Source organism: Xiphophorus maculatus, chromosome 13 (genome assembly GCF_002775205.1).
Source record: "Xiphophorus maculatus strain JP 163 A chromosome 13, X_maculatus-5.0-male, whole genome shotgun sequence".
Taxonomy (NCBI): domain Eukaryota; kingdom Metazoa; phylum Chordata; class Actinopteri; order Cyprinodontiformes; family Poeciliidae; genus Xiphophorus; species Xiphophorus maculatus.
Window position 1 is genome coordinate 7,559,795 of NC_036455.1, and position 115,766 is coordinate 7,675,560.

Sequence of the window (115,766 nt, forward strand, 5' to 3'; positions counted from 1 at the left end):
TTTTAGCTGCTTCTGAAGACAAAGACAACAAGTCTGAGGAAAAACCTGAAGGTGAGATTTTTTTAAATTTAGATTAGTTTGTTTAGATTTATCAAGATGGGGATTTTCAACAGGAAGCTTTTTATATTTTTTAACTTCACCCATCCTGTACGTAGTGACAAGATAAATAGTGTTCCTCGTCCAACTTTGTCTATCGAAGACTGTTTGCTTGTTTATTTTATTCTTTTCATTTTGAAGAGAAGATATATTTATTTCTGTTTATAAATATAAATACTTTCCACTCATAAGCAGAAAATCATGGATTAGTCATTTTAATTTCATAGAAACTGGTCAACTTTAGAATTATTGGTGGTTAATTCATTGGGAAACTGATGCTTTTGTAATAAAATATGTTGAAATTAGAAACTTTTGGGGATAAAACTACTGTAATAAGAGATTTATTTTAAGTTTACAGGGTTTTTTTTTTGGTTTTTTTTACCAGAGAGGGGCAATAAATCAGAGCTCTGAATAAATGTGTCCAAACCACTTAAACTGATTATATGTGGCTCAGCTTTAAGATGTTAGAAACATAGAACTCAAAACTAATGCAAGTTTTGCAAATTCAATTAATTAAAAAAATATTTATTGCAAAGGGAAATTAAATGTTGCTGTTCGAATATTAATTCACAATTTTTCAATGAGTTTTTGTAAAAAGTGATAGCTTCAGAAAGATTTCCTGTAGCAGTCCCTATTGCAGCACATTTGAAGAAGCCTCTGACGGAAGACACTTTTTCTAAGACAGTCAGAGTTGGCCTCACGTTTCTTGATTTTATGTAAGGTGTTTTATTTTCTGTAAAAATTGTCAACTAAACAACCAAGTAGTCAGAAATTAGGGTAAAAAACATAATTATTAACATATTTATATTTAATTCCACAGAAACTGGCAGCTTTGAAGAATTTGAAGGTAACAAAATTTTAGTCAATTAATAATTAAAAGTAAAATTATTTTATTTTCTTAATAATTTCCAACAAACTGACATACACAGCAGGAATGTTGCTGTGAAAACTTTTAAATCGAATCCATTTCTTTTATTTTTGGTCCACGATTTTTAGCTCCTCATGGTTAGAAAATGCAAACAGCTGCATTAAATTAATGTTTTTGTTCCTGCAGACGTAACCAATGATTCAGCCCCTGAAACTGATCCCACCTCTGGTAAATATTCATTATTCTGTTTAATAAAAAGCAGCCATAACTCCCATGTTTTCTTTAAATATTCTGCTCTATGTGCATATTTCTAGACTTTCTAAGTATATTGTGAATATAAAAGAAATGATAGTTTTTACTTCTACTATTGTGATCTAACATAAACGTAAGATAAATAATCTGTGGTCTCATCCTTGTTCAACTCGTTTGTCTTCATAAATAGCCGGTTTGACGGTAAATCTTTTGTTTTCTCATTAAGTTGAGCTTTTCTTCCTCCTTTCTCCTTCTCTTGCATTCTAATCTGAAAGGATTAGAAGGAATCCTTCCAGATTAGAAGAGAGATGAGAGGCAGACAAAAGTTTAACAGGTTTTCCTGCAAAATCAAGGATTTAATAACAAATAAATATGTATTTTTTTCCAGATGAAACGACTGATTCTAAAGGTAAGAGTCTGTGCTAATGTCAAATAAATTCCTCCACAGAGATGTTAAAACACCAGACAAGCTGGACGGTTTTCAACGTAATCTTAGTCGTTTCTCATTTGATGCCAATAATTTGACCATTTCTAAACAAACTGACACGTTCCACAATAACAGGATGTAATCAGAAGATACTCAATAAATCAAATTATTTGCTACAAGCCAGGATTTAATCGCCAATGCAGTGATTAACCAATCAGATTCTTGTATCTATTTGCTTAGTTTAATTCCAGGTGGCGACTAATTAATATTATCATATTCCACAACTTTACCGTAGTAATTTCATAAAGCTGAAGAGAATAATCTTTCATCATTATTCACATTAACAGGATTAGATCTATTGGGAAAAAATTAAAAATCTGACTTTAACTCAAGTCTGAATTCTGAGATTAAAGTCAGAATTATTTTTATTATTTTATTTTTATTCATTTATTTACTTCAGTGATTCTTTTCCTCGGGTTTCGGACTGATCCACTCAAAAGTCATCAACTGGATAGAAATGTGTTTATTTTTCAATTATTATCTAAAAACTTCTCTATTTCTAAAATTACTTCTACATTATATAATTTTCCTTTCTAATCAAAATTAAAAACCTATCATTTATTATTATTAGACATGACATAAGTCATAATTTTAATTGGTTTTTAAAGTTCTTAATGCAAATTACAAATGTAAGCTGGAACATTTGAATCTTTTCCTACTTTTAAACGTTTAAACTGTAAGTGTTGCGTTAAATTTAATCCACCTGTTTTTTCTCTCCAGATGAGGAGGAACTGAGTGACGACGCTGAAATGACTGACGGTGGTAAATATCCCATTTTATGAATTAACTGGATATTAATTAACTTAGTTTTGTCTTAATTCAAGTGCACTAACTCAATAGTAACTTATCAGAGAGATATAGAAACTTGTTTTAAGAAACTTGTTTGATATTGATAAAAAAACTTTAAAAAATACAGTAGTTCCACAGGCAGATTATTTCACTAAAACATGGAGAAATTGTCTTGTTATAAATACATTCATCTGCCAGTGGAACTAGTACTTTTTAAAATCGATATTAAGGGATTATTGACTTAAAACAAATTTCTATTAACTTTCTGATAAGTTAAGTTAATGTCTTATTTCAAGTGGAATAATATATTTGCGCTAAAAATAGTTGGTGAGTTTTGGTGTTTTTTGCAGTGTAAATAGGTGATTTAATATTTTCTAGGTACATAGTACCATTTTATAGAACAATTGAGCAACTACATTAACTTCAGTTATGATAAAAATACTGTAAATATTAAACATAACTTAAAATACATTTTGACACCTTAAAATTGGGCCTCTGTCTCTTTAAGAAGCACCTAATCTTTCTGACTTTGTGCCTTCAGGATGTCATCACAGCAAGGCCTCACTTTTATCCAGTTTCCAGCCGCTCTTAGGAGTGTTGGACTGAGAAGTAGTTAGTATGATGAGCTCAGTATTTCCACCAGCTGTTTGCTAATTGCTGCTGCCGCTAGTTTGAAGGAGCTGAGGCAGAAACTCAACTGAAATAACATTATAACATGATATAAAGCTCAAAATGTCTATTTAAATCCACTGATTTGGATAATTACCATGATTTTGTGTTTTATTCTATAAAGATATTTTAACATCTAAAGAAGCCAGATTGTTGAAAGCCTTAAATAACTACCGTTCGTTTATGCTAAATCCACAGACACTCCAGTTGACGACGACAAGAAGGAATCAGATGAAGTCACTGACAAAGATCTGGGCACTGACAGCTTAACTCATGAAGATGAGGAGGAGGCTACAGATGTCGCATCAAATGAGGAAGATCCACTGAATGACGACGGCGACGAGAAAGAGGCGACAGAGGAGGAGACGGATGGAGACGAGGGTGCGACCTCAGAAAGCGACGGCAAGGATGAAGATCAAACCGACAGCGAAGTTCCGAGCGATGAAGAAACTGATACGAACCAAACCGACAGCAAGGCGGAGAAAGACGAAGACGAGCCAGACAAGCTGGGCGAAGAAGAGACGCTTGCAGACGACTCACAGACTAAGGAGCCGGACGACCTGGCTCCAAACACGCCCGACTCCACTGAAGGTAAACGGCGATGGCTGACAGGTCAAAGTTCAGATTTCAGGACAGAGAACCTTCTCACGTCTTACAATCCTAAATTTTATCATAATTTTGAATAATTTTAGACGACAGAGCAACTCAAAGCTGCAGTAACTCTCAAAGAATTCTGTGATTTTTATTTTTTCTTAATATTTTTGGTAAAGCATCCATCTGTAATAATCATATTTTAATGTTTATTTTTTAAAATATTCTGTGTAACTTCTAAAAGCAGTTTTCTTAAGTTTAATTAATAAATAGTGCCCACTTGTGTGCGATTAAATTTCGAGTTTTAAGGCAGCTTAGAGAACTTTAGTGAACAAATAAAACCATGAAGCAACTTTCTAAACTTTAAGCATCTTTGATCAATCGATCATCTAAAACCTGAAAGAGAATAAAAAGATTTGAAGATGAACCTTCATCATTCCTCAAAATATTTTATTTAATCTTATTCTTGTGACGCATTAAAAATAACTGACAATAGATATTAACACGACTCATTTCCAGAATTCATCTTTTTATCATTTTAAATGAGTGAAAAAGTGTTATTGTTTTTATTATTGACTGTGACAGCTTAACAATAATATTAAATATATTTGCAAAACGTAAAACAAGGCAACGTTAAGGTGAACAGAACAGTAATATTCATATTCACATAAACGCAGTTATATAAAAATATATACAAGATTAATCTGCTGGAGGAAATACACTGACTTCCAGATTTTCTTTAACAAACTTTACCGTGATTTTAAAGTTAAATTTCAATGCAGCAGTTTGTAATAATTGTGTTATTTTTACTGGAAGAGAATGAATTAAATAAATATATATATGTATTATAGACAAGCTTTCAAAATAAACCATTTAAAGGCAGAATTAATTAAAAGCTAAACAGTCCAAATGTGACATCTCAAGTTCTATCCCGTTGCAGCACAAACTTCTGACATGGACCTACTTGATGACTCCACTCCCGCAGGTAGATTTATTTGTTTTAGACTCAATATCTGACTTGGTACAGAAAATTTAATTCCTAGTTTGTTCTGAAATGCTGTAATATTATAAAGATAAACATTTTTATTTATATTTTTCATGCTAACTAAAGTAAACTTCTGCTTTTCTCTAATAGCTGGGAACCAGACGCCCAGTCTCTGAACCATGGAAGCTCTCTGATGCCAGGTATTACTGAGAATATAAAAATAACAACATTTTTCATTTGTTTATGAAACGAGTTTGAATTTAAGAGGAAATAAAATATCAGAAACGTACAAAAAAAAATTCTTACATTATTTTTCAGTTGCAAAAGGAAACTTCAATGGATTTTAATCAATCGATCAAATTTTATTTGTATAGCACATTTCAGCAGCAAGGCATTTCAAAGTGCTTTACATCATTACAAACACAGAATCACAAAGCAACATAGAATCAATAATCAAAACACGACATTAAATAAAGTTCCATCAATAAATTTGTAATTGATTACATTTCAAATACAATTCTAAACAGGTGGGTTTTTAGTCGAGATTTAAAAGAAGTCAGTGTTTCAGCTCCTTTACAGTTTTCTGGAAGTTTGTTCCAAATTTGTGGTGCATAGATGCTGAAAGCTGCTTCTCCTCGTTTGGTTCTGGTTCTGGGGATGCACAGCAGACCAGAACAAGAAGACCTGAGAGGTCTGGAAGGTTGATACAATAAAAGCAGATCTTTAATGTATTGTGGTGCTAAGCCGTTCAGTGATTTATAAACTAACAACAGTATTTTAAAGTCTATTCTTTGAGCTACAGGGAGCCAGTGGAGGGACTTTAAAACTGGTGTTATGTGCTCTATCTTCCTGGTTTTAGTGAGAACGTGAGCAGCAGCATTCTGGATCAGCTGCAGCTGTTTAACGCTGTTGTAATAATCAATACGACTGAAGATGAACGCATGGATGAGTTTCTCTAGATCTGGCTGAGACATTAGTCCTTTAATCCTGGAAATGTTCTTCAGGTGATAGAAGGCCGACTTTGTAACTGTCTTTATGTGGCTCTGGAGGTTCAGGTCAGAGTCCATCACTACTCCCAGGTTTCGGGCCTGATCGCTGGTTTTCAGTTGTAATAACTGAAGCTGTGCATTGACTCTAAATCTATAGCTCTAGATCTATAACTCTAGATCGTTCCTCTTTAGGTCCAAAAATAATAACTTCAGTTTTGTTTCTGTTCAGCTGGAGAAAGTTTTGGCACATCCACACATTTATCTGTTCTAAGCATCTGTTCAGTGATTGGATGGGGTCAAAGGTCACCTGGTGACATCGTAATGTAGAGCTGTGTGTCATCTGCATAGTTATGGTAGCTAATATTATTTCCTGTTATAACCTTATTACCTAATCCTTAATGGATTTTTTAGGCGAGGTATAAAGGAGTTTATTATCTGAACTTCAAGATTTATGAACAGGTTTGCAATATTTTATGTTGCTAAAATATGCTACAACATAACTTCTGCTTTACCACAGTTTGCTGCACAATCATTTAAAAACCGGCTTTTATTATTTTCAAAAAGAATTAAAAAGTTTCTAAAAAGTCGAAGCTTTTTTCCGTCCTGCTAACATATTTGGGTAAATGAACGTTCTGGTGTTGTTTCCTGACAGAACGGCGCTCCGGTGTCTCCATGGTGATTTACTGCTGCCATGACAACAACAAACTAACCTGCAACTAAACTCAACTGTCTCTTTGTTTTGTGTCTTTTTGATTTGAGGCTGCTTTTGTTTTTCATAAAGAGATATTAGAAAATATCTTCTTTCCACTCTTTCTCCTCCTTGTTCTTCTCTGGGGTCTCTTTTAATTTTAGCTCATTTTCTCGCCTGTCTGCAGAAAATATTATCCCAGCTGCTGATCTTAGATCTGCTCTGTGGGTCTGATTTCACACATTAATGTGTACATACAGTCCACTTTACCGTTTACTTTACAAACATTAATGATTATTTTTACAAGAAATTGATGAATGTCAAGTTCTTCACTGTACACAGAAATTGGCTAATAAAGTGTGAACTGTCAGAAACTGCCTGAATTTTTTTCCGAGAATAAAAAGTCTGTTTTTCTTAATCATTTTGTGAACATAACTTAATTTCAAGTAATTTGTCTTTGTTCACTTACTTATTTTATGTATCGACGATATATAACGATATCAATTTTCAGAATAGAAATACCAAGACAGAGGAGAAGATCATTTCTGTTTTGGGTTTATTTTCACTTGTTACTTTTGCATTGGATAACATGCAAAATGTGATTTTAAAGAGCGTAGATTCTTCTGAGAGATGCAACACAGCATCACTTTCTGCATCCAAGTCGCCATTTTGATAGGCGGAAGCAGCTTTCATTGGATATTATTGGATTCCAAAAGGTGATAAAACAGTGAAAAGAAGCTTTTCAGGACATCCAGAGAAGGTGAGTAAACTTTACTGAGCATCGAGGGTCGGCTAATATCCGGAGAAAACCCAAATCATCTAATACGGCACTTTATTCATTCAAATGTCTAAAAATAACCAAAACTGTGACGCGTTCAGCCAGTCAGTAGTGTTTTGGACTGATTGCTGTAAAAATAAAAGAGGTACTTTGTTTTGATTTATGACAGATCCATTCTCACAAAGTACAAAATGTAACTACAATGTAGATTTTTAATTGCATATCAAGTCACTGCTGTACTTCTGTACATAAAATCACTGCTCATGTGGTTGTATTTATAATCTCATAATGTTAATTAACATTTGGTCATATTTTCTCAAATTTGAGCATTTATATATACAGTGGATGTAAAAAGTCTGCACACCCGTGTTCAAAATGTCAGGGTTTTGATATGTAAAAAAACAATGACAGCAAGACAAACATTTTCCCAACTTTTTCCACCTCTAATGTGACCTATAACCTGTACAATGCAATTGGAAAACAAACAGAAATACTTTAGGGAGGTGAAGTAAAAATAAACAACTGAGAAAATGTGGTTGCATAAGTGTAAGTGTGTGGGGATGTAGCTGTGTTCAGATTTAACCAATTACATTCAAACTCGTGTCAAATCGGAGTCAGCACACACCTGTCACCAATTAAATGCCTCTGATAAAGTTCTGCTGTTCTAGTGGGCTTGTCCTGACATTTTTGTAGCCACATCCAGCACAAGCCATGGTCCGCAAAGAGCTACCGCAGCATCAGAGGGATCTCATTATTCAAAGATATCAGTCAGGTGAAGGCTACAAAAGAATTTCCAATTCTTTAGATAAACCATGTTTTTCTTCAGCTGGAACTGGGGGCCTTAGTGAGGGTGGACGCAATTATGAACAGTTCCAAATATCAGTCAGTGTTGGCACAAAACCTTCGGCCTCCTGTTAGAAAGAGGAACTTCATGTTTCAGCATGACGATGACCCAAATCACACATCTACATCAACAAAAGAATGGCTTCCCTGGAATAAGATTAAGGCTTGGGAACGGCCCAGCCAGAGTCCAGACCTGAATCCCATGAACGTCTGTGGGGTGATGATCTGAAGAGGGCTGTGCGCAGGAGATGCCCTATTGGATCTATCGGATTTCTATCAGAGTGGTTTGGCAAGAAGAGTGGGCAAATATTCCCACATCAAGCAAGATGCGCCACGCTGATGGACTCCCACCCAAAAAGACTGAGTGCTGTAATAAAAGCCAAAGGTGCTGCAACAAAGTATGAGGTTAAGGGTGTGCATATCTATGCAACCAGGTTATTGTAAGTTTTTTATTTTATACTTTCCTCCCTGAAAGATTTCTGTTTTTTTCAATTGCATTGTAGAGGTTACAGGTCAGATTAAAGGTGGAAAAAGTTAGAAAAATGTTTGTCTTGATGTCATTTTTTTTTACATCACATTTGAACAGGGGTGTGTAGACTTTTTATATCCACTGTATGTTTTTCAGAATATAATCTGTCAATATAATTAGTATTTTCAACAAAATTAAGGAATTATTAACTTAAAATAAAGTCCTATATATTACATAAAAGTAATTTGTAAGTTAGTTTTCTCCTATTTCAAGTGTAGTAAGACATTTACACTGCAAACTGGACCAAAAATACTTGTTAATATTATGTGTTTTTGCAGTGTGGATTTAAAGGAACTCAGTGTTTCGACTGTTTCACAATTTTCTGGAAGTTTGTTCCAGATTTGTGGCGCATAGAAGCTGAATGCTGCTTCTCTGTTTGGTTCTGCAGAGACGTTGATGGTTTTTCCTTTTCTAAATTCACATAATAGTTTTAATCAGCATGGCCACATTTGCTGCATCCTAATTTTTGCAAAGTATTTCGCTAGTTTTTAAGCACTGATCCCCAACAGGTGTGTTGAAGTGGGAAGAGTCGGGTTACCTGATGCCACAGGTTGAGGTTGATGTTGTGGAAGAATGACTCCTGACCATGAAGTTTCTCTCAGCTGACAAATGAAAACTGGCCTTTAGGTCTGCAGAGGTTAACTGATTCGCACACCACAGAAGAAGGGGGCAGGAGGGCACTTCCTGCCAGATAAAGGAGGCTTGTTTGAAAATGTCCCCTGATTGGTTAATGGGGTCGCGGCTGAGGCCAGCAGCAGGAGGCAACTTAGTGGACCCTGAATGATATGCATGTGTGTCTCCGTCTGTTGGGGTGGGATGTAAAATAAAGCTTTGTTCACACAGAAGCAGGCGATGGGTCGATATCTGTGAGAAGGGATTTACCTTCACCTGAGACGTGTAGACCTGACCAGGTGTGGAAGTGCATCATGTTCTGGTCGCTTCCTGCAGCTAAACAACAGCAAACTTATGCTAAACACAAAAATATGAACATTTTTGTTCATATTCAGCAGCTGAGATATGTCTAGAATAAACTACCAGAATTTACCAGAGGCAGAAGGCGACGCGACTTTTAAAAAGAACCTCAAGCAGGTTGCAGTTATTTTTCTGCTGCTTAAAGCGGACAGTTTTAGTTATCTCTTGAGTAAATGTTTTCTGTTGTTGAGTTTTTTTAATCAATCAATAAAGTTGATTTGCATGACATTTCAGCAACAAAGCAAAGTGCTTCACATCATAAAAACACAAAAATGCAAAGTCATTGAACATACAGGCATTAACTGAAGCATTACGTTTTGTCAAGTGCTATCGTTACACATTAAAATGTTGATTAATAATTCATTTATAATTTAATTTTACTTATTTTCAATATAACAATGTGTTCTGTCCTGTACATTGTACAGTGAGGTTGTTTTTTCTTAGGTCATGGGATGAAATTATGCTAATTCCTGCACTTTTACCCTGCCATGAATTGTAATATTGTTGATTAATGTTCACTATCCTAATCAAATAAATTAAATTAAGTGACACTTAAGTAAATAGTAACTGCGAAAATGATTTCTTAGATGCATATTTTAGTTTTCAGTCTAATTAAAATGTCGTCCCAACTATTTATTGAGGCATAAACTCCTTTATTTGAGTATTTTCACCCAATGTTTGTCAGGTATGAAGTCTTGTTGAGAAAATTTATCCAACTTCCAGTTCTGGTTCCTCAGGTGTCACGCTGCTCTTTGTTTAAGTCCAGCGTCCAGGTGAGCTCCAGTCATTCAGAACCAAGCTGGACCAGACCGCCATGCCTTAAAAGTGCCCCTAATTCTTCATCTGGACCCCGTCCCGGAGTCCAGGGCCGGTTCCAGCCCAGTTCTGATTTCAGGACGTGTCGCAGCAGATAGATGCAAACTCATGTTCTGCCCTGATTCACACAGACAGCGGGAAAGTTTCATTTCAAAATAACAGCAAAGAAGGTCGCCGGGTTTTCCAGAACGCCGAACGGTTTTACTTTGTTTTCACAAGGAAATAAAGTAAATGAATTGTTTTTAAATTAAATCTTTGGAGTCAAAAACAGAAATCAATCGATCTGTTTTCTTTTCACACGAAGGAGCGACAGTTAGTCTCAATATTCCTGTTTATCATGAGAAGCTAATGATGTTAAATTCGACTAACATCAGTTACTGTTACTAACAGATTCTGCTTTAGTTTGATCTGTAATGTCAGTTTTACAAAATGTTTTATTTTAATTTTGCACCATATTAACAGGCCACTGCCAGGAATATCAGATAGATAGATAGATAGATAGATAGATAGATAGATAGATAGATAGATAGATAGATAGATAGATAGATAGATAGATAGATAGATAGATAGATAGATAGATAGATAGATAGATAGATAGATAGATAGATAGATAGATAGATAGATAGATAGATAGATAGATAGATAGATAGATAGATAGATAGATAGATAGATAGATAGATAGATAGATAGATAGATAGATAGATAGATAGATAGATAGATAGATAGATAGATAGATAGATAGATAGATAGATAGATAGATAGATAGATAGATAGATAGATAGATAGATAGATAGATAGATAGATAGATAGATAGATAGATAGATAGATAGATAGATAGATAGATAGATAGATAGATAGATAGATAGATAGATAGATAGATAGATAGATAGATAGATAGATAGATAGATAGATAGATAGATAGATAGATAGATAGATAGATAGATAGATAGATAGATAGATAGATAGAAAAATTGTTTTAACCAAAAAGACACCAGACACAGACACACACCTGCATATTTTTTTTTAAAGTTTCATATTGAAAGAAACTGATTTGGAAACATTTTTCTTCTGCCTGATTTTATTTTTTGTTACTTTAATAATTTATTGTCATTTTGGTCCTTAAAATTACCAAAATTTCCACTTCATTTTATATTTTCATCTGACTTAAGGTTAGTTGGGAAATTTTATTCATTTACTTAAAAACAAAACAATTATATAGCATAGAAAAAAACAAGGCAGCAGCAGAGAAAAAATCTCATATCTGCCCTTTTTGTCCCAAAAAATATATTTAAACAAAAGAGATTTACAATAAACTAAACAAAAACATCAACTTAAAAATATTGTATGAATTCACATTATTCTATTTCATATTTCTTCATAAAAATCTAACTTATCATTCTCTTAAATATGTAAATTGATCTGGCATTTTAGTATCACTTTCCTTAAAGTCTGATTTTCCTTTAGATTCTGGAAGTAAAGCTTATGAAGGCAGTATAATTTATGCTTTCTGGTAAAATTAAAGCATATTACCATTGTAATCTAACTCCATTGAAAGTAATAATGTGTTTTTGTGTTGTCTCCACGTTCAGAACAAAGCAAAAGGTCGAAGGTCACTGCAAAGCGACGTATTTATTTCCCTGGAATGTTGGCAGTCGTTTCTCTGCAGCTCTCTGTCGCTTTAATAAAGCTTCCTTTCTATACGTCCTCTTAGCCTGAGCAGAAACAAAGAGCTGCAGCCCTGGAGGTTCGCTGACATGAAACTGAAGCAAAAAGCTGGAAACAAGCAGCCCATTTTCCTTCATGAAACCAAACACTCTGCATGTGCAGCTCAGGACAAAATCCACCTGATGCCAAAATGGATAATTTCCTTATGCAGCATGTATTTTGATCAGATTTGATAAGATGTTTAAGTGTAAAAACATCAGTTTTATTGTGCTGATGGTGTCGAGTATGATTGGAGCATATTATCCTTTTCAGATGAGGAAGGAGCGCAAAGTCATCTTGACTCAAAACAAACAATTTAACTCTTGGAAGTTTCTGAAATATTCTCCATAACTTCAAGGTTTACATGGTTTCTGTCAATACTTTTAATAAATGTATGTGCTGTGTTTTAGATGCACAGATGAGGTTGCATCTAAAACCCGCCGGGTTGGTGAAAGAACAAAAAGCAGCGTTATAAAAAAAACAGATTTGAACAGAAATGAAGCTTTGATTTAAAGTATTTCTCTAAATGATATTTTCTTTTCTTGATATTGTGACAGCAGACAAGTGCATGCACTGCAAAAACACAAAAACCTACCAAGTGTTTTTTTTGCCTAGTTTCTTAATATGCTTGAAATAAGACAAAACTAACTTATAAATTAATTTTCAGAGATATGAGCTTGTTTTAAATCAATAATTCCTTAATTTTTGTTGAAAAAGTGATGAGAAAACATGAGAAACACGTCGTTATAAGTTCAACAATCTACCAGTGAAACTAATATTGTTTTCATCAAAATTAAGAAATTATTGACTTAATAAGCTCATATCTTGCAAAAAGTTACTTCTCAGTTAGTTTTAACTTATTTCAAGTCTATTAAGATGTTTGCAGTAGAAACTAGACAAAAAACACTTGGTAAGTTTTTGTGTTTTTGCAGTTTAACACTAAAACATTTTAATAAAACTCTAGAAATGACCTTTGTGTCCACATTGCAAACTGTAAGGATGGTGACTTCCATCTCTCTCAGTGAAATTACATGCTTGCATGTAGAACAAAAAGTTCTGCCCTGTTTTCTTTATGTCTGAACTTACAGTAAAAGTCTCTAAATGTCTTCATGTCTGTAAAACTGATTTGTCCCAGATCAGCGTGGATCTCTGACTTCTACGTATTTTCCTTTCGTGTTTCTGGGAATCAGAAAGACAGCCTTATCTTTCTCCTGAACAATACACATCTGTTCCAACCCAGAAGTTAATTACAAATGAAACACGATCAAGTTGAGCCGAGCGAAGGCCGGAGAGGAGAGCCCCGGCATCGGAAAGGTAAAACAGACATACAGGCTGCAATCTTTTATTCTCTGCTCCATATTACTCAAAAATATTCACATTTCTTTTTGCTCCAGCTGTTTTTTGCTTTGTTTTTCAGAGTTGCATGTGCTGTGTTGCATGTTGATCTGCAGGTTAGCTGTGCCCTCCACTGATCTCTTGATCAGATTACTCCCAACGGATCAGCTGTCATCAGTCAAAGCAGTTTGTTTCACTTTCCCGCTTAAATCCAGAGAAATAAGAGGTTAAAACTCTGGGTTTTTTTTAGTCCTCAAATCTCCAGATATTTGTTCTGCAATGAATAACCAAAAATTTGTTCTGGTAAAGTCCAGTTTAGATTCTGAAAAAAGACAAACCTGTGAGGTTTTAATTTATCTGCATTAAAGGATATAAAACAACCAACTGTATAATTTCTTAGTTTGTATAGAAATATACCAGATACTCAAAGTTTTCAGTATCTTAACTTTTAATTTTGTCCATTATTATATTTCTTACTGGTTTCTATGTCTCAGCTTTTCTTCATAATCAGTGGAAACATGTAAACGCTGCTCAACAGTTAAGAGAAAGTATTGAGAGTAAAGCCAATGAAGATTTTTTCATTAATTATTGAGGAGGGTGTGAATAATATTCAGCATACCAAGAAAATGTAACATAAATCTCTTACCTTATTTAAAAATCTTTTGAGGGATGCATGGTTTCACATAAGAACAAACTTATGAGGTGAATAAAAATAATTTAAACTTTATTTCTCTCATCCGTTTGAATCATTTTGGGTTTAACTTCACAGAGATTTTCTTTCTAAATTAAAGTGACACGTCTATTAAAGGAGATAGATCCAAAATGTTGAATATTAACAGCTGGTTTGGTTTACATGAGTTTGTCTTGAACATAAAATGCATAGTAGATGGAGTTTAGTGGATAAACTTTGGGTCCAAAAGCAGAGTAAAAAAAAATGTATTTAACCAAAGGAAAGCTCCAAAACTCTTATATAAGATATTTTATATTTTACATACATTTTATACATTCTGTCTACAAAACATATCTGTAAATGTTATTAGAAATTTGGATTAAAATTCATGATTGTTTGCAGAAAAAAAGAATTTTTTTCCACCCATGAATCTATTTTACATCAGAATAAATAAACATCTTCAAAATTCATCATATTTAACACATTCAAAACATTTGGACATCAATAAAACATGTTTGGTGGTAAAGAAGGAAATACAAATTAAAAGCCCAAATAAACACCGAAACTCAAAGACATTGCAGTATAAACAGTAAATATCCACTGAAAACTTTGAAAGAGAGCTACACATTTTAAAATGTTGGAAAATTTAAAAATAATTAATTTAAAGAAAATAACAGAACAGTAATATATTCTGATGATTTTTGATTGGATCTTTAATGTTGAATTTGATCAGAAAACTCTGAGAGTTCATAAAATAATGAACAATCCTGAGAATTTCAAAACTGGTGACATGAAGATACTGATGTTCTGTCTGCAAAAATAATTAGAAACATTAGCTTGGAGGCATTTTGTTACAACTAAATGTTACTGAGTTTTGTCCTTTTCCGTCCTTGTTACTTTATTTAGCTTACGTTTTTTATTCTGTTGTATGAATTTATTTATATGTGTTTCCTCTCTGCTTCATTTACTGTTCATTTTTATTATCCTGATTGAAAAAAACAAGCCTGTCTTCTGGTTGTTTAAATCTTGTTTTTTATTTTTTACCTCACATAGTTGATTCTTTTATTTAATTATCTCTACAGAATCCATTGAGTCCCTAACGCATGAGTTACTTTTGTCAGAACCTTTTATAGCTTTTATCCCATAAATTTATAGATATTGTCACATTTTTCTAACAAGATTAATCCATTAACAGCAGTCTGCAAACCTATGTTTTATTTAACCATTGTCATGACTTATAAAGATAAATGCAAGTTAAAATGCTTAAATCTTAAGTACGATTTAATTCAATTCAAAATGATCATTGATCGGTGGTAGATTATATTATCTAAAAGTCACAAAACAACAAGCTCTTCAACGTGTGTAATCTTTTCCTTTTTGAATAGTTTATCGTTCATTTAACTTCATTTCTTCTTGAAAAAATACACGTGACAGTAAACTTGATGTATTTAATTTAATGAGGTTGATATGATATTCAGTATATAACTTTAATAAAGTAGGCAACTGCTGCAGCGTTGTTTAGAGCACTTTCCCTACGATGATGACCAGATGGTAAAATGACTTTAAGCCGCCTCTTGTCTTGGTGGGTAAAATATACCCCAATATGTTTGCTAGCATAAACATATTGTATGATATGACACATAGTTGGTGCAAAAATTTTATTTTATAACTAAAAAAAAGCCAAAACTGAAAAAGTTTAGGCAGTAAACCTGGCTACAAGTTTGATGGAGCATTCTGAATCTAATCTCATCACTTTCCTAAACTGATGGCCTAAATTACTTTTTGCCAAAAGGGATTTTAGCGACAAATATTACCACCTCTTTCCGTCCAAAAGACGTTTTAGGCTCAGAAAAATAACTCTTGGTAAAAATAAAATAAAGAAGGTTTAGGATAGGAATGTCACATGACCTTAACAGCTGTTAGGTTTCTCTCAAAGATTGAAAACAAATCCATCTCTTTATAAAACAGATTTTTTTTCTCCCTTTCACATGTAGATAAACACCAACAGTTTTCACAATGTAAATTGTTAAAGATTGTTTAAGTGGGACTAATTTGCCTTAAGTGTCCTTGGATATTTTAATTTTTAACAAAAACAAAGAATTAGCATGTCTAAGGAGAGTTCCCCTTCTGATTGTTAGAGGTCACTTGCCCAGGTGAACTCTACCCCTACCCCCAGTGCATGATGGGAAGTCCTTCAGTTTAGCTTGGACAAAATCTGAACATTTAGCATGAATGAAAACGCGACACAAACAGAGTAGAAGCAGCAGAATGAGGAAGGAGACGGATCGATTTGTACTGTAGCCGTTTCCGGGGCATGAAGTTTGTGTTTGCTGTTTGTAGTTTTTAGGGGTAGCGTGGTCAGCCCCTCCCCTCGGTGTCTGTGTATAAATTTGAGGGTTTGAAGGAGGGGCTGCAGCTCTTCAGCTTCATCTCTTTAGTTCAACAGAAAAAGTGTCAGACAGCAGCATGCTGCCACCGTGAGTAACGCTGATTATCCTGAGATTTATTCACATTTATGCCACTGGTTTTGTGTTGTCATTTACTGGATGAACTGATCTTTATTGTGCTGATTTGTCTTTATAATATTGATCTTTAGCACTTTTTTTAAATAAGAAATTTGCTTTTATATTACTGATTACAAAAATAAGTCTGTCATTCTGGGTTATTGGTGTATTTTTTGTTGTAATATTCATCCTGTTTATACAACAAAATAAATGTTTTTATATTAGAGTTGTGATCAATTTTATTTATTTTATTATTTTTATACATATAATTACTTATTTATAGTGCATCTAGTTAAAAGGCAGCAATATTTGAATATTTTTTCTCCTTTTTGTAATTAATCAGACTATTAATCAGATTGTGTTTAATGAGTAATAGATTTTTTAAAGGAAAATTTGTCATAATTTTAAAGCAGATTATTAATATTTTCTTTATATTCATTATTTTTTACTCCTGTAAAAAAAAATAAGAAAAATTCTTTTAAAATCTGCTTTATTCCCTAATAATGAATATTCCACTCATCTGTTTTATTTAAAAAAAAGAAACCTACTGATCGTGTCGATAGTCATCCTTCTGGCAACTACAGCATCTACGGCGCCTGTGGAGGGTAAAAAAAATGAAAAATATGAGATTAATTTTGTTTTACTTTTTATATTCTGGCTTCTGCAGCTGGTGGACATGAGAGTTTGTGTTGTGTCTTCCAGAGAAGGAGGTGGAGGAGGTGGAAACGGAGGCCACAGAGATGCTGGAGGGGGAGGTGTCTGAGGAGGAGGAGGGTAGGGCTGTGCCTGAGAAAAAAGAATCAAATAATTTCACTAAAAAACAAAAGGTCAAATTAATCTTAATCTGATGAACAAATAATAACCACAAAACTAAACTGATCATAATTTTTTTTGAAACCTTTTGCTTCATGATAATGTGTTAATGAAAAACACTTGAAAAAGCGTTAAACCGTGTGAAAAACTGATCAAACATCAAACCTCTAACTTCACCAACATCCATTTATGACATGTTAACTCTTTACCTTCGATACCAATAATAACCCAAACTAACAACAGCTTTATTGTGCTTTTATTTTAATCAACCCATCAAAATATTTTTAGATTTAGAAGAATATAGACATATTTTTTTAGAGAAGGAAGATCAAGCCATCTTGAAAAATGGTATTGTTGCAGTTTAAATGTTTTTTCAGTTCATTCCAGAGGGGAAACTAAATATTTTTGGTCTGTTTGATATTTCAAAGGGAGATTAAATAATTTAAAACACCAAAACTTAGTTAATAGCTTCATCAACAGATGTTTCTTTGCATCTTTGTTTTCTACATCAGAACCGTAAGGATACAATGTTTTTTCTTTAACTCTACAACCTTCATCCTATAACAGATAAAAGTTGTGTCATTATACCAGACAGAGATGTTCAGTAGAAAGAAAACCACTTTACTGTGCAGCTTTTCAAATACATGTCATCATACCAACCGAGTATTAAAAAGATATTTTTTGTCAAAGTGCTGAAAACTGAGCCAGGATTTGTCAGGATAGCAATATTTTTATGGTTTGTTTGGTTTGTTTAGAGATGTTTTCTCTTGCAGATACAGTTTTCATGTGTTTCATTTGTTGGCTTTTTCTCCAGATAACAAATATTCAACCATTTGAAAATTATAATATTACAGCCTCACTTCACTAAACCGTGTAGTTTAAACCCCAACAACACAGACACAACAGCATGTTTTATTTACAAACCCAATCCAGACATTTGTTATCAAAAAGTTCTTTTTTTCAGGAACTAAATTCACTTAATGAAACACCTCATATAGATTCATATAGATTAATTACACAAACCTATGTTTGCAAGTCTTTATTTCTTTTATTTATGACGATTTTCTCCCTGCAGGTCATGAAAACACGACACTTAAGATCAGAATATTTTGTCCCACTAACAGCCTAAGCTTAAAGGTTATTTTCAAAAGGTATTTTTAATTTGACAAACAAGCCTCATCAGAATCCATTTTCTAACATTATTGGACATAAATATGTGTATTTTAGTGACTGGGCAAAGTTACTGCAACATTTCACATCATTTTTTTATGTTTTAAAACATTTCTGCACTGTTTTCAAGAATAATTTCCACAAAAGGGCGAAGATCATCTCAGAAAAATTAAATTTTTATGGCAAAAAAGCCTTAAAATCTTCAAGTTGATGTGTACATAACAGTTATTTGCAGTCTGCAGGGGTAAAATAAAGTTTTGCTTCCTGCCCAGGGGCCCAGATTTTCCTACAACCGGCTCTGCTGGTATGAAGACTGAAGTGGAACAGATTGTGCTATTAAACAGAACAAAATGAAATTTTAAAAAAGTCATAAAATTACAAACTTGATGCAAATGAATTCCAGCCAAACGGAATAAAAAATAATAATAACTCAATAAATATTAAAACATTAAACATCCTACAAAGACCAGACAGAGAGAAGAGACGTTCCTGGCGTGTTTCTCGTCTGAATCTATAAAAATGATGTTAAACCTTTTTTAATTAGAAAAATAAATGTTGGATTTTTCTTCTTTTCAGATGATGATGATGACTCCAAGAGTCAGGATAATATTGATGGTGAGCAGATAAAACATCATGACCTTTACATATAAACCTTCATAAACAAAAATATAAATTGAAGGTCAAACCTCTGAAATTTATTTTTAAACTAATTATTTCATAAAAATTTGAGGTTACTCCTCACATTACCAGACGATTTTAGTGTAATTTAAGCCATAAACCTACATTCTTCTTATTGGAATTTCATTTTTTTTTTAAATAAAGAAACTAATAACCATTTTCCCCCTTAGAAAGCGAGCAAATCTGAAAGCCTTTTCTGGATATTTTACTGAGTTTGCATTTAAACTCAGTGTTGTCCTGCAGGATTCCTTTTCAGATTTTAATGCCACGGATCCTCGGTGTTTTTAATAACCCCAGACTTTCTTTCACCTGCTGGAGACAGAAGGTTTATTCATGCCGAACACCTGATCCCCTCTCCTCCTCCTCCTGCAGGAGCTCAGCAGACCACCGTGTCGGCAGCGGCAGCCGGAGGTTCAGGTGAGTCAGACCCGATCGGGTTTTCCCTCCTGAACAGTCTGCTTGTTTCCAGTTTGGTTTCATATTTAATCCAGATTAACTGGCTGGTATTCTGACCAGGATTAACCTGATTCACATCCGGAAAATAGTTCCACGATTGTGGCAGGATGACTTTGTTAGAGCCATTAGCGCCACCTGCTGTCAAAGATCAGAATTACAGGTAAAATCTTAAAGTTAAAAAAATCTCCATTGATCATTTCTGGTTAAATGTATGCAAAGAAAACTACATATTCCAAATAGTAAATACAAATTAAATCATTTCAAAAATATTTTACATTTACAAACTGATTGCAGCCTACAGAAAAATGGGATCAATTACAAAAATATTTTTCTTACATTTTCTTCAGAAACATGTTTCACAGATTAAACCTCCGTGTTTTACTTAATCTAGGTTTGTTCATCTTTTTACAACTTTAAATTTCTTCACATTTTCTCACATCTTTGGAAAAAAAAACTTTTAATACATTTTACTGGGATTTGTGGTGAAAAGCCAAATCAAATCAATCTCTTCATTGAAGAGAAACAGAAGAAAAAAAAATACATACTTTATAATTTCCTTTAAAAATCAGAAGATTTTGACAAGCATTAGTATTCAACAACAAGCCATTTTTTTATAAACTTCAAAATGTGTTTAGTCTAAAATTATCTAGTTTAATTTTGACCAGTCAAATAGTTTAGATTTTTAAACCAGAGCTCAAAGACATCTAAAATAGTTATTTATCACGTCTCCGGGTGTGGAGCTATGCTGCCCGTAGTTTTATACTGATGATCAGTTTATTCTTTATAAAGAAATGTTTTTCACTGGGAATAAGGCTTTAGTTTTAAAGTGTGTTCATTTTAATTAAAAAACTGCAAGTCTTTTTCATTTCTAAAAATTGTTTTTTAACAGGACTTTGCTAAGAAACTAAAATTGTAACTGAAAGGTAAAAATCTTTGAACTCATAATCTCAAGTAAAGAACTTGTTTTGGGTTTTTTCAAAGCTATTTCCTCAAATATTCAACATATGAGCGGTGAGTTTACCCTTTGTAAACAACTTTAAAACACAAGCAAGTCTTTTCTTCAAGTTGCATGCATGACACGACAGAAAAATTAAACGACCCAATGTCTTCGAACATGTTGAATTTGAGCTATTTGTGCATAAAATATTGATTTTAACATCTGCTCTTATGAACACTGGCATCTAGTTTGTGCACATTATATGTGAATAATACATTCTGATTCTAATATAATCTCAAGTTACTGCTATTGTTTTTAGACAATAGATTTCATCTCTCTTGAAGCCCATAAATTTTCTGCTAAAGAAAAAAACACTTTTTTCAAATGTAATATTCTAGTACTTAAAGTTATTGTGATTTTAAAAGATGTATGTTTATGTATGTCAAAAAGTCACTTGTTTCTGTTTATGTAATGACGGACATTTTGTCAGTTTCCAGTGGTCATTCTCCAGAGATGGGGTCTCATGTAGGGGCAGCAGGAAGCTCTGCAGGTAAATAAGTTCATGTTTTTCTTTTCTCAATTTGGATTGCAGCGCACAGCTGCCTTGGTAAAGTTATTTTTTCATGTTGTTATTGGGGTTAGTAGTTATCATCATAAATGGTTTACTTGTGTTTGGTTGATATTTTCCTGGTTATTTGGAGATATTTGGTGAGTTATTAATTGGATTTTAGTTGATAAACTTCACACAGGTTGTTGGTATACCATGTAGTTTGTTGGTCTCGGTTCATGTTTGATGGCGATCATCAGTTTTTGGTGTGCTTGGCAGTCAACATCACTGAAGTTTGATACATAGCTTCAGGGCCGGCCCAAGGCACAAGCAAACTAAGCAGCCGCTTAGGGCCCCAAGGCCACTAAGGGGCCCCCTCAGTGGAGCAAATTTGTTTTTTTGTAATAATTTCTATGTCATTATAATATCAAAAACACACAATTTCACTATGAAGTGGTTTGTTTTTACAATAAAATATATTTGATAATGTATGAAGAAATCATTATTTTATGTACATATTGTTAACTGTAAACGTTCAGACCTGAGCTGGTGGGTCGGTCTGCCAGTCAAACCTCTCACTGCAGAGCAGAAGAGGACGGAGGCTGATTTTTAAACCTTTGCTGATGAAGATAAGATTAGGGGATAAGATCAGCTTCACATGTATTAGCCAATCACGATTCCCCAAAATTAAGGAAATCGGCGCCCAGAAATCAACTGGTCGATAAATCAGTTGGCCAATAAATGCATCCTACATTATATATGTATATAATGTAAACAGTACTGCCAGAGATGCAATAAGTTTATAGCAGGTGTGTGAATGATCTAATGATCGGGCTGCTGATTGCAGCCAGTCCACATTGTTACCAGAACTAGAGGGCCCCAAAATCACATTTTGCTTAGGGCCCCATGGAGTTTTGGGCCGGCTCTGCATAGCTTAAGCCAAATGTTTGATCAGGATTTAGTTGAAATTCGTTGTTATAGTGGACACATAGTTTTCTGTTTAATGTAACTCCAATTTATTTACAAATTTACCAATTTGCCGATTTTATTTTTGTAGGGTGTTTCTGAAATAGTCAAATTCAGCTTCTGAAGCTGAAATATCTAGATGTAATGCTACTAGACATGCTAGCTTGTGTTCACAAACAGATAATCCAGGAGGCGCCACTGATTTTCATTGGTGCTGATCGGTCGGGAGCCAAAAGTGGACTGTAAATGGTAGCAATGTGCTTTTGCTAAGACAGATTCCACTGTACATTTTAATGAATGTTAAGGTATGTTTGGTGTTTTAATCTAAAAGTGTATTTTCTTGTTTTTCAGGTCACGGAGGTGATCTCTCCTCTGTCGACTTAGCAGGTAATTTCTACATTCTGCTTCATCTGTCAGCCATGTTTCTTGAGTCAGAAAACCAAAACAAACCACCTGCTAGTGGCGTGTATCACTGCATCTTTATGGCTGATTGAAAAATAGGATGGAAAAAGTATGGCAAGATGGACTTTATTAAGTTTTACTTTCCATAAGCAAACTTTTAATTTGTTCAGTTTAGAGTTTCAGGAGGTACAGGTAACATTGATGTGACATCGATTCTTACATTTCTGTCTCACAAAATAAATGTGCTTCCACTACATCTTACTGCTGTTGTTGCGAGGAGCGGCCATTTTGAAACACAAAAGTCAGAATCTCCCATTTCCGAATGCAACTGGAGCACAACATTAGCCAGCGTGTTGTTTTAAAATCTGGCGGTCCTTGAACAGCTGGAGCTAATGTTGTAATACCCGCAGCCACCAAAAGGGGCGCTGCAACAACAACAGAGGCACCAATGGCTACATAATATGAAACTCTAATTGAAATGTTTTTTATGTGTATTTTTTTGTACAGCAGCTGGACATCCAAGCAGCTCCTCAGGTAAACAAAATTCACCGTTTCAGTTCATAAAAATAATAAATAATATAAAGATGGCTGCTCACTAAATAAAATTTTTCTGTGCAAATCAATTATAAAACATTTCAAATTCTGCTGTTCATTTAAAATCTGACTGAACTTATTCAGTATTATTTTACTCAACATTTTGACCAGAAAACCTGTTATTGTTCCGCTTCTGATCGCCCAGGTTCTGAAGGCTCCACGGGTTCTGCAGCCTCTGTAGGATCTGCAGGATCTGCAGGTTTTGTGGACTCAGCAGGATCTGCAGGTTCTCCAGGGTCTGTAGGCTCCATGGGTTTTGCAGGTTCTGTAGATTCTGCAGGCTCTCCAGGTTCTGCAGGCTCTGTAGATTTGGGAGGATCTCCTGGTTCTGTAGGTTCTGCAGCTATTTTAGACTCAGGAGGATCTCCAGGTTCTGTAGCAGCTGAAATCTCTGGTGTTTCTGCAGGTCAAACTCACCCAGCAGGTAATCAAGAGAGTATATCTGAGTTAAAGCAGGATCATATGAATAAATGTGCTGGTGTGAATCAAGTGCAACTGTTCAATGAAAGTAATTTTTGTTCTTTTAGGATCCGAGCGCCTACCAAGTCCATCTAAAACAGACATGAACGGTAAAATATCCAATCATTAATGTCAGTCGGCTCACTTTTAGTCCAGAGCAATTCGATGTATGTGGAAATCTGCCATTGGTAGAATAATTTAAGGAGTTAGCCAAGCAGGAGTCTACAACTTTAAATTTCAACATGATAAAAAGAAAAACATCTAAAATGAACTTTAATTAATTTTTTACCCACTAACTCCTATTAGCCCAATAGATTATTACATTTAGCAGCAGAGCAGGAATAAAACTGACTTTTCAACATGTGAGTTTCCCTGCTGTAAAAGCTTTGTTTCTGTTTCAGGTCCTGGTGGGATAGACTCAGAGAATAATGGTGAATTTACTTAAAATTACTTAAAATATGTTGCATCATATAGTATAGTTGATTACATATACATATCATTGGTTTCATATGGGAAAATAATGTAAATCACTGGAACTACTAAAAATGCTGGGAATCTTTTAAGGCTAATTTAAACCCTTAAACTACAGTGTGTAACTTTTATTTAATTTTTTTTAAAATGTTGTTTTTTTTTACATATTTGTTAAAACTTTGTTGCTACAGTATAATATGAAACATAATCTATGACAATCAAACTCTTTGGCTTTCTCCCAGTGCTCCCAGTAATAACAGCCGAAAAACACAGCTTGGTCTGAAACAGCCAATCAAAACCAGGAGGAGGGTCTTAGGGCTGTCAATCACTCTAGTGTATGCTCTGTTCCCACTCTCCACTTGCTCTCTGCTGCACTACAATTAGCACAGTCTGACTCAGTTTTTATCGAATGACGAATGATAACTCGTCTCTCCTCCATTAACACATTGAGCAGCATATGCATGAAGTTGATTGGCAGCGCTAAGCCCCTTCTCCTGGCTCTGATTGGTTGACGGAGAGTGTTGCATTTCTTCAGACAGATGTAGGGTGAAGATGGAGGAGCTCAGTGTTTTCACAGACCATCTGTCTCATTCTGTCACGACAAAGTGACAATTTTACCAAATATGTAAAAAACAGAATTTTTTAAAAAAAGTTACAAACTTCAGCTTCAAAATCAGTTGAGTTAGTTGTTGTTATTTACAGGTAATGGACAGAAGCTGCTGAACGGTGGAGGAGGTGGAGCCGGGGTCGACAGTCACACTGGTGAGCAGAAGGTGGAAAAAAAAAACTTAAGATCAGCGAAATTTGACTAATTCAAGGAAGACTGAATTTCTCAAAATCAATTTTTCAAAGCAGTGAAAACTATTAGACCTCAAGCCAAAACAAAAGCCTTAACAGCTTCTACTGTCATTTTATTCCCCTTTGGAAATATCCAGGTCTAGACATATAGTTTATTTTATGACAGAGAGATTTTATGTTCTCTGTTGAAAAACAAAATGTCTCCCATATGTATTCAGATAATCGAATTTATTAATCCAGGCGACTTGAACATAACATGACTTGTTGTTTGAATGTCTGAAGATTTGAACCAACAAAGTTCAGAACTGGAAAAAAAATTATTATTCACCTACTTTAGGACTAAAAACCCCCCAAAAATTATCAAAACAAAATGAAGTAAAGCAAAGAGTTCCTCCACTCAGCAACAGAAACCAGATGAGAAAACTTCTATGTACTATTAAAACGTTGAAAAAAGGAGATACAATCCATGATTACTGTCCAGTTCTGAGAACATCCACTCTCTGAAACCAATTAGTTCACTTTTTTTGCTTTAACATCATTTTCATATTTGCATAAAACATTCAAATGTTGTGTTTCATCAGGAATCGTCAATCCGTCCAGTCATGACTTCCTGCTCAACCTCATGGGTACGTTTGTCTGATCCATTAGTTCAATTTGCCTGAAGATTAAAATATTAAAAACTCATTATAAAGACAAAAAACACAGATTCATTTGGAAATTCAAAGTTAACAGGATTTGTTTTTCAAACACACCTTTGTATTTCTAACAGGGAAAATACTACAGTTGATCAATTTTCAAAAATAACATAAAACAGCTTAATATAGCGGATGGTGAAATAAATGTTAAAAGATTCAAAGAGAGCTAGTGATAAATGTTTATTAAATGTTCAGATGGTGATTTATGCCTAGTTTACAGCAATGCAGAATTAGAGTTTTATAAAGGGACGGCTTTGTTTTCAATATTTGAGAAAAACCAAATGGCTGTTCAGGTCACGTGACGTTTGTACTTTGAGACTTAATGGCCTAAATCTTTTTCTTTTTATCATTATTTACCTAAATCATATTTTGTAAAGCCGTTATGTTGTGATTTTAATTTAAAAATGTTTATATCATTTCTTTTAGAGGCTTGAGACTAATGATTTGATATGAACTTGAAAATTATTTGTGAAGAACTTTAAAAAGGCTGAACATGTTTCTACACAAATACTTTACTGCAATTCCTGTTATGTTAACTTCAGTATGTTGTTGATTATTGTGTTTTCAGGTGGTGGTTTGGTGGATCCTTTCAGTTCAGATGCTCACTTAAATATTCCAGGTCTGATCTCTCAGATTTACCACTGAAGAAGAAGATACTAGAACTCTGAAACTCTGAAACTTGTGTTTTCTTCTGGCAGCTCACTTGACCGCACCGCCTCACCATGAGTTCTCAGGCCCTGGAGAGACAGCAGCGCCACCTGGTGGACAGAACATCCCAGGCTCGCCTGCAGGTAGTAATTTCTCCTACAGTTCAGCTTAGATTTTATTTTAGAGTTGGGCTGGATAATATGGCTGAAAAACTTCTCACAATATAAGCGCTTCATATCAGTCGATGTTGATAGTTGTCAATATTGATAATTATTGATTAGTTTTTTTGTTTTAAATATTGCCAAACCTGTGGCGTGATCTTTCCTCCTTTCCACGGTTTTCACTTCATGCCATTGTTTTTTTATTTTTAAGTTTTGAGGCAAAGTGGCAAAACCTGAAACTGCTGCTGCGCCAGTTACTCAACAGGTTGTTGCTAGGTAACCAATGAGTGAGTTTTTACTTTTTAATTGACACCGCCTACTCAGATTTGGGCACTGACTAGTTACATTTACTCAGTTACTTTTACTTAAATTTTTTAAAATGTACTTCCAGGACTATCTTTACTACTCTGTACTTTTTACCTGCACTAAAGTAATTTAATATGAATTATTTCTACTCCCACTTGAGTAAAATTTCTGGCTTTTCTACCCGTTGACTGAAAAACAAACATGTTTTAACCAAAAATTCACCAGACACAGACATGCCTGCAGGTTTTGTTAAAGTTTTTTATTGGAAGAAACTGATTTGGAAAAAAAATATATCTTGCCTGATTATTATTTTTTGCTACTTATATTAATTATTGTCATTTTTGTCCTTAAAATACCAAAATTTCCACTTAATTTTTTTATTTGGTCCATCTCTTAATGGACCAAATATTCCTGTGCAGTTATTGATCGGAGTTCAGTGAATCTTCTATTGAATATTGTATCTCATGTACGATGTACGGATATTGATTACGTGTCTATTTTAAAATATATTGATACTCATTCATTGTCCAGCCTTATGTTAGAGTAAAACAAATATCTTTTTACGTTCTTCATGTTTCCTGGTGGTAAAGATTCTTCATATCACGCTGTGGGAAGGGTTGACCAATCAGGCGCAGGCGGCACTTCGCTGACATCCGGATCTGACCAATCACTGGCCAGGCCTTTCCCGGGTTTCTCTCATTCTGCAGGTAAGTGGAGGAAAAGATGTTTGGGGTGGAAACCCCGGAAGAACCCGCAGATGTTTCTTAAAGAAAAATAAGAGCCTGTTTTTGCTCAATATGTTCAGTTTCCTCAACATCTTTAATAGACAATGGCAACGGAGATCACCAGCAGCAGACAAGTAAGAGATTTACTTCTGTTTCTGTTACCATCATTATTTGATGTTATTTTATATTATGTAATTAATTGGTAAGTCATTCTGTTCTGTTGTTATGTATAACTTGTTCTGTTATTTAGTTTGTAATAATTTTATGGATCATAACTTATTTGTCGGTTCTTTAGCAAATTAAATTGAACCAATATATCCATGTCACATGTTTTTAATTACAAATTTATGATAATTACTGATTTGTGAACTGATAAATTTCATTAAATTGAGGTAAAGGGTAGGATTAATAAAGTGTTAACTTCTTCCAGAAAAGCAGTGGCAAGCTAATTATTTTGTTAGTTAATGTATGCACATGTTTTCTGTTTTCCTACTGGTTATTAGCTTTCTTTGGTTTTAAAAAACAGTTTGAAATAAATAAATACTAAAACTGTACATGCTTACATCTGTAGGGTCGCTGCAGTAATCAAGTGCTGCTTTAATGACTTGTATCTTTCACTTCTCTGACTTTTCTATTTGTCTCCTCAGATGGAGAAGAATCCCCTGACAATAATGGTAAAATTGTGCTGTTTTTTATTTTCTTTTGGTGCTTGGCTGCTTACTACAGAAACCCAGATAGTAAATATGATTTTTATTTTCAGGAAACGGTAGACAGACTGTGCTGACAGACATGAACGGAGGTAAATTATTAAATCCTTCTCTTATGTTTCATTTTTACACCCACAACTTATGGTCAGGGTAAGAAAAAATGTCAATTTTAAAGTTTTGGTTTCAATAATAAAGTAATAAAATTATGGGAAGACATTTGTGTGAGAATAAAGTCAAAATATGACCAAAATAAAGTCGTAAATTAATGAGAACTTCGATACATACATCTGCAGTAAAATTACAAATATTGAGCATCTTGTTAAGTTACACTTTGATATTTTGTTATAGAAATAAGGAATTATCAGCGGTAGTTTAAATATAAAATCAGTGGCCAGCTGCTACTGACAATAATCTGACGCTGATGTGTTTATTATGACTTTATTCCGGTAAATTTACAACTGTATATACTGGGGAGTCCAGATCTCAGTTTTCTGCAATTTAGGATATGGTAATACAAATATGTTCCAACCATGATATAATATAATATATTCCAAACGTAATCAGAATCGGCTGCACACAAACAAGGAATTTGAATTTGGTTCCACTTTGTTCTCAATGTAGACAATTTAAACTTAGAAATATGAAATATTATAGAATAAACTATATTTTTAATATTACATAAAACTAGAAGGCTTTACTGAATATATGTACATACAGTGCTTTTACAGAAGACCAGATCAATGCAAATATGCAATTATCTGTATGATTTATTTAGAAGATTTTCATTTAATTCCTGTTAGTTTTGTGTCTCTTTTGCAGGAGTGACAGAAAGAATGGTTTCTCTCCATGATGTTAACACTCAGAGCCTGCAAATGCAAACTGATCTCACAGGTAAAACTGCTGGTTCATTCATATCTGAACGCTGTTGGTTAAAGCAAACTAAAGAGGTTGGATCTCTGGTCAACATTAGTAAATAAATTCAGCCTGAATCTCTTCTGATAGCATCAACACTTCATTTTACAAATTGATAAAAACTCAGCAGGACGATTGTCAGCTTTATTCATCATATTTTTATTTGATACAAATATGTAGCTACATCTGTAGCTACATATTGTTTTTTAATAGTTGTATTTTGTGTATGATTTATAAGTTATCCTCCAAGGATTACTGTTTAAGTAATTTTAAAAAAGCCTTAAAAATGATTAATGATCTATAATTAAACCAGTTTTGTTTGTGACCATCCTTTATTTTTAGAATGACTTCCTTCATTCATTTAATTTTTTAACCAGGTTTATCTTACTGAGATCTCACGTCTGTTGGAACGGAAACATGTTTGACGCTGTATTAGGCCATTGGAGATAGAAAAAAAGTAGAGTAAAAAGAGTAAATTTCAGTAAATTTCTAGAAAAAAACAAGGAAATTTTGAGATTGATGTCAAAAACTTTCTAAAACAATGGAAATTTCTGAGTTTCAAAAGTTTAAAATTTTCTTTAAAAAAAACAAAAAAAGAGAGAAATTTTTAGATTAATCTCAGAATTTCTATAGAAAAAAATTGGAAATTTCTGTGTTTGAAAAGTTTAAAATTTGCTAGAAAAATCTGAAATTTTGAGATTCGTCGCAGAAATTTTCCATAAAAAAAACATGAAAATTTGAGTTTAAAAAGTCAAACATTTTCTATTATAATAATGAAACAAAACTTTTGCCTGCAGGTGGAACAGAGTCTGTCACCCGTCTTCATGTTGACTTCTTAAGTAAGTTTCACCAAGATATGAGTCAAGCAGATAATTCCTAAACCTCATTGATAAAACTGAATATTTTTATGTTCTGATCCAGATTCAGGTCTCGGCCGTGATGTCACAGGTACAGATTGGTGCGACAACATAATAAGACACAGCGATTGATTGACTTTTCATTTTATGTTGAATAATTTTGTTGCAGAGTTGTCTCCCATCACTTTGAGCATAGAACCTGCAGCTGCCGTCACCAACACGCTGAGCCCAGGTACACCTGTCCGTTCACACACCTGTCTGTTCACACAGCTGTCTCTTCACACACCTGTCTCTTCACACACCTGTCTGTTCACACAGCTGTCTCTTCACACACCTGTCTCTTCACACACCTGTCTGTTACTGCATCTCTTCCCTTTTCCAGTTTCAGGTGTTTATTCCAACACAGATCAGGTTACTGTGCCAGCAGACTCCACAGGTACAGACACAGGTAAGGATCTCAGCATTCAAGAATTGTTGCCATAGTATCAGAATCCAGGTCAAAGGTCAGTCATGACAGTAAACTGCCATTGTTTTAGTTACAGCACATCCAACAGGGACTCCATTTGACTCCAGTAAGTTGTGTTTATTTTTTTTGAAGGAAGGAGCTTTGGTAGTATGTTATTGTTTTGTGCCTTTCTTCAGCATATTTATGTGGATTTCTTTCTCTGCGTGGAAAAATAAATATATTTATATTTCAAGATCAATGTGTTGTTTTTGTTTGTTTGTTTTCAGGTCATCTAGCAGGGACAGATCACTCACAAATGGCTGGTAAGTTTAATATTAAAAATGCATCAATAGGAACTTCTTGGTCGATTTTAGATCTCTGTTTGGATTTTTTGGGGGTGGGGGTTTCATAAGGTTTTGACCAATCCGAGTAACCTTGCGATCTTTAAGATACCATTTAAAATCCTAACAGGCATTTATTTTACCATAGAGATATACCCGTTATGTTTTCCATTTTTTCCATTTTAACCATTTAAAGGGCAATTTGTGTACTAAATTCCATAGTTTTCTTATCAAAAAACAAATAATGTAAATGAAACATTTTGAACATTCATTTGTAATTAATGTTGCAAGACCTAAATATTGGTCTTTGATTGGCAGTGACATTCATTTTGATGCATCTTAATTTTTTTCTACAATGTTGAATTTAAAACCTTTCAGTAAAAAAAGGGTTGAAAACAAGCTACTTTTACTTCTTCTATTTTTATTGAAACATTTTATATTTGAACTAATTAAACCTGAAATATGCATATGAAGTATTAATTTGGGATTCAACCCATTTAAACGTCAGTATGTTTGCATAATCTTTTGTTTTTCAACTAACCTAAACATGTTTTTTATACACATCATTACCCAACATCAACAGTGATAAATACTTATTTCAGCAGCATTACTCCCTTGCAGAAAAGAGTGAAAAGTGTTAAAGTTGGTGCATAGCGCCATCTGGTGGGCAAATATAAAATTTAATAGTTGATTGGTAGTTTAAGTTTAGATAAATGTGGGATGAATAATGGCCTCTCTGTGTTATTCATACATTGGGACATTTATGCCGTTAGTAAGAAATGTGTCGGTTGTTGGGTAGCCATTTTGACCATTTCCAGTTCCAGCTCAGGATTAGGGGTAGATAGATCAAAATCCACAGTTCACAAGTAAATGTTCTGAGATCTTGAATTCTTTGTTTACAGGCTGAATAGCTGAGATGTTAGTTGTGTCTGTTAGTGTCTTAGATCAGTTGCTGAAAGCTTGTTTGTTCTCTTTTCTTGGTTGGGCTTGTCCTCTGCAGGTTCAGTCACTGAACAGTACAACCCATCTGGTCAGGGTCCTGAAGGTTAGTAACGCCTGTGTCACTTAATCTGGTCACCTTTGAACTCTGCTCTTTCACATTCACAAAGTATTCACACCCCTTGAGCCTCTTTACACATAATCAAACTGGATTGTACTTATTTATATAATAGGGAACACAGAGAATCAAAGAATCCTAATATACAGTTTATTTTTTGCATATATTACATTTCTGTCCTCACAAACGCTTTAAGCTGTAGAACATAATTTATATTTGTGTAGATATTAACTTGTTCACCAGCCCACTCTAATTAGTTATTAGCTTAGATTTATTGGATTTTATTTAGTGGAATGAGAGTATTTTTTATTTTTGTAAAGAATAGTCTACTTAACTGTTGTGTATTTCGTGTTGCTCTGTTATGCAAAATCCCAAGAAAATTGAAACTGGAAGGAGTTTTTTGATATGTGATTTTAAAAAGACACATTACTGATTATTCTTTAAAGTGTTATCATACCAGGTAAATTGAAATGATGTCATTTGTATTTAACATATGAACAAAAATCTCTCAACAGGTCATCAAAATTCACTCCTACATTTTACCTTTTAAGAAAAATTTTAATGTTTTCTTGTGAACCTCTTTAAAACTACTTGAAAAAGCAGAATAGAAAACATTGAGAATTTCTTTTCCTCTTCAATTCTTAACAGTTTTATTGGGCAGTTTTTGTTTTATGTTTGTGGTCATTTATTCGATCAACAACATGTCAGTTAACAGTTAGCTTCAGGCTCACCAAAGCTAAGTGATTATAAATGTTTGTGTTTTTATGCATCAGACTTTACAAGATTTTGTTTGACTGAAACTGTATATGTGTCTCAGGTGCTGAAAATGTGGAATTGGAGGATACCTGCTGACTTCCACATCAAGCCCCGCGTGCGGTTTATCCGTTTTCAAATTCCGTGTACCGACCAATCAGCATGGCCCAGGAATTCTGACTCCACCCACTAGTTGTAGACCCCGCCCCCAACAAATGAGAAATGTTCCCTTTTGTTGTTTAAATATTTAAAAAAACGAATGTTTGTGGACGTTTCAAAAGGTTTTCTTTTGTTTTAGACCATCTTTGGGTCTGCTCCTTTATCTACCACTGGGGCACGATCCGGCTAGACGTGAGGACGGAGGATTAAGTCGCGTCAATAATTACTGACGAGACAAGTGTGTGAAAATAAAGAAAAATGGTCATTTGCCAAGCTGGAATGCAACATGACGACTCATTACTTGCCTCGCATCTTTTTTAATGGCGTTTGAAAACTTGAGTCGCCACCAGCCGGTGGTGAAGAGCCACTTAAAGGGGAATTAAATTAATAAGAATAATTCAGGTGAATCTCGATCGTCTGATTGCGTATTAATGGCGTCAAACAGGATGTGGTTGTAAATTGTGGTTTTGAACTTCAACAATAAAAGCTTTGTCTATTTTGAACATCAAACTGTTGCCTTTTGTCCGACCACTGTACATGGAAGTGAAATAATCACTCGCTGTGCGGCTGTGTTCAAAACAATTTATTGAACAAAAGTTTTGCAACCAGAATACTTCAACATTCGACCCTCCTCTTCCCAACATGTAGAGAGGCGTCAAAAAAATTAAAGATGGATGGCTTGTTTGTCGGAATTAAATGCAAAAATCAAATAAAGTCAATATATTATTCGCGGCGGATTTTACATGGCAGAGCTTCCCGTCTACAGCGTCTGACAAACCTGTAGCGCATCTGAGGACCGACGCATCAGGACATCAGGAGCCACCTCACTGTCAGAGACTTGTGCTTGATACATTTAAACTGAGAATTTATTGTAGATCAGATTAAATCTAAAATGTATAAATCAAGTCAATCATTTATGATCTATATTTTTGTTTCATATGCATTTGATAAGGAGCAAGTGTTTTGCTTAAAGCGTTTTTATTTAGATTATTGTGGTTTACAGCGAATGAAATCCCAAAATTCAGGTTCTCTGAAAATGTGAATGTTATAGAAGAGCAACAGAAGCAGTTTTAATCCAAACATACTATGTTGATCAAGCCTAAAAATGGAAAGTTGGGTGGAAGGAAAAAGTATGGTAGAAGGTGCACGAGCAACATAATCTAATACAGGTGTAATAAGGAAGCGAAGCAAAGTCTAATCAAGAGTCTGCTTGAGATTAATTTCAGAGAACTCAATGATTTTATCTGCTGCTAACCTTCAAGATGATGATTTCATTGGGATTTAGTCATTAATACGCCTGCAAACTGACCTCATCCTCACAGAGAATCTATCGGGTTCTGTCAAGTTGGAGATGAAATGCCAGACTCAACAATGCAGATAAGCTGAAAACCAAGTTTAAAACATCAGCGCCTCCATTCTATGCCGCATTGATGCAGTAATTCATGCAAAATGAGTCTCAACCAGCTACTGACTGCTGATGTTGTTTCAGTTTGCCTGAACTTCAGGATCAAATGTCCTTTTTTTAAAATTGTAACTTAATATTCTGAGAACCTGAATTTTTGTTTTCCATTAGATGTTAGCCGCTGGAAATATATCTGTGTGTGTAAAGAATACTCATAAGTTTATCCTTTTGAAGTGAACCAACTTTTCAATAATTAAGTTATTAAGATTTGTATTTGTTCAGTTGTAGCATTTCCACACCTGATAAGGTTTTTGAGGCTAAACCTCTAGAAAGACGGTGGAGTGTTGATGGAGAAGTTAAGAGTGAGGAAAATGTGGCGTATATTCTTCAATAAAGTTGCAATCTCATGTTTTCTTAATGTGCAGCCCTCGTTTCAAACACACATCTTTGCTATTGTAATATATTAAACCTGCACAATCCCAGCCAAACTTTCCTCATACATTTTAAATAAAGTAACTTCACTTTAAGCTCTAATAATCCTTCCGCAGCTGAAGTTGGAAGTTTATTCAAATAAAAGAAACGTGAGTATAAAAGGTGAATCCATGCTTGAGACTGAGTACAAACAATCTCGGATATGTTTCATTAAAACTGAAACGCGACACCTGATGTCCTGAAGTAAGTTTTTGCCATAAATCTGATCTGGTTCTGGCAACACTGGACCCAACAAAAGTACCATTATACAGAAATGCCCCCACTCTAAACTCACTTTGGGAAAAATGGGTCCAAAATGTAGAAAACTGATGGAGCTGCTGACAAACTAATGCGTTTTAGACCAGACGGAGAAACCTTCTAAGAAAAGTAAACAGTGATTTAACCTAGCTTGTTTTCTGTGAGCAAGTCAAAACTCTCCAGCATAACAAACCTCTTGTTAGTTGCAAAAATAAGTTTTTCATCTTATTTTTGTTTTGGAGATACTTTAAGTTTCTGTCAAAACTCCAGCACTATCAGGAGTAGGCATGGGCCGGCTACCGGTTTCAGAGTCTACCAAGGTTTTAAAAAGCTGCGGTTCCAAAAAACCGTTGATATTTTCCACCATCTTGTTCCTTCCTAAAAGCTCAGAAAATACCAAAAATGCCAGAATGTTCTGACTTATTGCTGCGCTCACCTGGTCATCTATTAAAACCCTTGCATCCTTTCCACTTTCCACTCGCAAAAACACTGACAAAAGCTACAATATTCAGCACAACAAGCGTTTCAAAAATCACTAAAACAACCAAGTCTTTTATTCTACATCTCTGCTTAAATCTAAGTATAAAAACCTAAAATAATCAATAAGTTTTGCTGATAACATAACAGCAATTTTAGTAGCAGTAGAGATATTTGCAGACTGATCGTGTCATACATGTTTGTGTACATACAGTGATACTGTAGCATTTTTCACACACACCGTCAGACTTGTCGTAGCGGCCCATGCCTAATGAGGGGTCCAGCGTTAAAAAATACGCAGTAGACCTCAGGAAAGGTCTGGATGAAGCGATCCTGTCTGATGAAACAACAGGACGAGGATAAACACTCTGCAATAAAATCTTCCAAAAATATTCCGATCCTCTTCTTTATGTTTAAATTATAAACGTGAAAACAAATACAGCCATCAAATGTGACTTAAACATGCAATGCGGTAATCACCAGGGTCACATGACCCCGACATCACGCGCCGTGCGACCGCCTCCAGATCTGTCCCTGAATACACCAGCAGGCGCATGTGACCCCGGTTTGTTTTTGTTGTTTTTTTTTAACTTTTCATTCCTTTTTTTTTTTTTTTTTTACAACAAGCAACAAAGAAAGGTTTTGATTTAGGTGGCAAACACAAAAATAAAACCTAAAATAAAAATCCTAAAGTATAGAAATGGATTAATATCGATTAATAACATCTGCCTGATAAAAACATGACATTTGACCTAATGATTGATCTACAACCCATCGATTTCTTCGTTGTCGTCGTCTATTGCTGCTGCTGAGCTGCTGCCCAGTGTCATGTTGTTACTGAGGAGTCATTACATTCTTCAGGATATTAGAGGTTAGAGTCCAGTTGGGAGGGGCTCAGCAGGATGTCGGGCGGGTCGTCGCCAGCCGCATCCGAGTTGAACAGCGGCTCCGTTTCGTACTCCAGGAGGGACGGGAGGTCGGCGTCGCCTTCCCCCAGGACCACCGGCTCAGTCAGGTGGAGAGGCGTGGCGGTGTACTGCACCAGCTGCTTCCCTGCAAAAAATCAGAGAAGACACGGTCACCATGACAACAGCAGGGCGAGGGGCGTGGTGCGAGCGAACAGAAACGGTGGTCACCTGTTCTGTCTTCACTTTCTTTAGGGGCTTCGTCAGACAGCAGCTGAAAGAAACGGTTTCATCAATCAAACACAAAGCAGCAGATGCTGATGATCAATTCAGATTTTTTTTGATGAAATCCATTTTGGGGGGGTTTGAGAGGTCGTTCATACTACTAATTAAAGCTGGATAACAATATGTCACAATGGATACATGATCAATATCAATTGATTACACATATGATAGAATATTCAATATATAGAATATTTGGTAACATTTTCTTTGAAGGGGTGTACATCAGACTAACATGACGCTGTCAGGAACATAATGAAGTCTTCATGAATATTTATAACTGTTGTCTTGACATGTCCTAGTCGCATATTCGCCGATTCCAGTCGCATTTGCCTGCTGTGTGAATTTAACTAGGGAAGCATCAGAGAAACCCTGCTGGACTTTCATCCAGATTAATGATCAGTTGGTTCAGAAGATTCCTTGACTTTTCATGTCAGGAGTCTCTTTCAAAAAATAAATGTATATTTTTCTGACAGATTGGCGTCATAAAGACGAGCTGCCATTAATAAAACACGTATTGAGAAAGTGACATTCTGGATTTCAGCTTACATTATCCAAACTTTCGATGTCAAAGTCTGCAGAGGGAATGGATGAGCTGAAGAACTAAAACACAAACAAAACGTTTCAATTAATACATGCATGTACTAACAATTTAAGGCTCACAGAATAAAATAAATGAATTACGACCAAACTCACCTCCATGAGGGGAGACGGGTCAAAGGTGAAGGTTTGAGAGTTCAAAATACCCTGCAGGTTTTCTAAACTGTTGTCAATACTGTCGACGTGATCGGAGAGTTCGAACCTGGGACACAACCAGAGGGAGAGAGACACCGGCGTGAGATAACCCATCAGGTCTGATCTTATTCTGCATTTTTCTTTTGCCCACATGGAGAAAACATTGCCTTTCTCAATACCACCGAACTTCTTTTCAGCAACTTATCAGTTTCAAGTTTGTGATCCCTCACCTCAGATGTGTCTGGTGAAAAGGAGACTTTTTAAAGGTGACCTATTATGTTTCCTTCAACAGGTGAGGATAGGTCTGTGACCAATAAAGAATCATGTTCTTTACTTTTGTTTTTTACTTTCAGAAAATCATTTTTGGATGAGGAGATTTCAGCCTGCTCAGTTCTGCCTATTTTGAAGTTTCTGAGTGAGCCTCTTGTACCTTTAATTCCAAATAAGCTGCTCCTGGCCACGCCCCCAAATCAACATTTACACTCTTAAAATGGCTGCAAACAGATGCGCAACTATACAACAGCACATCTTTGAAAAGCAACCAACAAGAACACAGAAAGTGGCTTCAGGACGATAAGTCAACAACACTTGTCTTTTCCAGCAGCCATTGTACAGTGCATACAGCAGTAAAACCAGCTGACCAAAATGTGCTGGAGCTCAACTTGGGCTGCTAGGTGACGAGTGGAGTTCCTCAGGGGTTGCTAGGTAACAGGCGGGGTCTGGGGTCACTGGCTGAGGGGCGTTGTATGCTGATTATTAGGGAAGGTTTTGAAACGGCTCATTTTCCAGACACCACAAACCGTTAACTTGACGACAAAAATCAGCTGGGTGATTTTTTTTAAAGTGACTTGGCTGTTTTTAAAAGCCATAGAGACTTAAGTGGGAGTATAAAAAGATGCAAATAGTGAATTATGCATAATAGGTCCCTTTAAAAGGTCTTACAAACACGATCCAGGTGCATCACCATCATCTATGAAAAAAAAAAGAGTGGAACACAACTAAACTGCAAAAAAAATCTGGATTTCTAAGAAAACAGTAATTGTTTTCTCATTTAAATATTAATCAAAGTTAAAAACAGTTAACATATTTTCTTGGATATTGATGTTGCATTTTAAAATGGCACTCACAACTGTCGTACTCCCCACTAAAAACATACACTGCTCTTTCTTTTCCCATGAAGACAAAAAGGAAAATGCAGAACAACACCAGGCATGTAGATACTCATGTTCGAAAACTTCAGTAATCATCATAGACTTTATATAAAAGAAAGCTGTAGCCAAAAGTGATGTCACATAATTGTAGGCTAAGATTTTCTGAACAAGAAGTTGGCAGATAGCATTTTGTTTACGATAAGCAGGCGCCCTCAGAATCACTGCAAAGTGAATGGATTGGTCAAGTTAATTTTATGTAACTGTGCAGGGGGGAAGGCTAGGCTCCATCTTTTACATACAGTCTAGGATAATCATTTAAAGATTCACTTCTCAGGATGTTTCGATAGGACGCGCCAAACATCAGGTGTGTGTCCACCTGCAGGCGGTGGGGGGAGGAACCTAAGAGAAGCACAAGGATTTTTAATGAAACACTTGACAATTATCTGATAATAAATGTAAGAAGAGCTGATATGTTGGGATTCTAATGTAAATAGACAATCACAAACAAGAAACACTAAGGAGGCCGTGCATTTACTGCAGCTGCTCCCCTAATGCAGTGATGTATACCAAAACAATCTGACTGCATTTGCTGGTAGGCAGAAAATAGCTAACGTTGGCAGCTGTTTAAGGAGATAATGTTCCAGTGTTATGGCTACTGGTGGGTTTATTATGAGAAAGGGTTGAGGCAGCTCTAAGGTCATCAGCAGGCAGCAGTAGCTGACAGAGGTTAGTGGCCAGCAACACTTCCTGCTGTTGCCACTGGATTTCACAGTAACCTGTCGAGTCGGGCGATGGTCTGACATTTCTGTTTAGGATTGGCGGGGCTTGGGACCGAGGCGGAGTTCGAGCTGGAAACAGCGGCCGGAAATTTGACGGTAGGAGCCGACTGAACGGACCCGGCAGAGGCGGGGCTCATCACAACCACAGGCGGAGCTGAAAAACAGAGAGAAAGATGGTAAACTGGGAGAAAAGTAAAGAAAGAGGTCTGGTCAAACTTTGTTTAGAAAATTCAATACAGAACCACTAGAGATAGGGGTGCATCGACTGCAGTTTTGTGCCGATCGCCAATCACAGATCTTTAAAAAGTCTGACCTGCCAATTCCGTTACCAATATTTAGCAATATTTCAGACAATTGTTTTGTTTGAAATGTCGCTAAACATAGCATGAAAGTCGCTGAGTTGGTAACAGTTTATTGCAAGCATGCAGATATGACCTGGTGGGTCGGTCTGTCAGTCAAACCTGTGTCATGGAAGAGCGGAAGAGGAGAGTGTTTGACTTTTAGACCTTTGATGAAGTACATAAGATTGGTGGATAAGATCGGCTTCACATGTAATTATCAGCCGACCACCAATCTCCTAAAATTAAAGATATTGGTATTAATAAGTCGACTGGACTGGTCGATAAATCAGTGCACCCCTAATATTATTACCCTTCAACCTTTTCATATATTAACCTGTTGGAACCACAAATTTAAATTTATTTCATTGGAATTTAACGTGATAAAAATAAAGAATAATGGTAAAAAAAAATTTTTTTAAATGAGGATATAAAATCATACATTGTTTTCAAACATTTAAACATTACAAACCTGAAATGTTACCGGTAGGAAGCTCTTGAGAAAGAGACATTTCTTTAAAATATGGTTAGGGCCGTAAAAAATTCATCGAATGATTCTAGACCTCGATTATTAAAATTCCTTGAGGATTTGTTAAATTGTGCTTTATTATGATTCAATGATTAATTGTATGGTGCAACGCCCTCACTTGCACCAGTGAGTTGTTGACGAATGCTACGTGCTATTACCATAACGTAGGGTGACCAAACATCCTATTTTCCCCATAACATGTCCACTGTTTATATTCCTTCTTTAGTAAAATAATCATTTAAAGCTGGTATATATGAACCACCACGTGAAGCTAAAACTATTCCACATGAGCCATTCTGGATAGAACATTTTTAAAGAAAAATGTTTTTTCTTATCTTAAAAGCAACTATACATATACTGTATTTTGTCCAGTTTTGGCTTAATATCTTCTCTTAGTATGTTGTTTTTTCAGCAAATTGTCTGTATAATCCAGTTAATGATTATTTGATTACTAATTTAGTTGACCATTATTTCACTAACTGATTAATCACAATTAATCCGATTAATCGTTTAAAATTTCAGCAAAATACATTAATGAAACAGTTAAAGGGGTGTAAATGCTTTTCACCATGTATGTCACCATGTCTACCTGCTGGGGTGATGGTGGTGGTAGCAGTGGTGGTGGTGGAGGAGGAGGAGGAGGAGGAGGAGGAGGAGGTGACCTGCGGCAGCTGTGTTTCCTCCTGAAGGATAGAGTTGATGAAGGTGGTGGGGGAAAGAGGCGTGTCAACGTTTGCTGGGAGTGAATCCTGCTCCACCTCCAGAACAGGACACTCCTCCACCTCGGGACTGCTTGGCTCCTCTTTGATAAAAGTCAAGCGGTTCTCTCTGCAGACATAGAAGGAAGTCTTACATACATCTGCATGAACAAGGTGGAATAAAGCAAATTAGTCCCATTCTTCCTCACTCCAGGCTGGTCCAGTCAGTGGCTGTGTCCTCTGGGGAGGACAGCGCTTCCTCCGGGGAGGACGGCGCTTCCTCTGTGATGTCCGAGATGATCGGTCCAGAATTCAGCGGTGAATCCGGTGAGAGGAGATTGGCGGCTGCGTTCTGAAAGGACAAGCAGACACATCAGCACATTCAATGATGGTCAATGCTTCATTTCTCATGGCCTTTAAGTGCCAACATGTTACATAGAGACACCTGAACATCAAAGCTGCTGCAGAAAAATGTATTTTTACTAATACGTAGTTCCCACAAGTCTGAATCAAAAGTGATCTGCGCCATCTTAGTAAGCTCAGGGCAGAACAACTCATGGCTTTGATGCTAACAAAAAGAAAATATGTGGACACTCTTGACCAAGATGTGAGAAAGATAAAAGAACAAAATGGTTGTCACAAGAACTACATATACAGCTCAGTATGTAGTTTTTATAAGAAATATTTTTTACATATTTGATGAAACTGTCACTATGTCATGACAATATATTATGAGACAGATAATCTGTGAAAAGATCGAGCCCGTCTGCCTTCTCCCAGTGCTAACTAAAAACAACCAATCAGAGACAGGAGGCGGGCCTTAGCACCATCAATCACCCTCCATGTGGCGCTGCTCAACACTGTTAAAGCAAACATTAATAAGAGAGAAAAGAAGACAAAATCACACCTGATGTAATCATATCAGCATTCGCCAATTTTATCCCCACTGCAAGATTTACTAATGCAGCCCTACTTCACGGTATTTCCACCAATCAATCCAAGCAAAGCTGAGCCGCAATACTCCTGGTTTATCCACCATCTCCGCTCTCAGCCAAAATACAATTGAATTTTAAAATATTGCCATTTCAAAACCTATAATTAAGATATTTTTCAATACTTTCCATCACCGGTACAAAATTAGATGAAATTACCTGAATGTGCTCCAGCGTCAGGGGTCGGCTGTACTTCGGCATAGAGTGGGCGGAGATAGAGTCATTGAGCATCAGGGGTCTGCCGGTGGAGAAACAAAAAAATGAAAAAAACTTCTTATGTGATCATAAACTCTAAATCTGTGTCAGATAATCACATTTCATATCTGTAGCAACAATCTAAGCTATTAAAATAATATTTTCAGGTATTTAACTCAATCTAGAGTTTAAGGTTTAGTAGTATTTCTATTCAGGTTTGAGGTATGAAGCTGTATTAGAAGAAAACTTGCATCTTCCTCTTGACTCCCATGATTCTGTTGGTCTGGACAAGAGACACCAGAAAATGGATCAGCTGAAATCAAAGACAGTTCATCATTAGTTCACTCAGCAACTTTATTAAACTGTGATAATGTGGCTCAATGCCAACATTACAATACTTATATAGAAATGAGACGTGCATCAGGATGTTTGATAGTGGACTGCTGCTCTTCATTTCCCCCCTTAAGTATTTATTAAACTAATTTTGTGTTTTATTACCTTGTTGACAACTTTCTGCTGCTGCACATGTTTCTGTCTCAGACTGGCCACCTCCCTCCATAAAGCCTCATTCTCACTGAAACAGAAAAACATCGGGCTTAATAAAAGAAAAGTGAGCTGTTGACAGAAAAAACTTTTTAAAATCATTTTGACAAGCAGAAAGAAAATTAATGACCTAATTTGTAAGACTTGGAGCTTTGAATCAAAGGATGGAATCAGTTTTGCTTACCAGCTTGTGTGGAACAAGAGGATTTTACTTTATTTTATTTTTTCCTTTAAATGCTCCCCTGATGTAAAGGTGTGAACAGATTGCGATTCTTACTGTTTCATGGCGATGATCCTGGAGTCGATGGTTTCCTGTTTTCCCTTCATCAGCTGAACGTCGCTCAGGATTTTGTTGACTTCATCTGTCGAGATCTTCACATCTTCCTGACGGACTGATGACACCTGCAACAATTTTGCGAGATTTTCTGTTACAGTGGAGACGAGAGAAACTGGCAGAAGGAGGGGCTGTGTCACCATATTACTATGCATTTGTGGGTGGTTTGTAAACACAGTAAAATTCAAGCGTTTTCAAGGTAAACAGAAAAGAGAGGAGGGTAATAGTGCAAAAAGGAACTTTGATCAATTTTTGGTATTTTCTGAATACTCAATACATGAATGACATTTAAATAAGCGAGTTGCAATTAATCGTGTTATAAATTTAATGTTGCTCAGTAATTTTTCTGTAGTTTCTAGTGCCAACATCTTGGTACACTTAAAATAAGACAAAATTAACTTGCAAGTAACTTTTCTGCAAGATATATGAGCTTGTTTTAATTAAATAATTCCTCAATATTGATGAAAAAATTCTTGTTACATTGGCAATTTAACTTATAGCAAGACATTTTCCTCATGTTACAGAGAAATCTGCCAGTTGAACTAGTACTTTTTCATCAATATTAAGGAATTGTTTAATTAAAACAAGCTCATATATCTTGCTGAAAAGTTACTTATGAGTTAGTTTTGTCTTATTTCAAGTTTAAGACATCTAAACTAAACATCTAAACAAGTCTAAGACATTTAAACTAGAAACTAGACAAAAATTTGACAACAAAATTTGTGTTCTTAAAGTGTATAATCTTTCTCAATGAAATCATTGTTTCTCTGATCAGTGCTCATGTCTTTCCTCTTTGGCATTGTGTTATCATACACCTTTGTCCTCCGGTCTTTAGTATTTATCCAAACAAACTTTGACTTGGAACAGAATTTGATCTATAATCATTAATCAGAGATTATTCTGAATTATAAAACCTGGTCTATGTAAAATCGAAGTTTTACAGAGTAGTGAACTTTAAAATTTTGCCACTGAGAGCCGCTCAGGAAGCCAGGAAGTTAATGATCTCTAAAGTGGTGTCCAGGTGCATCTGCAGCTACTTACGTTGGTGACTTTTCGTTTGATGTGCTCCAGCAGGTGCTCTTGCCCTCTGACGAAAAATGGATGTTGGAACTCTGTGTCATCTTTCTCTGGTTTCACCAAGCCACCCTGCTCGATGTGCACCACCTTACGGAAACCATCTGCAGAGCAACGTCAACAGAGACTTTCTGCATTTCGACCATTTCTCCAGAGAATCTGGCAGCATCGCAATAAAATAACTTGTTAGACGGGATTCTGTCTTAGAGAATCTGATGCTTACACATGTTGAGCTGTCGAATAAAGCTGGCCATGTTGTTGTGTTTGAAGAACTTTGGTAGGACCTCCTTAGAGAACCGGCATTGATCGAAAACATGGAAGCTGGTTCCACTCTGAAGAAAAAAGGGAAAAAATACAGACAGGCAGATTAAATCATTGTTACCAGGAGCAACACTAATACATATCCCAAAAGAACAGAACAAAAAATTATCCAGAACTCCTCTATATTACAAGCACAAATAAACTTCTCTGAGAATATGCATTTGTTGTTTCCAATGAAGCACATAGTAACTAACTACTAAAATTGGAACACAATGTCTTAAGACATGGGTGTCCAAAATGTGGCCCGGGGGACTGATGATACAAATTTGGCCTGTTGATGCAGATGGAGACTTTTAATTTGTCACTTTGTTACAATGGAAAATGTAAAGTACAACACAAAGCGTTTGTCTTTTTATAACCAAGTTTTAACAAAAAGTAGAACCAGGTATATTCAGAGATTTACTACTACTGAAATCAGCTTTTATCTAATCGATCAAACTTGACTAAATAAAGCAAATGTTTTGAAAGGAACTCACATAAATCCTGTTATTGCTGAAAATAAATTTATTCAATTGAAGCCAAAAGAAACTGAAAATTAGATGCTTTTCTTTTAAACCAGCAAACATGCGAGATCTACGACATAGTACGAGGGCCATTCTAGAAAAAAAGTAGTACAATTTTGCCAAAAAAACTCAGAAATTTGGGGAATAATCTCAGAAATTTTCTATAAAAAATTTGACACTTCGTAATTTCAAATGTCGACAATTTTCAACTGTTGAAACTCAGGAAATTTCAAATGTCAAACATTAGATTTTTTCCCCCAGAGAATTTCTGATTAAACTCAATTTATGGGTCTTTTGGTGAAAATTTGCAACTTTTTTATAGATTAAAAAAAACATTTAAATCAAATTGTGCTACTTTAGTTGCTTGATTTTAGCAAGTAAAATTAAGCAAAGACCTTAACAAGAGAAAACGACTTTATTCCTAAAGCAACAACTTCCATTGCAATTAGAAAGCCCTGAATCAATCAATCTGAAAAACAATGTTCCAGGAACAATGCACAACTTTTACATACTTAAATACAACCCTAACAAAAACAAACTTTTTCTCCACAAATCAACTTTCTTGCTCTACTCCAGGAACATTTGATGCACATTTATGAAAAATATGCAAACAACAAACAGCGAAAAACAGAAACTGGATGAAAGAAAGGTCATACAGAAGGTAGAAAGAACAGATGGAGGGAAACAAAAACACTAAGAAAGACAGAAGAAGTGAAGGCTAGACATAAGAAAGAGAAGAAATTGAGGAAGGACACAGAAAAAGGAAGAAAAACTCAAACAAGAAGGATATGGCAAAAAAGGAAGGAAAAACAACTTCCAAACTAACAATTATTTCAGTAATCGATTGGTCTATCAAGTATTCTGATGATTAAACCGCTAAAAAGCTCGGCAGTTTGACAACAGGAGCTTTTTCTTAAACTAGTATTATAAGTACATCAAAAGATTCAAATAATCTTGAATGAGATAATTGGGGCCTGCCATGCAAAGCAATGGCAGGAACCTATTACTATTGTCGGAGAAAGTGTTTCTTTCTTCTTCTTTATTTTTCTTCCGTAACCGTTAATGCGGCTCGTACCGCTGGGTGCACACCTACAAATGAGGTATCAAAACGTGCAGAAAATTCACGCCATTCCAGCTATTACTTTTGGTGGGATTTGGGCTTAACGTGGCGACATAATTCGCAAAAAACTACGAAAAAAACCCCATTATAAGTCAATGGGAAAAATCCTAGAAATACCCTATTTTTGAGGATTTTCTGTGTCGTCACAATTTCACCTAGAAATGCCATTCAAATTTCATTTTGTAGATACGTCTGTGATCTCTTCGAAAGTGAAGACGGCTCGTCGATACCAGTTACGGTTTGTCCACAATTTGCCTCTAAGCGACCCAAAGTTTCTCATTTTTCCTAAAGTTAGAGTGCGTCTCTGGCTGCTTAGAGTGAGAGATGAAGACAACTTTTTCAGCCCAAATCATTTTTGAAATCGCCATCACGCCCACAAATATCGCACGATTAGTATCAAAATCGGTCCTGACATTGATACGCCTGTCTGCTCCGGTAAAATGTTTTCGAAATTTATCTAGACCGTACGGTTTTCTGTCACGGTGCTTCAGAGCAAAGTCATGCGACAGGATTTTCTGAGGCTGTCTGAGGCTCTCTCCCATGTATTTGAATAGAATTTCAGATCTGGGCACAACATTTCTTTCTCTCATCGCTGTAAATGCTCTGAGTGAGGTACAGATATGAATCTCGGGACTATCGCAGAAGACACATAGCCCTCTCATACGCTCGAAACGCTTTTCGAATATGTATTACGGTTCCCGAACACGAAGGATTTGTTTCCAATGCTTTTTTTCAGTAAAACGTGTAGGCTCAAACACACAATTGTGTGTTTGAGAGCTCAGAGCTCACAGCTCACACCTGCTGAGACCATTATTTACCATGGCAACGGAACTCAAGAGGCTATTGGCTGGTGGTCAGGACTACAAATACGCATCGCTGTAGTTCTATCTATCCTCAGTTGAAACAGATCAGGACTGAGAACTGGCCTTTAGAACTACTTGCTGCTATGGGCTGTATATAACTGATTTAACTCAGTAACTGTTACACATGGGATTAGTTTGGAACTTTAAAATTAAGCATATTGAAAATTTCAAAATAAAAGCCCTGAATATTTTTACATGACGTAATTGCTCTTTTTGGCTTTATTTGACTTTTTCATCCAAAGCACTCTTACACGTGGTATTAGTTCGGAACTTTAAAATGAAGCATACTGAAAATTTCAAAATAAAAGCCTTGAATATTTTTACATCAGCTACTTGTGTTTTGAGCATTATATAACTATTTTCACCCAAGGACTATTACGCATGGGATTAGTTTGTCCCTTTGAAATGAAGTTTAACAAAACTTCCAAAATAAAAGCCTTGACAACATTTTAAATCGTACCGAATGGTGCACGTCCACCTCGCTTAACGTTCTTGCGGTTCTCCGCGTGCCACTGATTACGTCGCGGCGTTCTTTAGCGTCGATGCCGATTTGTAGCGACGACGCCGTGCCCAAACCCCACGGGCGCGCCTCGGCAGGCCCCGGCTAAATTTCTTCCGAAATTTTCTAGTTAAAAACATATTTCCTAAACTTCAGCATACCTTTAGTGAATGTTTGTAGCAAAGGTTGAATCTGCAGCTAAAGAAACACTGTTTACTAATCAGTTTGTTATTTTTGGGATTAGTTATTGGTTAGCAAAAGGTTCATAATAGGAGATTTTCTTGTTTTATGAATTCGAACCAGATGAAGCTAAAACTGTCACTTTAATTCTGGGTAGAACAGATTTATAGAAAAGGAGGATTTTTTTATACAATTTTGGCTTATTTAATGATCTGAGTGTGTTGCTCTTTAATCAAATTAGCTTTTTAGAGTCTTCATAGTTAATGATTAATCATTTACTAAATTAGTTGACAATTATTTCAATACTCGGTCAATCACAATTAATTTGATTCATCATTTCAGCCCTACAATGAAGAAGGGATAGAAATACAAGAGACAGAAGACAAGAATTAAGAAAATAAAAAAAAAAACAGGCAAAAGTGAGAAAAGCCAGACATGAGGTGGACAGGAAGAAAGAAATAAAAGAAAAAGAATGACAGAAGGAGAATGAAGTACAGCCTGAGGGTGTGAAGTAACATCTGTTCATCCAGATTTAGATTTACGAAGAGCTTTACATTCACAGTAGCCTCTTATCTCAACAAGATGGTCCAACATAACAACATGGGTCAAGAAGATGGCCGCCTGAACTGACAGAGACATTTTGCCTTTAAAGTCATATAACTGAACTGTTTTATAAAAGGTGGCATAAACAGTGGTAGACCTACACTAAGCAAACCTTCCAGGCAAACAGACACAATCATGTTATTTTTATTAATTGCGCAGTATTTTGTTATTTTGTTAATTTCCACAGTGTTATTTTTAGTTCTGTTTTCATGTTTTTATTTTATAAGGACTGCGCTGCTCTCAAATCTAGTTTTCCCCCCAATAATCAGACTCTTGTACACAGGATGTATATATATTGTATAATAAATTAAAAGAAACTCAATTTCATTTGAATGACTTATCGTTTTTCTCTTTTCTTTCTTAGTCGCTACCAAAAACTGGATGATAAAAGTCTTCAGTCTGGTGTTTTGGTCACATCTAGCCCTTTTTCTTAACAACAATTTTGTTCACAGAAACTTAATAATTCACTTCATTTGTCGTTTTGTTTATTTTGGATATTTAAAATGTCTTCCAGTTCCAGTATTAAATATAAATTGGAAATCAACACTCACAGATGCTCTCCAATCAATATAACAGAGCTAAGAATATTTTGCAAAAGAAAAATAAATGTAGTCCCTAAATGTGAGTCTACTCTAAGTCACTGAAGTTTGACAGTTTGAGTTTCATTTTGTACATTTCTTAAATTTAGTCTACTCAGTTCATGTTTCTTTCAATAAGAGTATGTTATTTTTATTGATTGTACAGTATTTTGTTATTTTGTAAATTTTCCTTCACTGTACGGTGTGTTATTCTTAGTTCTGTTTCCATATTTTTATTTTTGTGAAGCTGCATGCCAACAACTCTTGCTGTTAGTAAACTTGGATTTCCCCACTAGGGGACAATAAAAGTTATTTCTATTGTACTCATGAGCACTAAAATAGGTCCCAACCATTTCTCATGAGAAAAAGTAGATAGTAAACTACAAGGAGCAAAAGCTGAAAGTTAGACACAACACCATGAGACAATAACAAAATAGTAACACAACATCTTATTCTTTGTACAGGTATATCTTTGTGTAAAATTAAATGTAAATTTGAGTCATATTTTTACAGGTGTTAATGTAAATTGCTCATCATAAATTTCTGCCATACTCATTTTTTAGCTACACACGTGTCTTTTGTATCTCATTAATATTTCAGAATAGGTTTGTACAACCTAAAAACTAACAATTTTGTTAACAATTTAATACATTCGATCATTTATAAAACATGTACACCTACACCTAACAATATGCGATTTGTAAAAAATATATATTATCAAGAAACGATCCTTTTAAAACCAGTAAACCCACAAATGTAGTGCTAATCAACTTAATACTTTACAAGATTTGGATCTAATTACCTAAAAGCTAACGAGATACCCTGCTTAACTAATTTGCCTCACGATGCAATGTTAGCATAATTAGCATCACTTAATAAAACAAAATCCACAAATAGTGTGTTCTGATCCGTAAATAATGTCTGAGATCTGTTGTTTGACAACACTAATGGGCCTAGCCTAGCTTTACCAGGCTAGGCTAGGCTAAGCTAAGCTAAGCTAGGTATGGTGAAGTGAGTACCGGGCTCCAGCAGATAAGAGGGTCTGTCTCCGGGTCTTCCACAAGGGTCCACAGTTTAGTAAGAAAGGCCGGGACGTTACCACCGCTCACCACCACTCCACCTGTTCCTCCGCCGACTCCAAGAAACTCCATCTCAACTACTAAAGGCTAACCCCGCTCCGGGCTCCAGTAGCTTATCTAACCGAACGATGCTAACAGTTAGTTAGCCCCATCCGCTCCTCAAAGTCCAAAACAAAAAACGGATGAACTGCGACACGTAGCCCCGGAGAGATCGCAACTATTTCTCGAAATGCTCCGTTCCGGTTTTGTTTTGGTATATTATCCGCCAGTCTACACGGTACTTCTAAACTATATTGTAAACAAACTCCGTAGTGGAAAATTCCAACAAATCCGATAAAGCAAACAACTGCGTAGCTAGGTGGCTGTCTCTCTGTCGCATACGGGTGACGTCATAAGAAAACATTATGTCACGTACGCAATGTGTATTATTCATAATTTTAACAAAAGATTCTAAGGGTTAAATCGCATTTATATTTCTGAGTGTAATTTTTCAACATAATTTCTAGCACTAGTGTTACTCTAATTGATCATATTTTTACAAATGAAACAGGAAATGCTTTTTACGGTGGAGTTCTACTAGACAACATACTGTAAGTCAGGGGTGTCAAACTCCAGTCCTCGAGGGCCGCTGTCCTGCAACTTTTAGATGTGCCTCTGCTGCACCACACCTGAATAGAATAATTAGGTCATTAGCAAGGCTGGGAGAACTGATCTACACAAGGAGGAGGTAATTAAGGCATTTCATTTCAGTGTTTTGTAGCTGTGGCACATCTAAAAACTGCAGGACTGTGGCCCTCGAGGACTGGAGTTTGACACCTGTGCTGTAAGTGATCGTTTATGTCATTGCACAACACAATAAAATTAAAGAAAAAGAAAGTTTGTCATATAAAGAATTTTAAAATAAGGCCAGACAAAAAATAATTAAAGTCCATAATACCCTGTTAAAGCAAAACGGAAGAGGTGTGTATGTGAATGTGGTTTATGATATTTTTAATATAGCTTGTCAAACTGTTTGGGATTAGAAAATAACGGCTTAAACGTGTTGCCTTCTTCTCTGATGATTTGAACAAAAATTTCAACAACTAGCAGAAACAACTACCTGAAAACACAGTGAGCTTTTGGGGTTACTGTGTTTTCAATACTGGGTGTTTTAAAACTATTACAATATTGTAGGACTGCAGGTACTCAAATAACCTTTTATTTAACATTTTAACCTGATGTAGTTCAATAAAAGTCTTTTAATATGTTCATTACAATTTATTAGTATGTCAATAAACAAAATCCTGCCAAGCTTACACTAAAAACACATGTAACTATAAAATATATTTTTGCAAATGTACATGTACACATTTCTTCCATTTGCAACACCTGCATTTGAAAACAAAATCTAAATTAAATCCAGTCACTGCTGTACAAGAGATTACGATTTTTGTGGCCATTACAATCACAGAATGTAAAAAAAAAAAAGAAATAAAACATTTTTTGAAAATTTACATTCCAAATGTTTATTATGCATCTCTCATAGCATGTGGTAGAAAAAGATGAAGCAGTAGATGGCTTATTCCGGCCTCCATCTTGTTATTAATGCTTCTTTTGGTGCTTGCATTACAAAGTGTTCAATACAAATCGACGGGCAGGGCCGTTTTAACTATGAAGCCCGCCAGGATTCACTGAGGATTTTTTTTTTCCTTTGTGTTCTTTCTTAAAAGTATTGCATTCTCTTGTAATAAGCAAATACACTCTGGTCTGTTTTGTATACAGTGAGAACGTGTTTATGTATTGTTAACTGTTTGGTGCAAAAACTGACTGAAAATCAATTTATTCCCTGCATGTCTATGTCTGTTTGTTTTAGGGTTTAGATGGAACAGCACATGAAAATGGCCCTTTATTAACCATTCAGCCCACCAACAAAAAAAAACCACAATCAAAACTGTCAGATGACCTTATTACCCTGTGAAAATAACTCAGAAATAGTCCAAATAGTTTGGATGTAATTTTTCTTTTTCTTTCTTTCTTACGGAAAGTTTCTATTTATATCTTATAAGGGATGGAAACAGATGGAAAGCCCATGTTTGGCTGTTTTTTTTTGCATTTTGCCCATAGCTTTGTTTGTGGTGCATTTACACAACAGAACCCCCTAGCAGGCATAGAGGATTTTGTTTTCTTTTGCACTACTTTGCAAAAGGTTTTGCATTCTATTGCAATAATGTACTGATCAGTTCCTGCAGCATAACTGAATACTGAGCATCTTTCTTAGGGTGGCCATCAAACTTTCTGTTATAACGTTTTACCATCTATTGTTAACATTGTTTGTGAGATATCTGAAGTTTTATATATTTTTCTTTAGGATAGGCCAAGGTGTGTTTGCTTATTGCAAAGGAACACAAAAGAAAAAAATTGTCCCATATCTCTTAGGGGACTCCATATTATTAATTAACAAAGTTACCATTAAATACAAACAAATTATCTTATGGTTTACTTCAAACATTTTTTTTATTATTAGAATTATAAGATTGTAATATTTTTTTTTATTCAAGGCTTATTCTCTTCTTTCATTCTGGCTTTTCCTTTCTAGACATTACATATTCTTTTTTTTCTGTCAAACTTCATTAGGAAAAACAAAATGTCACTTGTCATCAAGTTGACAAGAAAATGTAAAGGATTACAAATTGAAATGAACAGAAGACAGCTTGAATATTCCAGCAGTTTCAAATTGTTCACACAACACACCAAATTTAAGCTGTATATTAACATGTTTAAAATTCAATTCAAAAACACCATATCGAAAAATGAAAGTTCACCATACAAAACATTTAATATTTTAGAATAACAAAAATATTTCTAAGTCTTAGTTTTATTTTTCACCAATGACCAACCTAATGCTCTGTTCATGCCAGGAATATTTTCATATCTGGGACAGTTTATACAAAAAGTGCTGCCTCATTTTGGACTAATTGTAGTTTGTTTAGATGTTTCTCTGGACCAAATGTTGCAATACTGCAAGTGAGATAAGACAGCGTTAGTGATGAGATAAAAGGCAAGTCACTGGTGAAAATGGAAAACAGTAAAGGTCCTAAGCAACAGCCCTGTGGAATTGCACACGATTCTTTTAGAAATGAAAAACTGCTATTTTAAAGTATCGCTTTAGTTGAGAAGCATAACTAGCAAGAAGGAATTAAATGTACAAGTATACAAATAAACATTTTAGTCATTAGTTTTATCTAACAGAAAATCACAATCAAATAGGTTAAAAGCAGAACTAAGGTCTAACAGAACAGCTCCATCTATGTTACTAATCTTCATTAACCACGGTACTCAAGAACTTCTAACAATGTACTTTATTGGGACATACGTACTATTGGAAATAGATTTTCAAAACTCTCAATTCTGTCTTGTTTGTGCAACTTTTTCAACATTAAAAAGGCTTTTCATTTTTATGAAGTGAACTTTTAAGCTGTTGCTGAATGCTTCTCCAAAAGGGCTTCTTCCCTGTGTGAACTCTCATGTTTATTCAATGAACGTTTTGATCTGAAGGATTTTCCACAGGTGTTGCAGGAAAATGGCATTTCACCAGTGTGAAGCAACATGTGATGAGACAAAGAAGCTTTTTGATTAAAACTTTTGCCACAAATCGTACAAGAGAAAGGCTTCTCGCCTGTGTGAATTCTCTCATGCTGATCAAGAATAACTTTACGGGTAAAGCTTTTTCCACACGACTGACATATGAAAGGTCTCTCACCTGTGTGATTTCTCATGTGACGTGCTAAACTATTTTTGTCCATATAATATTTTCCACACGTGGTACATTGGACACGTGTCTCACCTGTGTGAGAGTTCATGTGAACTCTTAAATCGTTTTTTCTCATAAAACTTTTTCCACAAGTCTGGCATGGATAAAGTCTCTCACGTGTGTGAACTATTAAGTGAGTTTTTAAGCAACAACTATAGCTGAATGCTTTTCCACAGGTCACACACAAAAAGGGCTTCTCACCTGTGTGACTTCTTATGTGACTCATTAACTGATGTTTGTGACTACATCTTTTGCCACAGGTCACGCACGAAATGGATTTCGCATGTGTGTGGACTTTCATATGTCTAGTCAATAATTTTTTGCTTTTAAAAGTTTTCTCACAGATATTACAGGGAAAAGACCTTTCATCTGTGTGAAGCTTCATGTGAGTGGTCAAATGCATTGTTGGAGTAAAACCTTTGCCACAAGAGTGAACTCTGGTGTGTTTAGCCAAATGCTCTTTTCTAGGGAAGCTTTTTCCACAGGACTGACATTTGAAAGGTATTTCACCTGTGTGGGTTCTCATGTGAACCTGTAATAGGAATCTCTGATTATGTCTTTTTCCACATGTCGCACATACAAAACGCTTCTCAGCTGTGTGATTTCTGACGTGCCTGTTAATATTAGAGTTTGTAGTGAAGCTTTCATCACAAGTGAGACATTTGAAAGGCCTCTCATCTGTGCGACTTCTCCTGTGTTGAGCCGAGTTTTCTGCTTGAGTTTTCCTGTACCTTTTGGGTTCTGAATGATCAGCACAGTTTTTACACTCTGTGGTTTTCTGACATCTCTCATTTTGTTCCAGCCCATTGTCTTGCTCTGATTCTGAGTCTTTATGGTGGTTTCCTTCTTGCTCCTGATTCTCAGTTTCATTAAAGTCCTGAGAGATGATTTGATCTTTCATTGGTTCTGGTTTAATGTGGTTATTTTCTTCATGAGTTTGAGTCACCATAAATGTATCTTCATACTCCTGCTTCAGTTCAAGCTGATCTTCATGTTCACCTATGCAGATCTCCAATACTTCCTCTTTAATCAAGGGATGTTCTGGCTCCTCTTCTTTCATCTGCAGAGGTTCTGGTTCCTCCTGGTACAAACTGGGATCCGTCTCTTGTTTATAGAGCTGCTGGTCAGAGGGATCCTCCTCTTTCCAGACATGACCCAGTTGGTGGTCTGGAAAGACAAACACACACAGGAGAAAGACTTTCTATTGTATATTTAACAAAGAACACTTCACTTTAATCATTCACTGTACATAGTCCTAATATTAGCTAAAACCTTTCTTTCATCATAAACATATTTCAATCCAATAGGCTTTGAAGGAAAATCCTGTTATGAAATGCAATTATTAATTTCTACATACAAAAGCAAATTACTACAAAAATATTTTTCTATAACCATTTAAAATTTAAATAAATTACGATAACTTGGAAAAGTTCAGGTTAAGTTCAAGTGAGAGACAGAGAGGAGTTTCTATAGCAGCCTAGAGCTGAAGCTGGGAGACATGCATATCTTTAAAATACCACAATCTGGTTAGGAAAGTACTGACATATCACAATTACGATTTATGTACAGAAGAAAAAAGGTTAATCTTATATATTTGATTTATACCATCACAGTTTTTGAACTGGTCCAGTCCATGTTTGGTCGAGATGCAACTGAAGAAATAAATAAATCAAACAAGTCACATGGTCACCGAGCAAAATGGCTGCTTAATCTGAAACAGTCAGCAGGAACCCTTGAATTTAATTGAATTAGTTTGCTATTTTTAACTTGTTCATTAAAAATTTATAAATATAAAGTCATATTCAATGAATTATAATATGGGTTCTGATGTTTGACAGATTAATATCATAACTTTTGAGTAGGTATAAACATACTTTTCATTAAACCCATATTTCTGCATTAAAAAGCCTTTATTGGCCTGGTGTAATGTTCTAATCTTAAATGTCATGTTTTAATTAAGTGTAAGCAAGAAATCATCATCATTAAAATAAATAAACAACTTAAAACATCAGTCTGTGTGTAACTAATCTATATGTGAGGAGAGAGCTCTCTGTATTTCTTGCCACATTGCTGGTTTTGCACAAAATGTTTATGCTTGGGGTCTGAGTCCAGTGTGCTGAAGAGGCAAATCTAAATGTTGCAGTACACCAAACCTGGATGACTTGATTTGAATGCCCTTGTTGTAGAATCATCTAGTCCAGGTTTCAAGAGTCGGCGGATTCGCCCATTAAACGATTAAACGATTCTCAAAATTAAACCGCCGGAAGTGAGTTTAGCTTCGTTGCCTAGTTTCCGTTAAAAAAAAAAAAAAACACCTCCCGGAATGAACGCTTTAAAACCGTAACATGCTTCCTGAATCATCATTAGAGGTGTTTCATACCCGTTCTGTGTAGGATTATCTGAGGTGTCGGGGTGAAATCCGGGGAAAGTTTGCGCTGATCGTCCGTCTCTTCCTCCTTCACGATAATTTCATTAAACTCTGCGAATGTTTCTCCAGCAGGAGTTACCTGCTCGTTGACCGACTCTCCTGGAAGCTGGACTGAAGACATTTCTACTGCAAACATCGACATATTCAGCCCACAGAGGACCAGACTACCAGCAGAAGGAATGCTAACGCTGCTAGCATCACATTTCTTCTTCTTCTGTTTGTTTATTGGCGGTTGAGAAACATTGCATGTCACTACCGCCACCAACTGGCTTGAAAGGTGGACTGCAGCGTCATGATACGGTCATGTAATACAGATGGGTTAGTTTAAGATAATTAATTGTTGCCTGATAATTATTTCATGAGGTATAGTTAAGCAAATCATTTAAATCTAGTTCTTTTTTTTACTCTTTTTAGGTTTCTAGTTTTTTCCTCACAAAGAACTAAAGTCTAATAGAACAACTCCAATTATTTTCATCAATAAAATTTAAAAGGTCATTTGTTTTCTGAGTTAGCACAGATGTGGTTGAATGACCTTCACAATAAGGTTGTTAATCTAATTTTTAATCATTTCTTCATCATAACTTCTAATCTGTTTTCAATCATTAAAAAAATACAGGGTAAAATAAAACGTGACGTGCTGAAGGCGGTGATCAGGAACTTCTTAAAGAGACAGGCGATAAATGGCAAAGTCTTATTTCTTTCATGGTCGATAAATTGAGCATTTTAACAGCAATTGAAGGTACCATACCACAGATAAAACTGTGCTATAAAATGGCATTATCTGCCTGGAAAACACAATAGTACCTTATTAAATAATTTTCTACACAGAAATCAAAAGGCTTTTTAACCAAGAATGTTCAAACTGACCAACAATTTAAACTTTATTGACAGCAAGAGCATTTTTCAGTGATTTCAAGATTAACTTTGATAGCAAACTACAGACTCCTGCCTATAAAATCAGTTTGTTGACGTCCCAATGTTTAACATTTCACAATGTTTACAATATTACACCTTATCATTTGTAAGCTTCACATGAACAGTTGGATTAAAACTGTTAGTAAACCCTTGTCTTCCAAACACTGCAAAGAAAAGGTTTTTAACCTGCAAGGTGGTTTCTGATGAGTAAAATAACATTTTAGATTAATATTTTTTTACAATTCATAAGTGGAAAAGGCCACTCTTGTGGATTAACAGTGAGAGTTAACATGCGATATGATAAATCTGTTGGTTTTATACAAATTCTTCTGCAGGCCATACATGGAAAAAGCTTCTGATTCGTGTGCGACGTGAAGTGAGCTTTAAAAAGTTTTTATTTTGACTGAAAGCTCTTCCACAGATGTCAAAAAATGGCTTCTCACCTGTACGAGCGCATATGTAATCATTCTGGTTCTTTTCGTAAACAGTTTCCCACATATCTCAAAAGATTTTCACAGGTATTACAGGTATTGTTTCTTTCACCTTTTCTTGTTGATATTGTTTAAATACAAAGGTTTCTTTTATGATTTCTTTGGGGGGGACAATTCTAGACTTTTCCAAGATTTGGGGGGTCCGGGCCTTTCCACTTCCCCTGTGATTTCCGTCCGTGCTGGTTCTGTTCTGGGGATGACAGATTACGTTTTCTTCATAAAGTAAAGACGAGTAAGGAAAACCCTGACCATCCTCTTCATGGGACTTTCTCGGGAAGGCAGAGTGTCTTCAGTCAGAGGCTTCTTCAGATTTAATGTAATACAGACGGCTACAAGAGATTATTCCTGCCAACAGCCAGACTTTTCCTGCAAATTATCTACAATAATTCCTTGAAGAATTGGGGAGTTACAACAACATTTATTTTCCCTTTGGGATTAATAAAGTATTTTTGAATTGAATTTGAATGAAATCCGTCACGTTCACTCCCTGGCGGTTGAGGGAGGGAAATGGCGGGGTTCCCTTTCAAAGCCCAACGTTTCCCTCAACACACATAAAAACCCCCACCGGTCTCCGGTCCATTTAAACCTCTAGTAGTTTCTGTACTTCCGCTAATAAATGTACCAAAATTAACAGGTTAAAACCACAATCTGCGTCATCAGTCAAACATTCGGTGTAAGATGATCCGTGGTGTCAGGTGCGCTCATCGTCCATGTCCTCCTCGGACTTGAAGATTTATTTAAACTCAGCAGAGTCTAGCTGCTGATGTTGATCAACTCTTGATAAAACTGGAACCAAGACATGCTAACTCCAAACACTCACAATGATAGCTCTCTGGAATGACTCCAAGCAGGAGGAAAGCTAACGCCACTAGCACCACAGTTACCGTCTTCTGTTTTTTATTGGCGCTCAACCAATCATGTCTTAATGCCACCAACTGGTTTGGAAAGTCCCTCTTTGTGTTGAAAGTTTTTCAAATCTAATTAGATTAGATTGTAAAAGAAATGCGTTAAAGATAATCAAATGTTCCCGACAATGATTATTTCTGGATTTATTTCTAGTTACATTAGCAAAATATAATGCTGTTATAATGCTGTTAAGGATTTCTTCCAGATATTTCTGAGAGTTTATGCTCTATTGGTTCTTCCTCTTCTTAGTAATCACAGGAGGCTCTGCATATTATAAAAGTCTCGCTATTCTTACTTGAGTAAAATTTCTGGATTCTGTACACACTGAATAAAAAACAAAAACAAAAAAATTCAACCAAAAACTCATCAAACAAAGATACACTTGCAGTTTCATATTGAAAGAAACTGATTTGGAAAAATATGATCTTGCTTGATTTTGTTGTTGTTGTTACTTAAATAAAAATACCAAAATTTCCACTTAACTTTATATTTTGGCCTGTCTGATTATGTAATTTTTTAATATTAAATTATTGCTAGTTTGATCATTTACTCAGTACTTGAGTAGACTTTTTCCCAGATGCTTTTTTACGCAGAGTAATTTCTTGGATTGCTATGTTTACCTTTTACTTGATTAAGTAAATATGTTTAAGTAGTGTTACTCTACTTGAGTACAATGTTTAACTGCTCTGCCCCCCTCTGGTCACTTGAGTACTGATTGGAAAAAAAAAAAAGAGAGATTAACCAACGTGGCCCAAACTCAGCTAAAGTATTTTAGGATGCATTGATAAAACAGCATGCAAACTTACAATCATATAATAACATTACAGGACTGGAATATAGGGAAGGACAGAATAATTTTAGTCCCTACTTAATTTATTCTAATAGCTTTATTAAAGCTGCAGTATGTAACTTTTATAAAGTTATGTCTCATACCATGCTGTCACAACAGTTTCATTAAAGTCACACCAGCCGGTTAAACTCAATATTAAATAAGCAATTAAATTTACAAAGTATTTACCACAAAAACAAAATGCTCCCTGCATGCAGGTTTTTGAAACAACCTCTGACATTTTTAATTGAAAGATCTTTTGTAATTCATATAAAATCCTCTTAAAATTTCCCTTTAACAATCTGTGCATTTAAAAAAAAAAAAATTATTCCAGTTTGATTCATCAATTAAGAAAAGAATGAAAAACACCGACAGCAGAAAATAATGCAATAACTGTAAGGATAGTTTCCCCTGATTTTAGCAAGTAGAGCAGAGCAATAAAATTAGTTGATGCCAAATGTGCACATAGAAAGAAAACTGCTAAATTACTAAAAATACAGTTTGAACTAGAAGAGTAAAATTTCTTGAAATACATTTCTCTTTTTTATGCTTCAGAAGGTTTTGAATCAAGTCAAATCAAGATAAAACTAAAATAATTTCACATTCAAATCAAATGAAAATGCTTCAATCTCATTAAACTCTTAGACAAAAAATGTTTCAGTGGTTTTAGGACTTCAGCTTAGTAGTGAACTACAAACTTCTGATCTCTTTGGCATCCTGATGTTTACAAGGTTTACAACTTTTTTGTAAAATAAAATAAAAACTGTTGGATTACCACTTAATAAAGCAGTCAGACATTTTTTCACACTTTGTCAGGAATCGTTTATTACGATTTGGAACATGCAAAGGGCAACAGGTATAAAACCTGGTATAAAAATCCACTAAAAAAAATCTGGTTCCAACAAATCATCATGATTAGAGTCATTATAGTACCATATAAACAATAAACATGTTCATAGATTAATATATATATAAGCAATACAATAATATGTTTGCTGGAGAGAAAAATTAGTTTTCTGTTCGATTTAGCTTCAAGTTTATCAGACAAAAGGCATCAAGAGTCAGAGCAGGCTTTGAGGATTTTTGGTTTTATAGTTTTTCCCTCAGTTACATTGTTACATTTTTCACCAAACATTTGCACCACAGGTAGTGCACTTCTTAAAACAATTACTACCAACTTCAAAAAGTTAACCCACAAAAGTTAGTCATTCCTCAAAATCTGTAGTTCATTCCACAGTGTGTCAGTTTTATCAAAACAAAACATCCTGACAGTGTCAAATGACTTTATATTTTCATTTTGACACTTCACTCTGTTTTCCAATGCAAAAAACCTGTCAGATCTTGGTGATAGTGCCTGAAAATACTCAAGACAGCACTATAGAAATACTTGCAAAGCCGTTTCAAATCTACGGTTACAGTATGTTAGGTAAATGGCGACCAGGCACTGAATATTTTTGACATTTTTACCGAAAATGCTCTTTGCAGTTCTACCATATTTTTCGGATTAGTCATAAGCCACTACTTTTTTCCTACACTTTGAACCATGCAGCTTATAGCCCGGTGCGGCTTTTCTGTGTATTTTTCTTCAACCACCAGGGGGCTCTCTAGCAGGAAGAGAATCATTGGAAGTCAAAATTGGAAATCAAAAAAAGTGCTGGAAACAGCAGAAGGTAACACTGGTACTAGATTGTGTTAGACCAAACTTTTTCTGCACAGTACACCAATTTGTGTTAAGGATGAAATGTTTTCAAGTTTTTACTTTAGCTCAATGCTTGGCAGGTCCTGCACAAAAGGGGCGTCTCGCCTGTGTAAACGCTCATGTTTATTCAGTGAATCTTTTCTTTTGAAAGTTTTTTCACAGGTATTACAGTGAAAAGGCCTTTCATTTGTATGACTCATCATGTGTTGAGGCAAATAAGCTTTCAGAGTAAAACGTTTACCACAAATGGTACAAGAGTAAGGCTTCTCACCTGTGTGAATTCTAATGTGCTTGTTGCAATCAGAGCTAGCGGCAAAGCTTTTTCCACAAGTGTTGCACACAAAAGGCTTCTCCCCCGTGTGAATTTTCATGTGTTTATTACATTCAGACTTTGTAACAAAGCTTTTTCCACAGGTGTGGCACAAAAAAGGCTTCTCACCTGTGTGAATTTTCATGTGTTTGTTCAATGACGGTTTTGATCTGTAACTTTTTTCACAAGTATTACAGGAAAACACCTTTTCATCTGTGTGACTTCTCATGTGATCAGTCAAATTAACTTTTCGACCAAAACTTTTGAGACAAATCACACATGTGAAAGGCTTCTCACCTGTGTGAATTCTGACATGGTCATCCAGAAAAGATTTCTGAGTGAAGCCTTTTCCACAGAACTGACATTTGAAAAGGTTCTCACCAGTGTGAATTCTCATGTGACGTGTTAAACCTGTTTTGCTTATGAAACGTTTTCCACACGTCACACAATGAAATGGTTCCTCATTTGTGTGCGTTATGAAGTGAGTTTTTAAACTACCGCTGTGGCTGAACGCTTTCCCACAGATGACACACAAATAGGGGTTCACACCTGTATGACTTCCCATGTGAACCATTAACTGACGTTTTTTAATAAATCCTTGTCCACAGGTCTCACATGAAAAGGGTTTCACACCTGTGTGAACTGTCATGTGTTCAATTAATGAATATTTAGATCTGAAAGTTTTTTCACAGGAGTTACAGGGGAAAGGTTTTTCATCTGTGTGAGTCCTCAAGTGATTAGTCAAATGACCTTTGTCAATAAAACTCTTACCACAAATGGTACAAGAGAAAGGCTTCTCACCTGTGTGAATTCTGACGTGTTTAGCAAAAGCCGGTTTTGTGATGAAGCTTTTTCCACAGGACAGGCATTTAAATGGCCTCACACCCGAGTGAATTCTCATGTGTTTATTTAATGAATGTTTTAATCTGAACGTTTTTTCACAGGTGTTACAGGAAAAAGGCTTCTCACCTGTGTGAATTCTCATGTGCGCTGTTAAATTTCCTTTTTTTGTAAAACTTTTTCCACACGTACACTGAAAACGCTTCTCACCTTTGTGACTTTTCAAGTGTTGAGACAAGTTACTACTTTCACTAAAACCTTCACCACATATTTTACAAGAATACACAGCGGTTTCTGTGCAAGCTTTCTTGTCCCTTTTGCGTTTTGAATTAACACAGTTGTTGCGCTTCATGGTTTTCTGATGACTCTTATTTTGTTTCAGCCCTTCATCTTGCTGTGATCCTGAGTTTTTATTAGGATTTCCTTTGCAATCCTGGAGCTCAGTTTGATTATAATCCTGAGAGACAACATGATCTACAATTGGTTCTGGTTTAATGTGGTACTTGTCTTCATGAGTTGGACTCACTATTGATGTATCTTCATTCTCCTGCTTCAGTTCAAGTTGCTCTTCCTGCTTACTTATGCAGAGCTCCAATGGTTCCTCTTTAGTCCAGGGATATCCTGGTTCTTGATGCTCTTCTTTTATCTGCAGAGGTTCTAGCTCCTTCTGATCCAAACTGGAATCCGTCTCCTGTTTACAGAGCTCCTGGTCAAAGGGAGCCTCTTCTTTCCAAATGTAATTCTGTAGATCATCTAGAAAGGCAAACAAACATAGAAAGGCTTTCTGTAGGTTATCATCTGCCAGTGCAACTAGTACCAATTTTAATTCTTTGCCCACTATTTTTCCAAGGCTACACTATGAGTGTAACATGCCTCCTATTGTTAGTGTCATTTGTATTTATATTATACCATACTGCTTATATCGATAATTATTTTAACCTTACAGGATTAGCATAAAGCAAGGATGCTCTAATTAAATTGCATTCTTAAAGAGTGGTTCAAAATTATTTTCACGATTTGGAAGCATCCACAGACAAATCCTGAATTTAAAGTAACAAGATAGCAAGTTTAGCATCTTTTGTTTTTAAAATTTGGAGCAGATGTGTAAAATATGAAAAAAAATTAAATCCGTCACCACTAAATAAAAACAAATGATGCTCTTGGGAGCCCCCTAGTGGTGCCAGGGCCCTAAGCAACTGATTACTTGCATATGCCTCGAGCTGGCTTATAAAAACTGGCTGATTTATTGCAGAAACAATTATTCTAGAATGAGATTAAAAAAAAGATATACAGAGAGAAAGAAAAGATTAGGCAAGAGAGAACAGGAATAGGGGTAGAGTACAGAACCAAAAGAGAATGATGCAGCTCTAAAAACCAAATAGGCAAGAAGATGTAAAGGAAACTAATTAAACTCTTAACCCACACTGGAAAGCCCACGTGCTGTTTTTCCATTGTATTTTCCGGGGCTGAGATTTAAGGGTTTAAACTCTGCTGGTGTCCATTATGACGCTCTTATTGGACAGCCTAGAGCCCCCCCTTTTTGATTGACACCGTATTCTGCCAATAATGTTATGAAATGGCTTTTTCCGAGCCAATAATATCCAGAGAGCGACTTGAGCTCGTTTTGACATGCCTGTATTCTTTCTGGAATATTTTTGACTGGTCAACTCGGAGACTAAATCTAAAGCCACCGATGTGCAGCCAACACGTGTCCTGTCATAAGGATATAAGGCATTTTGGGGTTTATTTTGACATGAATCCACCAGCTGCATGCATAACCTGTGTGCCTTTGCTACGTCAAAGTCAGGCTGTGTGCTCCCTCATGCGTAATGGTGTTTACAGGACTTTTTGGAGAGATGGAGAGACATGTTGTCAGAACATGTCAAAAATGGTTGTATTTCTGGTGGGGAGGTCAAAGGAGAGATGTTGGGGTGAGGGGGCACAATATCTTTTAATTTGGCCAAATACATCGGGGGAAAACATAAATAAAACCTTCATCAGGAGGAAACATAAATAGAACCTTCAAGATAAAAAGTGTGTGATTAAATATTTTGTCAATCAAACCAGAGCAGTTTTAAACTGTTTGCTGCCAAATTAAAACCAGTCACTCCACTTTTTACCAATTACACAATCAAGGAAACTCATACAAAATCAACAGATTGCTGCACTGTTTTCACACTAACGTATAATTGTGAGTTAATCGCACGTTTTCTGCAAAAAAATGTTCAAAAACATTGAACATTATAAAATTATAGTCTGATCAAGGTGGAGAACAACAGAAATCAAAATTATAGCACAAATATTGCTAAATGTCTTGCAAATGTTTCTGAATTTGATGTTATTTTGATTGCAAAAACAATCATAAAGTCCTAGGTGGATTGATCAATGTGGAAAATGCTCAATATTATTTAATTTTAAGAAGTATTTATCACATTTAGACAGCTATTTACTAGTATTTTAACAGTATGATCGTGGGTTTTATTCTGGCACAACCATCCATTTGAGAGAATACATAACCCAACATCAAAATCAGTTTGACACCCTGCTGTAATAAACAACGGTCACATAATATAGTGTAACATTGTTTCATACCAGTTCGGTGTAACGCGGTCCTGGACAAATCCTGCAGTCTGTCCCAATCATTTATCTCTTCCTCCTTCTTTACGGTTCCATTAAACTCTGTCACCGTTTCTTCAGCAGGAGTTTCCTGCTCGTTGCTCAACTCGCGTTCAGGTTTGATTGAAGACATTCTGACTGCAAACATTCAGATATTCAGCCCATAAATGGATCAAAACCCACAGAATAACTCCAAGCAGAAGGAAAGCTAACGTTGCTACAATCACGTTGTAGCTTCGAATCAGGTCTTTACCGCCACCAGCTGGTCCGGAGGCTCAACAGCAAGACACGTTTTTGATTTTCTTTTCTTTTTCCAGTCGTTATTAACTGCATGTACGGCAGTTAATACGGCATCAGTATCACAAGCAAGTGAGAAAAAAAAAGAAAGAAAACACAAACCGACAATGAAAAAAATCTATAAACCAAAATAGATAAATAAATGAGAAAAAAATATTTAAAAATGACTAAGGGTTTTCCAATAGTTTCAGATTGTTTATTATATGATTTATTTGGCCATGAATTTTAATAGATAAGAAAAGGTGGCAGAGTTCCTTGTGTAAAGTGGGGATTTTTTTTATTTATTTATTTTCAAATGACATTTGTGTATTCAATATTTGCCCTTTTAAGTTTCTTTTCTCAAGCTTTCAAAAATAATGTAATTCTTAGAAAATTCACATAAATTTGGAATTTTAGGGAAATGCTGGTAGTGCACAGATAATTTATGGAAATGCATTGGGCTATGGTAGTTAAAAAATTACCTGAATTAATGAGTTACTTCTATGTAAATCAGTTTGATCTAGTTTGGTTTAATTTCAGAATAGCTTATGAACCAGTTTTCTGCTTTGTTTCTCATATTTCTGAAACTGTAATATTGTCTCGAGCGCTATAGTAATCACATTTTTCATTGTGGTTTACCTAAAATGAAAATATATTTTTTTTTTTATCTCGTCTTTCTGCTTTTGTCACCTCATTTTATATTTTAATAGATTTTTCATCTCTATTTTTGCCAAAGTTGATTCACAGCTCATTTGTTGTGTTTTCTGCAACTTATTTTCCCTGAACACCATCATACGTATATGCAATAACACAATTAATAAGTAACAGATCATTAGGCTCACCATGTGTACGGTGTATGTTCAGTTTATATTAAGATCTCTGATCTGCTACCAAATAATTTCCTTGTTCTGCTGTGAACTGGAATCCAAACAAATAACTGATTTTCATGGTTCTGAATCTAATATTGCAATAACATCTCCTGTGTATGCCAAAATACTTTCCCTACTTTGAGTTAAAACTCTGGTATAATGCACTCAATTGTTTTTGATGTGAAACTGTCTAAGAATGTTTACACCACCTACTGCTGCCATCTTCTGGATTAAGTAGGTATTTCATATTTTCCTTTTACTACAGGTGACCACTTCACCCATTCAACAAAAACTCAACAACAATTTACCATAAATTTGCTCCCACATCAACACTGTAATACATTCAACCTGAAATGAAAATATCGTTCTCTTAACTCACTAAATGCTGTCTTTTTTAATCATAGAAATAAGGGTGGTGCTGTTTTTTTCTGGGATATGAGTGAATAAAGGTTCCCAGAACCAAGCACGAGGTGTCTGTTTCTTTTAACTGAAACGTTTACTTTTGTAAAATGATTCATTCTTGTATTACTTTACTCTTAACCTTTTCTGTTCTGCATCAATTCAACAATTAAGGATTACTTTTTTCACCTTTTCTCCAACCATACAACATATTTAACACACAAAACATAATTCTGTGACTGATCATCCAAATAGAAAAAGGAGCATACCACACCCAGTAACTCACCAAACATGTTTTTTTTCTGTTCCATACTGTGTTCAGGTTTCTTTATAGAAATTTTTAAAAAATTCTTACTGACAGCCAACCAACATGTTCAAACTCATTTGTTTAATTAACCTTTATCTTGAGTAAACAACAAAATTTACCAAACATTGACCATAAAAATAATAACTGCAATCACATTCTGTAAACATGCTCTGTTCACCTTAATACCATTACAAAATATAGATTACTCTTTTAGGTTGTCTGAAAATGTGAGAAAACAAAAGATATTTGTCATTCATAGGAAACCATATTAAAAATTAAAGTTTTTTTTTTGTTTTAATTTAAGGAGCAATGTCCACAGCAAAAAACATAAATATGAAGAACACAAATTTACCTATCAAGGTACAGAACACATCCGAAGAATCAAAAGCAGCAGCACTGAAACTAGTTATTAAATTTGCACATTAAAGAAACTAAAAAGTAGAAAGTTCAAACTTCTAGAGGAGTTTAGCATCTCTAAATAAATTTGTATTGTTAATGCAAACGGCTTTTTGCCAAGTCAAATGATGAAACTCAAGAATTTAAACATTAAATCAAATGAGAGAAACAGATTTAAACATTTTTCTAATTGCGATGCTGGACATTTTTACAAGGTTTACAATATTACATTTTTGAGTTGCAGGTTTTCAAATTAACTGTTGGATTACTAATTAAAATGACACATGGACATTTTTACACAGGTCATACTAGCAGAAAGGCCTCTTAAGTGCATTCTTGTGGCTTCTCATCAGTGTGAACTCTCATGTGTTTATTTAATGAATCTTTTCTTTTGAACGTCTTTTCACACGAATTACAGGAAAAAGGCCTTTCATCAGTGTGATGTGCCATGTGAGAAGTCAAGTTACCTTTTTGAGTAAAACCCTTGCCACAAACCATACAAGTGAAAGGCTTCTCACCTGTGTGAATTCTGACATGCTCTTCAAAAACAGATTTTCTTGTGAAGTTTTTTCCACAGAACAGACATTTGAAAAGCCTCTCTTCCTTGTAAGTTCTCATGTTAACCGTTAACTGACTTTTATTAATCAAACTTTTTCCACACGTCACAAATTGGAAAGGTTTCTCATTTGTGTGAGTCATGAAGTGAGCTTTTAAGCTACTGCCATCGCTGAACGCATTCCCACAGATCACGCACACAAAGGGCTTCTCACCTGTATGGCTTCTTGTGTGAACAATTAACTGGTGTTTTTGATTAAATCCTTTTCCACATGTCACACACAGAAACGGCTTCTCGCCTGTATGACTTCTTATGTGAACCTTTAACTGATTTTTTTGATTAAACCTTTTTCCACAGGTCACACACAGAAAGGGCTTCTCACCGGTGTGAATTCTTATATGTTCTTTCAATGAATGTTTTGATCTGAATGTTTTTCCACAAGTATTACAAGGAAAAGGCCTTTCATCTGTGTGACACTTTATGTGATTGGTCAAATGACCTTTGTCAGTGAAATCTTTACCACAAATCATACAAGAGAAAGGTTTCTCACCTGTGTGAATTCTGACATGTGCATCAAGAACAGGTTTTGTAGTGAAGCGTTTTCCACAGGACAGACATTTGAAAGGCTTATCACCAGTATGAATTCTTGTGTGAACCATCAACAGATATCGTCGATTAAAGTGTTTTCCACATGTCTTGCACACAAATGGCTTCTTACCTGTATGAACCCTCATGTGTTCATTCAGTGAATCTTTTCTTTTGAAAGTCTTTTCACAGGCATCACAGGAAAAAGGCCTTTCATCTGTATGAAGCCTCATGTGAGTAGTCAAATTACCTTTTTGAGTAAAACTTTTGCCACAAATGGTGCAAGAGAAAGGCTTCTCACCTGTGTGGACTCTGACATGTGCCTCAAGAAAAGGTTTTGTAGTGAAACCTTTTTCACAAGATAGACATTTGAAAGGTCTCTCACCTGTGTGAATTCTCATGTGAACAGTTAAATGTCCTTTGTTTATATAACTTTTTCCACATGTTGCACATGGAAAACGCTTCTCACTTGTGTGATAATCCAAGTGCTCAGCCAAGTTACTATTTTGAGGTAAAAAATCACCACATAACTTACAAGAACACAAATTGCCATGTCTTTCTGGTTTTGAATTTGCACAGTTTTTACGCTTTATGGTTTTCTGACATCTGTTATTTGGTTTCGGCACGTTATCTTGCTTTGATCCCGAGTCTTTCTGATGGTCTCCTTCTTGATCCTGTTTCTCAGTATCACTGAAGTCCTCAGAGATTAATTGGTCTCTCATTGGTTCTGGTTCAATGTGGTCATTTTCTTTGTGTGAAGGAGTCAACAAAAATGTATCTTCAGTCTCCTGCTTCAGTTCAAGCTGCACTCCATGCTCACCTATGCAGATCTCCAATACTTCCTCTTTAATCCAAGAATGTACTGGTTCCTGCTGCTCTTCTTTAATCTGCAGAGGTTCTGGTTCCTCCTGGTCCAAACTGGAATCACTCTCCTGCTTACAGAGCTGCTGCTCCTCTTTCCAAACAAATTCCTGTAGATCATCTGGAAATCAAACAAAACAGGAGAGTGGGTTTCTACTCACTTTAATCCATGTATATAAACATGCTTTGAGAAGTATTCAGTCCTAAAATCAGCTGAATCTGATGAAGATTTTAGTCTCAACACATTTCAGTTTAACAAGCCATTCAATACAACATCCTGTAGTATGAGGCAGTTTTAGATCTGCACAAAGAAAATGACAATTGTATAATTTCCATGAATAAGAATATGTTAGAAAATGTTAGTTGAAGCAGTCTGGACTTCCTTAAAACCTCAAAATGTAAGGCTGCTCAACCATACGGCATGTTGCAATGGTGCACTAAGTCAAGTTAAATGTCTCTACCAACTAATCATACTTTATTGAAATGCCACAAATTACAAAACTATGTCTGAAAGATTCTGCCATTCACATGGAACAATCCTGTCTAGGTTTACAAAGTCTAAGCTCTATAGCTTTCAAAAAGCAACGGATTAAAAATGTTCATGCCAGTAAGAAATTAGGTGAATTCACCGTTAGCCGTTAGCTGAAGCTACCATCAAAAGGCAACTTTACCTTCGTTGATAATCTCCGCTAATAAAGCTCTAAAAAGAATAACATTAAAATCGCAGACGGCATTAAAACGTTAGCATCGCCTGTATTTAATACCTTTTCCGTGTGAAAGGGTCAGGGATGTCCGGGAGACATCCAGCAGTCGGTGCTGATCATCCATCTCTTCCTCTTTAACGATTATTTCTTTAATCTCCGTCAATGTTTCCTCAGCAGCAGCTAGCTGCTCGTCGATAAACTCTCGTTCAAGCTGGACTGAAGACATTTTTACAGCAAACACTCACATATTCAGCCAGCAGATGATCAAAGGCCGTAGAATGACTGCAAGCAGAAGGAAAGCTAACGCTCTTCTTCTTCTTCTTCTTCTTCTTCTTGATATGTAATGGCGGTTAGCAAACAATTAAACAGATCGTTACCGCCACCAACTGGTCTGAAGGACCGACCGCAAAGACCAAGATACTATCATGCAAAATATGTCAGAAAAAGATAATAAAATATTGCCTGTGGAAGAGCCAAAAATATAATTGTGTAACATTATTATGATGGTTTATGTCTTTGAGGGGAAACACGCTCTAGTGGAAGTGCTTGGAGCTCATAAAAAAGTTCTGTGTGACAGAAAATTGATTTAATATTCTTAATATTTCATATTCACCAAGCAGTTTATAACTAAACAATAATTCAAACTTTAAACTAAACAATAGAAACAACTTCAATGCTGTTTAACTTTTAAGAAGAAAAAAAATCTGTGGTTTTTGGACTTCAGAATAAAAGTAAACAAAGTTCTGAAGTTTTAATATTTTACAAGTTTACTAAATTAAATTTTTTAAAAATTTACACAAATTTTAGAATGATCATTGTTGATAAAACACTGATTTGAACAAATGAAATCATAAAAAATAATGAATACAAAAAAAAACACAAATATGAGAAATTATTACATTTAGCCTGTTGCATCTTCCCTGCTTCAAAATAATTATTTACTTTGAGCAGCAGAGCTAAACTCTGTTAGTCTAAAATATGTGTCATGGAAAAAAAACTATTTCCAAGCACTGTTCAGGTGAAATCACTCAGTCAGGTTTATTCATATATTGTGCACAATACAGAGAGCTTGTAGGACAATCAATAATGAAACAAGTCTGGATGAAAGCTCTGCCAGGCAGAGACAACACATGAGTTTTGTACAAAGGGATAAGGGATCCAAAGCCTGGGAATCAGACTGGTTCCCATGCAGCTGGGGAAAAACAACGTCCAACCTTGTGCATGTAGCCCAAACAGCTTTAACTTGGTGGGCATATACAGAACTTAGAATAAACATATAGCAATACAACTAGCAGGTGTGACCTTATTGTAATTTTTCCACATCATATGTAACCAAATGTGGAAAAGTTCTGCCAACTGAGGACGTTTCAGTTCTGCAATTTTTCCTCAGTAGCTTAGTTGCTTTTCTCCCATTAAGGTTTCCACCACAGCTAGTGCCTTTCTCAAAACAATTAACACAAAGTGCAACAGCATCACTTGCCGAGATCCGGACACTGTAAAATGGATTTGTTGTGTTTTCATTATGACAGTTCACTCTGAAAGTATTTTCCATTGCAAAAAAGTCAGATCTGGTTAAACAGTACCTGCTTGACACCACTAAATATAATTTGCTCAGACAAATGAGATCTACAGTTAGTGAGGTAAATGAGCACCAGACACCAAATACATGTCTTACATTTTTATTGCATATGCTTTTTATAATTCTATTTTTTTCACAGCACTGTTCAAAAGCAAAGTACAAACTTACTGTATTTACAACAAACATAAGACTTTACCCAAAGGCAACACTATAAAGAATATCATCTGTAAAAGAAGAGGTTCACTTCAGAGAAAATAATTTAATTTAACATTTTCAGGAATGAATCATAAAGAAATGCATGAAACTTTAACAACTTGTTCAACATTTTTGTTTCTAATTTAATGCAACAAATACAAAACTATTGTTCATTTCATGAGAACTGACTAGAGTGAGAACTCTAGAGTATTCTCATTTAGACTCACTAGAGTGAGTTCTCATGTTAAGTATCAAACGTGTTTTTCTAAGCTAACTTTTTTCGCACGCAACACATTGAAAAGGTTTCTCATCTGTGTGAGTTATGAAATGAGTTTTTAAGCTACTGCTGTGGCAAAATGTTTTTCCACATGTCTTGCACAAAAATGGCTTCTCACCTGTGTGAACCCTCATGTGTCTATTCAACAAATCTTTTCTTCTGAAAGTTTTTTCACAGATATTACAGGGAAAAGGCCTTTCATCTGTGTGAGTCCTCATGTGATTAGTCAAATGCACTTTTTGAGAAAAACCTTTGCCACAAATCACACAAAAGAATGGCTTCTCACCTGTATGAACTCTCTGGTGTTTATTTAATGCATCTTTAGATCTGAAGGTTTTTTCACAGGTATCACAGGGAAATGACCTTTCATCTGTGTGAATTCTCATGTGATCACACAAATCCCCTTTTTGAGCAAATTGTTCGCCACATATCGTACAAGAGGAAGACTTCTCATCTGTGTGAGTTCTCATGTGAATTGTGAAATGTACTTTTTCTTCATAACTTTTCCCACATGTTGTACATTGAAAATGAGTCTCTAATGTGTGAGCCATGAAGTGAACTCTTAAGGTGTGGCTATGATGGAAAGCTTTTCCACAGATCCCACACAGAAAGGGCTTCTCACCTGTGTGTCTTCTAATGTGAACCACTAACTGGCCTTTTCGATTAAACCGTTCTCCACAGGTAACACACAAAAAGCGCTTCTCACCTGTGTGAACTGTCATGTGTTCAGTTAATGAACTTCTTGCTCGGAAAGTTTTTTTGCAAATATTACAGGTAAAAGGCCTTTCATCTGTGTGGCGCCTCATGTGATTGGTTAAATGAGCCTTTTCATTGAAAGTTTTCTCACAAATTGTACAAGAGAGAAGCTTCGCACCTGTGTGAATTCTGACGTGCCTATTAAAATCTGATTTTCTTATGAAGCTTTTACCACAGTACAGACATTTAAAAGGTTTCTCACCTGTGTGAATTATGATGTGCTTATTAAAATCTGATTTTCTAGTGAAGCTTTTTCCACAGTACAGACATTTAAAAGGCTTCTCACCTGTGTGAATTCTGACATGCTTATTCAAATCAGATTTTGTAATGAAGCTTTTTCCACAGGACTGACAGGTAAAAGGTTTCTCGCCAGTGTGAGTTCGAATGTGAACTATTAATTGGCATTTTCGAATAAACCCTTCCCCACAGGTCACGCACAAAAATGGCTTTTCGTCTGTGTGAATTCTCATATGATCATTCAATGAAACTTTTGATTTGAAAGTTTTTTCACAGGTATCACAGTGATATGGCCTTTCATCTGTGTGAAGCATCATGTGATAAGTCAAATTACATTTTCGGCCAAAACTTTTGCCACAAATCATACAAGAGAAAGGCTTCTCACCTGAGTGAATTCTGACATGTTCATCAAGAACAGATTTTTTAGTGAAGCTTTTTCCACAGGAAAGACATTTGAAAGGCCTCTCACCTGTGTGAATTCTCATGTGAACTATTAAATGTCCTTTTTTTATAAAACATTTTCCACATGTTGTACATGGAAAACGCTTCTCACCTATGTGCCCTTTCAACTGTTGGGTCAAGTTACTATTTTGAGTAAAAATGTCCCTTCTGGGTTTTGAATTGTCACAGTTGTTACTCTTTATGGTTTTCAGCCAACTCTTCTCTGGTTTCTGTGCTTTATCTTGCTTTGATTCTGAGTCTTTATGATAGTTTCCTTCTTGATCCTGGGTCTCAGCTTCACTGAAGTCCTGAGAGATGACATGGTTCCTGATTGGTTCTGGTTTAACGTGGTTCTTTTCTTCATCATTTGAAGTCACCATAAATGTATCTTCAGCCTCCTGCTTCAGTTCAAGTTGGTCTTCATGCTCACCTATGCAGATCTCCAATACTTCCTCTTTAGTCCAGGGATGTTCTGGCTCTTGCTGCTCTTCTGTCATCTGCAGAGGTTCTGGCTCCTCCTGGTCCAAACTGGAATCCCTCTCCTGTTTCCAGAGCTGCTGGTCAGAAGAAACCTCCTCTTTCCAAACATAATCCTTTAGATCGTCTAGAAAGAAAAACACAATAGAAGGTTTTTCTATTGTGGGTTAAAAAAAAACACTTAACTTTAATTGATAAGTAGCTAACTTTAGGATTAAATCCTAAAATGTTTTGGAAAAACAGGAATTTAGTCTGAATGCACTGTAGACCAATAAGCTACGGTATGGTTTTTAAAAAAAATGCCTCCTTTGTAATCACTGTTCCTTTTAATTTTCTTCTCTATTTGTCATCATAACAGTATATGTGGCTCTCTATTCCCTTTTGGCTTCATATCTTCATCCTTTTTCTATTCTCATCCTTCTCAGCTGCATTTCTCTCAATAGTAACAACTTTGTTGAAAAAATTCCTAAATAGTTTAATTGAACACATGATTTCTGTCTTCGCTGTGTTGGCATCACAGATAATCTAAACTATTTGATTTAAAATGTTCCTTTTCCTCCATATTTTTTTCCTCTCTCCTCCACCTCTGCTTCATCTCTTTCTAGAATAACTTTCTGCAATAAACGATCCCCATTTTAGAACTTCTTTGTTCATGTAAAGAACTTTGTTGGCAACAAAAATATAAATAACTAAATGGCCCAATAAAGCAGATAAAGTAGCACATATTCATAAAAAAATTTAAAATAAGAACTTTTCCAACTTAGTGCTTAGATCTTGATGTTGGTCAATAAGAGAGAAAATGACTCCCTTCCCTCATCCTTACTGCTTTGTCACTTTACCTCCTACAAAGAGTCAGAAGGAAAAACAAAACATGAGGGAAAATAGAAACAAATCTGTAGCAAAGGTGAAAACAGGAGGGGAGAAAATATTACAGAACAAAATAAATCAACGTGTAATCAATGAAATGGTCAGCAAATAAATAAATATTAAATACAGAATATATATCATATATATTTTATATTATATAAAAATAATATATTTCATAAAATGAAAACTAAATAAAACAAATAGCAACAATTTTAAATTATTACATTTCAAAATGTACCCTCAATAATCAAATAAATTTTAAATATTATTTTTTGGATGCATTATTTGCCATTATATTGTAAAAAAAATAATCTAACCAAAGGCTTACCTCGAGTTTCCTCAACACCTTTCTGATTTAGAAGGAACTTAAACTAATCTGATTTGAATTTGTTAAACTGTTTTGTCCTAAATTAAAATATTTTAATTAATTACTTGAATTAACAATGCATTTAAAATCAAACACAAATTAACAAACAACTTTTTTGTGGTTGTATCCATCTAAATTGTCTTGGAATTATTCAGGGACATTAACGCAGACTAATAAAAAATAAATATATTCAGTAAAATGCTATGCAGTGTTTGGTAATTAATATCATCATATAGTTTTTTTTATTTTTCTTCACAATGACACTGAATGCAAGAGTTTAAGCTTGGCACTTTTCAAATTACAGCAAACTAAAGATGCTCACGGTAGTAAAGCAAATTGCCGTTTCGCTGAAACGACAACACGCGAACTTCAGCTTCATTGCCTAATTTCCGCTGATGTCTCCCAAAAATGAACGCTTTAAAACCGAAACCTGCATCCTCCTCCTCCTCCATCAGTGAGACGTTGCCCTCGTTTGTGTTTCCTACCGTTTCGGTGTGAAGTGAACCGGGGAGTCCGAGGGAAACCCAGCAGTCTGCGCTGATCTTCCGTCTCTTCCTCCTTCACGGTCATTCCTTGAAACTCTGTGGATGTTTCTTCGGAGGCGGTTAACTGCTCGTCTCGTTTTAGCTGGACTGAAGACATCATTACTGTAAACATTCACATATTCATCCCGCAGATGGTCAAACTCTCTAGATTGAGTCCAAGCGGAAGCTAAGCTAACGCTGCTAGCATCACAGCTCTTCTTCAGTTTAGTTGTCGGTTGGCAAAAGCCGTTAGGTAAACGCGTTACCGCAACCTACTGGTAAGGAGTGTCGGTTCATGAGGATTTAATTCTTTCTATATACACATACATATATATCTACCTAAATTTATATAAACAGTTATTTAATAGAATATAGAATAGAAGTACTTTATTCATCCCAGCAGGGAAATTACTTCGCAGTTACAGCATAGAGACAAGACACAATAACAACTACCACTGAGTAGTAGTTGTAGATAAAATAAAAATAAAAAGCTATAAATTGTAAAAAAATATGAAATGCTGTTAATATAAAAAGCAACTTCAGAGCAGTCCTTGCAAAGATTCAAAAAGGTGGTATTAGATGTTTAGTGTGTGCCAGAGTACCTATCTTACCTGGTACTTAAACTATATTCTTATACATAATACCATTTCCTTTAGAAATTTAATAAAGTTTTTATTAATAAATGACGTACTTTTCATATACAGACACACACACATGTATATATATTATCTTTGTGAGAGATGAGTTTTATTAATTTGTCAGCTAATGGGTTATAGCAGAAAAAAATACTGTATTGTTCATGCGTGGAATCACCATAATTAAAAAAAAACAACAAAAAAACCCCCGGGGCAATTACGTCAGTGTAAACTCATTTTATGTAAACGCCAACATTCGATACGCTGTTCTCAACAAGCAAACGTCTGTGTTCGTTTCAGCGTGTTCTATAAAATAACATTTGCTCTCATGGATTCATGTAGAGACACTACTCTGAATTCATCACAGCCCACCAAGGAATCAGAAAAGAAAAAGCTGCCCGGCTGAATTAATTTTAAATCAAAATTTGCTGAGTATAGTCAATCTAAATTTAGGAATTATACATTTCAGCATCCCCTGTGATTGTAAATAAATACATTTTCCAGTCTCTGATATGTAGAGTATTTTATTGATGTTGTTGAAACAGATTGTGGAAGTTGAACAACAGCGTGTGTTCAATCATTTTTGCTGCAATCATAGAAGAGGATTGGTATCCCCTTGTTTGCAGAAAGAAAACCAACAAACAAAAGAGTTACTTGTGAAATTGTCGAAAACAGTTCTTGTTCTTCTTGATGCACAAGTGCACTTTGCACTTTGAGCATTTGAAGACAGTCTGGCCCTTACACTGAGGCATCTTGCAGCGTTGCCGTCCGCTCTCCACCACCGGCCAGTGACCCACGGCATCTGATCGCACTTGCAGTGTCGGAATATCCTTAGCTGGGCCTCGACGTTTCTTCTTCTCAAATTCACTTTCGACGTCAAAGTAAGGCCACCCCCTCTTCTTCTTGGACAGGTCTTTGCCTTGCATGAAAAGAGCTTGTGCAATTGAAACCCTAAAAGCAAGAAAGTCCTTCTGCCTCAGTCTTGGAATACCCAGCGATTCGCAATCACGTTTGTATAACAGCCAGCTGTTCACAATGACCATATCGAGGAAATGACAAAACAACCTGTGGTGGTACTTCCTGGACCTAATCTGGGTGCGATAGGATGTAATCAGCACATCAAGAGCATCGACGCCGGCCACAAACTTGTTGTACAGGCTGATGATGTTTGGATATTCCACTGAATTTTTTTGCTTCAACTTTCTGTTCCATTTTTGGATGTTGGCCACAGGCTGGGCACTAGCAAAGGTGCTAGCAAGGATCACCCCCCTATAGTAAAACCACTTGACTGCTCTTATTTCCAAATCGTCGACGGCAGCCCTTTTCTCTTCAAACGACCCCAATCCCTTCTTCTTCATCTCATAGTTTGTGCTAAAACTGCAGCCTTGGAGGCCATTTTGCTCAACAGCGCCAAGGGCTGGTATTCCCTTGTTTGTGAGAGCTGCAAACAAATCAAAGGACGTAAAATGACTGTCAAAATACAAAAGATGATTGACAGAACCATGGATGACTTGTGCAAGCTTCAGGACAATGTTTCCACTTGCCCCAATGTCTGGTTCTCCAGGTAGAGGATCCATTTTCCCTGTAAATACATCAAACGAGTGAATCAGGCCCTTTGTATCACACAACACAAAGATCTTGTATCCCCATCTGCGGAACCTTTTAGGGATATATTGCACCAGACTAGAATCGCATTTTAAAGGGACCATTTGCTGAGCAATGCACAGCATCTGATCTTTAGGGAGGCTGTTAAACTTTTGGAGAAGTGAATCAAAAACCGGCCTAATTTTGAAGAGAGCGTCTCCGCTGTTGGCGGCCATGGTGCTGTTGTCGTTGAAATGAAGGAACTCCTTAACCTTCTTCCATCTCTCCCGGGTCATCACATCAGCCACATATTCTACTCGGCACTCACTGGACCAGTACATTCCCGAATTTGGAAGATGTAGAACACTCATGTACACTAAAGTCCCGATAAACTGCTCGAGTTCATTTCGATCGAGCTTGAGGCCAGTGTAACGATTGTGTGTGCTTTCTTGAGTGAAATACAGATTGCTTTGTTCTACAATAATATTCAAAAGATCCGCGTCGAAGAAGTCCCGGAAATACTGAATGGGTTCTCTGGCTTCATCAGAGAACCCATGAGACACGGGAAGGGAACCTTGCCACGTTGGGACGTCTTTCGCAGAGAACTCTGACTGCACCGTCTCCCACGACAACCTTCGCCGCTGTCTCGTTTCAGCAGAGGCCGGTGGAGCGCATGGGGTAGCGGCGCTGGTGCTGGCAGCTGGATCGTTGTAGCTGTCGGAGTCTTCATCACTGCTGCTTTCATCGCCTGGTTTAGGTCTGTTGTCCTCATCGCTGTCGTCGCTGTCACTGAGGCAGCTGTCATCGCTTTCCACTGGTGGGACTCTGGTTCGAAGCCTGACGTCCTGCAGAAAGCAGATGATGATGATGATGAGGTTCTGGTTTTAAATATGATTAAATATTTAAGTCTGTGTTAATATTGATTTCTGTGTGTTTAGAAAAGCGCCATACAAATAAAATGTATTATTATTATTATTATTATTATTAAATGTAGAGGTACAAATCTGCAGTATGCTGTTTTTATTGTACTTTTCACAAAGTTGTATATAGTTTTTATTTCTATTCTGCATTGCCTTGTATTTTTATAAAACCACTCATTTTCTCATTTGCTTGTCATTTACAGTGCCGATCAAAAGTATTGAATGTTTGACCTATATTATTGTTTTTACAAATCAGTCATGATCAACAAAATTTGGTTGTTTTGGCAAATAAAATTACAAAAAGAAAAAAACTTTAAAGCTGCAGTGTATAACTTTTATTTAAAAAAATGTTTTTTGTTTACATTTTTGTTAAAACTATAATTTTGAGACAGTATAATATGAAATAATCTGTGAAAAGATTGATCTCCTCCCTGAGCTACTATTGCCATCTGACCAAAAACAACCAATAAGAGCCCAAGAGGAGGGTCTTAGTGCCGTCAATCAATCTCCTGTCCTCGCTCCTAATTGTTCTAATAGTGGAGAAACAACTTACTGTTACAGGAAAACCGTTTATTGACCATCATACATGGCTTTGCTACCTGGCAATCACAACAGGATGTGCTAGCTGCAGCGTAGTAGTGGGGATGAGCAGCGCAACACAGAGTATGATTGACAACGCTTAAACAGTTTAGCAGGAAGAATGGAGAAAAAGCATCTAGATGTTCTTGATTGAGACATATCCACATAGACTCAGTGCTGTGATTGGTGCAGCTGCTAAATACCAATTTGAATGGCGTAAATATTTATGTAGTGAATTATTTTAGGTTTAACATTTCAAAAGTCAAACTTAACTGATCATGACTAATTTTTAAAAGCGGTAAAACGTCCAAGGGGGTGAATACTTTTTTAAAAACATTGTTTAGCAATTTATGTGTGTGAATTTTCTCACCTGTGTTTCACTGCTTTGACGTTGAGATGTTTGTCTTCTGAACAACGTGGGACGGTCTAATCAACACAGAAAGGTGCTGATTAAAATGTGATTTATAAATAATTAAAACACATTCATTTAAACCAACATCACACAATAGGGACAAATTTGTTTTTGGTTTTTTTTCCACACGTACCTGTACGGTTGAACTTCAGGAAGTGAGCCTTTGGACAGACTTTTCGCTCATTGTTTCAGTTTTATACTTGTTGCGTTTTGCTAACTCTGTTGCTGATTTTGCCTACTTGACCACATCAGGGCTTCAGTCGAAAAGCACACAGGACATAAGTAGGTTTTAAACTGAAGCAATGGATTCTGGGTACAGAATAAATGTCATTTACTGCAATGGAGCGGATCACGGGTGGAGAACGTGGCTCCAGTTTTCCACCAAATGTCTTCATCACTGAAGATTTGAAACTTTCAATCCTTTTCTGAACAATGTTAAGAAAAACCTGAAGACCTTAAAAGGTTTTTCAAGAAATTTGTAAAACTAATGTTTCACCAAACGTGCCACAGCTAAAGAAATGTCCAATTATGTTGCATGGAGGTAAAATTTAGCTTTTTGATGCATGTAAATAAAGTCGTAGCTACAAAGAATTTCAACATTACCGATACACTGCATCTGTTGTTAAAATGTTCACACTTCTGATGGAATGTCACAAATGTTTCTCCATGATATATTTGCACCACCTTTTGAATCTGAAGCAAATAGTTTAGAGTTTCAAATAGTAAAGAGACCAGAGCGTAAAACAAAAAAAAAAGGAGGATGGGGATTGCACAAAACTCTTACTTAAATAATCAGTATTCGGTTAGTTGCGCTGTAAGGCAATTTCTTAAGTAAAAAAATTATTCAAATTTAATTTTTACAAAAAAATTAAACAGACTAAAATAAATTTTTGAGCATTTTGAATTGATTCAGAATTCTCAGGACTGCACCTGTAATAAATCATACGTATTTAAAATTTTTAAACATTGGCTATAACTGCAATTTTAATACAGGATATTGATAATGACCCTAATTTTTATTTCGGTACCTTTTAGTTCCACAAAAAGACACATGATGCCAAGATCAAGTGATGTACACAGATGAACAGAATCAAATTTAACTGTTTTCAGTCGCTTTATTTGCCGTTGAAAACAAAACATCAATTCAACAAGACTACATGCATAAGTAAATTAATAAAATGAAACAAAACAGCTTTACTCGTTTGAAAACATCAAAACGAAAAGCATGCATGAAATGGTGTAAACAGAGTACAAAAAATAAACGTTTAATTTTATTTCAAATGTGTCTTTAACTAAACTGCAAAAATACATTTTTACCAAGTAGAGCAAATACTTGAAATAAGGCAAAACTAATTTATAAGTAACTTTTCAGCAAGATATAGGGGCTTGGCTTTAGGTAAATAATTCCTTAAAGTTTGTGAAAACGTTCTAGTTTCACTTATAACACAAGAAAAATGTAATAAGTGAAATAATCTGCCAATGGTACTGGTACTTTTTCATCAATACTAAGAAATTATTTACTTAAAAAAACATCCATTAGCTTGCTGAAAAGTTATGTATAAGATAGTTTTGTATTATTTCAAGCTTAGAAACATATTTAGACTAGAAAGTTGGTAAAAACATTGTGTTTTTGCAGTGCGACTACTCTAACTGGGCCTTGGTCATGTCCTCGATGTGATGCTGGTTTCCCTTCATAAACATCAGACTCTCAAAATTAATATCCGACAAGCTGACCCTCAGAACGTCGTTGCCTTGACAGAACAGGCGCCCGACGGCAGCGCTGGATGGGACGGGTGTGTTATATTTGATGAACAAGTCGATCAAGACCTGTTCGCCCAGAAAGGCCCGATCCGTCATGGCGTCCTTGGATCCGGCCTCCAGCCAGGTCTTCACCAGGTTCTGAGCCTTCCACTTCAGCGACCTGCGGCTCCTGCCGTCACAGGACCGAGTGATGTTGCTGAAGAAATCGTCTTCCTCATCCTCCTCATTGCAGGAGGTGTCACTGCCCTCCTCACTGAGCGCGCTCAGAGCTGTCTGTACGACCGCCTCCATTGCTTTGGTCACTCTGCCAACCTGGCTGTTATTGAACTGCTCCAACCAGAACAGACGAAACTTGGGGTGGAAGGCAGCAGCCAGCTGGCACTCCAGGTCTTCCAGGAGGGGCCCAAACCTTTTAGAGATTCCTGCCAGTGTCGCGTCCACCAGAGGACTGCAATGCAGCAGACGCTTTAACTTAACCTCCTTCAGCCTCATCACGGTGGCTGCTACTGTTGGCAGAAGGCTACCGAGATAGGCCTGGTCCTCCCCCTGGATTTTATCCAAAGCCTTGGCGATGATACACATCACCTGCCCGTATTCACTCAGGAAGCCGACATCAGAGTCGGTGAAGGTCTGCAGCTTCAGCTGCGTCATCACCCTGTTCACAGCATCCCTGTTTTTCTCAAGCAGGCTGTTGAGGACTACAACAGAGTCATAAGTTGAGTTCCATCTGGTACCGGTGGGGACCGCCAACCTCCTCTTCAACGCATCAAATATGCAGGCTGCCGCCACCGTGCTGCGGCTCTGCAGGTTCCACAGCGCCCGAGCTTTGGACATGGTCTTCCTGTAGGCTGACCTGAACAGAGCGCAGTTCAGAGCCTCACTGGCGTCCACGCTGGCTACCAAATTAAAAGAATGAGCTGCACACTTCATGTGCGTTGGCAGTTCAAGGCCCAGGTTGCTGGACTTGTCAAGAGTGGCATCAACGGAGATGTACTCCACGCCTCCAGCCTCGGGATCCACATCCTGGATCCAATCTTCTTCTGAATCGGCAGCGGCTTCAGGAATGTTTGGCAAGAACTCGGCTTCTGCACCAAACTGCACAAACCTCTTCACAAAGTTTTTACCGTTGTCCGTCGTAGTTCTGGTCACTTTGTCTTGCAGATTGAACTTGGAATGGGTAACTAGCATGGCCTGGGCGAGAACATCGGAGGAGTGATGACCTTTGACCCGAGTCCAGGCCAAGAGCGCGTGCCGTCTTGCGCGAGTCTTGGGGTCCAGCCAATGTGCCGTCATGCCCAGGTAGGACTTGTTGTGGGCAGACCAGCAGTCCGCAGTGGTCGCAACCCAGGGGATGTCCTCAAGCAATCTGCATTTAAAGACAAATAAGTAATATTTAACATAAATTTACACTGTATAGATAAAGTAGAGCACAACATACAAAATCAAAAACTAATCTCTCATATGATATTGTTCATCGGAATAGAAATTGAGCTCATTTTAGCAACATGTGAGTAAATTACTAAATGATTAATTGCTTATTGCAACACATACGATCTTCAGTGTAAACCATCCTTCTTGGTATATTATTTGACACAAATATTAATTGGTTAATTTGAGTGTTTTTGTTGCAATGGTGGTAAATACGTGTTATTGTGCTCTGTAACTTTCTGCATGTAAATGACTATTAATAGATAAACTGAATAAATGTATGGATATGTAACATCACCTAATGAAACAAAATAGAAAGTAATAACCACCTTAATTTGTAAAAGGTTAATAGGGACACTGATTACAGATGTTGGTTGACTGTAACTGTGTTTTCAAACATTGCAGTCCGGTGGACTCAGTTCGATTGAGGACCAAACTCCTGTTTACAAATGTAGAATTATGATTTTAGTTGGTGTGATTTGCTTTCACACTGCGCTGTGAAAAAAATCAAACACTTAGAAAAACCCTGTTCATTCTGTCTCTCCAATTAGTTCTTTTGTAAAGGTTTTTTTTTATTCATATAACTTCATATTTTTTCTGATGACATCACTGTAGAATATTAAATCAAATATTCTGATTAGTTACTCAGTACTTCAGTAGCCTTTTTTACCAACTAGTTTTTTGCTCTTAAGTAGCTTCATGAACAGCTACTTTTTACTTTTACTAGAGTAAAAATATGTTAAAGCAGTGCTATTATTTCTTCAGTACAATTTTTGTGTACTTTACCCACCTCTGAATGGAGGAAGGTCAGAATATAAGGCCAATCTATTTGTCTGCTGTCAACTGTTGTGATGTAATATGACATTAACGTGTAACTATACTTTGCTATCGTTTTTCTTTGTTTGCTTTTGTTTTAAATTTATTTTCTTTGTATATAACGTTGCTTATTCTTTTATTACACTGCGTTACACAAAGTCAAACTAGACAATCATTAAACCATAAACTACATCATTCTAAAAATAAGAAAACTGATTAACAAATACCTTATGAGATACTCTTCCAGCTGATCATGGCTAGCCAAGATGCTCCTGCTCAGGGTGCAGCCGGACATAGACGTCATGCTGGGGTTCAACATCTTTATCAGGCCAACAAAGGTGGGGGATTCCACTACATGTAACGGTAGCATGTTGTGGACAAACAAGTCCACAATCTGTTTGTCCACCATAGACTGGCTGACGTCAGTTCCAGCAGTTTTGGAAGAAGTCTCACCAAAGCTGGGATGCCGCGCTCTCTTTGCACATGGCTGTGATGACTGGCTACTAGCGCTGCTGTTAACAGATAACCTGTGTTTCCCACGTGAAGAGCCGGCCTTGATATCCTCCTCGAACTGGGTGGCATGCGCCGGATGTTTCCGGTTGATATGCGACTTTAAATTGTACAGACTCTTCGCTTGTCCCTTGATGGTGATCTTCTTGGGTTGGCACAGGACGCACTGGAAGTGGAGGGTTTTTTCGTTGGACTTATCCCTGGCCTCGAAAAAAAAGTAGTCCTTCAGGTGGGGCCACGGGTGAGACTCCAGGCTCTCAACCTCAGCGAACTTTGCCTCACCTACAGCCGTTGTTGTCGACTCCTCTTCTACACGCGGTTCATCCACAAAATAAACGCTTTGTAAGCGAGCTGAAAACAACGGAAGACTGCAGCTTTACACAATGCTTCGTTTAGCTTCCCACCACTGAGTCGAACAATCACGTCTTGTCACATGACACATGGTAAGCTAACCACCGTTGGCGCGTTGTGTCAACCAATCACAACTTATCTTCAACGAAATTACTATTTTTTTCTTTGGTAAACTTTTTTCAACTGAAAGTTTACAAAATAATTAAAATAGCTCTTTAGGATTTGTCTGTAAAAATTTATTTAGGGGAAGCTAATTGCACTAAACGTTTTCAAAGTTAGCAAAGAAGGCTATGAGCGGATTAGCGAAGGTGTTTGTTTATGCATCAGCATGTATGAGTAGAGTACATGCACACTGGAAGTAGTGTGTCTGTACTAGATGACATTAGTTTAAAAAAATCATGGGTTATATAAAAACAAATATTTGTATTGTCATATGACAAGTAAATATTTTTTGTAATCAAGGATGTTCCATTAAATAGAAAAGCAACTCACCTGTGTGAATTCTCATGCGTTTCGTCTTGGAGTCATCTTGAGAAAAAAACCCATCATGCATTTCTCCAGAGAACAGATTTTTCCAACATTTCCCGTTTGGTTCCAGAGCTTTGTCTTGCCTTAATTGTGAGTCGTTTTCTTCCTGAACCTGGTTCTCAGCTTCAGCAGCATCCTGGAAGTCCAGTTGGTTTCTGTCCGGGTCAAGGTGGTATTTTTCTTCGTTTACAGGAGAAACCTCAAAGGTATACGTCTTCCACTTCAGCAAAAGATGATCTTCATCCTGACTGACACAGAGTTCCTCTTCTTCCTCTTTTATTTGGGAAGCTTCAAACTCCTGCTGCTCTTCTTTAAGTAGTGGGGGATTTCGTTCCTCCTGATGCCCCCTTATCTGTTGATGTTCTTCCCCGTCTTGCTCTTCTTTAACCTGCAGAGGTTCTGCTTTCTTCTGGTGCGAACTGACGTTCCTCTCTTGCTTGCTCCGCTGCTCCATTTCACCATAATACTATAGTTGTAGAAAGGAAAACAGAAAAAAATAGAAAGCACATTATAGTAGGTCAAATAAACCACACTTTCCTTAGTCTATGCATAGACAAATGCATTATTTAGCATCCAAACATTAAATAATATACATAGAAATACAGTGGATCAACAAGTACACAGCAGATATAGCTGCAATCTAAATTTTTCATAGTACTGTATTTTCCGGACTATAAACCATAAAGTTAAAAAAAAAACAAAAAAAAAACTGGAAAAGTACAAATATAAGATAAATCAATCAGACAGCTGCAGCTGATCCAGAATGCTGCTGCTGGTGTTCTCACTAAAACCAGGAAAATAGAGCACATTACACCAGTTCTAAAGTCCCTACACTGGCTCCCTGTAGCTCAGAGAATAGACTTTAAAATACTGTTGTTAGTTTATAAATCACTAAGCGGTTCAGCACCACAATAAATTAAAGATCTGTTGTTGTTGTATCAACCTTCCAGACATCTCAGGTCTTCTGGTTCTGGTCTGCATCCCCAGAACCAAACATGGAGAAGCAGCATTCAGCTTCTATGAACCACAAATCTGAAACAAACTTCCAGAATGCTGCAAGACAGCTGAGACACTGAGTTTCTTTAGATCTGGACTAAAAAAAAACACCTGTTTAGAGTTGCCTTTGAAGAACAATCGAGTAGCAATTTAACGATGGCACTGGACTTAATGTAATGTTTTGATTGTTGATTCTATGTTGCATGACTTTGTGTTTGTTATGATGTAAAGCACTTTGAAATGCCTTGTTGCTAAAATGTGCTATACAAATAAAATTTGATTGAAAGCCGCTGATACCACCACAACGACGCAGCAGAGGGGACAGACAACCCAAAGTTTGAGTCATAACAGCTCAATTCACCATCACATTAATTTGTAAACAAATGTATTAAGGTTGAAAAAAAAAAAAAGAAAAAATTGCCAAGTTTAACTTTAAATTAACTGATTACGGTAATTTCCGAACGGTGCCTGTAACATAGTAAAAGTACTGATGAAACAAAACAGAAAAGTTATTGATTGGTTTATTCATCTTCCTCCTGCGCTCTGAAACCACTGAAGTCATCTTCTTTAGTGTCGGAGTTGAACAGCTTCGTCACATACCTTTTCTGTCTCTATGTCAGTGTTACTCTCCGTGCGGCTGTCATCCCGGGGTAAAGCTGGCTCTGAAGCTGTGGTGCCCTCTTCACGCAGCAGTCCAGCCTTTTGGAACCCATTGATGATGGTGGATTCATTCACTCTTCTCCACGCTGTTAGGATCCTCCGACAGACCTCAGAAAACGACGCTCTTCGCATTCGACCAGTTTCTGTGTAGGATTTATCCCCGCTACTCATCCAAGCCTCCCATTCAGCCCTGAGTGCTGCTTTAAATGCTCGATTCACACTGATGTCAAGGGGTTGCAAATACTTCGTTGTATCTTCAGGAATAACAGCAGGAATCGAGCTGGTTCTCTTGATGACTTCTTTCACCGAATCAGTGATGTAGGCCCTCATACTGTCCAAAACAAGCAGCGCTTTTTGCCGGTGAAAAAGTCCCCCTGGGCGCTTTCCGTAGCACTCCATTAACCAGTCCTTCATCAGATTTTCTGTCATCCGTCCTTTCTGGTTGACTTTAACTACAATGTCCTTCGGGAGTTGGTCTTTCGGCATAGTTTTGCGTTTAAAAATCACCATTGGGGGGAGTTTTTTTCCAGAAGCGGTGCAGCCCAGGACACAGGTGAAATGTATCTTGTCGTGTCCGTTGGTTTTCTCCAAAATGGATGATGCGCCCGTCTTGTTTACAGTCTTGGTCAGAGACATATCAAATGTCAATGGCACGTCACCCATATTTATAATGTTGTCTGGTCCGATGGCGTTCTCCACGATCTTTGTTTCAACAAATTGTCGGAAATGTGTAACTTTTTCCTGGTAGTCCGGGGGCAGTCGCTGACAGAGAGTCGTCCGTGCCCTGGTGAACAGGTTCTTTCTTCTCATAAATCTAAAACACCAGGACGGTCCTCCATTAAAATTGTCAATATTCATTTGGCGGGCAATTGATTTGGCATTCAGCCGGATTTGCACGGTGGATACACCTCGGCCGCCTGCTCTCTGAGTTTTTACCCAATCCTCAAGAGCATCTTCAAGTTCAGGCCACCTGCTTTCATTTCCTCTGAAAGCCTTTCTCGTCTTTTGGCATTTGTTGAGTTCTACCTCCTGCTGTCTCCAACGCCGAATCATGGATTCGTTCACGCCGAGCTTAAATGCAGCGGCTCTATTTCCCTCCAGTACTGCCAGGTCGATAGCCTTCAACTTAAAAGCGGCATCATAAGACGTTCTTCGTGTGGTTTCCATGATGAGGAGGTATGAGTTTGAAAGAAAATCTCCTTCGTGCCTGCTGCTACCATGGGATTTGTGCTAAATGAAAATCGGAGCTTTCTTCTTCACTTCTTGCTAACGAACCCCCTGGCGGTTAAAAAAAACACACAGAAAAGCCGCATCTTCGCATAAGCCGCATGGTTCAAGTAAGTCAAACAGGTTTCATAGTACTGGTTACTTACAACTTTATATTATTTCATATTTAGCCTTTCATTCTTGTTAATATTCCGCATGAAACATGTCTAACCGTTCCAATATAGATGAAGGGTGGCTAATGTTAGCAACACAATCCCGATGACGACATATTTCTCTCTGTTTTCTGGAGACAAAACACTTGGGGGGGATTTGTTAAAAACTAGATTAGTATGCGTGTAATCGGTTTGATGCGAAATAAGCCATCAAAAACGCTAATAAACAGCAAACTAACACCGCATTGTGCAGACGGGCAGCCATATTGGATACCAAACGAACGGTGCGAACGGAGACTTTGCTATTGGCAATAACAACTTCAAGGGGTGTTATTGTTTTATTTCCAAGTCGGAAGTGGCACAAAATTGTTGAATCCATCTACTGATAGCCTCGGATACACGAAAACTCGTTTATACCTAATCTGAGACGGAATAGTGGCGAGAATACAAACATCGGAACTGCATTCAACAGCTTCTCCAAAATGTTCTCAACACCGATGTTTCAAATCTGTTCGCTAGATTACCTAGTGTCGGTCGAGCTCTTCCTCGGACTCGACGATTGATTTCTTCATATAGTGTGGATCTTAACTACTGCTTAATGAAATATATCTGAAGATGAACCGAAGACACTCAGTCTCCATAAGACTCACCTACTCCTTCCTCAAAGTAACACAGAAATACAACAAAGTACGACGCTGGCGCGTTGTTCCTCCCAAAGCGTCTCGCTGCACAACATGGAGAGAAATTTCACCCGGAAACAAAATCTTCCGCTCGGGTTAATCTCTACCGTTTGAAAGGCTCATCACTGACTCCTACTGGATGGGATGGTGAACAGAGAAATAAATATTTAATTCTTTACTAAATAAAAGTTCTCCCTTATATTTTTTAAATACATACTTAATTATGCATTTACATTTATATATGTTATTTAGATGTGTAGCTGAGGTGATTCAAAACTCTTTTATGGACTTTATACTCCTTTAAACAGTTGCTATCATTTATAAAGACTGTTTTTACAATATTTAAATGAATATCCAGCCACCTAATGTCCAGAAACGGTAGTTTGTCATTAATGAGACACAACATTTACCAACAACATAACAACATACCAATTTACCAATTAAACAAAAACACCAGGCAGCAGAGACATCTACTATGGAAGTCTGTAATATCCCAGATTATTGGTTGCTGTACTAACCAATAGAATATTTTCCATTGATTAATGTTAAGAGTATGAATAACTCTGCACATATATTTTTTTCATGTAAATAAAAAACAAAACCTTTTTTTTTCACTTTCTCGTGTTTTGGAAAAAGCACGCATCATTTCTGGCTTCCAGAAATAATGCTGCTGTTTACATTTATTCAAATGAAAATGGAAAACAAATTCACAAAAATAAGGAATCTAAACTATTTGAAAACTCAATTTTATTTAATTTTATGTTAATTCATTCACTTTAACCGTGCAGGTTTTCATGTACAATTCAGAAAAAAAACCCTGTGCTCAATGAACAAATGAAGCATTAGTAAACCATACCAATAACATTCATATGCTTTGTACGCAATTTAAAACATTAAACATATTGTTTAAATCCTCATTAGCATATATAAACACACAGAATTAGCTTAGAGTAACTTAGCTCTGTGAGTGATTACTTCAAAATAAACAAGTAATTGTCAAACAGACCTTTAGATTTATGTCAACATTAAGTTAAATCAACAGCGTCTGAATGTGTGCATGAATGAGTGAATGACTTAATGTAGAGTAAAGCGTTTCAGAGTCCTCACGACTAAATAAAATGCTGCACAAGTACAGACATTTTAATACCCTGATTAATTTCACTTCTCAAAAACTGTTAGTAAGAGAGAAAAAAAGTTAACGTTTTTATGTCTCCAAGCTAAATTTTGGCATTGATCCATCACAAAAAGATGAAAATCTACACGAAAAACAACTGCAGCAGGAATTTTACACCTGAATGTCGTCAATTAAAGTTCAAAGGTTACATTATCAGAAGGGGAGCTGCAGATTTTAGTGATTTTTCCTTGAAAAACAGTTACATTTTATCTATATGGTCAAACTTTGAAAACTGACACCAGGAAACAGTTTCTTAAAGTATCAGACATTTCAACCTTTCATTAGTTTCCTGACATTTTTTATTGCTCACTTGATTTATGACTTATGAATGACAAAAGAAGATCTGAGAGGAAATGATCTCTGACAGGAGTGTTTTGTGAGAAAGGTTTTTGTTTGAGATATTTTCTAGTTTGTTTCTAATAAAGCTTTCCTGTTGACTATTTAAATAATGTAGTTAATTTACTTTTTTAACTGCTGATTTTCACAGTCAAGTCAACTTTTTTTCAAACATTTTTCACAAATCACACACAAAAATGTTTCTCACCTTTATGAGTCATCATGTCTAGCAAGAGACAGAATTCTCACTCGCATGATTTCTCATGTGAAGAATTAAACTACATTTTTTACAGAAACGTTTTTCACAAATATTGCATGAGAAAGGTTTTTCACCCGTGTGAATTCTCATGTGGACGGTTAAATGGCATTTTTTACAGAAACGCTTATCACAAACATTGCATGAGAAAGGTTTTTCACCCGTGTGAATTCTCATGTGGACGGTTAAATGGCATTTTTCACGGAAACGTTTTCCACACACCTTGCACAAGAATGGCCGCTCACCTGTGTGAATAGTCAGGTGTTCCGTTAAAGACTGTTTGTATTGGAAACTTTTCCCACACAGTGTGCATGAGAAAGGCCTGTCACTTGTGTGAGTTCTCAAATGAACAGATAAATGATTTTTTTGAGTGTAGGTTTTTCCACAGATGACACAAGAAAAAGGCCTGTCACCTGTGTGCACTCTCATGTGAAGATTAAGAAAAGCTTTTGCACAGAAGCCTTTTCCACAAATCTCGCAGGAGAAAGGCTTCTCTGCAACGTGAGTTCTCACGTGAACGGTTAAACTACTTTTTCGACTAAAGCTTTTTCCACAAATCTTACAAGGGAAAGGCCTGTCACCAGTGTGAATTTTCATGTGTTCAGTTAAAAAATCTTTTTCACAGAAACCTTCTCCACAAATCTTACACGAGAAAGGGTCTTCACCTGTGTGACTTTCCATGTGAAGAGTCAAACGGCCTTTACGACAAAATGTTTTGAAGCAAATCACACAAGCGAAACGCTTCCCACCAGTATGGGTCATCGTGTGGCGGCGTAAATCAGCTTTTAGACGGAAATCTTTTCCACAAACCTTGCACAGAAAAGGCCTCTCGCCTGTGTGAACGCTCATGTGATCAGTCAACAAACCTTTTTCAATGAATCCTTTTTCACAAATCTTGCAAGAGAAAGGTCTCTCACCTGTGTGAGTTCTTGTATGAATGGTTAAATGTCCTTTCTGACTGAAACTTTTTCCACAAAGGTTGCACAAGAATGGCTTCTCACCTGTGTGAGTTCTCATGTGAACATCTAAATGACATTTTCGACTGGCAGTTTTTCCACATATCTTACATGAAAAAAGTCCCTCATCTGTGTGAATTTTCAAGTGTTTCATCAATAAAATGTTTTCAGTAAACGTTTCATCACAAATTCTACAAGAAAGCACATTTTTATCTTGAGTTTCATTGAGTTGATTTTGTTTTGTACTATGATGATGCTCATCATTATTTTGCTGCAGCTCTTCATCTCTTTCTGATTCTTCGTGATTGTTTGTAGGAGTCACCATGAAGACATCAGTCTCCCACTTCACCACGACTTGCTCTATTTCCTGACTCTCCTGCTCTTCTTTTAACTCCTGATGTGCCAGATCCCCCGGCTCTTCTTTTATCTGCTGACATGGCAGCTCCTCTTGCTCTTCCTTTATCCTCGGGGCTTCTGGTTCCTCCTGGTCCAAATTAGAGATGTTCTCTTGGTTAAACAGACGCTCCTCCTTCACATCATCAGGATGCAGGAAGTCTGGTCATGCAAGCAAACAGAAGCTTTTATCAAAAATAGAATTTGAGACAAATTGTCCTATAATCATCGTAAAAACTGAGTAAACAATAGGACTGGACGATGTGGCTGAAAAACGTAAGTGCAAGTGTCGATACCAGTCGATATCAATAATTGTCAATATTGATAATTATTTATTCGTTTTTTTGTTACAAATATCTGAAATGCTGCCAGACTGGTGGCATGACCATTCCTCTTTTATCCACAGTTTTCACTCGACGCTAGGGGTTGAACGAATTCATATTTTTTAAGGTCGACACATCGTGATAATAGTCGAGTCGACGTCGACTTGTCACGGTGACGTCATGGCGATGTTAGCGCAAAACGCTTCACAACTACTTGAAGGCTTTATCAGCTAAATTCATGGCAAATATTGAATCTTCCCCCTTGCCCCGCTTTTACTGAGTCTATTATGCAGAATTAAAAGAACAATAAACAGATCATTCTTCGTGAGCAGCAGAGAAAAGTCCGTTGCACAAAGCTGGGTCTGACTTTTTCTTTTTTTTTTAAAGGTTTTTTTCAGCACTAGTTTATTTGACAGCAATCTGACTGTAAGGGGGCAGAGAGAGCAGAGCGGGGGAGAGAGCCATGGGCCCAACAAACAGAGGACGGGAGTCGGACTCCAGACTACCCGGTCTAAAGTCTCTATATGCGGGGCGCCGCGCTAACCACTGCGCCACGCAACGCCCCTATTGCGGTAGCCTATGCTGAAATTTTTAGCTTCTCTTTGGTAAATTATTTACATTTTTATACAATTTGAGCTTTCTGACGAACTCATCTAGTTCACCGTCTTTCATTTTCTTGGAAAAATCAGTTTTGTCACGTGATTGCGACTAGTCGACTGGCCCAGAAAAAAGTCATTGCAGAGAAAAGAATCGACTAGTCGACTAATTGGTGCAACTCCTACTCCACGCTGTTGTTTTTTTATTTTTAAGCAGCTATGAGGAACAGTGGTGGAAATTTAAACTGCTGCTGAACAAATTACTCAACAGGTTGTTGCTAAGTAACCATGGAATGAGTGGGTTGCTAGGTAACCAAAAAGTGAGTGAGTCAGTTGATGCCACCCACGCTTAGTTGGCCGCGAGGTTGAGCGGCAAAAATAATAATGAATTAAGTGAAATAAAATGAGAGAAAAAGAAAGAAGGGTTAAGCATCTGAAGTCTTTCCTCTGCCTACATCTCCCAGAATGCTGTGCAGTTCTGGTTCAGAGTTCAGTAAATATATATTTTGAATATTCTATCAGATGTATTGTCTATTGATATTGATCATGTGTCTATTGTGATATATATTATTGATTTATTGCCCGGCCCTACCACTGAGACAGTGTCTTGACTACAGGCCAAATTAAACCGATTAAAATCAGATTTAAAATAAGATTGAAAAAAAATGTACTGAACAAAATAGTTAAAGAATTATATGTTGTTTATCAAACATAATGTTTATGTTTATGCATTTAGCAGATTATTTTATCCAAAGCGACTTACAAATAAGGATATAACAATACAGGAATAGACTTGAACCAGAAGACCTGAATGGTCTGGAGGGTTGACACAACTGCAAGTCTTTATCTGTATTTTTTCTGCTAAGCTGTTCAGTGACTTTCTAAATTTTTTTTTTCAGAGTTACTGTCACAAATTGGTGTGTGGCGACAACACAACCAATAATAAACAAGGTATTACTCAAAGTATCTGATTGTGTATTTCCATTAAAAGTAATTTCTCAAAATTCACAAAATACAAATTGTAGAGAATTTCTGGTTATTTTCTTAATTTCAGCTCAACATTTCAACATATCCTACTTTGTTCTATTTCTTATATGCACTAGTGGCGTGATTTACAGGCTTTAACATACTGAATATTTTTGCAGGAGGGTGTTGCTCTTTGTAAGACGGTCGCTATGAACAGCTGCAGATTAAGGCCAAGGTTTTCTGTAGCGCTTGAAGGCCGATATGCTTTGTTTAACACGATCAGGCAGGGTCTTAAAAAAATGTTATAACATCGCTTCCTTTGGGATGAAACCGCCCATCCGTCCGGTTTAATACGGTTCGTCTTTACCGAACCGTATTAAACCCCATCAGGCCATCTGAGGAGTAAGCCAGTGAATCAGGTCTCTTCATTTTACGTCCTTTTAACAACGTTTTAACGATTACTTTTCCCTTTACCGACATGTTTATATCTATAAATAGTTATTAAAAAGCTACTACTTTAAACTGCATCGAGCCATTTCCTTTCTTAATTGCACGTTAGGACTGCAGGTGTTTCGTACCTACTCGGTGTAAGATAATCTGGGGTGCTCGGGTTAAATCCAGCAGCCTGCGCTGATCATCCACCTCCTCTTCGGCCTTTACGATGATTGTTTTGAACTCTGCTGGTGTTTCTTCGGCGGAAGTTAACTGTTCGTTCATGAACTCCGTTTCGGGGTGAACTAAAGACATTTTTGCAGCTGAATCGCAGAAGATACGAGTCTCCAAAAAGACTCCAGTATAAACGTTGCTGTCGTATCTTTCACCATCTCATCCCATTCCTCAGTTTGTCTTCTTCTGCTCCTCCTCTTTGTGCTTCACAGCGCATGACAGACCAACTGCAAGGCGCCTTACCGCCTCCTGCTGGACAGAGAAATAGAGGAAAGAGAGGAAACAACAAAAAAATCCCCAATTTGCAATGTTAATTTTTTGCTAAGGTATGAGCACACTGTTTGGTTTTCATGGTAAAAATACTAATATAAGTAGAGGATTGGCAACTAATGTAAATGTTCACCACCTTCACCCCTTTTTGCAGCTTTGATTAAGGAAATTGAAATATTTGTCCACTATGTGAACACACATGAATGTTATAGGTCATTGAATATTTTTAATTTGTTATAACGTCTGCTCTTTGTTTCTTTTTTTTGTTTGTTTGTTTGTTTTTGTACCAAAAATATATACTGTGGAAGTACACATCCCTGCAATACTTTTTCATATCCTGTATTCTGTTCATTTGTTTGCCTTTGTATTTGTGAAAGATGTTTTCTCAATTAAAAAAAAACACAAAATTATTTAGAATACATGTGTTGCTGCTGGAGCAGAGCAAAGTACCACGTTTGTGACGCATAAGGAACAGCAGCTAATCAAAATGTTATGGGTGCCATGTTCAAAAGTAAAGCATTTTCATAACATGAAAGAGTAAAACTAGTCCGATTGCAACGATCAGGTCTCTGACTGACTGATCACTGAACTGACGATTTGGCATCTGAAATGTTTTTGTCTGGAAGTTGTTAAATTTAGCAATAAAGTTTCCATAGGACTGTAGGTAATCACACACCTGCAGACATAACCTGGTGGGTCGGTCTGGTTTGCCGTCCTCTCTGAAGGCAAAACAAAATGAAACAATGACTTATTTTTAGACCTTCACAAAGTTAGATAAGACCGGTTTCACAAGTATTAGCCCAACTCCCAAAATTAAAGAAATCACCTCAAGTAAAAAACAGCTTCAATGAGAATAAAATGTAGAATTAGCATCAGAATAACTCAAACTGACCATTATTATTAGTAATAATAATAGTAATAATAACAATAATAATAATAATAATAATAATAATAATAAAAATAATAATAATAATGGGTTAGCAAATTAGCTAAATCTGTGGAGATGATGAAGGAATGTTATATTACATCGGAATTGGATTAAACTGAATTGTCTCTTATTTAGAAAGTGTAAAGTGTTAATATTATATTAGCAAGTTTTGTGACTACGTGATATTTTGTGTAAGGTTGTTGATAGTATGGGGACCATGCACTTTTAGAAACGATTCAAGTGATTTAAACAATTATTTTTCTGTGGAGTGCAGTGTTTGTCTGCTGCTCTCATAACATCGTGTAATACATGAAGGAAAAGTGCTGTTCACCACACAATCCATAAAAAGTTGTCTCGACTCGTCTTGGTTGTTTAAGTTTATATTTTTCAGCCAAAGTTAGACGGGTCCTTTATAAGTGCAGTCAACATTCAAAGCGGAACTAAACGACGTTACGGTTTCTTCCGTAGCGCATCAGTGTGACACATGGAAAAGCCAAAACATAACATGAGCAGCGTTAGCTTTCCTTCAGCTCTAGCGAACTTGAAAACGAGAAAGGTTTGCGGGCTGAATATGTGAGTGTTTGTAGTAAAACATGTCTTCAGTTCAGCTCCAGAACGAGCAGCTAAATCCTGCCGAAGAAACATCTTCAGAGTTTGAAGAAATCATCGTCAAGTCCGAGGAAGAGACGGATGGTCAGAGTGGACTGCTGGATTTAACCCGGACTCCTCGGATCACCTCACAACAAACAGGCATGAGACACAAGCGATTATAACGTTTTACTAAGGAGATAATTGTCGTGTCAAGCTGATTGTGTTTCCGTATCTGTTGCGCTTCTACACGGAGTTTTACGACTGATGTCGAGCTGGATTAAAGGGCTATTCCACCGACTTTCTGTTTGTAGGAACTTGTTGCAGAAGGAGCTTAGCTAGAAAGTTACAATACATGGACTGATCATTAAAATGTTAAGAAACCACAACAATTGACCTTTTTTATATTTATTTAAAATGTTCTTTGTACATAAAATTGTACAATAACTGTATGCAGCTTGAAAATTTCATCAGTCTGACAGCTCAAACCTGAACAGAAATATTTTACACTGATAAGGGGTGTTGATGTTTCCATATAGTTTTACGTCTAATAATAAGAAAATATTATTAAGAAATAAGGAAGAATATAATAAGAAATAAAATAGTAAACATTACCAGTACTTTAATGTCATTTTGTTGTGGAAATTTGATGCTGAACTACTGAAGTTATCATTTTTATGTACTGATGTAAGAGCCAGGTTGCAGACATATGGACTAAATAAAACTGAGAAAATAGTCTTCAGATGCACTAATGAATTAATATAACTTTTGCTGTATTTTACTTACTTTTTTAAGCTTTTATTTTTTGCTTTTCTTTCTCTTTCTCCAGACCTGCCTCAACATTACGATTTTCAGGGGGAGAAGATTTTTAATGACCAGTACCAGCGTATCCAGGAGTTGACCTCTGGTTTAGACCAGAAGGAACTACAAGGTCCACAAATAAAACAGGAGTCTGAGGAACTAATGCATCACCAGATAAAAGAGGAGCAAGGAGAACCAGAAAATCTTCAAATAAAAGAAGACCAGGACGATCTGGAACATCTCCCGATTAAAGAGGAGCAGGAGGAAATACTGTGTGTGCAGATAAAAGAGGAAGAGAAAGAATTTCATCCTGGCTTTGTGGGACAAGATGAAGAACAGCTTTTGCTGAAAGAGCAGACTGATACCTTAACGGCAACGCTGACTAACGAGGAAAAATGCTGCAGTGAATCAGCACCAAACAGGAACCAACACAACTCCTGTGATCTTCCTGAAGCTCAGAACCAGGAAGGAAGAATGCCAGAGGATTCAGAATCAACAAGAGGAGAATTACCAAAACAAAATAAAAGACTTCAGAAAACCAGAGAGCATAAAAACAACGTTGACAATGCAAAACAAAAAAGCGTTAAAAAAATATCTTTAGGTAAGAGCAGGTATTCTTGTAAAACATGTAATGAAACATTTTTTCATAACAGCACGTTTATTAGACATCTGAGAACTCATACAGGTGAGAAGCCCTTTTCATGTACAATCTGTGGAAAATGTTACAGACAAAAGGGTCATTTAACTGATCACATGAGAACTCACACAGGCGAGAAACCCTTTGTGTGTAGCATTTGTGAAAAAAGCTTCAGTCAAAAGAGCCATTTAACGATTCACATGAGAATTCATGCAGATGAGAAGCCTTTCTCCTGTGTGGTCTGTGGAAAGAATTTTAGCCAGAAGGGTCAATTAGCTTATCACAACAGAAGTCACACAGGGGAGAAGCCTTTTTCGTGTATTCTTTGTGGAAAATGTTTTGGTCAAAAAAGTAGTTTAACTTATCACATGAGAAGTCACACAGGTGAAAAACCTTTTTCATGCATAAATTGTGGAAAGAGTTTTAGTTTGAAAGGCAATTTAATATATCACACAAAAAATCACGCATGTGAAAAGTCGTTCCACTGTGTAACTTGTGGAAAAAATTTCTGTAAGATAGAAAACTTTACAACTCATCTGAAAATTCACACAGGTGAGATGCCTTTTTCATGCATCACCTGTGGAAAATCATTCAGCCAAAAAAAAAGTTTTAATACTCACCTAAGAACTCACACAGGTGAGAAACCTTTCACATGTAAAATCTGTGGGAAAAGTTATATTCAAAAAAGTAGCTTAACGTATCACATGAGAATACACTCGCTTGAGAAACCGTTTTCATGTATTACTTGTGGAAAAAGTTTCAGCAAAAAAGATATTTTCAAATCTCATTTGAGAAGCCACACAGGTGAGAAGCCTTTCTTGTGTAACACATGTGGAAAACAGTTTACTCGCAAAAGCTTTTTAACAGTTCATCTAAGGGTTCACACTGGTGAGAAGCCTTTCACATGTTCTACCTGTGAAAAATGTTTCACTCGGAAAAGCTTTTTAACAGTTCACATGAGAACCCACACAGGTGAGAAGCCTTTCTCATGTTTGTCCTGTGGAAATACTTTCAGGCAAAGGGCTCATTTGATTTGTCACATGCGAACTCACACAGATGAGAAGATGTAATTTGGTGAATGCTTTGAAGTTTTTTAATATCTAGGAGCTTGGGCACGTTTTTAGAACCTGAAGTAACCAAAACGTAAAAAAGCTTCACATTTAAAAACAAATATTGCAAAAATACCTTCATAAATGTCTAAACATTTTTAAGCATGTAATGTATTTAATAGTGTACAATGCTTGCAGTTTTTTAATAAATTAAAGATGTTTTTAAAGCAAAACATACCATTTTCTACATGTATTGTGTCTGCTTTTATTCTTTTCAGAAGGCAAAAAAATGGACACCCAGTATTTGTGGAGGTTAGGCACCACAACTGCCTGTCATTAGATTTAGAAAGCAGAAACAAATCCAGTTTGTCACATTCACAAGCACAAGATCATACATTAGCTCTAAGGTAGGAAAGTTAAAATAATATGTATGAAAATCTATATTTAAAAGGTTCTTATCCTGCTTTGTGCAAATGTCAAGACATAATGCACTAATTATGTGCAACCCAGGTACACTTTACACCATTGTAGGACGTCTGGCATGACTACAAAGTCAGACAAAGCACAATAAGTGAGAACTGGGTCAAGATGCTCCACCTCATGACGCTGCTTCAACAGATTATTTGGATTCCTGAACCTTTGATATGAGTGTTTGATATGATATGAGTGTTTATTGTCTGTGAATAATGTGTTAATAAAAGTAAAGTGTTACCCAAACTGAAGCAAAAGCAAAGCAGTATTTGATAAAAATGTACCTAAGTGCCTATCTGACCAGAACATGCGATAAATATTTATTTAAATTTTTCCCTGAAACAAATTCTGGTATCTGACAATGAAAATTACACAATAGCAAAACAAAATTCAGGCATAAGAAATGCTTTATCAAATCAAAACCTTTCAATATAAAAATATATAAAACTAATATGTACAGTAGGTAGTGTATACATGGTAGAACAAGGTTTATGGTGTTTACTATGTCTGGGCTTGGTGCATTTTTGGTGAAAACACGTTTATTCTTCATTCAGTGAAGTTACTCACAGTGGGTAGTGTCCAGAAATCTTACTCAATAAGAGGAGCAATACTCCATTTTATTTTTATTACTCAATTAAAAGTAAAAGGGATGGTGTACTGAAAGTACTCCTGGAAGTGTGTGTGTGTGTATATATATACACACATGGATCAAAAAATATATATATATATATATATATAAATATATATATATATATATATTTTTTTTTTTTCCCCAAAAGGTCATTTAGGTGAATGTAGTTATTTCCACCTCTGCATATTTCTGGGGTCGTTTGAAAAACAGGTAATACCGAGTTTCTCCAGAAGATGGCAGTAATGCAGGCTGTTGGATTTCAGCTAACTGAGAATGACGTACTTCCGGTGCGTCACGTAATGAAACAACGGAAGCTAACGGAGCTGTTAGCCAGTTTTGTTTACATTTTTTGCTTGAGCTGCGTAAATGACTATCTGGAGCAACTATGTCTTCGCTTTCATCTCAGAGAGAGTTCACCAACGAGCCGTCACCTCCTGCTGAAGAAACATTGACAGACATTAAAGAAATCATTGTAAAATCAGAGGAAGAGATCGACGACAGCTTGGATTTCAGCGAGAAAACCCAACTGATCGTAAAACGTACAGGTACGAAGGTCCAGGTGCGGTAATGTCATTTTACCGATCAGATCGTGGGTCTGAATGTTGTTTGATGCCGTTTAAATTTCATTTTAGAGCAATAGAGAACATCCACTTACATAAGCTGTGGTTATACGGACTCAAAGCTGAAGTATTTCATATTTTTGGTTGTTTTTTTTTATAATATAATTATTCAGTACTGTAAGCAACGCCTTTACACTGGAGTTTTTGAAAGAGGGAGGCAAAAGAGCGACCAAGCTACCCGACCGTTTGTCTCTATACGTTAGCAGCGCCTGTACACTGTGTATTACGGTATCGGTACTGTTTCTGTGCTGCTGTTGCATCTGTGACCTTCAAGCTTTGCGACTCTACAAGGCAATAAAATACACGTTGGTTATTCTGGAAATCAGTTCAAATAGGGAGTTTAATCATGCTATGTAATAATCAGCCAAACCAAATGTAAAAACAGCAAATAAGGCAAAATCATCAGAAAAGGAATTGAATTAGGAGAGATACTTGAGCTTTGTTATGCTTATTTGCAAAAATATTTAAATGAAATACACAACTAGAAATTAGGGATATGAATTGACATAGAGGGAAACTAACATGAATAAAAAATATCATTTTATAAATACTTGCATGTTAAAATATATATTGTCTACAATATGTAAATATTTCAGAAACTTCTCTAAATCTGTTTAAAGAGGACAAATTTAGTCAACAATTTTTTTACTCAGTTTTTCTTTCCTGCTATCAGAAACTTGTTTAAAATTGTTGTTTTAATGTATTACCTTTTTAGGTATTACAAAGTAAACCTGTCACATTGCTTATTTTATGCCTTACATATAAGTTTTAAGTTAGGAAAAGCTCAGTTAACTCTTTTATGGTTGGAGGAGAGATTTGTGGAGCTCTACGAAATGCTTTGTAAATGTCGTTTAACTACTGATTTTAAAATTGATCTCTTGTTTTTATTCTTGCATTTTGTGAATAGACATCATTTTTGTTGTCCCAAAAGATTTTGAAAAAGAGTAAAATTTTGTCTGAGATTTTGCGCATTTTATCAATATTTGCAGGTGAAAGAAATGTGCATTTTGCTCTCGTTTTTCTGGCTTGTTTAAATCACAACATCAATTTCCATTTCCACACCAGCCTCTGCAGCAGCACACTGAGTGAAATGCAGAATTTGCTCTTCATTTGTGTCTCTTTATGTTAATAAATCAGACCAAAGTGGACCCAGTGAGGGTTAGAGGAAGGAGTTTGGCACGGAAAAAGTTTTGGAATAGGGAAATACTTTTAACATAGAAAGCGAGAACAACGGCAAAGGACAAGATTTTCCAAAATGAGCAACAGAATGGAATGCTTACTTGTAAAGGTTTAATCGAAACAAACTGACGATTTAAAGAAAGAGAAAAGTGAAGAGATGACATGATGCAGATACAGAAGCAGCTGTGCATCCAGTCTTAACATAATATGCAGTCCATGTTTTTATTTTAGACGATTCTCTCTTTTTGTGAATTTTTGTTTGTCAGCATCACAAAGTTTGGTTATTTTAGGTTTGAATTTAGTTGGCGTTAAATCGTTTGTTGTTTTGGGGATAAGTTGGACAAGTAATCAGTTTCATGTCTGTTTGCTTGTTTAGACCTTCAACATCATGATATTAAGAAGGAGGAGGATTTTTCTGACCAGGAGGAGCCAGAGCCCCTGACAATGAAAGAAGAACCGAGTGAGCTACAACATCTGCAGATAAAAGAAGAAGAGAATGAGCTCTGCATCAATCAGGATGAAGAACAACTTGTGGTGAAGAAGCAGGAGATGAAAACCTTTCCTGCATCTCCTACCAGTGTAGAAATAAGCTGCAGTGAACCCGAACCAAACAGGGAGCAACTCGTCTCTCGGGACGGCTGTGATGCTGAGGACCGAAATCAGGAAGAAAGCAATGATGAAGACACAGAAATAAGCAGCGATGAAGAACCGAAACAAAATAACAGATGTCAGAAAACCAGAGGGTATGATAACAATTCTGACAAATTAAAACAAAAAGAGCAGAAGAAAACGCACAAAGATAAAAATCTGTATTCATGTACGATGTGTGATAAATTGTTTTCTCAAAAGACTCACTTGATCTACCACATGAGAACGCACACAGGTGAGAAGCCTTTCTCATGCAAGTTTTGTGGAAAATGTTTCAGTCGAGAAAGTATTGTGAACAATCACCTGAGAATCCACACAGGCGAAAAGCCCTTCTCATGTCTGACCTGTGGAAAAAGTTTCACTCTCAAACATAAGTTGACGGATCACATGAGAATTCACACGGGTGAGAAACCATTTCCGTGCAACGCTTGTGATAAATCTTTTAATCTAAAAAGCAATCTGAAGCAGCACCTGAGAATCCACACGGGCGAGAAGCCTTTCTCATGTGTAACCTGCGGTAAAAGTTTCAGTCAAAGAAGTCAAGTAACGCTTCACATGAGAAGTCACACGGGTGACCGACCTTTTTCATGCGTGACCTGTGGGAAAAGTTACAGCCACAAAGGTCACCTAACTGATCACATGAGAACTCACACAGGTGAGAAGCCATTTTCATGTCTGACATGTGGAAAAAGTTACAGTCAGAAAGGCCATTTGACAGTTCACATGCGAATTCACACAGGTGAGAGGCCGTTTCCATGTAGCACCTGTGGAAAAACCTTCAGTCGAAGAAGTCGTTTAAAAAAACACGTGAGAATTCACACAAGATAGACGTCCTGTGTGACCTGTGGGAAGTGTCTCAGTTTAAGGAGCTAAGAAGCATTTTATACAGCTGTATACTTTAAATCATCCCCTCACATATTTTTTCTGATTTTACTTCTTGGTTACTGAAATGTAAAAATCCGTAGCATCCGTGTCTGAACAATGTTTACATCTCTAATGAATGGACGGGTCTTCAGAACAATCTTGAGTTGAACTCACAGTAAGAACTATAAGGAAAGAATAAAACTACTGTTTGCTCTTACACACACACAGAGGTTCACTTTAGAGTGACATTAGGTCATATTTAACAAATTCAAGCATATCTAAATAAACACCAGCTTCTTCATGTAAAAACTGTCTCTCCTGCTAAAGTTCAACATGAATGGAACGGCAACTACGGAGCAAAATTGGGGCCGTAAAGTTTGTTCAAAAGGAAAAAAAATTTGAAACTGAAATTTGAAACCGAAATTCATCTGGTATCGCATGACGAAATTTAGGTTTCGGTAGCAAATACCTTTTTCATGAAATGTCAATTTGGTTTGAATATTTTTTTCCCTCTTTATTTGATGCACTCAGATAAAACTTTAAAAAAAGCTATTTTTGTTATTTTTTTCAGGTTACATGTTTCTGATTTTTGTTTTGATTTAAAACATTCAAGTGTGACAAGAAGAGAAAAAGCAGAAGGAATCTGTAATGGTGTAAATACTTTCTCTACTCCACTGCAGTTGTTTGCTCAGTAATGGCGGCGTTTTCTTGTTGAATTAATTAAATTAATATATTTGAGAATTCCCAGGTTAGAAGCTGGAGTCTGAATTTAAACAAAATTTTACAATAGTGTAAAAATGACATGCACTTACTGACAAAGGTATTGATTTGCATTGCTACTAACAGTTAATCCACTGGTTCCCACTTTGCAACGTGAGCAAACTTAAACTGGATGTGACATCATGAAGAGTTCAGAGGTAAATGTGTAAAGGTTTGTAAATAAGTCGCGTTTTACATCTTGGTTGTTGAGTGCAAGTAAGTTGATGATGACATCATTAAGAAATCTACGTATGTAACTTTGCTTTACAGCACATAACAGAACAATCACAGCATTGTACCGGAGACCAGTTGTATTTTTAGAGTTTTATTTGTGAAACATACAAATAAATAATAAAAATCATTACTTTGTGTTATTTGGTGGTTCATAAGAGATGGTATATTTAAGTTTACAGCTGATTTTGTTCATCTGTGCTTGTATGTACAGTATATTATGTAATTTTCAACATGTTGTTTGCAGTAAACTGAAAGACCCATGAAGACTAACCAGCATAATGCAGGTGGGTGCGAGTTCAGACAATTTATTTCAGGCTGTTTTGGTTTTTCAGTTTTAAAGTTATGGTGTATTTATTTCAGGAAAACATGGACCTTAAAATGAGGAGGACTTATCCTGCCAAATTTGACAATAGATGACATAAAATTCAACATAACTAAATAAGTGTAGAAATTAATTAGCTATTTATGGTTTTGTTTCCTTAAATGTGTATTTATTTATTTATAATTTTGGCAGGATCGGTCCGTATTAAAATTGTTTTTGGCATAGACATGCTGTAAAGTCATTGTGATACACGATTCATCCATGGGGTGGCAATAATTCTCAAAAATAGAAGAAGAAGAAGAAGAAGAATCCTCCAACTGAGATGCTAACGGTATTAGCTTATCTTTGCTGGTGTCATTTTGAGTCCCGTTGTGGCGTCTGAGCTGAATTTATGAGTATCTATAATCAAAATGTCTTCACCGAGATGTAAGGAAGAGATTAGTGACGATGAATTAACTCATGCCGAAGAAACATTCACGGAGCTTAAGGAAATAATCGTAAAGTCCGAGGAAGAGATCGATGGTGAGCGCAGACTGCTGGATGTCAACCGGATACCCCAGATAATCGTTCACCAAATAGGTATGAAACACCAGGAGTGCAAACATTTACCTGATGAGAGGATTTAGAGATCATTTATGCGGTTTGCAGTAAATTTTTGAGGTTTACGTATTACAGACCAGTCACGTACGTTTTCTGGCGTTATCCATTTCATTTCGTCCAAGCCATTTCTTGTTTAGCAGGTTTTGCCTTTTCTAAAGTCAATCTACAAATCGTTTTTCATTTGCGGTCAGGCAAGCCAACGGTCGCAATGGGCTGAAATTAAGCGCCGCTCATATATGGTGTATTACGGCGTTAGAGCTCTGCGGTGCAGGTGTTTACGATCTATTGGTTATAAACATCACGTCAGAGAGGAGACTCACGTTTCAATTGGTTCATATGAATTTAACCAAAATTTTAAGAATATTTTTCTCAGAATTCTGTCTTTTTAAAATATTTTTATATATTGTCAGATTTTCTTCTTTTTTTTTCTCACCCATGGGCCAAATCCTTCATATATAAAATATAATTCAGGTGTAACAACAGCATGTAGGATCACACTAAGATATAAAAAACAATTAAAATATATCAAATGTAAACAAAAACAAACATTAAGAATATACTGTACAGTAATTATGAGATTATAACTTGAAAAATACCTTCCATGATGCAAGGAATTTGCAACTGAGTAGGTTTTCTGTTCTTAAATACATAACGGTCATTTGTAGTTGTGGCATCATGATAAACTTTGCTTACTTGCACTGATCTTACCTGGTTGCATTACAGGAGAAGTGGCTGACAGAGCCAGACCGTTGAGCTACTGCTTACATTCACTGAGTTGTAAACAGTGAATGTTTGACGTTATGTTGATACAGTTGGCTGCCGAGTTATTAAATGAAGCATAAGATGTGTCTCTGCTGTCAGCTCAGCCCCACAGACTATTGGCACACAACAGTCCCAAAATATTGTGCAGATTTTTGTAAGTGAATTTTATTTTACTTGGATAATAAGTGTGGTGGAAAATTACTATAAGTTAACATCTGCTGATCATGTTATATTAAATGCTTTTTTTATATATATAACACTCTCACCAAAATAACTGTTTGGGTTACATGTACAAGGTTGGAAGTTGTTTTCTACAGCTGCATCAGAACCAGACTGTCTCGCCCCGTGTTTTGGATTCCTTACCTTAGTATAAAACTCATGTGTTGACTCTGCCTGGCAGAGCTATTCACCCAGACCTGCTTCATTATTGATTGATTATTGACAAGCATATATTGTGCGCAATATATGAATAAACCTGATTGAGTGATTTCACCTGACAGTGTTTGGTAAAATTAATTTTTATTCCACAACATAAGCTATTTTCTTTTCTGTTTGCTTCTTCAGATTCACTGCATTATGTTGAGAAGGAGGAGGTTCTTGTCGGCCAGCAGCTTGGGGACCAGGAGAGGAGCCTCCCAGTGGACCAGGAGGAACCAGAACCCTTGCAGATCAAAGACGAGCAGAATGAGCTAGAACATCTAGAGATTAAAGAGGAAGAGGATGAACTCTGCATCAGTCATGATGAAGCACGGTTTGAGCTGAAGCAGGAGACTGAGACCGTTATGGTGACTCTTTGTAATGAGGAAAAATACCACATTGAACTAGAACCAAACTGGAACCAGGTCATCTCTCAGGATCCGTCTGAAACAGAGATCCAGCATCAGGAAGGAAGCAGTGATGAAGACTCAGAATCAGAGACAGATGAAGAAGAGCAAATACAAAGCAAGAGATGCCAACATAATAACAGTGTGTGTTCTTGTGAAATTTGTGCTGAATTTAGTCCTCACAATAGTCTTTTGTCTCAAAACATGGAAAATCACACAAAGGAAAAGTCTTTCTCATGTCTGACTTGTGGAAAATTTTTTTCTCAAAAACGTTTTTTGACCAACCATGTGAGAGTTCACACTGGTGAAAGGCCTTTCTCGTGTTCAATATGTGGAAAAGGTTTTACTCAAAAAACTCATCTAACTCATCACTCTACAACTCACACAGATGAGAAGCCTTTCTCATGCTTGACCTGTGGGAAAACATTTAGGTTCAAAAGCAGTTTGAATATACACGTCAGAATCCACACAGGTGAGAAGCCATTCCTGTGTATGACTTGTGGAAAAAGCTTTAATCAGAAAGGTAATTTGATTTATCACATGAGAATCCACACAGGTGAGATGCCGTTCTCGTGTAGCGTCTGTGGAAAGGGTTTCACTCAAAGAAGTCAGTTACAACTACACATGAGAAGCCACACAGGTGAAAAGCCTTTCTCATGTGTGACCTGTGGAAAAAGTTACAGTCAAAAAGGAAATTTAACTTGTCACATGAGAACTCACACAGGAGAGAAGCCCTTTCCATGTCTGACCTGTGGAAAAAGTTTCACTATCAAAAGTCTTTTAAACAAACACCTCCGTACTCACACGGGCGAAAGGCCTTTCTCCTGTTTGACCTGTGGTAAAAGTTTTCTTCAAAAGACTCATTTAACGGATCATATGAGGATTCACACAGGTGATAGGCCTTTTTTGTGTATGACTTGTGGAAAAGGGTTCCTTCAAAGAACTCATTTAACAGATCACATGAGGATTCACACGGGTGAGAAGCCTTTCTCATGCAACACGTGTAATAAAACGTTTAGCCTAAAAAGTAATTTGAATTTACACATGAAAACTCACACAGAATAGAAGTCTTCCAAAAAACGTTCAACCAAAACTGGAAAGATCTGTTATAAAACACACAAATGTGCACATACACATAACTGTACGTATGCAAAGTTATGTAAAAAACTCACCACCCCAGCCTAGACTTTTAGGAAAAAGTCTAAAGCTGACTTAGATTGGATAAACTGTTCTCCTAATAATTTCCAATGCAGTGTTTATAAAATATGAAACAGTGGAAGGTTTAAAGCATTTTTGTAAAGTTATGACAATTTAATATGTTGAATTGATGTTTTTGAAGTTACTTGTCCACCTTGTAAGGTATGTCTTTTGTTGTGCATGTAGTTGCACAACAACTATGTTATCCAGCTGATTAACATTCAGGTTTCTTTAGGAAAACTCGGTTGTCTGTTTGTGTTATTACATTTCCAGGTACAAATGGAAAACTCACAGTTTACATTTCTGTTTAGAGTCAGACTGCAGATGGACAGAAAGAATCTGACATAACTGAGAATCTTTGCCCAATCAAGTCTACAAACAAGCTTAATCTACCTGTGTAAAATTTGGTTGCATTGGTTGAAATCTTTCCACAAGATGGTTTCTCAAGTAACTTCAACAAGATAAGGTTTTGCAGTGTGCTACCCAAACTGTGGACTCAAATCCAATTCGGATACTATAGGATGATCTTAAACATGCTGTCCAAACTTGAAAAGCCTCCGACATTGCAGAATTAAAATGTTTCTGCAGCGCAAAGGGGACCAAAATTTTTCAGTGGTGACGTTAAACTTAAATACTAATTCCCAGTTATAGCGAATGGTTGTGACATGTATGACTCCACTATTGTTTTCATGCTGTTTATTATTACGATTCTGCCTCCCTCTTTGGGGGCCTTTTTGGAGGCTTTATCATATTCAAAAACTCACCAAACTTGGTGGACGCGTCAAGCCTGTTTAAAAATGTTGAATTTTAAGGTCGTCGCAAAAATTGCACACAAAAAATGGCTCAACGGCGCCACCTAGTAATTTTCAAAAGACCCATTGCTATGAAATTCGGTACAGTTGTAGAGCTCACTAAGACGCTCAGAATTTACAATTAATGTCATAGTGCAAGTATCACAGGAAGTCGGCCATTTTGGATTGAAGGTCCGATTTTGACCCCATTTTTGCCGTTTACAGCCTTCGTATTTGATCGAACTCCTAATAGGGATTTTGATTGATTGGCTTCAAACTAAACCAACCAAACTGGCATGAGCTTTATCTCCTCGCTGCATCGACTGAAGTGCTCCAGATTATTTGTGAGTCGTCGGGGAGGCTGCCAAATGCATTCATGTGTATCGCCTGGTGGACGGGCGGGGAAAATGCGTGAGCTTCTGGTGGCTGGCGGGCGGCGGTGCGGTCGGTGGCCGATAGGCCGGAGCGTCGCTGAGCTGCGAGGGCCGCTTGGCGCCGCTGTGCGGCTTTAATTTCATTTTATTTTTTAAGTACCTTGAAACGTGTTGTGAATCGGAATAAATAAATAAACTGATTCCAATTGCATTGATTTACTTTTTCCTTTAATAAATTGAAATGTGCTTTTCATAATGTAATAAGGTTTTCTCATTCCGGCATTAAAATTATTTTGATTATCTGAATCTGTTAGTTTAATTAAAGCGCAAAAACAAAAGTAACCATGTCTATATACTTATATTTCAAATGTGTGTACATTGAGAACAAAGTGTAAACAAATTCAATTCCTCCTATGATCAATAAACTGATTTTATTTTTCACATTAGTCGACTTTTTTTATTAAGAAGGGCATAAAAATGTCTTAAAAAGTGAAGTGGGATCTGTAAAAGGCAGAAGTGAAGTCTGTAAAATATGTTAAGAATAAAAGTACATTTTTTAAGTGAACGGAGGATGCTTAAAGTTTTTTAGGATTGTGCTAAGTAACCTCTTTGGAAATTAAATTATAGTAACCCTGAAAAATAGGATCTTACCCTTAAGTGCATCTTTCGCTTTTGTCATAACGTTATCGTAATGACGTATGGGCAAAGATGCATTCATGGGCCCAATATGGGTGGGAATTTACAGCTACTTCATGTAAACACCGTTTTCAACTAATACACCACCCAGTGACATAGATAAAAGATGTTCAAAGTCTAAAAAATGTAAAAAAAATTGCTATTATAGTTTATTATATATAGTTTACATAATAAGAAATGTTTTGTTCGATTTGTCTGGGTTCCTGCTCATGAAATGAAGAAGTAGATATATTAGCTAAACAGGCCCTGTAATCAGATATTATTAACTTAAGTATTCCTTTCAGCAAAAGTGGGGGTAAATCTATTATTTCAAATGAAATCTTTAAGGTTTGGCAGGAACACTGGGCTAATCATTACACTGGAAGAGATTTATATAAAATTTAAAAGACTGTGGGAGTTAAGAGTTGTATGAATGGAAGACGGAAAGAAGAGGTAGTCTTATCTCGACTTAGAATTGGTCAAACTGGAATTAATAGTTCTCTTTTCAGAATAGGGAAACATGAAATAGGGACTTGTAATTATTGTAATCAGATGGAAACAGTGGAACATATTTTATTAGAATGAATTCAGAGGAACGTCAACACTTAAATTCAATACTAAATAGAAAGAAAATAGGATTTTCTATGATAAATCTTTCAGGAAATAAATTCTGCTAAATCAATTAATTATTAATTAGATTTTTTTAAAACACTGGGTTATATATATATATATATATATATATATATATATATAGTTCTGCTGGGATCCATATGGTTATTTGTATTTGTTATAATATATGTATTTGTTATATATATATATATATATATATGGGGGGAGGAGGGTGTATGGATGTGAATTTGCACATTCGTGCATACCATTGAGGTGTGTTTTATTTTATTCCCTCTGAGATCATTGATGACCACACTCCAGTCTGGTAGGTGGCGGTAAATGCACCATAAGTTGGTAGCCATCCGCCAATAGAAATCAAAAGAAGAAGAAAAAAACCCCGACAAAGACAAAGAGGACGGCACGTGGTCTGTTTCCAGTTTCTCTAAAAATATCTTCAGTCCAGCTTAAACGAGTTTATCAACGAGCCGTTAACTGCTGCTGAAGAAACATTCACAGAGTTTAAAGAAATCATCGTCAAGTCGGAGGAAGAGATGGATGATCATCGCAGACTGCTGGATTTCTCCCGGAGGCCCCAGATAATCTTACACCGAATAGGTAGGAACCACCAGCGTTTGGATGCAGGTTAAGGTCTAAATGTCTGCACCTTTCTGTATGAGGATCATTTTAGTAAATGTTCTTTTCCCGTATAAATGTTTTGTTAACCGGTAAATGAACGCAGGAATCACAATTACGCTGTGAAAATGGCTTATTGATGTAGAGAGAAAATGGAGCCAAAAACCTTTTTATGGCTTTTCCTCCTTTAACTACACGAAGCTGAAGTTGGTTTCCGATTCCACCTAATTTTTCACTTCCTTTCGCATCTTTAATAGACTCTGGTTTAAAAACTGCAAGAACTGCACTCTTCAAAACCTGGACTGGATTATTCTGCTCTAATAGCAGAATATTTAAATCCATGTTGGGGATTTGTGAAACTTTTTTCTCATTTGTGAAACTTTATGTAACAGACGGCTGCAGAAGATCTTTCCTTCCAACAACCATCTCCATCTACAATAACTCTTGGAAGAATTCATGAGTAACACCAACATTTAATTTCCCATTAGGATTAATTAAGTGGTTTTGAATTAGAATTGAATTGGAATTTTAAAAAACTGCATGGAACAAGTGTGAATAGTAATCTAAACTTTAGTGAAGTTTCACAAATCCCAAACATGAATTAAAATATTCTGCTATTAGAGAAGAATAATCTAGTCCAAGTTTGAAATACGTAGTTGTTGTAGTTTTGGCATTAGAGCAGTTTTAATATGAGCTGGATGCAAAGATGGGTAAAAATGGCATTTTATTGAAGTTCCACAAATCGGATAAAAGTTTCACAAATCACAAAGATGGTTCTAAATATTCTGCTGTTAGTTGAAAATAATCTTGTCCAGGTTTCAAGAGTTTAGGTGTTATGGTAGTTTGGGAATTTGAGCAGTTATACTATAACAGAGATTTAAAAAAAAGTGGTGAAATCAACCTTTATTGAAGTTTCACAAATCAGAAACATGGTTATAAATATTCTGCTGTGAGAGCAGATTAACCCAGTCCAGGTTAGAAGAGTCTAGCTGTTGTAGTTTTTAAACTAGACTCTATTAAAGATGTGGAAGGTAGTGAAAAATTAAGTGGACTCGCCCTTTAGCCATTTCCTGAATCAGAAGCTGGAATCGGAAACCAACTTCAGCTTCGTCCAATGATCTCAGGTAATTACTAATTGGAACGTGCATATATAAGCTAGTAAAGCCTTGCAAAGCAAACAGCATGAAACAATAATAGAGGTGTTATTATCTGTCAAACTAAACCTCATATAAAAGTCCAATCAACAAGCCACTGCTGCATTGAGGTGATGTTTCATACGTAGGTGTAACACATGAGAAAACCCGGATCGTGACAGACGACGTGGAGTTTCAAATAATATCAAGTGGCCTAGGCTCTCCCTATTAAAAGTACCCAGGCAAGTCTGGCTTAAAATTATGAAACAGAAGTAGTATACAAAATATATTTTATTTATACATACTTTTATAATATTAAAAATAGACTTTATTATTTTAATTTAAAACCCAATGAAGCACAGCAACCCAGAACAAACACTAGGAGCAGTCTGAGACTTAAAACAACTGCAAACCAAATTAGTAGCACACACCACACACTACAGGATGATCGGTTACGAAATCGCAAGCGACAATCTTAGAGAACGATCAACGTTCTAAAATTGTCGTATGGAGAGGGGGGGGGATTGTGTAGTGTGAACTATTGCATCGGGTAGTCGATGTGCCCATCTTCTCTATTTAAATCTAATTATTACTATAGGGCAACATGATATACAGACTTTATAATCTGCACTCTTTTGGTTGAATGCAGTATTTATTTCCACTTTGGCTTTATGTTGTTTAATTTTTGTTCAAGTAGATTTTTTATTAATGGAGACTGAGAATCCATGTTATTTATGGTTTTGGTTGTTTTGTTTTGTTCATCAGTTCCAGTGTTTAGTGTTCTTTTGAAAATAAAGTGTATCTATCTTTGGCAGGAAATCACATGCATTATTACGTCATTTCCATTAAATCAGTGTAAAATGGTCTTCAAACAATATTATCGTTTATCGCAATAATTTTTGAGACGATTAATCGTTCAGCAAAATTTGTTATCGTGACAGGCCTAGTAGCAACAATATAAAAAGCGACACTGACGTTACACAGAACCAGCCATAAGTGACACATCAAAAATCCATTTATCCTACCAGCAGCACATATATTGATGATCCTGCGGCGCCAGCGCTCATCCGACAGACATCCAACTGCACACAACAACACTCATAGCTTGGCTGCCACACCCGGTGCCTATCTGCACTAATAAGCCCGACAATGCTGTGAACCGGAAGTGAAGGTGGGGAAAAGCATAGACATAATATAATGAGTAGACCCCGCATGGCTGCTCTGGCGTAGGAAATACGGCGGCCATCTTGGAGCGGTCGTCCCTCCTACTTGGCTAAACCAAAACAGCAGAAGATGCCTCAGCACTGCCAGATATTTGTGTTCAGATCGACAGACTAATGACGCGAGATCTCGGACGATAACGTTTCACAAGTAAGATGGACATATTACAGTTTATATTTTGTGATTAGAATATTACTATACTGTATTTATGTCCACTGACAAAACAACAGCTAATCTTAGCTATCAGCTTAGTGTAATACCGGGGTTCAGCCCCGCTATGAAGGCTAACCGAGATTTTGTAAATCTTAAAAAGTTTTAAATATTCCCTAACATTGATTTAGATTATTCCACACAAGGTGGCAAAGACTCTTATTTATATGAAATTCTTTCATTCTGTCTAAAGTAAAATAGCTCCTGTTTTTGTTTTGAAGGTTTCATAAAGACCATGTGAGGAAGAATTGGGGAATGTCTTTAAGGAGAGACGGATTCACTGCACTGATGAATCTCAGCTGCTGAATCTCTCTTAAGCTCCTCCTCAGCTGGAAAACATGAATAAAACCTATATAGATATTATGTATATATGCAAGTCCATATAAATATGTGTAGTTTAATGCATATTATTCAGCATTAATAATTATTTAAGCATCTTTATTTCTCTCTGATTGTATTATTTTGTGTTTGTATATTTATATGAATATGTATTGATATTACTAAATAACATATTTAAAAATTATGACTGGTTGTGTGCTTTGTAAAATAATCATAATACAGAAATATCAACACATTCTATTCTGACTCTATTCTGTTTTCCCCACTAAGAATAGTTAAATATGCTCAACCTTATATCAGTCATTCAAAAATACTTTAAAAATTATTTCCTTGTAAATGTTGCTAACCTTTTAATAAGGTTTACAGAAAAATTGGTAAATATCTGTTTAGTATTTAGCGAGTTATGATTGATAAATGCGCTGATACGTCATTGAGTCTGTTAAACATAAAGCTGAGTGGAACGGTCGACCGCTCCAAGATGGCCGCCTTAAATCTCTTCAGTAACAATAGGCAAGAGCGGTCCATGAGGCGTTTATTTATAGTCTATGGGGAAAAAGGGCACAATGACGTATGGGCAAAGGTGCATTCATGGGCCCAATATGGGTGGGAATTTACAGCTACTTCATGTAAACACATTTTTCAACTAATATACCAAACAGTTACATAAATAAAAGAAGTTCAATGTCCAAAAAACTTGAAAATTGCTTTTATAGTTTATTTTTTCCCGTTTGACAAGCAAATAACAAAGATCAAACTTTACATTAGTGATGTGTTGAGTAATGAAGCGGGTAAGACAGAGAACTCACCTAAACCTGAGCAGTTAAAGTTTTTATTTTTTAGTAATAAATCGTTGTCCCTGGTGACATAGCGAGTAACAAGCCAATCACAATCCTCTTTTCTATTTGTTTCAAGTTTCTTTTTGATCCAGCCATTGTTTCATACAACCAGATTAATCAGAATTTATGTATCAGAATCACAAACATTTTAAACTTGTTTATTCATTGTAAAGCTTCATGTTGTTTTCACGTTGCCTATTTTACATATATTGTCCAGTTGATGTCACAGTAGAGCAAATGAAGCACCGCGGTGCATCGGCTCATGAGTCGAATGATTGGATGGAGTTCCTCAGGGCTTTTAAAAATGTGGACTAAAATGAAATTTGAATGTAATTTATAGTATTTGTTGAAAATCCGTTCATTTGAGAATTCTCCAAATGTCAGCTGGATATGTCGATTCATCTATATCTCTGTCTACGCTCTTGAATTTTCAAATGGATTTTTGTTCATTTCTGCCTTAAACGATTTACTTCAGTAAAGGTAACAATTACTCTTTTTCTCTGTTTTCTTCTCCAGATTCCCTGAAGTGTAACGTTTATAAGCAGGAGACGAGATCCACTCTGGACCAGGAGGAGTTAGAACCTGTGCAGGTGAAACAAGAACAGGAAGAGCCAGAAGATCATCAGATAAAAGTGGAAGAGAAAGAAGTTTACTGCAGTCAGGCTGAAGAACAGATTGAATTAAAACAGGAGACTGATACCTGCATGGTGGTTCCTGTTGATGAGCAAACAGACCACACTGAATCAGAACCAAACAGGAACCAAGACATCTTCCAGGAAGCTGCTGAAGCTGAGAACCAAAATCAGGAAAGAAGAAAACCTTTCTCATGTGACATCTGTAAAAAGTGTTTTGCTTTCAAATCTGTTTTTGATGCTCACTTGAGAACTCATACGGGTGAAAAGCCGTTTTCATGTGTGAACTGTGGAAAATGTTTTAGTCAAAAACAGCATTTAACTCAGCACATGATGATTCACACAGGTGAAAAGCCGTTTTCATGTGTGAACTGTGGAAAATGTTTTAGTCACAAACAGGTTTTAACTCGGCACATGATGATTCACATTGGTGAAAAGCCGTTTTCATGTGTGAACTGTGGAAAACGCTTTAGTCAAAAACAGGTTTTAACTCTGCACATGATGACTCACACTGGTGAAAAGCCGTTTTCATGTGTGAACTGTGGAAAAAGTTTTAGTCAAAAACAGCATTTAACTCGGCACATGATGATTCACACTGGTGAAAAGCCGTTTTCATGTGTGAACTGTGGAAAAGGTTTTAGTCGAAAACAGGTTTTAACTCAGCACATGATGATTCACACAAGTGAAAAGCCATTTTCATGTGTGAACTGTGGAAAAAGTTTTAGTAAAAAATGTAATTTAACTCAGCACATGATGATTCACACTGGTGAAAAGCCGTTTTCATGTGTGAACTGTGGAAAAAGTTTTAGTCAAAAAGCTAATTTAACTCAGCACATGATGATTCACACTGGTGAAAAGCCGTTTTCATGTGTGAACTGTGGAAAAGGTTTTAGTCACAAACAGGTTTTAACTCGGCACATGATGATTCACACTGGTGAAAAGCCATTTTCATGTGTGAATTGTGGAAAAGGTTTTAGTCACCAACAGCATTTGACT

General features: G+C 36.2%; 9 protein-coding genes across 17 annotated transcripts in view; 3 read left to right on the forward strand and 6 right to left on the reverse strand.

The window, feature by feature from the left end:
- Window positions 1–6,788, forward strand: part of LOC102222660 (dentin sialophosphoprotein-like) — a 13,109-nt gene extending 6,321 nt beyond the window's left edge. Inside the window, exons 20-28 of one of the 2 annotated variants that reach the window (XM_005813387.3) lie at window positions 7–51; window positions 917–943; window positions 1,151–1,192; window positions 1,605–1,625; window positions 2,424–2,465; window positions 3,360–3,752; window positions 4,693–4,737; window positions 4,888–4,937; window positions 6,379–6,788. In XM_005813387.3, the coding sequence (XP_005813444.2) occupies window positions 7–51; window positions 917–943; window positions 1,151–1,192; window positions 1,605–1,625; window positions 2,424–2,465; window positions 3,360–3,752; window positions 4,693–4,737; window positions 4,888–4,913 (641 nt within the window). In that variant the 3' untranslated portion in view covers window positions 4,914–4,937; window positions 6,379–6,788. The remainder of the gene's footprint in view (window positions 1–6; window positions 52–916; window positions 944–1,150; window positions 1,193–1,604; window positions 1,626–2,423; window positions 2,466–3,359; window positions 3,753–4,692; window positions 4,738–4,887; window positions 4,938–6,378) is intronic. The other variant, XM_023344657.1, reaches the window with a different exon arrangement.
- Window positions 6,789–16,488: 9,700 nt separating this feature from the next.
- Window positions 16,489–33,187, forward strand: LOC111610432 (uncharacterized PE-PGRS family protein PE_PGRS3-like). 3 transcript variants are annotated; one of them, XM_023344647.1, is made up of 28 exons: window positions 16,489–16,538; window positions 17,106–17,170; window positions 17,268–17,339; window positions 19,125–19,163; window positions 19,599–19,643; window positions 21,110–21,169; window positions 22,484–22,519; window positions 23,045–23,068; window positions 23,274–23,552; window positions 23,656–23,697; window positions 23,989–24,018; window positions 24,761–24,820; window positions 25,438–25,482; window positions 26,120–26,170; window positions 26,250–26,342; window positions 27,257–27,373; window positions 27,472–27,525; window positions 28,039–28,065; window positions 28,152–28,190; window positions 28,918–28,989; window positions 29,808–29,849; window positions 29,932–29,958; window positions 30,037–30,099; window positions 30,250–30,315; window positions 30,404–30,439; window positions 30,600–30,635; window positions 31,654–31,698; window positions 32,528–33,187. In XM_023344647.1, exons 1-28 carry the CDS (start codon window positions 16,528–16,530, stop codon window positions 32,560–32,562), a joined length of 1,611 nt encoding a protein of 536 aa, XP_023200415.1. In that variant the 5' UTR covers window positions 16,489–16,527; the 3' UTR covers window positions 32,563–33,187. The 3 variants fall into 3 exon arrangements, with proteins under 3 accessions (XP_023200415.1, XP_023200414.1, XP_023200416.1); XM_023344646.1 differs by having other exon boundaries at window positions 23,042–23,068; window positions 32,528–33,186; XM_023344648.1 differs by lacking the exon at window positions 19,125–19,163 and having other exon boundaries at window positions 23,042–23,068; window positions 32,528–33,186.
- A 3-nt stretch (window positions 33,188–33,190) lies between these two features.
- Window positions 33,191–49,908, reverse strand: LOC102222914 (heat shock factor protein). 2 transcript variants are annotated; one of them, XM_023344638.1, is made up of 15 exons: window positions 49,472–49,908; window positions 44,009–44,117; window positions 43,753–43,889; window positions 42,655–42,779; window positions 42,333–42,408; window positions 42,086–42,147; window positions 41,799–41,877; window positions 40,857–40,999; window positions 40,539–40,777; window positions 39,080–39,236; window positions 38,631–38,702; window positions 37,114–37,219; window positions 36,967–37,020; window positions 36,367–36,409; window positions 33,191–36,283 (listed from the first exon to the last, which is right to left on the reverse strand). In XM_023344638.1, the coding sequence occupies exons 1-15, from the start codon at window positions 49,601–49,603 to the stop codon at window positions 36,096–36,098; spliced, it is 1,722 nt and encodes a 573-aa protein (XP_023200406.1). In that variant the 5' UTR covers window positions 49,604–49,908; the 3' UTR covers window positions 33,191–36,095. The 2 variants fall into 2 exon arrangements, with proteins under 2 accessions (XP_023200406.1, XP_023200408.1); XM_023344640.1 differs by lacking the exon at window positions 38,631–38,702.
- Window positions 49,909–59,709: 9,801 nt separating this feature from the next.
- On the reverse strand, window positions 59,710–64,577 carry LOC102223429 (gastrula zinc finger protein XlCGF57.1-like). The gene is made up of 2 exons (XM_023344626.1): window positions 64,332–64,577; window positions 59,710–62,492 (listed from the first exon to the last, which is right to left on the reverse strand). The coding sequence occupies exons 1-2, from the start codon at window positions 64,501–64,503 to the stop codon at window positions 60,646–60,648; spliced, it is 2,019 nt and encodes a 672-aa protein (XP_023200394.1). The 5' UTR covers window positions 64,504–64,577; the 3' UTR covers window positions 59,710–60,645.
- Window positions 64,578–66,292: 1,715 nt separating this feature from the next.
- LOC102223680 (gastrula zinc finger protein XlCGF57.1-like) lies at window positions 66,293–69,620 on the reverse strand. The gene is made up of 2 exons (XM_014474258.2): window positions 69,369–69,620; window positions 66,293–68,725 (listed from the first exon to the last, which is right to left on the reverse strand). Exons 1-2 carry the CDS (start codon window positions 69,532–69,534, stop codon window positions 66,927–66,929), a joined length of 1,965 nt encoding a protein of 654 aa, XP_014329744.1. The 5' UTR covers window positions 69,535–69,620; the 3' UTR covers window positions 66,293–66,926.
- Window positions 69,621–70,599: 979 nt separating this feature from the next.
- LOC102223944 (oocyte zinc finger protein XlCOF6-like) lies at window positions 70,600–75,235 on the reverse strand. The gene is made up of 2 exons (XM_023344623.1): window positions 74,990–75,235; window positions 70,600–73,397 (listed from the first exon to the last, which is right to left on the reverse strand). The coding sequence occupies exons 1-2, from the start codon at window positions 75,159–75,161 to the stop codon at window positions 71,353–71,355; spliced, it is 2,217 nt and encodes a 738-aa protein (XP_023200391.1). The 5' UTR covers window positions 75,162–75,235; the 3' UTR covers window positions 70,600–71,352.
- A 934-nt stretch (window positions 75,236–76,169) lies between these two features.
- Window positions 76,170–88,337, reverse strand: LOC102224454 (pogo transposable element derived with KRAB domain). Of its 5 annotated transcripts, none has more exons than XM_023344596.1 (5): window positions 88,238–88,337; window positions 86,149–87,486; window positions 84,517–85,018; window positions 79,117–79,172; window positions 76,170–78,092 (listed from the first exon to the last, which is right to left on the reverse strand). In XM_023344596.1, exons 2-5 carry the CDS (start codon window positions 87,373–87,375, stop codon window positions 76,314–76,316), a joined length of 3,564 nt encoding a protein of 1,187 aa, XP_023200364.1. In that variant the 5' UTR covers window positions 87,376–87,486; window positions 88,238–88,337; the 3' UTR covers window positions 76,170–76,313. The 5 variants fall into 5 exon arrangements, with proteins under 5 accessions (XP_023200364.1, XP_005813450.1, XP_023200363.1 ...); XM_005813393.2 differs by lacking the exons at window positions 76,170–78,092; window positions 79,117–79,172 and adding exons at window positions 80,685–82,285; window positions 83,391–84,024; XM_023344595.1 differs by lacking the exons at window positions 76,170–78,092; window positions 79,117–79,172; window positions 88,238–88,337 and adding exons at window positions 80,685–82,285; window positions 83,391–84,024; window positions 88,112–88,231.
- Window positions 88,338–89,022: 685 nt separating this feature from the next.
- Window positions 89,023–94,120, reverse strand: LOC106700115 (gastrula zinc finger protein XlCGF57.1-like). Its single transcript, XM_023344643.1, has 2 exons — window positions 93,846–94,120; window positions 89,023–91,544 (listed from the first exon to the last, which is right to left on the reverse strand). Exons 1-2 carry the CDS (start codon window positions 94,012–94,014, stop codon window positions 90,004–90,006), a joined length of 1,710 nt encoding a protein of 569 aa, XP_023200411.1. The 5' UTR covers window positions 94,015–94,120; the 3' UTR covers window positions 89,023–90,003.
- Window positions 94,121–95,605: 1,485 nt separating this feature from the next.
- Window positions 95,606–98,451, forward strand: LOC102224976 (gastrula zinc finger protein XlCGF57.1-like). Its single transcript, XM_023344631.1, has 2 exons — window positions 95,606–95,881; window positions 96,549–98,451. The coding sequence occupies exons 1-2, from the start codon at window positions 95,725–95,727 to the stop codon at window positions 98,225–98,227; spliced, it is 1,836 nt and encodes a 611-aa protein (XP_023200399.1). The 5' UTR covers window positions 95,606–95,724; the 3' UTR covers window positions 98,228–98,451.
- Window positions 98,452–115,766: the final 17,315 nt, after the last annotated feature.

Bases quoted from the DNA above. Each gene is read 5' to 3' on its own strand.
- LOC102224976 (XM_023344631.1), top strand. From the start codon at position 95,725: ATGTCTTCAGTTCAGCTCCAGAACGAGCAGCTAAATCCTGCCGAAGAA. The intron at 95,882-96,548 runs GCATGAGACACA...CTCTTTCTCCAG, and splicing joins GATCACCTCACAACAAACAG to ACCTGCCTCAACATTACGAT.
- LOC102222914 (XM_023344638.1), bottom strand. From the start codon at position 49,603: ATGGAGTTTCTTGGAGTCGGCGGAGGAACAGGTGGAGTGGTGGTGAGC. The intron at 43,890-44,008 runs GTAAGCATCAGA...GTTGCTCTGCAG, and splicing joins TATTCGACAGCTCAACATGT to ATGGTTTCCGTAAGGTGGTG. The intron at 37,220-38,630 runs GTGAATCTTTAA...GTTGTGTCCCAG, and splicing joins CTATCGAAACATCCTGAGAA to GTTCGAACTCTCCGATCACG.
- LOC106700115 (XM_023344643.1), bottom strand. From the start codon at position 94,014: ATGTCTTTAGTTCACCCCGAAACGGAGTTCATGAACGAACAGTTAACT. The intron at 91,545-93,845 runs GTACGAAACACC...TTGCATGACCAG, and splicing joins GATTATCTTACACCGAGTAG to ACTTCCTGCATCCTGATGAT.
- LOC111610432 (XM_023344646.1), top strand. The intron at 17,171-17,267 runs GTAAAAAAAATG...TGTGTCTTCCAG, and splicing joins ATCTACGGCGCCTGTGGAGG to AGAAGGAGGTGGAGGAGGTG. The intron at 21,170-22,483 runs GTAAATAAGTTC...CTTGTTTTTCAG, and splicing joins GGCAGCAGGAAGCTCTGCAG to GTCACGGAGGTGATCTCTCC.
- LOC102223429 (XM_023344626.1), bottom strand. From the start codon at position 64,503: ATGTTTGCAGTCAGAATGTCTTCAATCAAACCTGAACGCGAGTTGAGC. The intron at 62,493-64,331 runs GTATGAAACAAT...TTGCCTTTCTAG, and splicing joins GACCGCGTTACACCGAACTG to ATGATCTACAGAATTACATT.
- LOC102224454 (XM_005813393.2), bottom strand. From the start codon at position 87,375: ATGGAAACCACACGAAGAACGTCTTATGATGCCGCTTTTAAGTTGAAG. The intron at 85,019-86,148 runs GTATGTGACGAA...CTACAACTATAG, and splicing joins CTGACATAGAGACAGAAAAG to TATTATGGTGAAATGGAGCA. The intron at 82,286-83,390 runs GTATTTGTTAAT...CTTTAAATGCAG, and splicing joins CTGGAAGAGTATCTCATAAG to ATTGCTTGAGGACATCCCCT.
- LOC102223944 (XM_023344623.1), bottom strand. From the start codon at position 75,161: ATGTTTACAGTAATGATGTCTTCAGTCCAGCTAAAACGAGACGAGCAG. The intron at 73,398-74,989 runs GTAGGAAACACA...TTTTCTTTCTAG, and splicing joins GTTCACTTCACACCGAAACG to ACGATCTAAAGGATTATGTT.
- LOC102223680 (XM_014474258.2), bottom strand. From the start codon at position 69,534: ATGTCTTCAGTCCAGCTTGAACGAGAGTTTATCGACGAGCAGCTAGCT. The intron at 68,726-69,368 runs GTATTAAATACA...TTTGATTTCCAG, and splicing joins GACCCTTTCACACGGAAAAG to ATGATCTACAGGAATTTGTT.